The sequence below is a fragment of the Eulemur rufifrons genome, chromosome 28 (assembly GCF_041146395.1).
Source record: "Eulemur rufifrons isolate Redbay chromosome 28, OSU_ERuf_1, whole genome shotgun sequence".
Classification (NCBI taxonomy): domain Eukaryota; kingdom Metazoa; phylum Chordata; class Mammalia; order Primates; family Lemuridae; genus Eulemur; species Eulemur rufifrons.
In genome coordinates this window covers 7,384,062-7,528,240 of record NC_091010.1, presented here as the reverse complement: position 1 = coordinate 7,528,240, position 144,179 = coordinate 7,384,062, and the positions used below count along the sequence as shown (strand labels likewise).

The 144,179-nt window shown below is 41.6% G+C and overlaps 1 protein-coding gene across 1 annotated transcript; it reads left to right on the top strand.

The window, feature by feature from the left end:
- Positions 1-48,749: 48,749 nt before the first annotated feature.
- On the top strand, positions 48,750-129,089 carry ERCC6 (ERCC excision repair 6, chromatin remodeling factor). Its single transcript, XM_069459915.1, has 21 exons — positions 48,750-48,782; positions 53,448-53,883; positions 55,972-56,092; positions 58,280-58,391; positions 63,378-64,110; positions 79,346-79,474; positions 83,668-83,826; positions 91,289-91,424; positions 101,227-101,397; positions 101,893-102,069; positions 107,091-107,207; positions 110,778-110,873; positions 114,127-114,342; positions 114,778-114,888; positions 115,296-115,415; positions 115,889-115,983; positions 117,229-117,374; positions 117,460-118,164; positions 126,543-126,747; positions 127,352-127,430; positions 128,574-129,089. The coding sequence occupies exons 2-21, from the start codon at positions 53,462-53,464 to the stop codon at positions 128,991-128,993; spliced, it is 4,470 nt and encodes a 1,489-aa protein (XP_069316016.1). The 5' UTR covers positions 48,750-48,782; positions 53,448-53,461; the 3' UTR covers positions 128,994-129,089.
- The last annotated feature ends 15,090 nt before the right edge of the window (positions 129,090-144,179 follow it).

Below are 144,179 nucleotides of genomic sequence, written 5' to 3'. Positions count from 1 at the left end.
AAAGGCTGCACACTGTATGATTTCAACTCTATGACACTCTGGAAAATGCAAACCTATGGAGACAGTGGTTGCCAGGGTTCGGAGGAGGGATGACCAGGCAGAGCACAGAGGATGTTTAGGGCAGTGAAACTACTCTGAATGATACTGTAATGGTAAATACATATCATCACACATTTGTAAAAACCCACAGACTATACAGCACCAAGAGTGAACCCTAATGTAAACTGTGGACTCTGGGTGATGAAGGTGTGTCAACGTAGCTTCATCAATTGCAACGAATAGTGGGAGATGTTGAGAAAGGGGGAGGCTGTGCATGTGGGGAGATATATGGGAAATCTCTGTACCTTCCTTTCAATTTTGCTGTGAACTTAAAACTGCTCGAAAAAAAACTTTTTTTGAAAATCTAGTTTCAATTTAAGGTGGGTGTGTGATGTGTTGGTGCACAGGTCAGTGAGTGATGGAATGACAAAAGCAGAACGTGCTCCAGCTGAGCTGCCAGGGCCAGCACAGGGTGACAGAGCCTGGAACCGAGCACTAGGGAGAGGCTGGAGCACACCAGACGGGTTGCCAGAGTCCAGTAGAAGGACAGAGAAAAAGCCAACCAAGAGAGTCAGGAGAACTGGGATGGGCAGAAGCCGGCCAGGGCAGCTACTGAAGAAGCAAGACGGGGAACTGGGCCGTACAATGTGAGGTCCATGGAAGGCTCTGATGGTGGTTTGAAAACTTCAAAAAGAAGTTTCAGGGCCTGTTCCATAGGCACTTCTGTGCTACTCCCCGAGGTGCAGTTAGGTTAGCATGGGCTGGTACAGCAGCCAGCTACTAATTCTTATCTTTGGGCCTTGGCCCTTTTAAACAGATCGGATACTGGGGTCAGCTCAGGGGCCTATGAAAATCCAAAATAATCACATAATTTATGTGGGTTTTCTTTTCACTTACTGTTAGGAATATAATACCAGTATAAGGAATACAACATGGGACCTTGTTTAGCCAGGTGGAGATGCATCTGTATCGTCAAATTTTAAAAGACAATTGTGCTGCACTGGGACAGAGACAGAAAGGAGTGGGAAGGGGCAAGAAAGACAGAGACCTAGGGAGAAAGATCTAAAATGTAGCATTACGTAACAGAAAAATCTGATTCTGAAAAGGTTAATTTATCCCCAAATTTAATGATCTGACTCTGTCTCGTGGTGAAGCTTTTATGGCAGCTTGTTCCAGACATGGAGAAACAACAGAGATCTTTGCAAGTGGCGAGGCTGTTCCACATTTGGAAACAGTGATTTCATACTGCGTGCTCCTTATACCCACCCCGAATCACTCAGAACTTTCTGTTGACCTACCTGCTCCACAAGATAATCCATTTCATCAGTCAAGGTGCCGCCAGGACTAACTAGGTAATGTTTGGTTCTGGTGTCCCAGTGAGGTTTGGGTTGATCCTCTTCTACTTTTTCTTTGGCAAAACTTGTTTTCTGCATCCTTGGTGAAGATTGTGGTTCTCAGGCAGGACGTCTAGAAACTCTTCATTCCTCTCTCCACTTTCCTTTCCCATTTGCTCCTTCCAGGCCTTTTCTGTTAGAGGTTCCCTGGTACCCCGTGGGCACCACAGATTCTGTTGGACTTCCTGAGGGAAATGGCGCTGTACTTGCTCTTCCTTTTGCTGCAAGTCTCTGGCAGTTTGTAACAGAGTGGCCCCCAGTGGGCACAGGTAGCCTTATGAGAATGGTAGGCCCTGGGGGCAGGCGGTTCTAGACCTTTTACCGTAATAACCGAGGTGCCCATTTGGGCACATCCCCGTGGGAGCTTTCACATATGTAGTTTCATTCGGTCCTTGAAGTGGTCTTGTGGCGTTTGGCATAAACACATTGGGCCACTCTCTTTTCTTGGATTTCATGACTTTCTCTCCTTCCCAATTTTTCTCCTATCCCAGTGGCCTGTTCTTTCTCAGTCTCCTTCGCTGGTTTCTTGTGCTTGACCTCTAAGTGGCAGAGGTGCCAGAGCCTGGCCCACCTTCTCTGTTCACATCGCCTCGAGGTGCTCTCATCTGGTCTGGTGACTTCACATTCTGTCCACACACAGTCATGCGCCTCCTAGTGGCGTTTTGGTCCACCACGGCCCACACGTACGCGGTGGTCCCACAGGATTATAATGGAGGTGAAAAATTCCTGTGGCTTAGCGATGTCATAGTCATCGTACCAGCCTATCACAACCCATCACTCTCGTGTTCGTGGAGATGTGTAAACAAACCTACTGTGCTGCCGGTCGTGTAAAGCATGGCACATGCAGTTAGGTACAGTATGTAATAGTTGATAATAAATGACTATGTTACTGACTTATGTATTTATCGCACTATATTTTTTATCGTTATTTTAGAGCATACTCCTTCTACTTATTGAAAAAAATATCTAACTGTAAAACAGCCTCAGGCAGGTCCTCCAGGAGCTGTTGCAGAATAAGGCCCTGTTAAAATAGGAGACGACGGCTCCATGCGTGTTTTTGCCCCTGAAGACCTTCCAGTGGGGCAAGACGTGGAGGTGGAAGACGGTGACATTGATGATCCTGGCCTTGTGTAGGCCTAAGCTAATGTGTGTGTTTGTGTCTTAGTTTTTAACAAAAAAAATTTAAAAAATAAAAAATATTAAAAATTTAAAAATAGAAAAAAGGTTATAGAATAAAAATGTAAAGAAAGAAGCTATTTTTGTACAGCTGTACAATGTGTTTGTGTTTAAGCTAAGTGTGGTTACAAGAGTCATAAAGTTTTAAAAAATTAAAAAGTTTATAACTTTAAAAGGTTACAGTAAACCAAGATTAATTTATTACTGAAGAAATAAAAAAATTGAAAATAAGTTTAGCATAGCCTAAATGTATAGTGTTTTTTGAATTAATCTTATCATCCAGCCCAAAATGTTAGAGTGTTTATAAGTCTACAGCAGTGCACAGCAACGCCCTAGGCCTTCACACTCACTCACCACTCACTCACTGACTCACCCAGAGCAACTTCCAGTTCTGCAAGCTCTATTCCTGGTAAGTGCCCTATACAGTTGTACCATTTTCTTTCTTATACCATATTTTTATTGTACATTTTCTTTCTTTCTTTCCTTTTTTTTTTTTTAGAGCCAGGATCTCACTCTGTTGTCCAGGCTGGAGTGCAGTGGCATGACCATAGCTTACTCTGATCCTCCTGCCCCAGCCTCCCAAGTAGCTGGGACTACAGACAGGCACCACCATACCCAGCTATTCTTTTTACTTTTTGTAGGGACAAGGTCTCACTATATTACCCAAGCTGGTCTCCAACTCCTGACCCCAAGCCTCCCACCTTGGCTTCCCAGAGTGCTAGAATTATAGGCATGAGCCACCACTTTACTGTACCTTTCCTATGTTTAGCTACACAAATACTTACCATTGTGTTACCACTGCCTACAGTATTCAGTCCAGTAACTGAATACTATAGCCTGGGAGCAACAGGCTGTACCAACCAGGCTTGTATACGTGCACTCTAGGATGCGACACCATGACGCAATCGCCTAACAACTCGTTTCTCAGAATGTGTGCCTGTTGTTAAGTGATGCAGGACTGTACTGAGAACTCCCAAACTTGTATTTCTACCCTGGACCTCTCTTCCCAACGCTGGACTTACGTATCTGACTGCATACTTGGAATTTCCACTCAGATGTCTGAGAAGTCTCTAATGTGACCCAGCCCCAACATTCCTCTTTCCATCCTGTGGCCCACAGTGGCTTCTCACCAGGCTTCACCATCTCAGTAAGTCACCACTAGCCAACCAGTGGCTCCAGCAAAAGTCCTTCGGCCCATCCCTAACTCCTCCTTTCCCTAACGCTCTCGTCAAATCCACCGGCAAGATCTGCTGGGTTGATCTAAAGCGTATTCCAGATCTCTGCTGCTCTGTCTCAGGACTGCCAGCCTAATCTCTCTCCTGGACAACTGCAGAAGCCGCCTAAGCAGCCACCTGCCTCCAGCCTATCCACCCCCACCCCACTGTTGCCACCACCCACTTGCCACAGGGCAGGCAGAGTGAGGTTCTGAAAGCCGAAATCCGATCTCCTACTGAAAACCATCCAGGGGTTTTCTGACGAGGCTGGAAGAAAGTTCAAACAAGGAGGCCCCTGCAGCTCCCAGATCCTTCAAGATCCAGCCCCTACACACGACTCAGCCTCATGTCACTCTCACCCCCTCGCTTACTTCACTCACCCCTTTGTGCTCCTTGAGTACATCCGAGTCCCCGGACCTCTGCTCGCCTCTCCTCTCACCTCACTCTAAGTGTCTGCACCCTGGCCTCCTCCTGAGGGTCAGGCCTCGCCTCAAAGATCACCTCCCCAGAGTGGCCTTCCCCGACCACTCTAACCAAGTCCCCTGTCTGACCAGCCAGCGCCCCTCTGCCACGGCACTCTCTATTTTCCTCATGGCATTTATCACTGTCTGACTTTATTGCATTTATTTGTTTAATTGTGTAATGTGTTTCTTTCTCTGTAAACAGTAAGTGCCAAGAGAGCAGAGGTGGTACCTTTGTTCTTTGCAGCTGTGTTCTCAGTGTCTGGAACAGTGCAGGCCCGTGGCAAGCACAGTAAATGCTCACTGAATGAGTGAAGGTTGAGGAAACCAAGGCTCAGAGATATTCACTCGCTTAGACATTGACTCGGGATGCACATCAGGGCCTGAGCCGGGACACCAGCTCAGCATGTTGCCACACGTACATTCCGTGGCTATCATGAGATAGAGTCTCAGAAACCGCTCCTCTAGTTCCCTGCGTGGACCTGTGCAGATGGCTCAAGGGAGGGCCCGATCTGATCCCCTTGCTGAAGCCTGTTAGCACCCGCACTTGGGGCAGGGGGTGTGGGGTAAGCCAGGCGGCCAAGCGTCAGTGGCTAGAGTGTTCTGGGTGCAGGTCATGTGCCAGCCAGCACTGGCGCAGGGTGGTGCAGTCTCTGCAGGGAGGACGCTGCTCCCGTGGAATTGGCCGTGCACAGCGGAGGGCCCGGCTATTCTTTCTGGAGGCTCTAGTCATAGAGAAACTTAAATTTAGGGCTCTTGGGGCATGCTGTCGCCCACCTGGATGGGGTCAGTCAATAGAGAGAAGGTGGGTTTCAGCATTCCAAGTGTTTAAAGGAAGCTTTCAAAACTGGGAAAATACCAGGGGAGCGTGCCGTCGAACTGCTGCAGTCTGATCCAGGGCTGGAGATTTGCATTTTGGTGGGTGGCAGGTGAGGGAACACGAAGAGATTTTCAGGCTAAAGGGAAATAAAGGAGGTTTGTGAGCAGGTGCAGATGCTTTAAGCAGAGCTAATTCCAGGTGAGGGCTCACCCACAGCATCTGGTGACAAATGGGGCAAAGAACTGGGAGCATGGGTGGTCAGAAGTCCACTCCAGCCTTCTGCTGCTGGCCCAGAAACTTCTGAAGAACCCTCTCCCCCACCACCAACCTTGGAGGTCCTACTAAGAGCAGAAACCTGAGCCCGGACTCTCCCAGGTGAGCTATGACCTCGGCTTCACATGGTACTTGCGTGTGACTCGGAAGCCCATCTTGTTCATCTGAAAAGTGGAAATAATACGAACAGTCACGCACTGTCGGAGGGTAAGATGAAAATGTGGTGTGAAAAGTTGCAGAGCAGGGCCCCGCCCGGCAGGCTCTGAAAGTTCCTCCCAACCTCCGGGCAGTCCCGAGGGATCCTTGTTTGAATGGAAACTCAGCCCCCCAGGGTTCGAGAGGACAGCTCTGGAGGGGAGAAGGTGCGTGAGCCCCCAAACCTTCATTTTTTTCCACTCCAGCACCCAACCCGTCTCCTCACATTAGGTCCAGGAAACCCAGGGGGCAGCCATTTGCTGTCGTTTCCCCTCGAGCCCAGGCACTCCAGAGCCGCCCCTGGCGCACTTGGGCAGCTCCCGGTCACTTCTGCTGAGAGTGCACAGACCTGCCTGGCCACAACCTTGAAGTTTTCAAGTTTTATGATGTCAGAGATGACTCATTAGGTCGACACTAGCCTTACTGATTAATCTTACTTATGCACATGTCTTGTGTCTCCCCGAAGGTTTGCTGGGAGCATTTATTTCTGCTACACTAGGAACAAAATCACAGGCAGGTCTCTGGAGCATTGCATATTGCAGACTCCATCTCTTTGGCCCTCCACATTAATTTCCCTCAAATGACACCAAGGGGCCAATATGTTGCACACACACCTTTGCCTTGACAAAATTTTTGCTTTCATTTCTAATCATTTGTGCAAAAAGCTCTGGTTTGGGCTTGTTCAGACCTTTGGGCGGGGAATTGCTGTCCTCTGAACCACTTCCAAATTGCTTCCACTGTGGGAACCTGCTGAGTCTGGCGTTTTCTCTGCCAGACCAAAGGCCTCAAGTCCTTTATCAGTCAGAAAACAACACACACCACACTGGCTCCGATTCCCAGTCCTCATCCCCAACAAATATTTTCAACTTTTTAATTAAAGCTGCGATCCCAAGGTGTTAATTGTTTGGGAGGGTTTTGCATTCTTTTCTCAAATATAGTTTTCTTCCACTGGGATTTTTCCCAGGGCATTTGCTGACTTCTGCAGCTTGGCTCCTGCAGGCTACCTGTATGTACCCCTTCCGTCTTGACCCAGGGGCTAGAATAGCCGCTGCAAATAAAACACCGTATTTCTGGAGTAGAAAACATGAAACAGTGTAGCTTTTGGAAAAAATAGTGCCATTGGATTCCACAGTGGTTATTCTGGTGTCAATGGAAAATAATTCAAACTCTGTAAAATAATTTAAAGAGGTTTATTCTGAGCCGAATATGTGTGATCGTGGCCCGGAGAGCCACACCCAAGAAGCTTTGAGCAAGTGGCCTTGCCATGGTTGGGTTACAGTTTGGTTTTATACATTTCAGGGAGACAGGAGTTACACATAAAGTCATAAATCAATACATGGAAGGCATATGAGATCTGTTAAGTAAATTGATGACCAGCAGGTGTGGTTTAAGCTTTGTCTTGCGTAGCCTTAGTTACAAAGGACATCTCCAAGAAGGTGTGTCTGGCCTCCCTTCTCATGGCCAGTGACTCAGCTTTAGGGTATTTCTAAAGTCCCTATGACCAAGAGGGGGTCCCTTCTGTCAGCTAGCAGGCTTAAGAGTTTGTTTTAATTCACACTGGTAAGCAAGACAGGGCAAACTGCTAGCAGGGAAATAACCTGGAGGTGGAGGGAAATGTAAGGGGGAGAGACAACATCGGCCAAACTGGGGGGCTGCATGCAGGGTGAGCAATGAAGGACGAGAGGAGCTTCCCCAGACAGTGGCAGAGTCAGAAAATGTGTCTCCCTGTCTGATGCTGGAGGCCCCTCTCAACATGCACCTGGTCCCCAGTGAGCTGGGGGAGGCATTGTTACAGAGGGAATGGCCTGAAAAAATGACAAAGATAGTTCTATCTCTTTAAAACATCCCTTACTCTTTTTGGGAACTGAAACCTGCATCGCTGTCTCAGGCCAGTGGTTGGAAGAGACAGGGTAACGTCTTTTGTTCTTTGTGCTACGGGAGACGGCTCAGCAGGCTGGCGAGGTCCTGGAGGTCAGCCATGGAGGCCAGCATGAGCCTCCCAGGTGGGCGGAGGTCATGGGATTGTCTTCTCTGAGACTGGAGGCATCAAATTTGTCGACTGTCAGTTGAACAGCAGTTGCCTGAAGCTGAATGGCCTCCCTTTAAAAACTCTGTATTTCTGCTTATTATTAGACAATGACATTTCACACAGAAGTCTCCATTCTCCTCATTTGCTGGCAAATTAATAAATTTCTCTTCCCTTCTGTTCAAATGACTTGTTCTCGTTCTTCTCATGCAGACTTGGGGACACAAACCAAGCTTTCAGTAACAACAGGCCCATTCCCAACCCACCCCGGGGATTCTAGTGCCAGTGTTCTGGCAGGGGCCTGGGAAACTGTGTCTAACAACAGCAGCAATAATATCAGCTAACACTCAACAACAGCTGTGTGCAGCCATTGTCCTAAGGGCGTCACATGTATCGACTTATTTAGTCTTGTCTACAGCTCACCAATGCAGGTACTTGTGTCGGCTAAATACTAAGATGATCTCCCGTGACCCTTGCCCTTGCATGACCCCTGCTTTTCGGTGGGCAGGACTTGTGACTATGATCTCACACTCATGATTATGTTAAATTGTATGGCAAAAGGGTTTTATAGAGGAAATTAAGATCCAAAATAAGCTGACTTTAAGATAGGGAGATCATTTGGGGGTGGGCCAGGCCTAATCAGGTGGGTGCTTAAAGAGACTGGGCTCATCTTGATGGAAGATACGAATTGACATGAGAGAGATTCTCCATTGCTGGCCTTAAAGGTGGAGGGGTGGCATGTGGCAAGGGACCCAGGTGGCCTCTAGGGCTCGACAGCATCTCCCAGCAGACAGCCAGCAAGGAAAGAGGGGCCTCAGGCCCACAGCTGCCAGGAACTGAGTTCTGCCATGACCACGTGACCTCAGAAAGGGGCCCTGGGCTCAGACGTGAATGCAGCCCTGGCCAACACCTTGATTTGAACTTTGAGAGCCCAGCCACGCTGTGCCCAGACTTCTGACCTACAGAACTGGGAGCTGATACGGAGCTGTGGTAAGCAGTCAAATTTGTGGCACTTTGTTGTACAGCAATAGAAGCCCAAGACAGATTTGGTTCCACAGAGCAGCGGTCCCCAAGCTTTTTGGCACCAGGGACTGGTTTCATGGAAGACAATTTTTTCACGGATGGTAGAGGGGTTAGAGGGGCGTGGGGGCAGAGTTCAGGCAGTGATGCGAGTGACAGGGAGCAGCTGTAAATGCAGATGAACCTTCTCTCACTCACCGCAGCTCACCTCCTGCTGTGGGGCCGGATCCCTAAGTTTCACAGAAGACGATTTTTCCACGGAAGCGGGGTGGAGGGAGGCAGAGCTCAGGCGGTGATGCACGGCCGGGTTCCTAGCAGGCCACAGACCAGTACTGGGCCGCAGCCCAGGGGTTGGGGACAGCAGCTATAGAGTAAGGCGCTGCCATAAAAAGTATCTAGAATGTGGGCGTGATTCTGGAACCAGGAGCCGGCAGAGGCTGAAGAGATTTAAAGGAGAATTTTGAATATGACGATAGTTAAGTCACCTTGAACAGACCTAGCAGAAATCTGGACTTTAAGGATGCTGCCAGTGACAGTTCAGAGGGAAGTGAGAAACTTTGTACTGGAAATGGGAGGGAAAGGAATCCTCGTTACAGAGGGACAGAAAGTTTAGCAGAGTTGTCTGCGGCGGTTCTTTGGAGAGCAGAACTTGCCAGGGATGAACTTGGATATTTAGCTGAGGAGATTTCCACAGAAACTGTTAAAGTGTGGCCTGTTTCTCTTGGTGTTTATAGTCAAATTCCAGCAGAAAAAGAGAAATTTAGGGAAGAACTGCTAAACAAAAGGGGACCAGTTCTTGATGGTTTGAAAAATTCTCAGTCTATCCAGATGGCAAAAATGCTAAAAAGAAAAGATTTTCTTGTGACAGTATGGCACAGGGGAAAAAGCCAAGGGTACAGCTGTACGAACTCTTGCCAAAACCTCAGGCATACGAGAGGTCGGAGGATTCAGTCACACAATGTGGCTTTTCACGTTGAGGCTAAGCCTGAGCCTCTCAGGGCTTCTGGACCAAAGCAGAGGGTTTCAGGAAGCTTAAGGGTCTTGTCCTTAGCCAGCTCAGCAGGACACAGAAGAAGACAGGGATTGGTTTTGTCTAAGGGAGAGAAACCTAATGTAATTCAAACAAGATTCACAAGGTTCTTAAGAAAATTATTTTGGCAGAAACACTGCCAGCTTGAACTAAGAGAGTGCTAAAAGAGACAGAGAGACTACAAAATGAAAGAAGCCTGCTGGGCCCCTGAGAGTCCATGCCAGGAGACAGTGATAAAACTACAGCTGGCTCTTGAACAACAGGGGTTTGAACTGCACAGGTCCACTTATATGTGGATTCTTTTCAATAGAAGACACAAGTATGCCTGGCTCTCCTGCCTCCCCTTCCACCTCCTCCACCTCTCCTGCCTCTGCCACCCTGAGACAGCAAGACCAACCTCTCTTCTTCCTCCCCCTCCTCCTCCTCAGCCTACTCAGTGTGTAGAAGACAAGGATGAAGACCTTTATGATGCTCCACTTCCACTAAGTGATTAGTAAATGTATTTTCTCTTCCCTGTGATTTTCTTTGCTCTGACTTACTTTGTTGTAAGAATATAGTATATCAAACTTATAACATACAAAATACGTGTTAATTGAACATTGATCTTATTGGTCCCCCATCCAAGGCCTGACCCTGCTTAGCTTCTGAGAGCAGATGAGGTCGGGCGCACTCAGGGTGGTATCTCCGTAGACCATTGACATTATTGGAAAGGCTTCCAGTCAACAGTAGGCTATTCGTAGTTAAGTTTTGGGGGAGTCAAAAGTTGTATGTGGATTTTCAACCGTGTGGGGCCGGGAGGAGTTGGCACCCCAACCCCTGCAGTATTCAAGGGTCAAATGTACTCAGTTCTGTTACCTTTCATAATTAAAGAAAAATGATGAGGGCTGAACCAAGAGCCCAGAGGTGGCACCCAGAGAGAGCAGGTCTTGGCCAATGGGGACCTCCAATGGGAGATGGCGTGCGGGGAAGAAGCAAGGTCAGGGTCTTTCCACCGTGGCCTTCTGCAGGTTTGCCCCGTGCTGCCTGCTTCCCTTTCCAAGGCTACAGTTCCTGTCAGGAAGTCCTCTCCACAACACTCTTCTTCCCAGCTGTAGTCCCAGTGTGGATCCTTTGCAGTTCAGTGACCCCTCTCCACCAAGGGCTGGACCCCGGCCCGGAGGAACTCTCCGCTGGGCATCGACCTCAGCCCAGGGGTGGCGGCTGCTCTTTGTGTCTGCTGTCCTGCTGTTTTTTACAGCTCTCTCCACTTTTTCCAGAGGATCCCTTATTACTCTAATCGTCTATTATATTAACGTTAATAATTCTTACATCAAACTTTTCCTGATAAAGTTACAATGTGGTTTTCTCATTGGATCCCGACTGATGGGGAATTGATACCAGCATCCTCCCAGGAGGGAGACCACAAAGATGGAAGCTGGATTGGCTTGGTCAGGCTTTGGGCTTGAGTGCAGCTCTGAGCTCCTGCCCGCGGGCAGTGGGACGCGAGTGCCCCATGGCATGTGGCAGCACCACATTTAGTCAGTCTTTCACCCGTGTCTGACTGGTACAGCACCCACAGGCGCAAGTGTCTGGGGAACCCAAGAACCGTTACGGCAGTAAGCATGACTGCAAGGACTGGATGCGAGACGGATTTTCCTCTTAAGCACACTTGAGCACGTACAGAGAGAATGGGAAACGCAGGTCTGTTCATTCCCAGCCCGAGTCACAGTCTGGAAACTGGAGTGCCCTAAAAACTTCTCATTTTTGTTTTGGTAGCTGGACTGATAATTACTGTAAATCAAACATAAAAATTAACTTTTTGCTGAATTGCATTTGAACTTTAGAGCCTTGCTTGGTAAAGAATGGGATTCTGAAACTTGGACCTGGAGCACCTGGTTGGGCCCAGAGGAAAATTATAATCTTGGGCCTCCAAACCACTCTGCGACCCCTTACCCAGGAAAGCAGCTTGCTCTCTGTGGCTGAGAGTACTGGTCTTCCTTTGCTCGAAAATCTTGTGATGATCTCACCTGAGGCGGATGCCTTGACAGGAGATGCCCATTCTCCTCAGGACCCACCCAGACCACTCCATTGCCATGAGACCCATAACTAGTGTCATATCTCAGCACGCGCCAGGGGAACAGGTATACACAATGACCTCAAAAGAAATGGCTTCCACACAAAAAGTGTTACAAGGTTTTGTTACTGTATATTGTTGGAAGGCTAGGAAACATGAGAGTGAATTTTGAGGGTGTTAGACCAAGGAGGGTGGGATATAACACTAGATCAGGCCACAGATATGGGTGCACTTACTAGAGATTCTGGATTTAATGTGTTTGCTCATGCAGCTGGTGGTGATTCTAACCGCGTACTTGGTTGGTTGACTGAAACTGGGACACAATAGTGGCCTACATTAATGAGGTTGAGATGCTAGAGCTTCCTTGGAATGATACAAAGAATAGAATCCCCAGGCTATGCAGATAGGAATGTTGGATTGGAGTTATCATGTGCAAACATACATCTACCCCTCCCCCACCACCTGTCAAAAGTTGCAGGAAAAGACACTCCCTTCACTAAGGCATTGAGACACAGTAGTGAACAACGCGTCTGCATCCTTGATCATCTCAGTGGCTGCTTGCTTCTGTACGTCAGATACGACCGTAGGGGACACTGACATTGGGATGGGCTCTCTGGTTGCAATAGGGATGAGATCCTAGAGTAACAGAGGCCAAGAGGCAGCACTTAACTGCCAAAGACACATCTCCTGCATGGGGCAGGGATGGACAGGTAATTGGAATGCCTTGACCCACAGAGATCTTTGGCAATGGCCAATTGTCATGGTATTCCTAGGAATTAAACAGATGGACAGGCTGGGCTCATGACTGTAATCCTAGCACTCTGGGAGGCTGAGGCAGGAGAATTGCTTGAGTTCAGGAGTTCGAGACCAGCCTGAGCAAGAGTGAGACCCTGTCTCTACTAAAAATAGAAAAAAATAGCCGGGCATGGTGGTACACACCTGTAGTCCCAGCTACTTGAGAGGCTGAGGCAGGAGGATCGCTTGAGCCCAGGAGTTTGAGGTTGCAGTGAGCTAGGCTGATGCCACGGCACTGTAGCCTGGGGGACAGAGTGAGACTCTGTCTCAGAAATACACACACACAGACACACACACACACACTAGATGGACAGCCTACTACTGTATTGTTTGATCTGTAACAGAAAAACCTCTAGGTCTGGTAGCCAAAAGTCTGACTTGAATCATAGCCTCTCGCCCCATTTCTAGACCTGAGGGAATTCACACGCTCAGGGTCCCTAGCATGAGAAGCCCTTGAGGAAGGACCCCGTATCACTGCCACAAATATACACTGTAAATCTTACTCCAAGCTTTCTCCAAAGGGATTTGTGGCTGTTTACTAAAGCCGACTGCATTTGGTCGAACAAAATTTCCAGAACTTTCCAAGATTACTAGACATTGACTCTGAGTTGACACTAATTCCTGGGGCCCCAAAATACCACAGTGGCTCACCAGTCTGAATGAGGTCGGGGTATGGTGGTTAGGTGATGAAATTTTAGCCCAGGTCTGACTCACAGTGAGCCCTGTGGTCCATCGACCAACTCTGTAGTTATTTCCGAGTTCTTAAGACGTACTTAAGACCAGCTCCGTGGGAATTCCCGCATAATCCCTTGGATCTACAAGACAAGGACTACTGTGACAGGAATGGGGAAAGACTAATTTCCCCTCTCTCCAAGATGGTAAATAAGGAGCAATACTATATCCCTGGGAGAATTGCAGAGCTTAAATGACCATAAAAGACTTAAGAAGAGTTACACATCCCTGTGTAACTCACCAGGTTGGCCTGTGCAGAAGTCAGAAGGATCTGGAGAATGACTGGCTTTTTGTAAACTTAATCAAATGTTGACTCCAATTTCAGCTGTTGCTTTCACCTGTCAGGGTCAACAAAATACCTTCACACGCTTGTCTCAGAGCCATGTCAAAACTCTCCTGCTCTCTCCATACTACAGCCCACAGAGATCTGGGTCATTTTGATGTTTGGCAAAACATCACAGTAGCAAACTGCATTGGCAATATGTTGATCAGATCTGATGAGCAGGAAATAGCAAGTTCTTTAGATGCTTTAGTAACATATATGCAAATTAGAGGGTAAGAGATAAAACTCTTCCTGGTATCAATTCACTATCAATCAGGGATCAATATGAGGAGAGAAATCACAGATTAATTTGAATATAGAGAGTTTAATATAAAGAATTATTAACCAACAAGGGCATGGGGTAACAAGGGATCAGGTAGAGAAGAACTCTAAAGAATGCAGGAATAGCAGATATAGGAAGGAGAAGCCACTACATCTGGGGCTGACGTAGAACACTCAGGAAAGTGGTCTCCTCAAACTGGGAAATCATGTATTATTGCCGAGGTCCTTCTTTCTGAGGACCTGGCCTCTCTTTCAGTTGAAGGGTTTCAGGAAAAAAAAAAAAAGGGTTTCAGGTCCCAAAACTGGGCAAAAGATTGTGTTACGACTGAATGTTTGTATCTTCCACCCCCTAAGTCATATACTGAAGCCCTAAGCCCTAATGTGATGGTATTTGGAGAGGAACCCTTTGGGAGGTAATTAGCATTAGATGGGGTCATGAGGGTGGAGCTATCATGATGGGATTGGTGCCCTTATAAGAAGAAACACCAGAGAGCCTGCTCACTCTCTCTCCCCACTCATCCAGAAAGAAGAGGTCATGTGAACACATGGTGAGATCATGGTAGCTTACAATCCAGGAGAAGAGGCCTCAGAATGAAACCTACTTTGCTAGCACCGTGATCTTGGACTTCCCAGGCTCTAGAGCTGTGAAAAATAAATTTCTGTTGCTTAATCCATGCAGTCTACAGTATTCTGTCATGGCAATCCAAGCTAAGACAAATTTTGACTTTTTATTGGAGTGGCTGCCCTCAGCCTCCTGCTCATTCATCCTAGCTTTCTTTTAATTGTATAGATTGAGCAATACCTTCATTGGCTGCCCACTTCTTTCCTTCTTAGGAATTCCATGTTCTACTGCCTCATCTCCATACCTCTCTGCACGTCAGGCCCCTTGGCCACACTCACCCCGCTTCTGTTGGTATTGTTGGCTAGGTCTCAAAGTTCCTTTCCCCTCTTAGTGAACTCAGCATTTTTTCGGCCGGGCTATGCTGTGATTTGACCATAGTTACTGGTCTGGTTATCAGGAGAGAGGGTGGGAGTAGATCCTGAGGAGTTCTGTGTTGTCTTGCAAGGCAGAGACCTCCCCCTGTCTTTCAGCAAGGAGAGATCTAGCCTTCAATAAGGACTGGGCCACTTCTGAAGACCCAGAGTGTTCAGGGGTACATGGAGTTTCAAGTTCTTAAATGCATCAACCCAGACATCCCCATCCAAAGTCTCAAGTTCCCAAGCCTTCCTATCTCAGGCTTTGACCTTGGCATTACAGACTTGCAGAGGGTGAAGATTCAACCTTCCTTGGAGTTCTACTACCTTTAGAGTCAACTCCTGGGCCTGATTTCAGCTTTTTCTGCAGGAGACGAGAGTCTCTTTATATGTTGCCAGGAAGGCTCTCTTTCATACTACGCCTTTAATTGATGATTAATCACCCTCAGCCTTCTGTAGTCTTGCTTCACTATATCAGTGGCACTCAGTAAGGGCCAACCAGTTTCTCTTAATAATGATTATTTCTTGCTGCCTAATCATTGCATCTACAATATCCTTTCACTGCTGTCCCATTCCAGCTCATGGCCCGTGTAAGTGCTAAAAACTGCACTGGTTTGGCACGCTCAGCGCTGTCTACTCCACCTGTCCCAGTTATAGGGTTCTCATTGCCAACCAGTGGCTGATACAACCTGAAATCCCATTTCAGAGTCTGCTTCCTTGAATCCTCCTGGCTCCACCTGTCTTAGGTCACGTTCCCTGGGAAACAGACTCCCAGGTAGGGGAAGTTGGTTGGGAAGTGCTCTTGGTGACAGCAGTGTGGAAGTGAGGGAAGCCCGGCTGGGCCGAGGGAGGATGTTCGGCTGGAATGCACTTGCAAGAAGATAGAACCAGGAGTGGGAAATCTTAGCGGTCATCCTGGAATCCAGGCTGTAACACTACTGCAGTGTCTAGCCCAGGCTTGGGAGCCCCCTCATGGCCTCCCGCCCTCGATATAATAGCAAGGAAAGAGTAAGGAAGACTCCTGGGCCCCTGTAAGAGTGAGTACAAGGCATGTGGGGGCAGAGAGCTGGACAAAGAGCAGAGTGTGCTGCCGGCTGGGTGGAGGGTTAGACCTGGAACAATGTGCCCAGCCTAACAAGCTGCTCCAGGGGCCCAGAAATGGCTCCTGGACAACTCCTAGGACTTGAACCAGAGCTGAGGACTCAGTAGGGCCAGGGAACAGGAGGAACGGTGGAAGAGCACATTCTCCAAAAGTCTCTCTCAACAGTTTTCAGGGCCACATGTTGACATGAGCAATGGTTCTCAAACTCATCTGTCCAGTGCACTCATTTCTACAACAAATATTTCTTAACACCCCCTACACACAGAGAGAGTTTTTTAAAATCAGTACAATGCCCTAGCTGAGAAATATAAAAGGGAAGTAATCTATAATAAAAGAATATTCATTTCAACATGTAAATGCTTGGGCAGGCCTACATTGAAAGACAAAATGTATAGTAAGATGCTTGCACCTGTGTGTAGAATCACCATGAATGTGACAATCTGCAGTGCAAGCTGATACAGGTGTACTGTACCAGAAACGTGAACACTAGGAGAGGTGTTACCACTGGGGATGTAGCTTTAAAAGTGCTGCCAAAGTCCCAGCCTTCCTCACCCCGCATGGTAGTTTCATTTCTGGAAAATGCCTTACATAGTAAAACTACAAGAAGGACTTTATGTTTACAAAGAGTTCAGCTCTAAGTCCAAATAATGATAAACAGGTTTCTCATCTACACGGATGTTTGGGAAAGCCATGGGGGATGTAGGACAATTCTTTGTGCGTCCTACACATTGGGATTGTTCTTACAGAATCCCTCGCCCCTGCCCACTAAGTGTCTGTGGTGCTGCCCATCCTTGTTTCTACTGTCCCCCTTCACAAGGACCATGGCATTAAGGGGTGCCCAGAGAACAAGCATCCTGTGTGTTACACTCCCCCTTGCTTTTTGGAAGGGCGAGAAAGCTGGAACACTTTCCTGCAGACTTAGTTAACACGATACACAAAATGCGGCTTCCGCCAGCTTGCACACTGTGCCCGGGTGCAAGAGAGCTCTGCGGCCTCCTCTCTGCAGCCCTCACACTTCCGCTAAAACACATCGCTTGCTGTGTGACATTGATTATTTACTGCTCCGGGGCTCAGAGAGCAAAGCGGCTGGTGGGTCTCCACTTACTCATTCATTAGTTTTAATTAAACCCTCTAATTTTATTTATGCTGCCACAAACTGATTAACAATTTGCCAGCATACAGCAGGAGGTCTTAAAAAGCACCTTGAGGAATCTGGGTCTCCAAACACAGACTTCTCACAGAAATGAAGGGAATGTGGGTAGGGGCTCCTGCCAGGCTGGAGGAGGCAAAATTTTGAAGCCTCGATGCTTCTTACAACTCACGGCTTCCTACAACCTTGGAACTGCCAATGGGTCTGACATTGGGGGACCCAGGGGCTGATGCATTGAGAGACAGTATCTCTTCATCTGCAGCTCCTGACCTCCCTGGGGCTGTGGGATAGGGCATGGACCTGTGTCCTTGTGTCAATGTTGTGGGGACAGCAGAGATCTGTGGGAGAAAGAGACATTGACCCAGCCAGTGACAAAACAGTCTGGCGAGTGCCGAGGTAGAGATCTGAAACAGAGGGCCAGCCTGAAGCTGGGCGTTGGGAAAGCTTTATACACGGGCTGTGCCAAGGCCTGGGGGACTCATAGAATACTGGAGACTGGGACCTGAAGAGAAGGACATGGGCAGACCTTTATTCCTCCACTCTCCGTGGTCAGGCACACTGCCAGTTCCAAATATGAGGGGAGAGATGGGAATGAGAGACTGTAACAGGCTGAACTGGGGAGTTTTAATCGAGTAATAAGCAAGGTGATTCTCCCTGCCCCAATAACCACTACTATCAATTTTGCCTTTTCAGGTTTTTTTTCTGTTCCTGAAAGTGGGGAGTAAAGAAAACCTGGTCTTTTGCCAGATATTACCTAAGTCATGCCTGGTAAGTCTGGTCAGTTTTCCAATACGGAGTTAAAACCTTTGCCTCCTTTCAGGCAAACATTCAGCTTATTTGGGTGTTTCGATTCCCTGCCCAGGTTTTCAGCAGTGAGCTGCTGGCAGAGGAGACCATGTGGCCTGCCATCCCCCTGGCCTTCCTTTTTTCCCTCCCCTCCTCTGCTCCCTGCCCTAGCGGTGGCATTGTGCTGGGGAGGTGGGAGGAAGGGTCTGGCTCTTGGTGGAAGCAGGCGTGGCTCTCTTTTTGCTAGCTCTTCCCTGCATCTCCTTCGAACGCTGGCGATCTGTGCAGCCTTTGAGGTCCTGCAGATCTCCTCGCTGCACGCATGATGCGCCATGGCCCACTGGCTGCCCCCATGGCTTTGTGCAAGTGGCAGGTCCTCTCTGGTACTGTGAGCCCTCAGCAGGGAGCCAGTTTTTTGTCTTCCACATCTTTGACACTGAGTATGTGATAGCATTCTGGGTCACATTCCATGTCAGTTAGCTTTTGCTGCATAACAAGGCATTCCGAAATACAATGCTTAATATAACTAGTTTGTATTAGTTCTCACAATTCTATGGGTCAGCTAGGAATTTTTCTGGTTTGGCTCAGCTCTGCTAAAGACTCAGCTGGGGCTGGATGGTCTAGGATGTCCTCAATCACATGTCCCAAGTTGACCTGATACCCACTGGGGCGAGAGAAATGACTTGGGCTCTTCCACTTGGCTGTTGTCAAAAAGTCCCATAGAAAACTTTTAAATATTTATGAAGTGCAATTGATCTATTTTTTTCCGTTTGTTGTTCATACTTTTAATATCATATCTGAGAATTCATTGCCAAATCCCAGGTCATAAAGATCTCCTGCTAAGTTTTCTTCTAAGAGTTTTATAGTTTTTGTACTTACATTTAGGTCTTTGATTCATGTTAAATTAATTTGTGTATATGGTGTGAGGTAGGGGTCCAACGTCATTCTTTTCTTTGTGGATATCAACTCATACCAGCACCATTTGTTAAAGAGACTATTAATTCCCCATGGAATGGACTTGGCATTCTTGTTGAAAATAAATTAATATGAGTTTATTTTTTGACTCCTAATTCTATCCCATTGATCCATATGATTATCCTTAATGCCAGAATAATATTTTTTAAGTATAAATTCAGTCATGTCACTTCCTTACCTAAAACCCTCCAACAGATTTGAACTGTACCTAAGGTAAAATCTAAATTTCATGCCTAGCTTACAGAGCTCTAGATATCTGGCCTCTTTCTTTCTTTCTTTTTTGAGACAGAGTCTTGCTCTGTGGCCTGAGTAGAGTACAATGGCTTCATCGTAGCTCATAGCAACCTCAAACTTCTGGGCTCAAGCGATCCTCCTGCCTCAGCCTCCTAAGTAGCTGAGACTACAGGTGTGCGCTGATAAGGAGAACCCCCATTTATTACTTGGCACATCAGCCACCTGAGACCCCACCCCTCACAGAAGACCCACATCAGCATAATACTAACCTATTACCTGGCTCATCAACTAACCTATTACCTGGTGCATCAACATAATACTAACCTATTACCTGACACATCAACTAACCTATTACCTTAGCCACCTGAGACCCCACTCTTCAGACCACCCCAACTTAATAAAAGTGGGAAAAATCAGGTAGATGGGGCTCAGAATTTGGTGGTGAGACCCCTCTGAGCCCGTCGGCCGAATAAACCTTTTTTTTTTCTTTTTCTTTTTTTTTATTGTTGTTTTTGCCAGGTGTCTTCAGACAGACCGAATAAACCTTGATTTTCCAACCAGTCTCTGTGTACCGCTCGGTTTGTCCTTGGGACCACCTGCTGTAACACTTGCTGTAACAGCGCCACAATGCCTGGCTAATTTTTCTATTTTTAGTAGAGACAGGGATCTTGTTCTTGCCCAGGCTGGTTTCAAACTCCTGGACTCAAATAATCCTCCCACCTCAGCCTCCCGGAGTGTTAGGATTATAGGCGTGAGCCACGGTGCCCCTAATTTCTAGTCTTAAAATTTGCCAGGTTAGTGCTTGCCTTACCCTCTGCACTACTGTTTCCTGCTGAGGATTTTCTGCCTGATCCTTCCACAGCTATCTTCTTCCAGTCATTCCCACCACAGCTTGTTGTCAAAACCTCAAGAGGATTTTGGCCTAGGTCCAGTTGCTCAAAAATCCAATTATTTGAGAAGAGGAGGATTGCCAAGGAAGAAAAGATTTTTTTTAATATGAAAGATGTCTGGTCAGGAGAATGGGAGAAACTGCCTCAAATCTGTCTCTCAACCAATCATGGGCTTTTAAAGGAGGGGCCAGCTAGGTGTGGTGGCTTACGCCTGTAATACTAGCCCCTTGGGAGACCGGCCTGAGCTACAGCGAGAACTGTCTCTACAAAAAAATAGAAAAATTAGGAGTTGGAGGTTGCTGTAAGCTATGATGACACCACTACACTCTAGCCAAAGGGAGACCCTATCTCAAAATAAATAAATACATAAGTAAATTAAGGGATGGGCCACGTGCCTTAGGGCAGGTTGGGTTATAACTAACAGGGGGCTTTGTGCACTGGGGGCAGGTTGTGGGGGATGGGGAATCTTGGTGTCAGGAAGTCTGCCCTGGGGCCTTTGGAATCTCAGCTCCTTTGTCTTGCAGAAAACCCACCATTTCTGGGAAACAACTCAGAAAGTCAAGCATTTAGTTGAGGTTAAAGATTATAACAAAATATACAGGGGTCATTCAAATTTGTTCATATAGCCAGTTACAAGCTGAAAAGTCTTCTATTCAGGTACCACTTCATATCCAGTAAAGAAGCATCCCAATCACTCTCTGTTAGCCTATTTCACATTCCGTAATAGCATTTATTACTTTGTATTTTATTTGTTTAATGCATTTATTATTTCCTCCCTCTGCTAGAATGCAAGCTCTGTGAGAGGAGGGCCCTTGCCTGCCTTGTTCTCCTCTGTGGCCCCCACATTCAACAGAGCACCTGGCTTATAGCAACCACTCAATAAAATGACTCTGTTGAAATGAAAAATGCCCACACCTATTAGTTGGTGCTCTGGTTCCTCTAATAGCCATTTGTAGAATAACATTCCCTGACAGTAGGCTGATTTTAAAGGGAATGGTGCTGACCATTAAAAAACAAACAAGTAAAATTTCCCCACAGGGTACAGCATACTAAAATCAAGTGATGCATGACTAATTGTAGGTGTGGACTGGATTAAGGAATACCTAGAGAACTGGTAAAGCATTATTTCTGGGTGTGTCTGTGATGGGGTTTCCAGAGGAGAATGGCATGCAAGTTGGTGATCTGAGTGGGAAAGACCTACCCTCGGTGTGGGTGGGCACCATCAATGGGCTGGGGACCCAGGCAGGAAAGAAAGGTAGAGGAAAGGCGAATTCTGTCTTCTCTCCCCTGGAGGTGGGACACTCTTCTCTTGCCCTTGGACATCAGAACTCCAGCCTTTGGACTCCAGGACTTACACCAGGGCTCTCAGGCCTTTGCCTCAGGCTGAGAGTTATACCACTGGCTTCCCAGGTTCTGAGGTTTTAAGATTTATTTAGACTGAGTCACACAGCTAGCATCACAGGGTCTCCACCTTGCAGATGGCCTCTCAGGGACTTCTCAGCCTCCACGGTCACATGAGCCAATTCCCCTAATAAATCCTTTCTCATATATCCCTATTCCTATGTCTATCTCTGTATCTATCCTATTGGTTCTTTCTCTTTGGAGAATGCTGACTAATATAGATCACATGATTCTATTTTATTTTTCCAAAATATATCTGGAATTAGATATCCCAGAAACATGTCCATGCCTTCAGGGTATTCTTTACTATTGCTGAGTTCTTCTTAGGTGCACTATAGGTGCCAGCCGATAGTGTTAACCATAAATTGGAATACTATAGCCATGGGTCAAACTTGGCCTTTGGCTTCTGTATGGCTGGTGAGCTAGGAATGATTTTTATGTTTAAAGGGTTATAAAAAACATAAAACAAGTCAAAACAGAACAAAACAAAAACAAGAACATGTGACAGACTTTATGTGGCCTGCAAAGCTTAAAATATTTACACTGGCCCTTTGCAGAAAATGTTTGCCGATTCTTGGTGCAGAGCCATCTGAAAAGTAGGCTCATTTTTATGTATTTATTTATTTATTTATTTATTTTTGAGACAGAGTCTCACTCTGTTGCCCAGGCTAGAGTGAGTGCCGTGGCGTCAGCCTAGCTCACAGCAACCTCAAACTCCTGAGCTCAAGCGATCCTCCTGTCTCAGCCTCCCGAGTAGCTGGGACTACAGGCATGCACCACCATGCCCGGCTAATTTTTTTATATATATTTTTAGCTGTCCATATAATTTCTTTCTATTTTTAGTAGAGATGGGGTCTCGCTCTTGCTCAGGCTGGTGTATTTATTTTTTTATCCTGAGTAAACTGATCAAAGAATCTTTTCCTGGGAGCTTCAGTGTAGCCGGAGCAAGGGGAGGTAGTACAAGCCCAGCAGCCTAATTTTTGCCTCAGGTTCTACCAGTTCAAAGTCTCCAACACACTGTGTATCCTACTTGGTGAAGGAGGACTGCTTGTTACTGTTAACTTTATTTCTATTTGAGTCAACTCTCAGTTAGTGATGAGTAATTTGGATTGTATGACCACTTGGTCTACAAAAATCATGTGTTTGGTCTCTACTGATCAACGAACTCAACCAAAGACCCTATCAACAACTATAAACTATTTAACAAAGGGAGAATACAATAGTTAATTATGACAGATGGCATAACTTTGTTCCAAGATCTTCGCTGACCTGACCGTTGTTGTTATTAGGTTTGCTACAAACTCCATGCAGCATCCTGATCTGACCCAGGTACTTTGAGCCTCACTAGATTGACTGGGTCCTGAAGATTGAGAAGCAGAACCCCTTGACCTGTCGGCTGGACTAACCAGGCAGCTTTCTTTTGTTCTGATCTGCAAAGTGGTAGGGAGCCTATAAAGTGGCTTCTAACAACCTCTGACTCATTCTGTAATGTAATTCCCTCCCTCCTTTTGATTGTGGGCTCAACTGAAGTACTCACTTCTAGTCCAAAAAAAAAAAAAAAAAAAAAAAAAGCAGCTCAAGTGATGGGATGTCACTTTCAAGATTAGAGTACAAAAAAACTGTAATTCTCTCTCTCTCTCCCACCTCCTATGCAGAAGCACATATGGCAAATATGTGGTCAGTAGCTGGTGAGCCTGGAAGAGAATCTTCTGAGGCTTGCAAATAGCCTCATGAGTGAACTTTTAAGCACATTCTCCCCAAGTTGAACTTTGCAGCCCCAACAAACACCTTGAGTGCCCTCTTATGAGAGACTCTGAACCAAAGGACTTAAGGGTAGGTGCTCCCAGATTCCTAACCCACAGAAATAATAAGATAATATTTAATACATTTTTACTGTTTTAAGCTCCTAAATTTGAGGCTAATTTGTTATGTAGCAGTAGATAACGAGTAGACAAAATCAAAGATGGAAGTCTTTGAGGTTATTCGCCCAAAGGAACTGAAATTCCTTTAATGCTGTTTCTGAAATATACAAAGAGACCACCTAGTATTCTGTTTCTTTCTCAGTTGAAGGAAGTGCAAGGAGGAGCAACTTTTCCCTCATTATATAGGGATCTCTCAACATGCCCAGGCACTGGACACATTGGAATTTCACTAAGATGACAATCCCTTTTCATTTTTATAGAACTATTTCTTATGTTCTACCAATATTCATTTTACCAGAACATCTACCCTACAGGTCTTAGCTATATGCTGCCATTAATATGCTGGATAAATATGATATGATACACAATTGAGACATGGTTGAAATTTGAAATGCTTGAAACCTAAACAGTGGCGTCTAGCCAAGAAATTGACATAATCTTGTAGCAAAATGATGAAATCCCGCAGATTCTTCCAGGTGAGTACAAATGAATTCTGTTTTTAAGTGTTTATTAGTATAGAGGAAAGAAAATCATCAGCCAGACTAGCTGCTGCATTTTGGGTGCTAGGAGGCACATTGGTTTGTTCTATTAAATATGTTAAATTTAGAACAGTAGCTGTAATTGTTCTCTCAAGTGATTAAGATTATGATAAGCTATTGTCATTTTCCAAGATTCACCTGTTTGGTGTAAAATAAATTACACATATATGTACATATAGAATTATTATAACCACTGTACTTCGCTAGCCCATTGAAAGAGGATGCCTGGTCAATGCACACATATTTATAGGTTTGGCCTGATATGAATGAAATAGCAAGTTAACATGCTCAGTATTTTCACTTTTCAAATTAAATCTTTTGAAAAATAGTTACAAATACAGATACATTTTTCATATATAAAGATCTTCAATGTATTCTTATTCATAGGAGTGATATAATGGAAACAACCTGTAACTCTAACAACTGGGAAATAATTGAATTAATTATGCAAAGGCCATGTGATGGCATACCCTGTCACCATTGAAAATAATGTTTTACAAGAATATATCATTGTATGCACAAAGTGTTATAATATGTAGGTCAAAAATTATTATATATAACTCTGAAGTGTCATTTGTAAGTACATAAAACACTTTTGTGTATATTAAATATGAAATATAGTACCTGGTTAGTGAAAAATAATATTTAATATTGTTAAATTAAAAATTGGATATGGCCACAGAAGGCAGCATCTACTATGATTTCCTGATGGCCTCTGAGGAGCCTAACGTAGCTAGAACCAAGGGCTGTGTTTGGAATAATGGGACATGTGCATGAGCCGGTGGGGGCACATGGCTGTCAACAGCCAAGCGCACTGTGATTATCATGCATTCCAGTCTTTTACAGCACTGTTTTTTTTTTCATCCCTATTTTTATTCATGTCTACTTCAATTTTAGGCCCAACTTCTGTGGCACTTAAAAAGATAATGTAGCTAATTTAATTTATGTCCATATAAAACAGAAAGCATTTCTACATATTTAGCTGAAATAATATTCAAAGAGCGAAACCATTTGTGTCTCCTAAGAAACGTTCTGAGAAGGGCTTCTGTATGTGAATCTTGCTCCTTCATTGTCAGTAGAGAAGGATTCAACAAGTCTGGGTTTGTGTTTTAATTCTGCTTGTAGCTAGCTGCATAAAATGTCAAATTTATTAATATCCCACAATGGTAGCTTTTTTTTTAAGTTATGGAAAGATTTGTGAATATCAGTTAACATTTTGAACAGGTCAAATGGGATCATATATGGGAAGTGTTTCATGATTGCGTGTCCTATATATGTTTTGTTACATTATGAAATGGAAAATAACATTTAAGTTACAGATAATGAAATCCTTTTCTAAAATGCAGTTTATTGACATTTGGGTTTCTAGCAACCATAGGATGACTACCTGATACTGAAAGCCATTTTTAATTTTCTTTTTTCATCAATATGTTCATTCATCATCCAGTCATTAATCAGTTACTCATTCAGTGTTTCATTTATTCATTAAAATTACTTATGTAGTGCCTACAGAATATAATAGACAATAGTTCCATTTAAAGTACTATTGCAAAATGTATTTTTTTTTTTTTTTTTGTTGAGACACAGTCTCACTTTGTTGCCCAGGCTAGAGTGAGTGCCGTGGCGTCAGCTTAGCTCACAGCAACCTCAGACTCCTCGGCTTAAGCGATCCTACTGCCTCAGCCTCCCGAGTAGCTGGGACTACAGGCATGCGCCACTATGCCCGGCTAATTTTTTCTATATAGATTTTTAGTTGTCCATATAATGTCTTTCTATTTTTAGTAGAGACGGGGTCTCGCTCAGGCTGGTCTCGAACTCCTGACCTTGAGCGATCCACCCGCCTCGGCCTCCCAGAGTGCTAGGATTACAGGCGTGAGCCACCGCGCCCGGCCGCAAAATGTATTATGATGGGTTTCTGGAAGATCAAGAGGAAGACCTGGATACCAGACCAGTTCAGCTGCTAAGTTGCTTTGTAATCTCATAGTTTCTTATCTGTTTTCTAAAGCTGTTGACTTAGCTTAAAATGATGGACAGTGTTAACCTGAATGAGCTCCACGATGCCTCTCATCTCTGACATTCTCTCAGCCCGCAGAGCAGTAATTACCCAATTGCAGAAGTGCCTTTTCCAGAGATGCTGGATAGCAGCTGCCACTCTTTGCCCCGTCCATAACCAGGGTCTGGCTGTGCCACGGCAAGATGCTGGCAGGAGATAAGAGAGGGAGGCAGTGCTCAGCCCCGCCAAGATTCAGAGCATATTTCTGGTGGAAAACATGTTGATGAAAGGTCAAAGAACAGGAGGAGAGTGAGAGGGAAGCGAGGAATGGAAAAGCAGACAGCTGAGAGTCTTGCTTCCTTAACCTTGAAGGGGAACATAAGGTCCTCGTTAAAATAATCCTTCTTTAATCACCCACACCCTGTTGCATCCAGCACTCCGTACATGCCAGCACCCACCACGTAGCCAGCCTTCTGTGCTTCCCCACGCAGAATCGCTGGCTTCCCACTCACAGATGTTCCCCATCGTGCCTCTCATCCTCCAATACAGCCCGGTTTGCCCAAGGCAGGGTGCCTCAGATCAGTGATTCTCTGAACACAGCATCCAACAGTATCATCTGTCAAGCTTTTTAAACATCCTGATTCGTGAGCCCAGTCCCCAGATACTCTGATGTGGGGTGGAGCCCTGGAAACTGAATGTTTGACACACACAGGACCACTCGGATGTAGCTAGCCCTTAGGCTATACTTTGAGAAATGCAACCTCAAATCAGCTACGCAGGAGTTCTTGGACTGCATGAGAAAACCTCAGCTTTTCACAATGTGTTTGCAAAATCACTACTTGTGAGTCCTTTCCCTCAGTGGAAAGATGCTATTTATATCTTTAAAATCTCCCATTTTTATGGTGTAACTTGTTCTATTCCAAAGTTTCACAAGCTGCTACATAAATGCAGTATGATATGCATGTCTATACATAGTTATACACATATAGAAATAATATACACCCTCCCTGAATACATTTATAGGTTAGAAATGTAACATTATTTATACAAAAGTGTCTGCCTGTGTTCACATGTGCTATACATGAGAAATTTAAACTTAATAATATATTAATATTTTTGTTGAAAATGCTCTATATAGATACATAGAGCCTCTTATCTGTTTGTAGTGTGCACAGATTTATATTCGTATGAATTTGATAGTCACTGTTTATTTGTTGTGTAATATCCATCACTTTCTAATTGATTGATGATATTAATTTAATAATCCATTGTGCTTATTATGAATGCAGGAAGGAAGAAAGGAACTATGGAAAAAAGAAAGGAAATAAAGAGCATGAAGGTGGTGTGCCAGGAACTTTGAGAGACTGTATCTCATTGATCAAGTAAACCATTGGACTTACCCCAGAAACCTCCTCCGTCAGTAGGAGAAAGTAAGTATAATAACACAAAATTGCTTTTATAGAAGGATGCACACAGTGCTGCAGGAGGACAGATAAAGATGAAATTAATTTTGCCTGGGAGTTTGTTGGTAGCTTTATTAAAGTGGTGTGTTTTTGTCTGATCTTTAAGGCTGTACATGCCTGCACGCCAGGCACTATTCCAGGTGCAGGAGTTCAATGACGAACAGGACCAAATCTGTGCCCCTGCAAAATCCCATCCCAGTGGTGGAAAATAAGAGGTAGGAGACAGCCTAACAGCAACAATGAAATGCTCCCGTTTGTTGCAGGTAAAGGGAGAATATGGACAAGGGCCCAAGGGAGAGAAAAAGGATGATACTTTGGAAAGTCTAGAAGTTGTTCAATTTGCTAGAGAACTAGCCAGGAAATAGAGGATGATGAGTCTTAGAGGTGAAGATAAAGTTTTTTTTTTTTTTTAAATGCACCCTTAGAGTAATAGTAAGTCTTTGAAAGTGTCCATGTAGACAGGCATAAGATCAGAGCAGTGGCTCATGAGATGACGGTGGCTTGGACGGTAGTGATGGAAATGGAAAGAAACGAGTGGCTTCAAAACATATTTTAAAAAGCAGCTGATCAGACTAAAATAGGGGAGAAAAGATGTTTGGAGAGAAAATCAGGATTTGATGCAATCTTACATTTGTGGTGATGTAGCAAATATTTGTCAAACTTCTTTGCTACTCAGGATATTTTACCCACATTTTCCTCATGTGGTAACCAGGAGGTTTGCTCACAAAAATTTTAGTTCTCTTCTTCTGGGGCCAGGATAGGCTTGCACCTTCCTGCCCTTGGTAACTTTAGGCATGGTCATGTGATTTGCTTTTGGTAAATAAACTGCAAGAAGAGGTAATATGTGTTACTTCTAGGCGGAAGTTTTAAGCGCCCTTTTACAATTAGCCATGACCTTTTCTATTCTACCTTGGTGACTCCATGTTAAGATTGGAGCCTCTATTGGCCTAAATTCCAGAATATCTCAGGTTCACTGAGAGCCATCCACCTACTTCTTCCCTACTCGTTTTAAGCCATTGAGGGTTTTGTTGTTACTACAGCATAACAGAGACTACCTGATTGACATACCATGTTTAGGGAATTTCCATCTATGTAAGTTCTTTTTTTTCTTTTTCTTTCTTTTTTTTTTTTTGAGACAGAGTCTCACTCTGTTGCCCGGGCTAGAGTGAGTGCCGTGGCATCAGTCTAGCTCACAGCAACCTCAAACTCCTGGGCTTAAGCGATCCTCCTGCCTCAGCCTCCCGAGTAGCTGGGACTACAGGCATGCGCCACCATGCCCGGCTAATTTTTTGTATATATATATTTTAGTTGTCCATATAATTTCTTTCTATTTTTAGTAGAGACGGGGTCTCACTCTTGCTCAGGCTGGTCTCGAACTCCTGACCTCGAGTGATCCACCCGCCTTGGCCTCCCAGAGTGCTAGGATTACTGGCGTGAGCCACCGCGCCCGGCCCCATCTATGTAAGTTCTGACTTTTCATGCTATAAGTCACAGCCCTCTTTCCCAGCTTTGCTTACAGTAGAAGTATGTGGTGTGTCACCTAGGCATTTAGAATCAAATACACCTACTTAATGTTTAGACCCAGAAGAGACCCATGTGAAGGAGGGGATGCTGTTCAGTGTCCATTAATGATAAGAGGTAGCATCGGCCTTGGTCCCAGCTGTGGTGCCCATGGCTAATGGTGGACCCTGTCGTGGGGCTGCCCAGTGACAGTTAAGGCAGAGTAGTCCAAATCTTACTATGTTGCTTATTCCTGCCTTTGTAGCTTTCAGACCTGACCCTGGAAGAGCTCTAGAAAGAGATTCTGTGAGCTACATTATATGCTTAATACATTCATACCGAAGTAGCTACATTAGGTTTTGGTTGCAACCACAAGCTCTTGGTGACAGAGATGCCCATTGCAAATGTTGATGGAAATGCTGAGTGGACAATTATACATACAAGATCAGACTTTGGGGCATGACATATAAGTTTAGCATTCAGATTACAAACACAAATTTGGAAGAAAGTGTAGATAGAGGTAAAAAGAAGGTATAAAACCAAAACTTGAATATTCCAATAGGTCTGTCAGAGGTGAACGAAGATATCCAAGACAGATTTCTCAGTAAATCAGGAAAACAAACAATCAAGACAGTAGATCAAGAGGAAGCCAAGACAGGAAAACAGTTTACAGAATCAGTGAGAAGCAAAGTGTGTAGAATGCTGAGTAAGATGAGGAGAAGTGTTCTTTGGGTTTGGCAAAATACAAGTCTGGTGTAGGTTATATTGATGTATGTTTCAGTATAGTCATGGTTACCAGAGCCCTATTCATTGAGCAGAGAATTGGAGCACTTCAAGTGGAGACAGATTGCATGGACAGATTCCTAAGAAGAGATATCCATCACCTATATTTGACATTGTCTTTAGCTGTTCAACAAACAACTACAAACTCTCACCAACAAACGTAATAAGCATTTGTTTCTATTTATTTCTTGTGCATTTGTGAGTCAGCTGGGGCAGTTTAATTCAGGATACAGGTCAATAAGTTGACTGGAGTGACTCTGCACAATGTCCCTTGCTAGAGAAGACAGCGGAATGGAAATGGCCACCTGAGGCGTGCTCTTCTGTTGGGGAGGCTGGGAGTTCCTGGTGTAGAAACATGAGCCGTTGCTGAGGCTTAGGCTCAGAACAGGCTTGCTGTCACTTCTGCCCACAACGCAGTCACCAAAAGCAAGTCACATAGCAGAGCCCAACCTCTGGGAAAGTTGCCTGGGGATGGTGCAAATAACTGCTGAACAATAATTTAATCTACCACAGAGGTAGGCAAGTGAAGAATAATTTTTTTATTTGTTTTCATGTCATATAGCTACCAAAGGAAACTGACATAGCTACTTGATTTATTGTTATATGACTTGACCTTTGTCTTTATTTATTTAAATAAATGTTAATATATTTATTGTTATAAATATCAAAGACCAGTGTAATCTCTGAATACTTTGTTGAAGATTGTCCAATCAAACACATCTGGAAGAATTGGAGTAAATTGCATTTTATTTGTTTTCTCATAAAATCTCACCTCCGGACAACATTTCTAAAAATCTGTTCTTGGGAACATCAGTTCCACATGGGCGATAATAGGTGTTAGATGATAAAAATGTTTCCATGGTACAATAAAATTTATAGAAACATAGGGTTAAACAAAAATAAGTTTTTTTTAAAAATGCACTATTTCTAAAATCTCTTAGAATGTAAATGTATATTCTGATTTTCCAGAACATTGAGAGCTAGAATTTCTCAGAACAGAGTTTGGGAAATTGAAGTATAAATAATTTTTTCTTCAGGTTTTATGCTTTAAATGTATAGGTTCTGAGAAATGAAGACCTTTAGTAGTAAATGATTCGCTGACTGGTGAATTTTACCATGAGCCTTTGTTGGTATATAAAATGTGTTAGAAAAAGCCCCTATTAGACTGTATATTTTCCCTCAGGGATAGCTTCAGTCAACACCACCGAACAGCGTTGTTATCATCGGTGCTAGACCTTGTACCAGGAACAAGCCTGAATAAACTATGAGTTCTCCCATCAAAGACATTCTAAGTCTCTTAAGGGGGATTAGACAGGAATAAATATAGTGTGAAAGAGTGCTCATCTCCAAAAGCAAGTTAGGTAAAGCCTGTTGGGAGTTTTGAGTGAGGATCGCTCACAGCTGTGGCGGGTAGAGGGCGTCACCTTTAGTCTAGGTGGCAGGAGTTCAGAGCATCCGCTGCTCCCTGGGCCAGCCCCATCTAGCTTGTAAAGTGGGAGTCTGCTTTGAAGTGGTTTGGCTTGTCTGCCCTGGTGGAAATTCTCATTTCTCCATCAGCCTGTACAATAAACAAATATGCTTTATATGCTGCTTCTGTGCTTGTAGTATCTGTATGAAACATGGCCTTGGGCCTCTTGAAAGTGCAATTATAAAATTTTATAGAGGATAATGGTCTTCTTCACTCAAACAACTTTTATGCAGTGTACGCAGGTTTAGCAATAATTGACATCTCCTTGCAGAAATGGATCTAACCCCTGACTATTAATTATTTTAAACTACAGAGTGAACTGACTAGCTAAAAAATACATTCATGCTGGTAGCAGCTTTGTGAAGAAGAGTCACAATGAGAGGTTGAGGGGGAAATGCTGCCCAGGGAAGGGTGACCAGCCACCCAGCCAAGCTTCCACCAGGGGTCTGACACTATGACTTCCTGTCCAACATGATGGAATGCCTCCCCATTTAATACAGTCTTATTTTCATCCTCTAATGGAGTTTTAAAGTTTTCTCCAGAAAAGTCTTGAAAATTCTTTTTCAAACTAGATCTTAGATAATTTATAATTTCTGATATCATTGTAAATTATATTTTATTTTAATTTGTTTTCTGGTAATTATAGCAATGTGCTATTTATTTCTTTTTATTCTATTTATTTACCGATTTTAAAAAATGTGGTAAAACATACATAACATAAAACTTACCATTAACTACTTTTAGTAGTTTAGTGTAAAGTTCAGTGGCATTAGGTACTTTCACACTGTTGTACAACCACCACCACTTTCCATTTCCAGAGCTGTTGTTATCTTGCAAAACTCTAATTATGTGCCCATGAAATAAAGACTCTCCATTCCCCACTTCTGCCAAGCTTTGGCAGCCACTGTTCTACTTTCTTTCTCTATGAATTAGAGTACTCTACGTACCACGTGTGAGTGGAATCATACAGTATTTGTCTTTTTGTAACTGGCTTATTTCACTTAGCAAAATGTCTTCAAATTTCATGATGTTCTAGCATGTGTCAGAATTTCTTTCCTTTTTAAGGCTGATTAATATTCCATTGTATGTATACACATTGTTTATCCGTTCAACCATCAATGAACGTTTGAATTACTTCCATCTTTTGTCTGTTGTGAATAATAATGCTATATACATGGTGTACAAATATCTGTTTGTGTCCCTGCTTCTGATTCTTTTGGTTGTATATGCAAAAGTGGAAATGCTGGATCATATGGTAATTATATTTTTAATTTTTTGAGAAATCACTGTGCTGTTTTCCACAGCAGCTGTATCATTTTACATTCCCACCAGCAGTGCACAGTGGTTCCAAATTCTCCATGTCTTTAGCAACACTTGTCTTCCTTCCTTCCTTCATTTTCCTCCTTTCTTCCTTTTCTTCTCTTCTCTCCTTTTTCTTTTCTTTTCTTTCTTTCTTAATAACAGCTATACTAATTGGTGTGAAAAAGTATCACATTTTGATGCAGTTCCCTAATTATTAATGATGTTGAGCGTCTTTTTGTGTATTTATTAGTCATTTGTATATCTTCTTTGGAGAAACATCTATTCAAGTTCTTTGCGTAATTTTGAATCAGGTTTTTTTATTGTTGCAATTTTAGAGTATCTTTATTCTGGATATTAATCTCTTTTCAGGTATGTGATTTGTAAATCCTTTTCCCATTTTTTAGATTTCCTTTTTATTTTTTGATAGTGTTCTTTGATGTACAAAATTAATTTTGATTAAGTCCACTTTATCTATTTTTTTCTTTTGTTGCTTGTGCCTTTATTGTCATATCTAAGAAACTGCCTAATTCAATGTCATGAAGATTTTCCCCTGTTTTCTTCTAAGAGTATTATAGTTTTAGCTCTTATGTTTAAGTTCATGATCAATTTGAGTTAATTATTATCCATAGGGTTAGGTAAGAGTCCAAATTCATTCTTTTGCATGTGAATATACACTTTCCTAGCACCATTTTTTAAGACTATTATTTACCCATTGAATGGTCTTGGAATCAGAGTTGAAAATCATTTTAACCATCTATGAGAAGGATTGTGTCTGAGCTCCCTATTCTATTCCACTGATCTATTTGTTGTATTTATGTCTGTGTTATATTGTTTTAATTACTGTAGCTTTGTAGTAGGCTTTAAAATTAGGAAATGAGAGTCCTTACTTTGTTTTCTTTTCAAGATTGTGCTGGCTATTCAGGATTTGGGGGAGTTCATATGAATTTTAGAATTTTTTTTATTTCTTCAAAAGCCTAGTTGAGATTTTCGTAGGGATTACTTTAAATCTGTAGTTCACTTCAGGTAGTATTGACACATTATCAATACTAAGTCTGCTAATCCATGTATATGGAAGGTCTTTCCATTTATTTGTGTCCTTGTCATTTTCTTTTAAAAAGCAATGTTTTGTATTTTTTATTGTACAAGTCTTTCATCTCCTTGGTTAAGTTAATTGCTAAGTATTTTATTCTTTTTGATGCTATTGTAAATAGAATTGTTTTCTTAATTTTCTTTTAAAAGTGTTTGTTGCTAGTGTATAGAAATGCAACTGATTTTTATATGTTTATTTTGTATCCTACTACTTTGCCGAATTTGGTTATTAGTTCTAACAAGTTACTTTTGTGGAATCCTTAGGGTTTTCTATATATAAGATTACTTCATCTACAAACAGATAATTCAGGTAATTTTGCTTTTTCCATTCAAATTTGGAAGCCTTTTATTTTCTTTTCTTACCTAATTGTTCTGACTAGAGCTTTCAATATTATGTTAAATAGAATTGGCAAAAGTGCATGTCCTTGTCTTGTTCTTGATCTTGAAGGAAAAGCTTTCGGTCTTTCTCAATTGTAATGATAGATGTGGGTTTTTCCATGTGTGATTTTTATTATGTGAAGGTAGTTTCCTTCTATTCCTAGTTTGTTGATAGTTTTTATTGTAAAAGGGTGTTGAATTTTGGAAATGTTTTTTTCTACATCAGTTGAGGTGATCATGGTTTTTTTTTTTGCAATTATTCTGTTAGTGTGGTATTTTACATAGGTCAATTTTTGTATGTTAAACCATCCTTGCATTGCAGTACTAAATCCCACTTGGTCATGTTGTATGATAATTTTAATATACTGTTGAATTTGGTGTACTAGTATTTGAGGATTTTTGAATCAATGCTTAAAGGGTATATTGATCTGTAGCTTTCATTTCCTATAGTGTCGTTTTCTGGCTTTGGTATCAGGGCATTGCTGGCTTCATAGAGTTAGGGAGTATCGCCACCTCTTCAATTCTTTTTGGAAGAGTTTCAGAAGGATTAGTTTAATTCTTCTTTAAATATTTGGTAGAATTTACCAGTAAAACCATCAGGTCCAGGGCTTTTCTTTGCTGGGAGATTTTGATTATTGATTTAATCTTCTTCTAGTTATACATCTATTCAGATTTTCTATTTCTTTGTTATTTAGTTTTGGTAGGTTTTATATTTCTAAGAATTTTTCCATTTCACTTGGGTTAATCAATTTTTTGCTGTACTATCATTCATAGCACTCTCTTATAATCCTTAATATTTTTTATTTCTGTAAAATTGGTAGTACTGATCCTGCTTTTATTTCTCATTTTAGTACGTTGAGTCTTTTCTTTTTCTTTTCTTTTTTCATAGTCAGCCTAGCTAAAGGCTTGACAATTTTGCTAATCTTTTCAAAGAACCAACTTTTGATATTGTTCATTTTTGTATTTTCTATTTGATTCCTCTATACTCTAATCTTTGTTATTTCCTTCCTTCTGCTAGCTTTGGGATTTGTTTGGTCTGCTTGCTCTAGTTTTTTAAGGTGTAAAGTTTGATAGTTGCTCTAAGATCTTTGTTTTTTAAAAACTGTAAGCATTTTTAGGTATTAATTCGCTCCTTAGCACTTCCTTTGCTATATCCTAAAAGTTTTAGTATACTGTGTTTTCATTTTCATTCATCTCTAAATATTTTCTAATTTCTTTTATGATTTCTTCTTTGACCTTTTGGCTTTTTTAAGAGTGTGTTGCTTAATTTCTACAAATTTGTGAGTTTTCCTGTTTTCCTTCTTTTATTGATTTCTAGCTTTACCTTGTTGTCAGTGGAGAAGATACTTTGTATTGAGAACAATAATTTTTTTAGCTTCTACACATGAGTGAGAATATGTGGTATTTATCTTTCTGTGTCTGACTTATTTCACTAAACATAATATTCTCTAGGCTCATCCATGTTGCCGTGAATGACAGGATTTCATTCCTTTTCATGGTTGAATTGTATTCCATTGTGTATATATACATTTTCTTTATCCATTCACCTATTGATGGACATTTAAGTTGATTCCATATCTTTGCTATCGTGAATAGTGCTGCACTAAACATGGGGGTGCAGATCTCTCTCTGATATACTGATTTCCTTTCTTTTGGATAAATACCCAATAGTGGGATTACTGGATCATATCATAGTCCTATTTTTATCATTTTGAGAAACCTTCATACTCTTTTCCATAATGGCTATGCTAGTTTACATTCTCACCAATATTGTATAAGAGTTGAACATCTTTTCATATGCTTAATTGCCATATGTATATCTTCTTTGGTGAGGTGTCATTTTGTTCATTTTTTAATTGGGTAGTTTCCTATTGTTAAATTTTGAGAGTTTTCCATACATCTTACATAACAGTCAGATTTGTCTGTTGAAGATATTTTCTGCCGGTCTGTGGTTTGCCTTCTCATTCTCTTGACGTTGTCTTTTGTAGAGCAGATGTTTTAATTATAATTAAATCCAGCTTATCAATTATTTCTTCCAAGGATCATACTTTAGGTATTGTATCTAAGATGTCATCTTCACACCCAAGGTCATATAGATTTTTTCATATGTTATTTTCTAAGAGTTTTATATTTTTGCATTTTACATTTACCTTTATGATCCATTTTGAAGCAATTTTTTGTGATGAGTTAAGATCTTTGTCTGGATTCATTTTTTTGCATGTGGGTATCCAGTTGTTCCAGCACCATTTGTTTATTTCAGGCTATCTTTTCTCCATTGTATTACCTTTACACCTTTGTCAGAGATCAGTTGACTATATTAATGTGGGTATATTTCTGGGCTCTCTATTCTGTTCCATTGAACTATTTGTCTATATTTAGCCAATACCATACTGTCTTCATTATTGTAGCTTTAGTAAATCTTAAAGTTGGTATTGTCAGACTGTTCTTCTTCAATATCAAGTTGTCTATTCTGGTTTATTTTTATTTTTTATTTTATTTTTTTTGCCTTTCCATATAAATTTTATAATCAGTTTGTCAAAATCCACAAAATAACTTGGGGGGATTTTGATTGGGATTGCATTGAACCCATAGATCGAGATGGGAAAAAATTACATATTGGCAAATATTGAGTCTAGCTATCTATGAACATGGAATATTTCTCCATTTATTTAGTTATTCTTTCCTCAGCTTTTGTTTATCTGGGCATGTATTGATTTCTCTTTCATTTTGGAAAGACCAGGGTGCTTTCTGCCCACTCTTGCTCCTGCAAGCTGTGTGCATGCTGCTACAGGAACATGGGCACAACTACCAGCCCTAGGACTAGGGAACTGGGGGATGAGTAGGCACTACTATGCTAAGATCTAAAAATTGATCACTATTAACAATTGCAATTTATAGTCTAAACCTTTAATAGACTGAAGAGTTCCAAAACAGTTACATCAGACAGATTCTGCCAGTGTAATTGCTGTCTAAATGGGGATACACATTCCTAGCACTTTTTACTCCACCATTTTCCCTCTGGCTACACCACTGTTCATTTCTATAAGTTGATTTTAAGTCTACAACCCTGCTGATCTGTACTATTTATTGTAAAAGTTTTTGCTTTATGTTTCTATTGGTCAATGTAGAAGCTCATACTGTCTGCAAGAATGGGGATTTTATCTCTTTCCTTCCAACTTTCTCTTATTGTCTATTACTATGTTGTCTCTAATCTCCAGTTTTTTTAAATTTCACAATATTATTGGCGTACAAATGTTTATAACCTCCAGTTTTATGTTCCACAGTTGCTGTGCTAGTGGGCATCCTTGTCTTGTTCTAAGCTTCTAAGACAATGTATCAAGGTTTCTCTATTAGGTATAATGTTTTCTGTAGGATTTTTTTGTTTTTTTTACCAAATAGAGAAAGTTTTTTTTTTCACTTTTTGGTTTTTGAGTTATTTTATTACTATAAATTTTTGTTGTAATTTATGAAATTATTTTTATACCTGTAGTGAAAATTGTATGATTTTCTTCCTTTATTCTATTAATATGGTGAATTCTGTTCGTAGATTTTTCTGATGTGGAATTATATTGCAGTACTAACTAAACCCTTTTTGTTACGGATGTATTTCTTAAAGTGTATTAGTCATTATTTATTAGTTATTGGTTATCTAATATTTTAGTTAGATTTTCTGCAAATAGATATATCATTCTCTTTTCTTGCACTCTTTATCTTGTTTTGGAAATAAATTTCATTTATCTCAAAAATTATTTCTAAACTATTTTCTTTTTCTATGTTTTCAGAAACATATTATTTAAAGATTAATTTTATTTGAAAAATTGGTATAAGTATCTGTAAAAGTATCTGAACAAGGGGGTAGTTGGAAGAGACAGACTTTTGTCATCCTATCAGTTTGATGTAGTAGTTTTCTTAGGTTTCAATTTTTTCTTTCTATTTTTTTGAATCAATTTTATCCATTTGTACATGTCCAAATATTATAAGGGTTTTCAAATTCATTTCTATATAGTTATTTTGATACCCTTTCTGTTTTTAATATTTCTGATGGTCTCTCCAAAAACAACTCTTAGGGTTCTAATGGAGCATTGTTAATGAGTCATCAGGTTACATGTTCCTCTCTAATTTTTTTCTTTTCTCTCCTCTTCTCCTCTTTCTCTTTCTCCTGCTCCTCCTCCTCCCCTTCCTTCTCCTCCTCCTGTTTCGTTTTCTTTGCCTGTTGCTCTGGCTTTCCTGTGACAGTGTCTCATGCTGTACACACTCATAAACCCTGGGCACCGCTGTCTCTTTCCCTGCGTACAGCCATGTCCATTTCCCCGCTGCTCCAATCCACAGCGGCTTCTGATGGGGACTACCCAGCCTGCCACGTCCTGTTGCAGCTTCTATCACGTAACCCCAGCTCTCAGTCGATGCCAGCTTTTTACTGAGTGCTGCAGCTCCAGACGTCCTGCTGCCTCTGCTGTTCTTTTCTGCTGTCGTAGAACAGCATCACTATCTTCCTGCAGGTGCTGATGTCTCCTCGTGCCTTCCTGCAACTTTTCTGCACTCCCCTTCACTGAGGTATGCAAGATGACCGTGGCCTGCGGTGAATCCACTTTCTATGAGCTTCTTAGAAGGAGCCTTAAAGCAGTCCCACATATATCCCAATGTCTCAAAGGGATTTAGTAAACCAGATCTTGAAGTTTTTGTTATTAGCCACCAACCCTCTCTGTAGATTCACATGTGAGCCTTTATGCCTGGGCCAGGAGATAGATTTTTGTGACAAACAGTAATGCCCATCCTCTGACATTCAGAGTCCGGCTTGTACACCCGGCATTTCTCTGTATTGGAGCAAAGATTCCCTTGCTTCTTATGGGAATGGACTCAGTAGACTAACCTCCATCACTTAGCAAACATGCCTGGATGTTTTAGCACCTCGGATGTATATTGTTCCCTCCCCCCAGCCCCACATACAAATAAGAAGGCCAATGGAAAATAAAACTAGCAGATAGAAATAATGTTGGCAGAGGCCTGGCCAGTGTGTTTCTGCCTCCAAGCATGGTAAATTACAGAGTAAATAAAAATGATCAGATAAAAATGGGCACAGATTAAAGCACAAAGCAATTTACAATTCCTAATTTGTTTGCCAAGTGCTCCCACCGCTGACCGTATTTGGAGAGTCTTGCCGATCAACATGCATCAACTGACCACCCTGGGGTCATTGTGTCTGTATGGTGGGACGTCTCTTATCTCTTTACTGATCTAGTCAGTACTCATTATAGATCATAATCTCCAAGGGACCAACACGATACTTTTCCTTTTCAAGTTCTTGGGAATCTTGACTCCATTCTTCTACCTGTGCAGCATAGATACCAGACTTGATAAAACTTACTGTGTAATTAAAAAAATTTAAGTTAAAGTCCATGCTGGCTGAGAAAGCATGCCATTCTTAAGTTTTTTGGTTCCTTCTTCCTTACTAGAGAACCACTGATGAGGCTGATAAGAGGGGTATTGTAACGTTCTTTTCTGCTCGAAGGAATCTACTTGTAGGGGAACTTTGGAATAAGAGAAAGAAAACTTGAGATTGAGTCCCAGATCACCTGCCCTTCAGACCTATGACCTTGGACAAGTAATTTGCTAAGTATACTTCCAGGATTCTTTTTAAAAAAATAACATATAGAATTGTTATTTCTGGCTATGATTAAAACAAACTATTGGCCTGAAAATTGGTATAAAGGGGAAAAAAAATTGGTATAAAAATACTTTATTATCTCTAAATTGGGTGCTTGTATGATAAAATGTGCAGAATTTTCTTAACAACTGATTAGAGGCAGTCTTGTTAGGGTAGAATTAACTGTATTGGATCAATTACTTATTGAGTGTGGTAGGAGTAGAAGTTAGATATCTAGTTGAATAGGCTAAACACTTTAAACAACTGCTTTGAATTGAGAACATGTAGCAGAAATTTGGGAAAGGGCGAGGAGTGATGGGTTTTGTTAGCCTCCAGGATACTGCTCGGTGAGTAACGTGGTCCCTCCACTTGACCCTCTTCTAGCCCTCTCCTTGGTATTTGCAAACGTGTCAAGAAGTGTTTGAACATTTTGTAAAATCTAACGGAAGGGATTTTTTTTTTTCTGGACTCAGTGAGAAAGTCACTTCTGAAAGTGGCTAGAACTCAAGGGGTATGGCTGGGGTATTGCTCATGTGACGTCAATGTTTACATCAGAAATATCTGTATTTGATGAGCTGACTGAGAAGAGAAAACAATTGAGCTTACCTATGAATCAATCCAGGGTCTGGGAACCCCAAGTTAAGAGACCCTCCTCTACCATTAAGAAACACCTTGTTACCTTCTTTCTCTTTCTAAAGCCACATCCATATCACCCTTTTAAAATTTTGGGACCAAACCCTTGTTTCTCTCTATAACCCAACTATTTTAGCATTTAATTTATTAATTTGAGACAGAGTCTCCATAAGTTTCCATTGGTGTGAAGAACAGATTAACAATGACCTTCCTTCTCGTCCTAATTTCCTTCAGAAACTTTTTAATGCATAACTGCACGTGCCAGTCACAATGCTGGTTACTAATGATAAAATCACATTGCAGTAGTGGAGCCTGCTAAAATCAGGGCACACTGAGATTAACCCATAGCTCCTTCTGAAGTTTGGGCAGGGCTTTGCCAATCTGTGTTTTAAATCAGCTTTGAAGAGCAAGATGTTTGCTGGAGATTATTGAAATGACCCTAGGCCGGGCCCGGTGGCTCACGCCTGTAATCCTAGCACTCTGGGAGGCCGAGGCGGGTGGATCGCTCGAGGTCAGGAGTTCGAGACCAGCCTGAGCAAGAGCGAGACCCCGTCTCTACTAAAAATAGAAAGAAATTATATGGACAACTAAAATATATATATACAAAAAATTAGCCGGGCATGGTGGCGCATACCTGTAGTCCCAGCTACTCGGGAGGCTGAGGCAGTAGGATCGCTTAAGCCCAGGAGTTTGAGGTTGCTGTGAGCTAGACTGATGCCACGGCACTCACTCTAGCCCGGGCAACAGAGCGAGACTCTGTCTCAAAAAAAAAAAAAAAAAAGGAAATGACCCTAAAAGATTATGAAAAAAAGTAACACCCAAAATTAATCAAGGAGGAGTTTGAGAAAAGGAGAGGATAAGAGAAAGATAAAAGTTGGATAGAATATATGAGACAATAAGAGTGACAAAGGCGTGGACCATCATGGTAGAGGTGTGACCAAAAAGCTGAGACGGTTCCTCCCCACCACACGCATGCGCATGCAGACACACAAATATTTTTCAATGGATTCATGTTTTCTTTACTAATAAAAAAATTATATTTACTTAGAAGCATTCAGAATGTCAACAAAACAGCTGTAACTTTTTAAAAAAAATACAGAATATCTTTCAGTTAACAGAAAAACAATTATTAAATTTTGTATGAGCTGCATCAGAAACAAGTGAAGATCAAGAAACTACTATCTTCATACATAATGAATTTGTGCTGTGCACCAACAAGAACCTGCTTTATTTCTATGCCAATTTATAATGCCCATACCGTACCAGGCAAGGTTAGTGTCTATTGAAAATACCATCAGGACAGGGCTATCTAAAGACACATCTGTACAAAAAACGACACTGTACAGTTTAAAAACAAATCTTACACAGCCTTACATTTCAATTGTTTAAAATGAGAGAGCTGTGTACAGAGGGGTTAGAGGCTTTGTAAACAGGAAAAAACTGCATTAGAACCAACTTATTCATCATCGTCATCTTCCTCTTCATCTTCAAGTTCTTCATTTTCTTCCTCCTTCCCATCCTCTTCATCTTTCTTATCTTCCTTCTTTCTTTATCTTGCTTTTTTCAGGCTTGACAACTCCCTTTTGTGCTGCTCCAGGCCTTCCTTTAGCTTGGTATGCAGCAATATCCTTTTTGTGTTTTTCCTTCAGTTTAGCAGCCTTCTTTCCAAAAGGCTGCTTGTCATCTGCCCAGTGTTATTATTCCTGAGAAAAGAAAAATAGCTCGGAGCAATCCGAGCTAAGTGAAGTATGTAAAATTTATCAGGCCCAGTGAGGCGAGTATGGGATTTCAATCATGCCCCTACACCCATGTCCAGGGGCAATTGGTTAAAGACTTTTTGTTCCAGACTAGCTGCCCCACCCATTATCTTCAAGTTCTAGGAATTTGTCATACCAAGAACAAGGTATAGCCAATCTAGAGCTTGTGTTATTTTAATGTAAATTATTGGTAAACAATTTAGGAACTGCTTTATCTTTTCCTTTAAAAACCTACCTGTAACTGCTAATCCAAGTGTATATTCAGGGCAACTTGAATCTATGCTCCAGGGTTGCAATCCTCAATCTTGGCCCAAATAAATTCTCTACTATTAATATTAGTTTTCCCTCAGTTTCTTCCTTTTAGCTCGATATCCCACACCTCTCCCAGTTTCTTTGCAACACCACCAATGCATAGGCTCGATGTTCTCCTGTGACTCTTGGGTAATACTTAGAACAGAACATGAAAAAGGTAAAAAAAAAATCCTTTTGGGTGCATTGGGATCCTTAAACTTCTTTTTTGTTTCTCCTTTTGGAGGGATATAGGTTTTCACTTCTTTATCATAATAGACCTTGTCCACCTTTTCCATGTCTTCAAATTGTCCTTTCTCTTTAGCAGACATGGCCTTTCACCTCTCTGAGCACTTCTTAGAAAACTGAGAAGTTGACTGAAGCATCTGGGGGTGCTCCTTGTGGTCACCCGGACAAGTCTGCACAAAGAATATGTATGATGACATTTTGCCTCTCGGCTCCTGAGGATCTCCTTTGCCCATGTTTAGTTATTTTTCTTCAGCAAGAAATATTACAAAATCAAACTGGGGTCCACTCATCTAGTGCAGCAAAGCCAGACACCAATGCCAAGAGTTGCAGCAGGAGAAGGAGGCACTTTATTGCCTGGTGCCATGCAAGGAGCAAAGAAGGTAACTAACACTTACCACTCAAACTCCCAATGGCTTACAGTCTAGGGTTTTTAAAGGCAGGGGTACATTTCAGGAAAGCAGAAGTTGCAGTAAAAATTATAAATCAAAACATGAAGATTATATATTGGCTTGGCCCAAAAGGATGGGATATCTTTTTTATTTTTTGTTTGAGACAGAGTCTCACTCTGTTGCCTGAGCTAGAGTGCTATGGGGTCAGCTTAGCTCACAGCAACCTCAAATTCCTAGGCTCAAGCCATCCTTCTGCCTCAGCCTCCCAAGGAGCTAGCACTACAGGCATGTGCCACCATGCCCGGCTAATTTTTTCTATATATTTTTAGTTGTCCAGCTAATTTCTTTCTATTTTTAGTAGAGACGGGGTCTCACTCTTGCTCAGGCTGGTTTCAAACTCCTGAGCTCAACCGATCCACCTGCCTCAGCCTCCAGAGCTCTAGGATGACAGGTGTGAGCCAGGGTGGGATATCTTGAAGTGGGGAGACTTAACGGGTCATAGGTGGATTCAGAGATTCTTTGATTAGCAGGAAGGAAGGTTAAGGTGGTGCAACTCTCTCCAGGCCCCTTGGGGAGAAATTTAGAACAAAGGGTGATCATAGTTCAATCTTCAGTTCCCCCTTATCTGGCTTTTCCATCTTGCCCTGGGCTTCTGAAAAACAACTCAAGAACCTAGATTAAGATGTTATCTTTTAGTTCCATAGGGAACTAAAACACTGTGACTCTGTCTTGCTTGGAAGCCTACTGTTATTACTATAAGGTTGTTCATTTAGTTTTCAAAGCTAGCTGGCTGGTTTGAATTTCCCTCGAAAGGACCCAAGGCTTTTCCTTTATTTCCATGCTGGGGGGGGGGGGCAGTAGGCCCCTGAAAGGGGTCCCTGTTCCCTCTTAGAAACAGATTGTCCAGTGCCCATTGGTCTCTCATATGCCCTGATGCTGTTTCTATGGAGTTCAATGTACTGCAATGGCCACAATCATATGGTTTCATACATTCATTGCTTTTAAGATTGTTTGTTCATTTATTCAACATATATTTAGCACAAGTTTTTCTAGTGGTTGCCAACATCATATTCTAAATAATATGCTTTTGCTTCTTTTTTCAAAGAATTATTTTTCCACAGTATTTATTGTATTTCCAATGTGGCAGAGTTGGTGCTATGGACTGAATTGTGTGCCCCCCAAATTCACGTGTTGAAATCCTAACCCCTAATGCAACTGAATTTGGAGATAGAGCCTTTAGGCAGTAATTTGGGTTAAATGGGGGGGCCTAAGCTAAGACAGTTGGGAAGACATGTGCACAAGAGCCTTGCTAGGCAGTAGAAGCCAACTGCAGAACACCCCGAATGGGAGAATAGTAAGTAGTTTCCTAAATCCTGAGCATAGGCATCCAGGCAGCAACAGACAGACGTACAAAAAAAATTAGATGGGACAGGAGAGTAACGGGGCTTGGATGACACATTAAATAAGTAGCCTGGATTTTATCTTGCAGCAATAGGTGAGTCTGATGCAGAGGAGAGACATCACTAGAGCCAATGTCTTAAAGAAATCCCTCTGGCAACTGTTGTTAGGTTTATTCTAGGTGTGAACCTGAAAAGTATGTATAGGACAGAATGTGGTTAATGCAAAACTTAGGCTTGTAAAACAATAGCTGCAGGAGTCTGGGGAGTCCCCGGACTTAATAGATCCAACAGACAGCTACAGCCAGAGTTCCTCTCCCTCCCTCCCTGATGGAGAGGAAGGCTGTCCCTCCCCAGCTCTCCTGATAAGGATGATGCCAGATCAGAAGGATGGATGTGACTGGGGCAAAGGGGTGGTAGGAGTAGGAGTTGGCTGTTTGAAGAACTTACTACAAACAGCTGTTCTGCCCACCGTCCTCTGCCATACGAGAACTGCATGTAGCAGGAAGCAATTCTTCACCTGCCAGTTTGGCCCAGAAACAAAGAACTGAACAGGGCAGGTGGGAAGTGGTCGGCTATCCCCGTGTGTATAAAAACCCTCACTAAACCCCCTTCTGTGCTGACTCTCTTTTCAGACTCAGCCCACCTCCACCCAGGTAAATAAACCAGCTGTGTTGCTACCACATAGCATGTGTCCTTTGGGGCATTCACCCTTTCAGCAATTAAATGGGAAGGGAACAAAACTGGAGCTAGATACTGGTTGCACTAGTCAAGGCAACCAAACAGAGGGGATGGAGCAGATGGAATAGGTGTATAAGCTAAGGAGGAGGCAGAACCAGTGGAACTTGGGGACTTATTGGATACAAGGAAGAAAGGAGAGACATCTTGGTTGACATCAGGCTTCCAGGTTTATAAATGCATATTACGAATTTGTTACTAAAAATCTCACCACCCTTTTATCCTCTATATGTTACTTCAGAGCTGGCAGGGTTGGCCATAGAATTTCCACTTTTAGAGTTCCTATTGGTAGGCTTCAGCTTGACCTGTTTATGGCTCCATCCTAGGTACCCATCTCTTTCATGATGACCATAACCAGGAGAAAATTATTCCCCAATTTTGTGGTTTTCAAAAAGCCAAGTAGAAGACAGAATTTAGCATCTGGAAGCTGCTGGCAACTGAAACACTCTCTGAAAATTTCTTCTCTTAGAAAGTTTCCAGTGCCTTATTAAAGGGTTTGGGAGGAAGAGCAGGCTCCTTGAACACTTTTTCTTGGACATCTGGCTCATCCCATTCTGGTTCTTGGTGCACTGTTTCCTTCCCAGCCTTGACACTGATGGACGCAGGTGCTTTGGGCATTCCGGGAGTCACGAGCTCTTTGCAGTCCTTCTCAGGCATTCTCAAGGGGACTACAGTTCTCTCAGACCATCTAGACAGTTCTGTGCATGGCAACTAAGCACCTGTATGTGCATCCAGTCAGTATTCTGAAGACCAAATAAATAACGATTACCACAGGTAAGTGCTGCTAACTTCTAAAGCATACTTGAGGCTTAAATTGGAAGTCAGATATGTCTGATGAAATTCTGAGCCCAGCCTCCATGGATCCATTGGCATGTTGTTGAGGAAGTGCTAAAGAAGGAATGGATTGTGGGGTGTGTTTGTGTGTGTGTGTGTGTGTGTGTGTGTGTTCATGTACATGCATGGGGAGAAACCAGGTGGAAGAGTGCAATGGCATGGTGACCACACCATAGAGTAGTCTCCAGTGGGGCAGGCAGCACATGCTCGTGTATGATGCGGACACAGGGTACAAACAGGGCTGCAGTGGGGCTCTGATGGCAGAAAGAGTCACAGTGACAGAACTGGTCTATTCCCCATCACAGCCTGGAGCCAGGTTCAGTGAACACTTCAGAGAAAGTTACCTGGGAGGTGGCTTTGGCAGAGCCGTTGTGGCCCCCACATGATGGTGCCTCCACTAAGCAGTGGGTGTCAGGAGCACATACCTCTCTCAAGAGAATGTGAGAATGGCAGGTGGCAGTGAAGGAGGCCTGAGCAAATACACAGGCTGGAGTCACTCCAGAAAGAGCTGAGTGAGCTTGGCAGTGAGGGTGTGTATGCAGAGAGGGGTCCTTAGTGTTCACATGGGCACAGGAATCATCCCATCTGAGTTCTGTGACCTTATTACTTCTCTCAGACTAACTCGGTCAGGGGAAACTTGGCTTAGAGCAGGTATGTAAGAAAGTATGATCCTTTAATTTACTAAATACAAATTCATCTAAAAACTTTACTGAATTAGTAGTGACTCTTTATCATTCTGCCTTTTCTACAACTGTGCAGGGAATGATACACACTTTCTGTTGATGCTCCAGACTCACTCTCCACCTCTCTCCCCCCAGGGACACTGATCTGCCTGGAAGGCTCCCTGGCCTCTGGCTTCCAGTTGGTTTTGACAGTGGAGGCACTGGCAGATGGAGTAATGGGGTCAGTGTATTTATTCAAGTCCTCCTCTCCATTCTGCTGTCCCCTTCTGTGTCCTCCCATTACCCACTCAGGCCCATCTGCTAGGGCTGCAGTAACAAAGGATCCCGGACTGGGTGCTTAAACAACAGGAATCTATTTCCTCTGGTTCTGGAGGCTGAGAGTCAGAGGCTGTAGTGTCAGCAGGGTTGGCTTCTCATGAAGCCTCTTACTTTGGCTTGTACGAGCTCATCTTTCCCCTGTGTCTTCACATAGGGTCTTTCCTCAGTGCACGTGTCTAAATTTCCTCTTCTTAAAAAGACACCAGATTGGATTATAGTCCTCCCTGATGACCTCATTTACCTCAACTACCTCTTTAAAGACCCTGTCTTCAAACACAGTCACATTCTGAGGTACTGGGGGTTAGGACTTGAGCATATGAATTTAGCAGGGGCACAATTCAGCCCAGGATGTACCATCCCTAGTTGTTTTCCTAAACCCTGCCCACCTCTTTGTAAATATTATTAACTCTCTTCTACTTCCCCTTTTGAGTATACTATCTTTTTCTTGTCCAAATTGTGATTGATACATAAAGGGTTTCCAAAATACTACACTTTAAAAAGGGAACTTCATTCTCAAAAGGGTTAAGAACCACTATCTGCTTTCATGTTTTTTTTTTTTTTTTTTTGAGACAGAGTCTCACTCTGTTTCCCGAGTTAGAGTGCCGTGGTGTCAGCCTAACTCTCAGCAACTTCAAACTCTTGGGCTCAAGCAATCCTACTGCCTCAGCCTCCCGAGTAAGCTGGGACTACAGGCATGCACCACCATGCCTGGCTAGTTTTTTCTATATATTTTTAGTTGTCCCATTAATTTGTTTGCATTTTTTAGTAGAGACGGGGTCTCGCTCTTGCTCAGGCTGGTCTTGAACTCCTGACCTCGAGCGATCCTCCCGCCTTGGGCTCCCACAGTGCTAGGCTTACAGGCGTGAGCCACCTTGCCCGGCCTTGCTTTCATGTTGAAGCATTAAAATGAATATCCTACCAACTGCCTTTCTATTCTCAATACTTGAATATTCAAGTGATTCCTAGAATTTTTTCCTTTTTAAAAAACAAGTTACATTTTTATGTGGGATGCCCCAACACAGGTTGGGGCAGCTGCCAGGAGTGACAGGATGTTATTACTGAGCATTACCGGGTCCCCTTCCCAACCTTTTTCCTACTGTCCAGCTTCAGGCTTAAAAATGAGGAAGGCACTTCCCTACCCAGACTTGGTGACTACCAGAAGTCACTCCATTACCAGAGGACTTTCTACCTCAGGGCCTTGGAACAGCCACCCTCTCCCAGCGCTGGAATCCCTGGGTTGAGAAGTTCTGTCTGCTTTTGCCCCGTTTTGTACAGCCACCACTCACCTCCGGTGGCTGTTTTCCTCAGGCGAAGCTCAACTTCCTACCTTTATTCTGAACCTATGCATGAACATCTTATTTCTTCAAATGCTGCAAGCTAAAATTCTCGCCTACCTCCGAGATCTGCGGACAGATGTTAAACGATTGACTTAACGCAATCAAGACATTTATGCAGGCCCACTATGTACACCCCCCTCCCCCCCAGGTGCGTGACAGAGGGGGAGGGGAACAGATATAAATAAGAGAACTCTCTCTAGTTCTCAAGTGTTCCTAGACGCGCCAACCAATAAAAAAAGTGACAACGCCCACTGGGCCTGGCTGGCGACCAGAATGTGGGGCTCGCTCCCTTCCCCAAGCTGACTTTCTCTTTAGGATTGATGGTTAACTGCAAGCATTTACCTTCACACTTCTCTCTCTCTCTCTGGAAATATCTCTCTTAATTTTTATAACCGCCTCACTAGTTAGGTATCTCACTAGTGGTGAAGCGCCAGCCCCGAGCCACCCAGTTGGCCAGCGGCGGCGACCACATTTCCGCCGGCTCGCACGCAGGTACAAAGGCCCGGCGGCGCTCAGGGCCTCAAACCACGTGGCCGCGCCCGTGCTTAACAACAAACCCGGCAGCCCGGCGCATGCGCCGGCCTCACCGCGCAAGCCGGAGGGGTGGGCTGTTGGGGGAGGTGCCTACGGCCAGCCGAGGGCGCATGCGCCACGGCCAATGAGGCCGGCTTCCGCGGTGGCTGGCGGTAGCAGTGGCGTCTCTGCTTCCGTCTGGGCGGCCTGCGGCCCTGTGGTGAGTGTTTCGGTAGCCAGGCTGAATGTCGCGGGGTGGGTGTCTGGACCCGGCTTAGGCTCCCCGGGCGGCTGCGGCTCGCGTCCTGCCCCCCGGCTGCAGTGATGGAGCTTCTCCGCGCGGGCGGCGGGGAGCGGGTCGTGGGGCCGGGAGCGACTTCCGGTCGGCTCACCTGCGACCGCAAGTAATGCGGCGGCGAGCCGTCACCTGGGGCGGCTGGAGCCCCAGCTCCTGCTCTGGCCCCGGCCTAGGCTAGGGACAAAGTGTCTACTTCCCGAACTTGTATAAGGCTGCCGCACGCAGGGTCGGCCGGGCCCAGTTTGATATTGGTTAAAATACTGGAGTTGTCATTTGAGAGTTTCCGGGTAAATATATGCCCTGCACTTTGGGAGTTGATGTAGTCAGGTTCGATGGAGTATGTGGAGGCTTGAGCAGTCCGCTTGGCAGTGCTGTCCCATGATTGCCCACGTAGCGTAGCGTTGCGTCCTTCTTCACTGCTGTCATCCTGTTCCAAGCTGTCATCATTTTTCTCCTGAATGTTTTCCATCATCTCATTGCACTCCTTCCTCCAATCCGTTATCCATACAGTAGTCCAAGTAGTCTTTTACAAACAAATTGAATCATGGCATCATCACCCTACTTAAAACTCTTAAAAGTCATTCTACTGCACTTGGAGTAAAATCCATGCTCATGTTTTCCCAGGCCTTGTGTGATCTGGCCGTTGCCTCCGCTTTGCAGAACTGTGTGTGTGTAGAACCAACTCTCCAAAGCAGGATCCAACTGGCCCCTGGCCACTGAATCCCTCAGTGCTCAAGGGGGAGGACAAGGAAGATACTGTTTTGCCACATGATTAAGCCTTGTAGTGTGTTAGAAGATATCCTGTGAGATTTAGACAATGGAGTTGTTACCGGCTCTTTTTAACTCCAAAATAAAGTAAAAAATTCTCACTGTTCCAGCCTTTTTCCGTTTCCCCAAATGCATCAAGTCTTTCCAGCCTTAGAAATTACACGTTTCATTGCAGGATGTTTGTTCCACTTTTGGCCTGATTAACTCTTGGGTCAGATGTCACTATCAGAGAGGCCTCACTGACCTCCCACCCACCTCCTCAATTTTAGTTAGGATTCTCTCATTTTGTCAGAAAGTGTCTTGTACTTCCCTCATACAGCACTCACCACAAATTGTGTGTGTGTGTGTGTATATATATATTTTTAAATGTCTTCCCAAAGACTCTAAGCTCTGTGGGGATAGGAATTAGTTAACCTAGTATATTTGCCTAGTGTAATTGACTTTTACTGTTTGTTGAGTATGACTTATTTTACTTCTGAAACTCTTCTTTATCCTTCTGATGGGAGCCTTCTTGTTTCCAACTCTCACTTCTGGAAGGTTTGCTGTTCTGGGCACAGCCAGGCTCTTATGTGCCTTCCTGACCCTTTTCTCCATTTCCAGCCCCCTTTTGGTGCTTTTTTTTTTTTTTTTTTTTTTTTTTTTAAAACCTACCCAGTGTGGACCCCAAGGCCGGTTACTTCAATGGCTTTTCTCCTCAGCATCTTGACCCCATGACCTTTTGTTCTACCACTTCTCTGAAAACCCCCAATAATGACATTTCCCCCAGGAAATTACTGGAGGAGGAAATTGTATGGCCTTGGGATTGTTGTGAATCCATGGTTTTGGGGGGCCAGCCTTAGGTTGGTCCTCCACACCCACCATCATTGTTTGTTCCCCACTAACAACTCCTTTTTGTCTTCTACAGGAGATTTATTCCAGACTCCTCACTCTTCTCCAGCCTGTATCCTCACTTTGCCCCCTGACCAGGAGTTGCCCAAACTTCCTACCTTATGAGATGTTTTCTCTATAGTCCACTTCAGCTTCCCTCCTCTGCATCTACAGATTTAGGCCCATCAGGAGTCATCCTGCTAGAGTGAGAGAAACATGTGTTGTGCCTTCTGTTCATTTCTGCTCTGGAGCTTTCCCTGCTGCTATGTCATCTTGTGCAACTTTCTGTGTAGGTTATTTCCCTCCTCTCCCTGTAGCCATTACATTCTCTAGTTTTTCTTGCCCTAATTTTTCTCTCCCCACTCCCATCTCATTATTACTTTATCGCTCTGGCTGTCTCCTTCCACAGCCAAGCTCATTAAAGGATAGGCCACTCCCTTGTGGCCTCCATTTCCTCATTTGCTCATTTCGTAACCCACTAAGGTCTGGGTTTTGTCCCCGTTGCTCCACCTAAACAACAACTAAGATAACCAGTGACCTGTTGGTGTCCAAATTCACTGAATCCTTTCTGATTTCCTTACGTGAACTTGCTGGATCACCTTCTGTTAATCATTCTTTCTTCCTTCTTTATTGTTACCAGAAGTTTTCCCCAAACTTCATTCTTTTTAACCTTTTGTGTACTACAATACTGTTACTTAATATTTTTGGTTGAATTGACATCTTTTTTCCCTTGACTTAAACCCCTGTATGTATACAAATAAGAAAATGAAAACATTTCCAGCTAATGCAAAGGCTCTGAGCCAGAATCCTGCCTCCTCTGTTGGAAAGGGAGCTGAGCACCAAGCTGAGCCTTTCTCTTGAAAAAAGTCAGAGGGCCCAAAGAGGAGGAACTTTCTCACTGTGTTGTTCACTTTTAACCTTCCCAGTGTTAGCCTCTTCATACCCTCTAAAACTTTCTCTGGTACGTGATGGCCTTGGGAACTTGGGGGCTGATTGCTCTGCGGATGTAGCCATATGTGCCCATACTTGCCTTGAGCTCAGATTTGCATTTCTGACTGCATGCTGCCCAGGGCACTGGTGGTGTCATTGCCTCTCCAGCCCCTCTCCCTGCTTCCCGTTGCCTGCCTTTTTGAGAGCCTCATTTTTGTGACTGAATTCACTGGTGACTCAGCTGTCCAGACCAAACTTTTTATTATTTTAGACTTCTCTCTGAGCCTTACTTCCTTTTAGCAGATATTAAGCACCTCTGTGTATCAGACTGCGAGCCAGGTATTCAAATCTTTTTTTTTTTTTTTTTTTTTGAGACAGAGTCTCGCTTTGTTGCCTGGGCTAGAGTGAGTGCCGTGGCGTCAGCCTAGCTCACAGCAACCTCAAACTCCTGGGCTCAAGCGATCCTTCTGCCTCAGCCTCCCAAGTAGCTGAGACTACAGGCATGCGCCACCATGCCCGGCTAATTTTTTCTATATATGTATTTTAGTTGGCCAGGGCTTCAAATCTTAATTCCTGCGTGATGTTTCTTGGGCCCTAGACACAATGTATTGTTGCCTCCTCTGTGTTCATGTGGCCTCTTGTCCCTGTCGCCACTGGCTGACCTGCCCTGCTGTGTTGTTACTGACACACTTCTCCAGTAGAGAGGGAGTCTCTGGGGGCAGTTAATGCTCAATTCTTTGAATCCCAGTGCAACGCTGGTGGGATTGTTTTATTTGATGAGGAAGGAGTGAGGCTCGTTGGGGGGACTTGTGGCCATTTCTTAGAAATAAAGCTTCTGTGTTGAAAGAAACCTTGGTTTCTTCACAGTTAATTAAAAAGCAAGGCTGACTCCTGGTTATTGTGTTGCTTTTTAATGTATTTATCAGTGTTATACAGGTAATATCGTGAAAATTTTCTCCTTCAATCATCAATTCCTATATGGAGTAAAATGTGAAATTTCCCCTTCTCCTTCCCCCTCTCAACTGTTGCAGGTTTAGTATGTATCCTTCCAGATCTTTTTTTGTTCATTCCGTACACACAGATGAGGATACACTTTTCTTTCAACATAAATGTGTTCATACTATGTCCATGACTTTTTTCACTTAACATGGTTTTTTATATCAGTAGCACAGAAAATACTTAATGACTATATTAAACTATTAAAGACATACTGCAGTAAGCATCCTCGTATATATGTGTGAGTATTTCTCTGGAATAAAAACCTAGAACTAGAATTTCTGGGCAGAGGTCAGGTGCATTTAAAATTTTGATAGATACTGCTAAATTGTCCCCCCAAAAGGGCTTTACTAATTTATTTCTACCAACAATGTATGAGCGTGGCTCCTCCTCCTCGTCAGTATTGGATGTTACCAAACTTTACGTTTTTGCCAACCACATGGGTGAGAAATTATATTGTGAATTGAAAGGGAGTTATTTTTGAGAACATTTTAATTAATCTTTCTGAGATTCTGATTTGTTCTGAGCTCCTGTTTATTGGATTAATATTCAGCCTAGAAGTTTCTAATCTCTGATTTATACGGAAGCTACTTCCTCACATCCCTGATTCCGTGCATTACAGTTGGTCATGCTGCTGTGATATAAATCATTTGTGCCACAATGAAATGAAGATGCTAATTCGGAAAACAGCAGCCAAATGACTTCAGCTGTTTTGGAGAACATTCATGGGCATCACTCAGGATTTTGGTTGCTGGCTTTCTTAGCTGGCTGCCCAAATGTTCTTTGTTGATGATACTGCATTTCTTCCTTCTCTGGTTAATTTTTCTTAGTCATTATCAGAACTCATTAAAATATATAGTTTGTGCCCTTTTAAGAAGTTAGTATTTGGAAACTTGAATTCATTTAATTGGAAGGATATTGATCTTTTAAGAAATCAGTCTAATTATAAAATATTTAAGAAACTACATATGATCAATTCTGTATAACCAATCAATAATCAGGCATATCAATTTTTTTTCCTTTTAGATAGTCTGCAGAGGATGCCAAATCAGAGAATCCCCTACTCAAGTCAAACTCAGGAGCAAGATTGTTTACAAAGTCAATATGTCAATAATGATGAAGAAATGGCAATCAAGCAAGAAATTGGTGGTGATGCGAAAGCGGAGGAATGCCTCGGCTCTCGCTCCCCTGATGATGGGCCATCCACCTCTGCTGAGGGGTGTGCATCAGCAGCTCCAAGGCGGGGGCAGGCCCTGCTGCACATCGACAGACATCAGATCCAGGCAGTGGAGCCTAGTGCGCAGGCCCCTGAACTGCAGGGTTTGGGTGTGGATGTCTATGACCAGGATGTGCTAGAGCAGTGTGTGCTTCAGCAGGTGGACAATGCAATCCACGAGGCCAGCCGTGTGGCCCAGCTCGCTGACGCAGAGAAGGAGTATCGGTCAGTCATGGATGACCTCACGTGAGTGCGGCCCATCTTCAGAATTTGTATTTAAACGTGACAGGGAAATTCAGGTAATAAAGAGCTTTAGTATTCCTGAAATTTCAGAGAGTCATAGAACCTCTTATTTGGAGGACAGGGTCAGTAAGTGCAGTCCTCAACCTCATCTTGAAGCCCTGGCCCTTGCCCTCAGGAGAGCATTGTACATAGAAGTCATGGTCCTAGTCCAGCTCACAAAAGCCCGTTTCTTGCGTAATGTCCTAGAGAAAGGGCTACTCTAAGTGCTCTAGGACTCACCAGTATGTGCACAAACTGGTCTCAGGAGAAGTGCACCTATAGCTCAGGTGTTTCTTGCTCATTATACCAGGAACGCATCCCGCTTCTTCACGTTTTTCTTTGTTCTGTAGTTTCTTTCCCACTTGTCCCTAAACCAAGTGTTCAGTCCTTGGCAATTTTTCACATTTGCACTTCTGGAAATAATGAGAAAGAGCTCCCTGGTTTTCCTTTCTTCTGTCCTACTTTTGACTCTATAAGGAAATGTGAAGTCCTGTGGAGACTTCGTTTGTGTTTTAGAGGCAAGATTGACTTGAGCTATTTTGAGCATAGCACATTGGTGGGGAAGAGGGGAAATGCTGGACCTGGGCCAGGGTTGGGGGAGCAAATGGGAGGGTACGGGAAGGGAAGAGGGTTGAGCTCACTCGCCATTGCTTATTTGCCCCCCATTGGGCAGTATTCTAGGCTGTGTCAGGCAAGTGAGAAAGAGGAGGTAAGAAGTGGGCTGAGTGGAGGGTGGAGCAGTGTCACAGGGGGCCACTGGGGAGGCTGGAGGCTTTTGGCACTTAGAGAACATGTTTTCTGCTAATGTTCCCTGATGTGTTCTTTTGGCCTCTTGAGTAGCAGGTGCTTTTGCATCGTTGTAGTCTGACCTTTTTTTTTTTTTTTTTTTGAGACAGAGTCTCACTCTGTTGCCCAGGCTAGAGTGAGTGCCGTGGCATCAGCCTAGCTCTCAGCAACCTCAAACTCCTGAGCTCAAGCGATCCTCCTGTCTCAGCCTCCCGAGTAGCTGGGACTACAGGCATGTACCACCATGCCCGGCTAATTTTTTCTATATATATTTTTAGCTGTCCATATAATTTCTTTCTATTTTTAGTAGAGATGGGGTCTCGCTCTTGCTCAGGCTGGTCTCGAACTCTTGACCTCAAGCGATCCTCCCACCTCGGCCTCCCAGAGTGCTAGGATTACAGGCGTGAGCCACCGTGCCCGGCCTGTAGTCTGACCTTGAGTGTTGAGGACCTCAACTTAGTTGGAGATGTGGCCACTTCCTACAGAGTTGACAGAGGAGAGTGCCGTGGAGTCTCCAGGCATCCAGGAGGGTGCCGCTAGATGGCTGGTAGTATATGGTACCTGTAATGGCTAGTGACTTGCATTGTTTATCCTGAAAGCCACAAAGGATACAAACAGCAAATTACACAAGTTTCGAGAAGATTGAATTTGTTTTCTGAAAATTGAAAGCTATAATTCTATGGTGTCTGTTTTAGGAGTAATTTATTTTATTTTATTTATTTATTTTTTTTTTTTTGGAGTAATTTATTTTAAATTGATTTTTTTTCTCTTTGCAGCACAAAGTTTAATGCTACAGTAAATGAATCTTCCAGTTCTGTGAAAGAAAAATATTGTTACAGATATGATTTGTATAAGAAAACGCTTAAGCATTTTTAGGACTTTTGAAACTTTGGAAGGCTTCCATAATGGGCTTATAAAAACCCATGTATGCATTTCTTCATATAAAAGGACAACTTATTGCACATTGTTCTAGCACAGTGTCTTGAATGAAGCAGATACTTAAAAAAATGCTTGTAGAGTAAGTGAATCAGCTTACAAATGAGAATGAGCTGATTTAAATCAACCAGATTAAAAAAAACCCACTAGCAGCCATTTCAAACCTCTAATGATACTTCAAGTTCTATTTGTGGCTGGTAAGGATGTGCATTCTTGTTTAGTTTCTTTTAGTTAATAAGTAAAAGTGACATGTTTTTAACATTTCTGTCTATGTTATGCTATTAAAATGTTACCAGAGTTGAAAAATAGATAATTTGTCTTATTTTTCAGGTCATGTATGACATCGCTAAGGCAAATCAATAAAATTATTGAACAACTTAGCCCTCAAGCTGCCACCAACAGAGACATCAACAGGAAACTAGATTCTGTAAAACGACAGAAGTATAATAAGGTAAATGACACATAAATATTGCATTTTTTTTAAAGCCGTCATTTAGGCCCATTTAATAATTTAGGAAGTATTCTAAAAAGTGCATATAAGATATGAAGCAAATATTTATAATTACAATAGAGAAATTTTGGGTTGCTTTTATATGTTTAATCTTTCAGCTATTTTCCTTTAATCTCTTCTGTTATACAGCATTTTTAACAACACACGGATATGTAGACACACACATCCATCCATCCATTCATTGATACATGCATCCATTACAGATGCTTCTCAGCTTATGGTGGTACTACGTCTTGATAGATGCATCATAAGTTGAAAATGCTGTAAGTTGAAAATGCATTTAAATACCCTGATAAGCCCATCTTAAAGTCAAAAAATCATAAGTGAAACCATTGTTAAGTCCAGAAGCTCCTCAGTATATGACGGGGTTGTGTCCTGCTAAACCCATTATAAAGCTACAAAATCACAAGTCAAACCGTTGTAAGGTGGGGACTGTCTGTATATTTGAGAATAAGTTCTTTTTGGTGTTGCTTACCTCGTCACTTACGTGCACTGTATAGTCATCCTTGCTTCACCATTTGTTTCACCCAGCTCCTCTTGGGCACTCTGGCCTCTCACTCAGTCTCCTGGTCTTGTATGAACTCTTTTCTGCTCCGCCCCTGCTTTCTGTAATTGTCTGCATTCTGTTTCCTGCTGATGCAGCCATCACCCCTCACACACCCCTGCTCACTGTTCGGAGAGTCAGCACCCAGACGCACTGGGGCTGTGCTAAGGGTTGGAGAACTTAAGGGTTGGGAGCATCTGTTACTTAGGATGTTATTTTTATGAGGTTTGAAACCTTTTTTTTAGGATTTTTGTACAGCTTTGTGAGGTGGAAACATTTTTTAAGATTTATATAACCCTTTATAAAAAAATACATTGCAGTGGATAGGAATGACTAGTTTTGATCATTCCGTTCTGCCATCCAAAGTGAGTATCAGTGTCCTGGGGCTTATAGTTGATTTGCTACAGCGAGTGGAGTCCTTGATCTTTTCTTTAAGCTCTCTTGGGGGTGTGCATAGACTCAGTTCATGTGGCCTTCCTTTTACTTTCCACTCGCCAGTCTATTATTTTCTCATTCACCTTCGGAATAGCAGCCCAAAGGTCAGAGTTAGCAGTAGCTTGGGGCGACAGGGTCACCCCAAATCAAACCAGAGAGGGGACATTTGACCTTTTGTGGAAGCATGTGAAGTTGATGTGCAGAGGCCTTCTCTGCCCTTCTTGGGCATCTGGTGGGCTAGGATTTCAAGGGCAGAGAGGACCAAACTTTAGGCCACTTCAGGTTCTACTCTAAATTATATATTCTTGGCTTTCTTTGGCAGCTCCTTGATGTTTAGAGAAAGACTGTTCAGAGGGAAAGTGTTTTAAACAGGATTTTGTTGAGAGAAAGACTGAGAAAAAACCAAATTGCAAGTTGTTGCAGTTGGCATTTATGTCCAAGATTTCGCCTCACTCCATGCTCATATTTGGAGTTGAAATATTCTTGACCTTGGGAAGATGAACCAGGTACCATAGGCCCAGTTCATAGGGGAGGCCCCAGGAAGGCCATGTATCCCAGATCTGGTGATGTTGAAGGTAACAGGAGAAAGAGGAGTCTGGGGTGGACAGGGTAAAGAGGCATAGCAAAATATATTTTTCTTTTAAAGTTTTGTGATCAGTAGAATACTATAAAGGACAGTCATAAATATGGTAGTTGTCAGAGGGGACTCACTTTTTTGACTGATCATTTGTGTTTTTATTTCTTACCCATAGGACCTGTTGACCTCCATAGCCCATTGACTGCTAAGGTTGGAAACACAGAGAGGTTTAGTGATTTACCCAGTGTGTAATGGGGAACACCAAGTAGAACAGTTCTATCTCCCAAGTCAGAGTGCAGGTACTTAAGTGCTTGGGCACATGGAAAGCTGTTTGCTGCCCAGTCAGGAAAGCGTGTGGTGCAAGGCTGCCTGCTGGGAAGGCTGAGACCCACTTTTTGCTAGAAAAGTGGTAGTTGCTCAGATAAGGTTCTCTCTAGTAATAGCAGTGTATGGAATTTCTGGTTTATTTTTGTTTTACTTTTGCCTAAAGTTTTAAAATTTTATAATGCTGTCTTTTTTATTTAACAATCATGTCATTACTGTTTTCTGTATTCAATATTTACCATTTAAGGAACAACAGCTAAAAAAGATCACTGCAAAACAAAAACGTCTCCAGGCCATCCTTGGAGGAGCAGAGGTAAAAGTTGAACTAGACCATGCCAGTCTGGAGGAGGAGGATGCAGGTGAGGATGCTGTGAGCAGTTTCACTGTGTTCTTGAATTGTTGCCCAATGCCTGTGGTCAGTGGAGGGTCTCTTTAGTCTTTGCCCAGGTTTTGAGAAAAATACATTTTTTGCCTTAGTATAAAAACAGATTTAGGAAAATTTTATTCACTATACCTGTAGAACCAAATTCCTCTTTATAAAGAGAATGAAAATAAATTTTTAACTCAGTTCACTGTGGCTGCTGGTGCACGTTTATTACAACATTTAATAAATTTGAAATCTTAAACATTCTTAAATAGTTAATTTGATAAGGATAACATGATGATTAAATTACATGTTGGAAGCCCAGCATCAATACACATTCGTAGAATTGCTCTCACATATCTTTAAGGACTGTATTGGGCAGGCTTTCTAAGCATCAGTTCTGTTTAAGAAAAGACGTCTTTATTCAGATTATACCATGGCCATGATTTCATTTATATTACTGCCTTGGATCAGTTGTCTTTTGGAAAACCTTTTGGGAAATTGCGTAAGCTCTAGAACTAAATATCTTTGCAGTCATTTTGTGTGCGTGCGTGTGTGTGTGTGTGTGTGTGTGTGTGTGTGTGTACACGTGCGCATGCGCAGACGTGTATGTTTAGAAATTATTGGTAGCTGTTCAGTCATTTACTGTTTGAAGTACAGATTAAGCCTTCTTAATATTTAGGCTCTACAAGCAATTATTTTCTACTAGCTCCAGAAGTTTATACAGTAAAACAAGAGAATTATTATGAAGAATTAACTGAGGCAATAGAGAAGTATGTGCTTTTAAAGTTCAGTCTCTCAGAATTCATTAGGCCTACGGCAGTGCTTTCTGCTGCTGTGGTACCGTATGTCTCATTGGTAACAGATGTTTGTTCCTGTCTGGCTACTGAAAACCTGCTGCTGTCTTTCACCTTTTGCTGGTGCTTCAGTAAAACTTAGCCCAGGGTTAATAATTCACCTCCCCAAATCCAAAAGCCCCTTTTCACCTTTGCTCCATTTGGCCTGTCTACAGCAGCTGATGCTTCCCATGCCTCCTGAGATTCCTGTCTGTCTCCTGGTTTTCCTTTCTCTCTTTGATACTTCTGTTTAGTTATTTCTGGCCAGCTTTCTTGGCCTTATCTTAAATGCTAATGTTTCTCAGGATTTCTTGTTGAGCCCTCTTCTTGTTCTACTACACCGCTTAAACCCCCACCCCCAATAATCTAATCCCCTGGCTTTGGCAGCCACCTGGGTTCTAGTGTCTTACAATCTGTACACCTCTTGCCTTGCCCTTTTTATGAGCTCCGTCCGGTTCCTGCTGTATCTCTCCATCTGGGCACCAGCCAACACTTGAGACTCCTGGTCTCTTTTACTGCCCTCCCTCCTCTGTCCTGTCTGGGGAGACGGTAGAGCAGAGTGCCTAAGAGCCCAAGCTTTGTGGGTCTAGCTCTGCATTGCCTAGGTAAGGACCCTGGCTATGTTTCCTACCTTTCTGTTTGAACCCGGGCAGTAGGCATAAGTGCAGTAGCCTCCACTTCTTCTCTCATGCTTTCCTGAGGTTTCTTTTCCCGTGGTCTCCACTTGGTGATCCATTTCATAAGGTGGTGGTGAGGATTACCTAACAAAGAATCCTTTCTTGGAAGTAGGTGGGATGAGGACAAATTATAAACAAAACGAAACTTTGGCTTTGCCACTACGATCTGGGAGAAGGTGAGGGTACTCACCATCACCATTCCTATTCAGCATTGTACTGGACAGTGTAATAAAGGAAGAAAAGAAATCAAAAGCATAAGGATTGAAAAGAAGAAATAAAACCATCATTATTCACAGAATACATGATTATTTAGAAAATCCAAAAGGATCTGTGGACAATCTGTTGGAATTACTATGTGAATTTAGCAATATAATTGAATACAAGGTCAATATATAGAATTCAGTCATATTTCTATATGCCAGGAAAAAAAATTTAATAGAGATGCCAATTACAATCAAAATGAAATACCTGAAAATAAATCTTGGCAAAAAATGTAGTTTTCTACAATGTTTTCTATATTAATAACTATAAAATGTTATTGAAAAATTAAAGAAGATCTAAATAAATGTGAGATACATTGTGATCACGAATTGGAAGTTCCGGTATTGTCAATGTGTCAGTTCTCCTATCTAGCTACAGTTTCAGTGCAACCCTTAAATAAATTTCCGTTTGGGGTTTTTTTTTTTTTTTGAGAGAAAAGGCATAGGAGAGAAAGTGTAGGGTAAGGATGGGGGGGACATTAACAAGCTGACTCTAAAATTTGTATAAAGATGCATTATTGGGCCAAGAATAGCCAAGGCAATCTTGAAGAAGAATAAAATATCAAGACCTATTTTAAAGCTATAGTAATTAAGACAGTGTGATATTGGCACAAGGATAGACACATGGACCAATGGACAGAATAGAAGGTCCAGCAAATAGACCCACCCACCCATATATGTCACTTGATTCATTACAAAGGTGGTAGGCAGTGCTGTGGAGAAGAGTGATCTTTTCAATAAATGGTGCTGGGTTAGTCCACATGAAAATAAAATTAATCTTGACCCATTACACTATGTACAAAAATGAATTCGAGATTATAGATCTAAATATGAATAGTAAAACAAAGCTTTTAGAATATAACATAGGGAAAACATTTTCATGATCTTGGGATAGGCAAAGACTTAAAACAGGACACAAAATGCTCACTGTAAAGGAAAAGATTTGTTAAATGGGCTGTATTAAAACTGAGAACTTTTTTTTGAGTCTCGCTCTGTCACTCTGGGTAGAGTGCCGTGACATCAGCCTAGCTCACGGCAACCTCAAACTCCTGGGCTCAAGTGATCCTCCTCAGTCTCCCAAATAGCTGGAACTGCAGTCATGTGCACCATGCCTGGCTCATTTTTCTATTTTTTTGTAGAGATGGGGTGTTGCTCTTGCTCAGGCTGGTCTCGAACTCCTGAGCTCAAGCAGTCTTCCCACCTCAGCCTCCCAGAGTGCTAGGATTACAGGCGTTAAGAACTTCTGTTTGTCAAAAGGTATCATTTAGAGAGTGAAAAGGCAAACTTCAGAGTGGGAGAAGGTGTTTGGAATGCATGTATGAATCAAAGGACTCAAATCCAGAATGTATGAAAAACTGGAAATTTTTTTTTTTTTTTTAAAAAGGCAGACTAAGAGAAAAAGGGGCAAAGGACTTAACATTTTCTGCACAAAAGAGGCTGTAGGAAAAATTGATAAATCTGCAAAAGGCATGATATTTCATTAGTCATCAGGGAAATGCAAATTACAGCCACAATATGGTACCACTATACACCTACCATAATAGCTAAAATGGAATGGCAAGAATGTGGACCAGCTGGAACTCTCAAACACTGTTGGTGGAACTTTGGTGCCACTTTGGAAAATTGTTTGGCAGTGTCTGCTAAAGCTTAACATAACCAAAGAATTATATATATATATATATATATATATATTGTGTATATATATATATATATACATATATATACAATATATATATAGTATATATATATATATATAGTATATATATGTATATATATATATATATATACACAATATATATATATATATTACCAAAGGATGTGTACCAGAATATTCATAGCAACATTATTCTTAGTAGTCAAAACCTGAAAGTCACCCAAATGTCCATTAAAAGTGATATGGAAAAATTATAGTATGGTCATATAATAGTATACCAACAGTAGTGAGAATTTACAAACTGCAACTCCACTCAATAATAAGTATGTAGCTCACAAGCATGATGTTGAGCAAAAGAAGGTGGACACACAAACACTGACATTTCCATTTCCATCGAGTTCTGAGCCCGGTACAACTCATCTACAGTGCCAGGAGTCAGGTCCATCGTTATCTGGGGGGCGGGTAGAGGCTGGGAGGTAGCCCGAGGGGCACATCTGGAGGTGCTAGTAATTTCCGTTACTTGATCTGGGTGCTAGTTGATGAGTTTTTCTGTGCGTATTCATTGAGCTATACAGTTATGATTGGTGCACTTTCTGGTGTATATTTTATTTCAATTCAGGCTTAATGAAATACTGGCTGTAATATCATTGGCCTGTAAGAATTTTGTATTTTAGAATATGAATTCCTTCCTGTTAAGTATTAGATCTTTTGGTATTTCAGCTACATGATGAAGTAATTTTGCCAGAGGTTAATTTCAGCTGTTGAAAGGGGGATGATTTCTGGGTAGCTGTGCACTTACTGTGGCATAACTTCCAATATTTTAGTTCCCTCTCTTCGAGTCAGTTAACTTCATATATTTAACACAGTGCTGTCGAGTAGACCTTTTTGCAGTGATGGAAATGTTCTTCATCTGTGTTGTCCATTGTGGTAGCCATTAGTCACGTGTAGCTATTGAGCACTTGAAATATGGCCAAGTGTAAATGTGGAACTGAGTTTTTAACTTAATTTAATTTAAATTTAAGTAGCCATAGCTGCTGGTAACTAACCAGTTCGGCAGTATAGAGCTAATATTTATGTTTTTCCTGTTTAGGTACGTTTTGATCCCTTAGATGTCTGTTTTCAGTTTTATTATCTCTTGAATTTAAGTCCACCTGAATGTTGGTGTTAGCAATGATGTGGAAACTTGGGAGATTGCTTCCTCAGGGGCTACTCAGTTGATAAGGAAACATAGCTAAATTTATCTCTCTATAACTGTAATTTATATAGTAATAGGTCTGTCCTTAGATGCACAGAGTATATTTATAGTGTGATATTTTGGAGAAAAGTTACTGAGAAATCACCCTTTTGAATAGGAAAATATTAAATATGGCATGATTAATGCTATAATAAATTTAACTCTATCCTTTACACATAAAGGATATACTTTAGTACATCGATGATGTGTTTTTTACAAGTTATTTATGGGTGCCTACTGTTTATCCAATAAGTGAGTATTTCCGTTGTACTCTTGGAAAGTTTATGCTAGCACCAAATGCGTTGTTATTACTTTTTCAGAAGCGGGGCCGTCCTGTCTTGGCAGCATGCTCATGCCTGTCCAGGAGACTGCTTGGGAAGAGCTCATCCGCACTGGCCAGATGACACCTTTTGGTACCCAGATCCCTCAGAAACAAGAGAAAAAGCCTAGAAAAATAATGCTCAATGAAGAATCAGGCTTTGAAAAATATTTGGCAGATCAAGCAAAGCTGTCTTTTGAAAGGAAGAAGCAAGCTTGTAATAAAAGAGCAGCTAGAAAAGCTCCAACTTCAGTCACGCCTGAGTTGAACCCAACACAAAACGACAACAAACCAAACAAGAAAACTGAAGTTCTTTCTAAAACAGATAAGCGCTTGAAAAAGCACATCAAGAAACTCCAGAAGAGGGCTCTGCAATTCCAGGGGAAAGTGGGATTGCCAAGGGAAAAGAAACCGTGGGAGTCAGATGTGAGGTCAGTGGCAGAGGGGGACTCTGAGAGTGAAGAGTCCGAGTACTTCCCCACTGAGGAGGAGGATGATGATGAGGCAGATTGGGCAGGGGCGGACCTGTCCAGAGATGACACGGACTATGAGCTGGGGCCTGTGCTCAAGGGCCAGAAACGGCAGAAGAAAGTCTCAGTGCAGGAGATTGATGATGACTTTTTCCCAAGTTCCGGGGAAGAATCTGAAGCCACAGGAGGAGGAGGAGGAGCAGGTCGGAAAGTAGCGAGATGCCAAGATGATGGAGATGAAGATTATTATAAGCAGCGGTTAAGGTCAGTCTGCAGGGATCGTAAACAGATTGCACTGCTTACTTGATTTGAGGCAGCAGGCTTGTTAATACTTAAGCAGTCTAGATCCAGCTTAATATGTTAGACCCCCATTCAGGCAGAGGTTGGACTTCCTATAGCCTTAGCCTGCTAGAACCAGTGAGGACCCTGGGTCCTTAATAGACCTGGCCCCAAATGCTTGTACGTCTAGGTCTTTACATGGATTTGGAGGCAAATTTAAGATGAACAGCGTAAGGGGAGGCTGGGGCAAGATACATACAAAGGACTGAGCATGAGGTGTGTGGCCTTCACACCCAGAGTTAAGTGTCATCCTGGAGTGTCAGGAAAAAGAAGAGTGAGATACGTCCTGTGTACTGGGTAGGAGTTTTTGCTTTCTCTTTTGAAGTGGGAAAGTAATTTTAGAGAACTTTCCTTCAAAAAAAGAGCCGAAGCTTGAGTTCACTTTCTTAAACCTTCCTTCCTTGTCTTGAAAAAATAGTTATCCACATAATTATAAATCATTGTCGTGCCAGAAGTGTACTTGGCATACCTTTCTCTTCATTGCCATTTTTAATGCTAGAGACTGACTTTGGCTTTTATCTCCATGACTTTGTCAGTATGTGATGCAAGTGGGATAAAAGGGAAAGTGAATGTGTGAAATGTGAAGTCAAGATTGTGTATCGGCATCTGTGTCTGTGAGCCAGGAAAAACGATCTGTGCGCTGGGGCCTCCCACAGTGTCCCACTGAGCACCACGTCTGTGTTAGCACAGCAGGAGCTCTCAGGAGGTCACAGGGAAGGAGGAATCTCATTGCTTTGTAAATATTTAATCGTGGGATGGCTTTTTCTCAGTCCTCAACAGCTTTTTCTTATTTTTCAAGGTGGGGAGATCTATTCTGTGGTAGTTATTGTGGCTTTCCACTGGCCTACATGAATGAAGGTTGACCTGATATTTTTATTCTCTTGTTTGAGAACTGCTCATGGCCCATGTCCAGACTGCCAGGCAGCAGAGTTCTTTTAAAAAATAATTTGAGGCCCTGTGATGCAAATCCAGTTCGTTAGCGCTGTTAAACTCACATTCTAGTAGCACTAGTAGCTGCTGCAACTATGTAGTAGTACATAGTTGAGGGGTGGCTTATATTTGTCATTTCTCACTGAAACTTTAATCCCTGTGCATACTTAATATCTGTGAAGTTATTTGAGGAATATCACTCAATACTCCTGAAAAGTGAGCAGTGTCTCAGTCTTTTTCTTAACTACTGTAGAGAATTAATAAAAGTGTTAATTTCAACATATTGATTCTAAATGGGGCAATATATATTCTCACTAAATTGGGTCAATATTAAATATATTTTAAATGTATCATTTTGATCAAGAGCAATTTATTTTGATTGAATTTTAAATGTGGGTTTAGTTTAATTTCATGGCAGTAAGTTTTTCTTAATAATGTTAAGATTGTAAAACAATTTATTATTTCCAAACCCATATCATAAGCCAATATTTTGCTAAAGTTACAGTAAAATCTCAAATGAATTTTAGAAATATCAGTAACTCTTAATTGCCACCAAAATACGATAGCTCTTAAAATTTTATAGCTATAGTTATTAAAGCTGTTAAACGGCAAATATCCACATTGAAATGTTTGTATTACATCTCCTTTGGTGCTGTTTGGATTGGGGGATGTTAAAAGAAAATAAAATGCTCAGGTTTGAGAAGCATATTAAGAACATTTTAGAACTGCCAGTCACTATATTTTGTTACTTGTTGCTGATCTTTGTAGATGGACTGGAATTGTATTCCCTTGAGAAAAGAAAAAAGACGTTTAGGATTGCTTGTCTTAGTAATGGTTTGATGGTGGATGATCAGAATAAAGCTAGAAAAACATAGAAAATGAGTTAGAATTTAGAAATTGTACCCAGGCCGGACACCTTTTACTGAGGTTACAGCCTGTTATAACGCTCTTTTAAACTTGCGGGAGCGGGAGTGGGTGACTCCTAGACATCCCACCTCCTTTATTCTCTCACCTTGAGAGTCACAAGCCTTGCCTTCGCTCTCGGTTTGTCCTAACTCGTGTCTTTGATGCTCAGTGGGAATTTCCTACCAAGCCTTTTCTACCTTTTCTGGAGCTGGGCAGTAGCACTCAGGATCCTGCTTTCTTTGATTTGGCCTAAGACGTCAGCTCAATCTTTGATGTTTTAACCATTTTTTAAACTGTATTTTCACTTCCCGCATGTTTATCCTGCTTTCTTCTGTGTACACATTGGGTGTGGAGGCTGGCTCCTCAGTTGATGTTCCCTGGCTTTCATATCCTTTCATGTCACACAGGATAGATGAGCCACTGCTGAGAAGTAAATGCTCTGTCGGTTCTTATTCATGTCAGTGGTATGCAGGTCTCAGAAAACATACATTATTTTTTCATTTTAATTTTGTGCTACGAGGGTATGGCTCTTGATTGTGGGGTTTAGTGCTTTCTTAAAATATATTGCTGCTTTAGAAATTGCAGGGGGAGCTCCAGGAGCCAAATAAAGACTTAATAGAACTAAGACACCTTCAGTGTTTGAGTGATAAATGCTCCTGGTGAGCACCTGCATGCCACTTACCTGGTCCAGGCTGTGCAGCCAAGACAGCCAGAGTGCCCAGAAGGCCAAACATTTCATGTACACCTTTCCCCTTCAGGGTGATCAAGATCAGGGCACTTGTCCTCAGTCCTTGTCACCTTGGTGGTGTTGATTCACTTCCCAGTTGACATATGAGGTCAACTCTGGTCACTTCATCTTTGCTTCCACGGCAGGAGTGCATGGAACCAGGGCTGGCTTCAAGAATTTCCGGCAAAGAATTTGCAGTCTGTTAGTGGACATGGGCACAAATAGGACCTAGCCAAGTGTGATGGAAATAATGAATTCAGACTGAGGTGTTTGGGGGAGACTGTGGAGGAAGTTCACCCAGTACAGGGCCTTGTCTACTGGGCAGCTCAGATGGATAGGGTTGATATAGACCTTATGATATGAGTTAAAAGCTTTGCTCATTTGCCCCAAAACTTTGGGTGCGTCATTGAGAAGGAAGGAACTTGGTTTGCTTTGGAGGCACATTATTTCCTCAGGAGTCTCTGGCTTGCCTTGGAGACTGGTGTGGTGGCCATGGTGTGCAGAGAGGCCCAGTTTCTAACCTTTCCACATTAGGACAGGGAGGACATGTGGATTTCACCTCACCAGCCAGCTCTGATCTCTGGGGAGTCTGTTCAGGGGGAGATCGAGGCTCTGTTTGGGTTGGCTGGGAAAGTCTGCCACAGGCCCTTCAAGACGTCTGTCTTGGGCATGGGGCGGGAGGACCAGCAGCATTTGTGCTAGGCATTTGCCAACCCTGAGAAAGTAAAACCAGAAATGTCCCCGACTCTGGCCTCTTTCCCCAGCAGTGGCCAGCACTGCCTGGTCAGGCTGTGGGACATAGATCAGGTTGCATCCTGAGTGAGAGGTCACACTTGCAAAGTTTTGTCTCTCCTCAGTGGCAGTACTAAGGCTAGCATTTATCATTTGACTTAAACCCGTTCCTTAGGCTCTTGTTTCCATTTGCCAGCGGTTATCGTTTAAGTTGCGAACCTCGAACCTCACAGCCTGTACTTCCTTGGCAATGAGCACAGACTAAAGCCGAGCTTCCAGCCCACAGGCTGATGCTGTAGAACCACTGGACACCCCACCCTGGAGATGCTAGCGTAAGGCCGACGGGGCAGCACTTTTAAAAAGCTTTCTCAGGTGATTCTGATGTACTGGCGGAAACTATTGGATGTGTATGAGTCGATCTTAATTTTCCTTTCTGAGGCTGTAGTTTTTGGCTGATTTTGTTTATGTATCAGTTTCTCTAGACTCCTCTTCTATCTGCACAATTGTGTTTACATAGGAGGGGGCCTGGAGGGGAGCCTCAGCTAAGTGCTGTACGTCATGGATGGTCTGGTTTTTCTCGGGCGTCTGCATCAGAATTGCTCAGGGAGCATCTGCAGCATGCAGGGGCCTGGGTTCCGGCCTGGAGAGCTGGAGGCGCAGTCAGGGTTGGGAGAAGCCAGGCACGGCACTTGTGCTTTGCCTAAGCTCCCCTGATCCTGACCGGAGCTTGGTGGCATTCTTCACTGCCGTGAGCCCTTGTTTGCAAAGAACTATGTTCCCATTTAGGAGACCTTTGGGGTGGTTCAGAGAATTGTTGGTAAGGATGTTGGGGTTTGAGAACATAATGCTTTTTTCTCTACTTAGCCCAAAGTCAGCAAATAATTGCCTCCGGGATAAATCCCCAACCCACCACCGCCCCCAATCAGTAAAGACCAGCAGAGCATTGAGAAGCAGACTCTTCAGTAGGTGGCGCCTGAGTCTTTTCAGATGACGCTGGGATAAGCTGCCGAGATCACAGCCTGAAACAGGTTTGAGTTGGTACCACCGTATGCTTTGAAGGCTCCCCCCCACCCCCACCTTTCAGCACTTCTGATGATTCCCTGTTTTTTTGACTGTGAAAATATGATATAATAAGATTAAAAAGACTACCTCTATTTTTTGTGTTTCTCAGTGGCATTCCAGTCTTTGATCCTGTACATACATATCTTTACATTGTTGTAATCATGGCCCTTCCAAGTTAATCAACTTGTCCAGCCTCTCACTGTTCTTTTGTTTTGTTTCATTTTTGAGACAGAGTCTTGCTTTGTCATCCCGCTTAGAGTGCCGTGGCATCAGCCTAGCTTACAGCAACCTCAGACTCCTGGGCTCAAGTGATCCTCCTGCCTCAGTCTGCCAAGTAGCTGGGACTACAGGCATGCACCATGACGCCTGGCTAGTTTTTTCTATTTTTAGTAGAAACAGGGTCTCACTCTTGTTCAAGCGATCCTCTCGCCTCGGCCTCCCAGAGTGCTAGGATTACAGGCGTGAGCCTCTGCGCCTGGCTCCCCTCTCACTGTTAAGAGGTAGAGCTGAGCTTGATGTTGGGCAGGGCTGTGTGAATGTGTCTTTCCATTTGTGGGATGGGGCGGAAGGTGCAGTATCTAGGTATGACCACGGGGTGGTGCCAGGAATCAACACATAGCTGCCTCCACTTCCATGGACTGGAAGCCAAACCAAAAACCCAAGCCTGGGATCTGGGAGTTGGATGAGGATTTGGGGAGATGGCTCAGGAGTCAAGGAGACCTGACAAGTATGGTGTGGATGGGGCTAGAATTTACCTCATGGTCTGATGTAACCTGAGTCTGTAGTCTTGATGCCTATGGATGTGCTCTGCACAATTGTGTGTTTTTAATACATTTTTGATCCTAAAAGCGTTTTTTCTTGTGCCTTATTTTTTACTTTATTTTACATGAATAATTTTGAGTTAAAAAGGGCTGATAAAGACTCCTTTCGTTGTCTTACGAAATGTCTCCTAATAGTCTGTCAGGCTTAATCACCTGGGAAAATAACGTTCTTCCTTGTCTTCCCCCTTGAGCACTGGGCTTCTGTGCCAGGGGCCGGTTGGATCCTGGTTTGGAGGGTTTGGTTGTACACATGCACAGTTCTGAGAAGAGGCAGGCTGTTGGCATTTCCGATGCTGAGAGGGATCTAGCCAGGTAGGATAAATGTTGTGGATTTGGAAAGTCGGAGGCCTCCGTGATCAGGTGGGTCGGGGGAGTGTGTACACACAAGGACAGCTACCACGCTTACCGCTTCACCTTATATGGGTTAATTAGTTTAATCCTGACACCCGCTAGGAGATAGGCCCTTGAGCCCAGAGAGATGAAGTCATTTGCCCCAGGCAGCAGTCGTGGAAGAGTCTGGAGAACAGGTCTGAAGGTGGTTTGGGGCTGTGAGAATGATCTGGCAGGTTGTTTTGCTGCAGTGGACGCACACGAGCATTGCCTTGGTGACTGGTTTCTCCCCTCGTTGACTGAGACCAACTCCATGCCACCTGGGTTGCCTGTTCCTAGCCTGTAATGCTGCTAAGGGCCTTGCCTCCAGAACCACTGCTGTCCGAGTCTCTCTGTCTCCATGTTATTGTCTTCCTGGAGCCTGTTTCTCTTCCTTTTGCCTAAAGCCTGTTTGCACTGGGATGGTTCTGTCCGTCCTTCTGTTGCATTCAGCAATTTTACGCCATGCTTAAGCAAAGACCAACTTAAATTGTGGAGCTTGATTTGTTTGTACTTTTTTTTAAACCCCCACCCCCCCAAAAAACTCTGAAAATCCAAATTTAGTAAAAGTTTAATCTAGATTGGTCCAGAAACCTAAATGTAATAATTTGAAGAGTGTTCTTATTCTCTCTTTCTGGGAGTTCATTTCTTTTTCTAGAAATAAGCCCACGTCGTTGTTGTTCTTCTTGTTCCTTTTTTCTTTTTTTTGTTCCTTTTTTCTTTTAGGAATCTATATTTGAAATTGAAAAAAAAAATTTACTTCTTTAAGGATGTTTTCTTGGGGAGCACATTGGCTTCTTCTAAATGGCAAAGCTAAGACACGAATGAAGACTAATTCTGCTTCCTGCTCTGCACACACCTTTCATTCTCAGCTCCATGCATAAGTGCATAATCAGTCTTAATTTACTCTGTGAGATCTGCACTCCTAACTGAGGGCATTTCATCTACTCATGCGTGCCAATTAAGTCCAGCCAGATAGACCATAAAGAGGCAGATAAGAAAAGTAAAACACCGAGTACCTCAATTTAGCAAATTAGACTAATCTGTAAGGGATTCTTAGCTGTCTGAAATAGAAAACCTATGGCACTACAGAAATGCAAACTATATTAAATACCCAGCTTGGTGCCTGAATATATTTTTAAAAATCAAATTTTACTCATTGTGCTTCTGTTGTAGAATTTCTTTCATGGATATTGCAATAAGTGGTGAATGATCCTGGGTTGAAATTTCACTCTCTGTTAAGAATGACTTAACTGTATGATGTATGGCTTTTCCCTTGCAGACAATGCAGATTTAAACGGTTCTAAGCTCAGTGACACTTGCAACAAAAATAAAGACAGAGCAGTAAGGTCAGTTTTGAATTTTAAGCACCTCTACAGGTGACTTCCATGAAGTTTTGGAGAGGGCATCTTCGTTTTATTAATATATGATTTCAGGCTACTAATATTCGATAATTCCCATTAATAGGTTTATTTTGTCCCTTTTGAGGGTTCGTATAGGCAGTTATGTACATCAGTTTGTCTGATATTAAATATTTCTTACGTGATTATTCAGCCCAGATTATCTGTAGTTAAAAGAACTGCTAAATTTATTTTACCGTTACGTGGAAAAGTTTGCAGGTGTCTAGTGGAGAGTGAGTTTTGTCTTACCTGCACAGTATTGATGTGAGAAAGGCGTTGTTATTGTACAAAAATGAAGGCAGTCTTTCCCCGCTTTTAAAAACCTTGGCCCTGACATTTTTTAAGACAGAATTTGAAGTTTTAGAATTTGGTTTGCTCTTGTACAATTGTTTTCATTATGTGGCAATTAAAGAGGTGATTTTTGACCCTTTGGCTGGCACTGTGAGGGAAGGGAGGTGGGTTTCTAGGGAGTTTGGAAAATACTTTTTGAGAGACAGTATTTTGGAACAGATGGGAGTATAGACGAGAGCCTGATTATCTGAGTTTGAATCTTTACCTTAACTCATTGGCAATCTCGAGCAGCCTCCTTTATCTCTCCCTGTCTGCCTTTTTTTAGCTGTAAAACAAACAAACAGAAGCGAATAACAATAGTTACTCTCATTGGGTTGTTAGGGTTGAATGAATTATTAACAATAAATATGAAATACTTAAAATAATGCCCAACGCACAGTGAGCATCAGTAACTGTCAGCTGTTAATGACTATTTGTTTTCTAACTCAACTTAAAAATACATATGTACGTATGTATGTATAGTTTCAAAACAAAACGTGTTCAGAGCTAGCCAGTTTTACTTAAGGAGGCAATAAATAGCGTAGGGGTTAGACATTACAGGCCATGGGATCAAAATGCCAAAGCCTCATCTAATAGTTAAGAGATCTCATGTCTCTCATCTGTAAAATGGGATCATAGTAGTACCTTCTTCAAGGGTGCTAGGATTACAATAGATAATACACGTAAGATATTTGACATACATCAGTCACTCAATAAATGTTAGCTGTTCTTGTTATTTACATGCTCACTAACTAAAACAGTTATGAAAAGGATTTTGTCAAGCCAGTAAGATGCTTGAAAAGAGAGTCTTTGAGGACCATGAAGAAGAGCTTGTAAATATTGGTAGATAAGAAAAATGACCTCTTTTCTCAAATAAAAGGCAGTGGAACAATTGATATTGCAGGTTGACCATCCCTAATTTGAAAATCCAAAATCTGAAATGATCCAAAATTTGAAAATTTTTGAACACCAACATGATATCACAAGTGGAAAATTCCACACCTGACCCATGTGACAGATCTCAGTCAAAATGCAGTCAAAACTATTTCATGCACAAAATTATTAAATATATTGTAAAAAATTACTGTAAAGCTATGTGTGTAAGGTGTATATGAAACATAAATGAATTCGTTTTTAGACTTGGTCTTATCCCCCAGATATCTCATTATGAATATGCAAATATTCCAAAATCTGAAATCTGAAGCACTTTTAGTCCTAAGCATTTCAGATAAGGGATACTCAGCCTATAGTACGCATAGCCTGATCATCAGCTATTGTAAATTTGTTTTGCTGATGTTATACTTTTTGTTCCTTTCATACATTTTTTGTTAAGATTAAGGCCCACTTAGTGATAAAATGTCTATACGAATGTAAGTACATTATCAAGTTTGGAGATAAATAAAAAATTATTTCTCCTTTGAACACACTAGGGGGCACTAGACATCTTTCCAGGGACAGACTTCACAACCTACTCCTTGGTTCTAAGTAGGTAGGTCAAGATTACACTGTGGTTCCTCACGGGTCTATTCTCAGGCACATGTGTCAGATCTTTGTCTTGCATCTCTTCAGTGTGTTCTCTTATGGCCTGATTTCCAGACCCCGTGCTGTTCTGCATGGTAGGATGTCATGACCAGGATGTCCTGTCGATCTTGACTGACCAGTGTGGCGTGGGGTGACATGCCGGTCTGCTGTGCTTGGGGGCGGAACTGGACTGCCTGCCTGCTCAAGATTGGAAGAGGTGTTTCATTATCTGTTTGTTTTTATTCACATTTAATCTGTAATTATCTAAAATTTCTCAGTTTTACTTTTTTGTGTAATCTCCTGCCAACAATTGTAAGATAGTATCTAATATTTATGTAGTTTCCAAAGCATGTTTGACATATATTATCTCATTTAGTCCTCATAAGAACCCATTATTTGGCCCATTTTGTGGGCAAGGAGGCATATTCAGCAATGTTAATGACATTTTTCTAAAGTTTGGGCCTCCCCTTACCAGTTAAAGGGCTGCAATGCACCTCTTCTGCCTACCTCCAGTTTTCACTTCTCTATGGGTGTCTTAAATGTGTATTTATTGCTGGGTTCTCTTCTTGTGGCCTCCTCCTGGTGTAGAGCCTGACAGGGGCTTTGGGAATTAGAATATGGCCCAATGAGTAACACACTTCATTTTATTTGGTTGCAGCTATGCCTGTTACATGTGTGGATTAAAGAAAAAAAAAGGAGGGAACATCAAAAAAATTACTTTCTTCCTAATAATGTAAATATAGTTTAGGGCTATTTAAAATTCCTTTTTCGTATCATAAGAAGAATTCTTTCATAAGAACTTGGATCTTTTGCCTACCCTGTCCTACCTGGTCCTGGGGAAACTGCGGCCAAACCAGGGTTCCTGATTCTTCCCTTCGGCTGGTGTGCGAGAACCGGTCTCGCTATAAAGTGGACTCACTGGTGAACCCAAAACATGGAGCTCAGACTTGAAAAAAACTTACACAATTTACATTTTGTTTATTTTTAAGTATTCAAAATAATGAGCTTCCCCTCTCCTCTTTTTTCTAAGATTCTAAATTAAGAATTTCTCTGACGTTGCATTTGCACACTGTTGTGGATCATTCTTTGCAGTGGACCTTAACCATGTTTATCCAGTGGATAGAACTAGGAGTAGTGCCTTAAAGTCATACAGGTAGAAGTATTAGGACATGCAGCAGGAGGTAGGTCTAAATGAGATAGATCAGAAAGTTTCTAGAACCCATTTCTGGATAACCCACTTTGACCATTTTCAAGTCACACTTCTCTGTCTCTGTGCCCTCCTTATCCCTGGCCCTATTCTGAACTTCCACCGTTCATATGCTCAGTACTTACTGAGTGTCTGCCATGAGAAGGGCGTTCGCTTGATGGGCGGGCACTATCCTAGAGATCCCAGGTGTGCCCAAGATGTCACGGCGTTGGGAGGGCCCTTGAAAGGCAGGATGCCTGAGGCTGGCTGGCCAGGGAAGGTTCCCCTGAGTGGGGGTGTTCCTTGAGTGAAGCTCTGAAGGGTCTGCTGAGTGTGTGGATGTGTGTGTTGAGGAGGGAGCTTGCGGGCAGTGCAGGACATGCACGTGCACAGAGATGAGGCCATGTGCCTGGTATGGCACAGTGGTAGATAGCTGTGTTTTTCCACTTAGGTATTTTGAACATCCTGGGAATACTGGAAATTCTTCTGAGATAAATTAACTTTAAATGGTGGCAGCTGGTTCTCAGGTGTATCTTAGGGTTCCTCTATTGACAAGGCACGCCAGCAGGTTCCAGCTGGAGGATGCCTTGTTCCTGGTGTAGTTCAACTGGTTATGCTGGGTCCGAAGTGCTTCTGATAGATAGATGATCATTGCAATGTCTGCCCCAGGCCACACAGCCTGGGCCAGGTTCTCATTCCGGCATGAATGTAGGGAAGCTGGGAGTGTTTTCTCTGCCTGCATCTGACTGGAATTGTAGGTTTATGTTTGTTCCTGGCTTCTCTTGTAAGTGGCTGCCAGTAGAGTCGATGGCAGGCTGAATCTGGCAGTCGTGCGAGGGGTTGGAAACTTGGCCAGTGAACACCATACCCACTTCGTTTTATGTGGCTGCAGCTGTGACTATTACATGTGTGGATTTTTTAAAATGAGAAGATAGAGAACATGAGAAAGTTATTTCTTTTCTAAAAAGGTAAATGTTGGACTAGTTAATGCCCCCTTCTGCTTTTTCTTAGTTAACTGCCCTATTTATGGAGATAACTGAATTTAAATTTGGGGGCCATTTCTAATTCTTAAGATTTCAGCTCACTTGGGCCTAGATCTTAACTTTGACCCACTCCTAACCAATTTTAAGTAATCTGTAGCTATTTTTGTTACTATAATATAAAAGACTGTCATACTCATGACAGTTTACTGTTTACAGATTCATGACAGAACTTTTAAATTGGGATATTCCAGCAGGTGCCTTCTGAAGGCCAGATGTCTTTACCCATATGGTGATCATACCATTCATAATAATTTACTGAGCATCCATTTGGTAAACTATCACAGTTTTTGTTCAAAAATAAATGTTCATGTATTTCTGTTAAACATTCGTGGTGCATTACATTATCACATGGTGATCATATTGGGCCATATATGTCTGTGTGTGTGTGTGTGTGTGTGTGTGTATGTATGTGTCTGTCTATCTATTTTCCTCCTCCTTAAGTGAACATAGTAGTAGTATCTGCTGTAGGGTGGTTGTCAGGATTTCAGTAAGTGTCTATGATTATAGTACTATATTCATTAAACATTTCCTACATTCTAGTCTCTTTGCTAAGTGCTTTACACGGGACACCTCATTTAATCCTTCCCCAAACCCAGTGAAGGTAGGTGCTGTTGTTCCCGCAGTCTCACAGTGGAGGAAACTTAAATGCTGATGAAGTTAAGCTACTTGTTGAGCGTTAAAGAGCTAATAAATGGCACTAGGATTTGACTCTAGCAGTCTGAGCCCAGACTTTTGTGAGAGGTCTGCATCTCTCTACATGTCAAACCCAGTGTGTTCATAGCACAGAATCCCCCTTTGCATCTGCTGGCCAGACACACTACACAGCCTGCCAGGCTACGGGACAGGCTGGTTCAACACGCTAAAGCGAGCACCTTTGAGTCTCTTGGCAGTATCCAGGATGGGGAAGGCATGTTTCTATCTGTGTGCAGATGAACTCACCTCTCCATCCCCCCAGTGTGCTGTGCCGTCCTGTACTTGTTGTAGACCAGCACCTTCATGCTGTGCTGCTTCCGTGGCCCTCGTCAGATGGTCAGGTCTTTTGGCTGCAAGCCACATGAGGAAGTATTGCTTATGTAACAGAAGAATCTCTTAGCCAGAGCCACATATGCATGTGGTTTTATAACCCTGGTGTTTTCTGTCTTTATTATGTGTATATGATTCTACTGGGGCAATTTATCTTCACAATGATACAAATACTTGTAGCAATAATGATTTTCCCCCACCACCTTTAGTCATCCTTTAGCCAGACTGACTAAATGTTTGGCCCTTTTCATCTTTCTTTATGAAGCGGAAGGCACTGGAATGCGATCATTTCTGTAGTGGCTTATGTGGTTTCCTAGGTGCTGAGTTCTGTGGTGACATGATGCCTGTATATTTTAGGAGGGGGGGGGAGGAGGAGGAAGCTGAAACCCTGTCTCTGCAGTTTGATGTGGTGGGAAATTTAACAGCCACAAAGATTTGCTGGCTAAGCCTAAGGAAATAGCCATTGTCTGTCAATGAAGTTTAATATCTGTTACTACTGTATGTAAAATATTTAATGATCTTGTTGTGCCAAACTTTTAAAGCGCATATTTTCTGGTGTTTTTATTTTTCTTCTTGTAAATTTACCTTTGAGAAATTGCAAAAATGAAGTGTTTTCAAGTGGCTGTGACAGTTTTCATGATTTTTCCAAGTTTCACATTGTCAACAAATTTGCTAAATTCAAATATCCTTTCTTATGCAGATGTTTGGTTCTGGGTTCAGAGGGTAGGATTTGGATACTAAGGAATATCTTACCTGAAACTGCTTGATTGCTAAGTTTCAGAGTGAGTAGCAAGAGTTCAGATATGTGCATCAAATCCTAGCACTCTGGGAGGCTGAGGCAGGAGGATCGCTCGAGGTCAGGAGTTCGAGACCAGCCTAAACAAGAGCGAGACCCCATCTCTACTAAAAATAGAAAGAAATGATCTGGACAGCTAAAAATATATATAGAAAAAAATTAGCCGGGCATGGTGGCTCATGCCTATAGTCTCAGCTACTCGGAGGCTGAGGCAGGAGGATCACTTGAGCCCAGAAGTTTGAAGTTGCTGTGAACTTGTCGCCACGGCACTCTAGCCCAGGCAACAGAGCGAGACTCTGTCTCAAAAAAAAAAAAAAAAAAAAAAAAAACCCAGAAAAACAGATATGTGCATCAGGAGGATGTGTATGCATCTTTTCAGTTTCTAAGTTCTGATAGTAAGGAATACCTGCATGCCAGGGTTTCTCAGCTTCAGCACTATTGACATTCGAGACTAGATAGCTTAATTTTACTTGGGAGGAAGGGGCCAACCTGTGTGTTGTAGGATATTTGGCAGCATCCTTGGACTCCACCTGCAAGATGCTAGTAGTAGTTTGTCCCCAGACTCAGTCGCAGTTGTAACAACCAAGGATGTCTCCAGGCATTGTCAAGTTACCTTGGGGGGCGGGCTGTGGGGGCAAAATTGCCATTGCTGTACAGCACTGCACTTAACAGAACTTGTAAATAACATGAAACTCAGAAGACTGTGATGGCCACCTAGAGATACTTCATTTGGTCAGTTGTGTGGAGATAATTTTTAAGGAAGAAAAATACTAACAGAAGAAGAGATTGCCTTTAGAAGTTAAGCACAAAAAAGGATATTAAATTTTTATATAAAAAGAGTATCGCATATTAAACCTTATGGTTAGATATCCATTTCCTTAGACTTGGCCATATATTGCCTCTTCCATTTGCTGTTCTTCTCTGGAAATTACCAACAGTGCTTCATTGATCTTATTTATACATTCTCTTACTATCCTGCAGTGCAGTTTCAAATCACCAACTAGTGCTTTCTTATTGATCACAAATAAATTTCAGCTACCCCTTCCTTTTGTTACTTTGAAGAGCTGAAATTTTCAGCAAGGTAAGAATTTATCAGAGGATGTGCTTTATGATCCACCAGCAGCTACCTGGAGGAGGTTGCCTGTCACTCTTGCGCTGGCCTCTGCTGGTTTTTCAGTGGACACTAGAAAACATACCATGCCTCTAACCAGGCAGGGTGTGCAGTATTATCTTCATTTTCTCTCTTGCCTTCCCTCAGACATTCTCTGTTATTCTTGCATAGTCAGTGACAGATAAATGCCTTTTTCTGTATGTTGCTGCTCTCATTCCCTTGCTATGAGCTTTTTAGTTTGAAGGCATTTATCTGTTTTATTGTCTCATTCCATTTCCGCCATTTTGTGAAATTCAGAGTGTCACTTGTATGCATGCTGAAAAAAGTCATCCTTTTATTTTCCAAGTGAACAGAATTTGAGGCTGTTGACTTTCATATTTTTTTTAAACTTATGACACTAGGGTCCATTATAGTTGTATGGTTGTATGAATGCATTATGGTTAAGGGCTGCATCTTCCCCACAACCTTGATGTGTTGCTAAGACTTTCAGATGTTTATATGACCAACATTTCTGCTGTTAAATGTACATGGTGACACCCTTCTGAAATATAAATGCTCATTTTATATCTGAAAAGCATCATATTACTAAATTCATAACTTAGACTTTATTCAGCAAACACATTTTTTTCTCAGTGGTGTAACTATCGGTACTTTTATATTGTTGATTGTCTCCCCTAGTAGGATAATCAGTAATGTGAATCTGATACAGTGGTTTTGACCAAAAAGTTGCGTTATGTCCAAGGTACTATGCTGTTTTATGCTATGATTATCTTGAGCACAGAAATAGTAATAATAAATAAAATCTATTTTTATTACACTGTATTGTTTTGGAGATACGTTAGTTATGTTGAAATTTTTCCTGAATCTTTTATAGAACTAAGTTCACATATCTTAGGAACTAGTAGAGAAATTTCTCCCTTAGGGTATGCCAGAAGAGGAACAAGTAGTTTTGATAATGAAATGAGTCCTTACAGAAATATTTCTAGAGCAGCTATAATAATTCAAACAAGAAATGAATTGGGAAGGCAGGAAGAGAGAACTGTTTTTCTTTTTTGAATATTAGTGTTTTGGATAATGATGGCAGCAGAAACCTGAAAGACCATTTTGATTTGCCTGTTCTTTCCTGTGCATGATCTGGAACTATATATTTTAATCTGTCTCGTAACCAAAATAACAGAAATATGATTTTTATTTTCATTGTAGGAGATGGAATAAATTGAGACTGCAGGACAAAGAGAAGCGTCTGAAACTAGAAGACGATTCTGAGGAAAGCGATGCCGAGTTCGATGAAGGTTTTAAAGTGCCGGGCTTTCTGTTCAAAAAGCTTTTTAAGTATGTGCCATGTGATCAGTTCTTTATATTTGTCATCAAGCCATTATGTGCAAATTAATATTTTAGGAATTACACAGTAGTTACCTGTAGGCCCTTAACATACTGGCAGCAATTTATTGCAAAAACAGACACTGTCAAATGAAATTTTAGCCACATGCTGTTCATTAAAATTAGATGATAATAAATTGACTAAAGTGCGCATTGGGTATGCTTGTGAACTGATGAATCTGTATGGACCTATCTCAGCAGACTAAAAGCAACACATTTAAAAGCCGTCTATGTTGAATTATTTTTTGTTCTTAGTAATTTTAAGGTGCCAAACTTGTATCAGATTAATTTAATATATTAAAATCAATATTGGGGAGGTTTGTGTTTTTTTTTACTTCTATAGGGAAGCAAAAAACTTGAGATTATTTTCTGAGTGTCTTATATTGTACCTGAGGGTATAATACTTTCGAGCCTACCAAATGTACATCTAAATATTTTATGTAGATGTCGTTCTGATGTCAAAAGAGAAGATACAGGCAACACCTTGAGGATTAAGTTGCTATTTGAAGCTGCCTACGTTTCCTATGTAAAGTGGCCAAGTGTTACAGATGACCGGATGCTGCCTGGTAGACAGATGCAGGCTCACGGTCTGGAAGGGCTGGCCAGTCTCCTGTGATGAATGGAAATACTGAGGAGCATTTTCAGTCTCATCACTCCAAGGATTTACTTAACAAGATGCTTTAGGAAGGCTTCTTAGATGCATGTAGGAAGTTAAACCATTAAATAGCTTCTGTATGACTCTTTTGTATCATCAGTTTGTAGTTGGGAGCAGGATGCAGACTTCTTTCTTTGAGATGATTAAGTTTAATCTCCTTCATAGATTCAGCTGTCAGCCATGTCCTAAACTTGTGGAGGAAGTCTACTTAAAAACAGCGTGCTCTTTGTATTTCCTCTCAAAGAGCTTATATTAAATATTATAATTTTAATTTTTCTCTCTCTGGGGAGGGTAGGGGGTGAAGAGTAGTTATTTTAACCTCTTAAACATACAGGAAGCCATATCCTAAAGGTGTGAAGTGACATGGCTAGGTTGCTACAGCTGGGCAGAGGAAGAACTATGCAGAAGGTAAAAGCTGAATTTCTAGTGATTTTTGCAGATAAAATAGCCCAGAGAGGTGGCTACTTTGTTTATTGCTTCTCCCAAATGAAAATTAACTAGGGAAAGGTAAATAAAGACAACATTTATTGGCAACTCTTTTCATTTTGTCTAAAGTGATTGCTTATTAAGGAATAGGCCAAATAGTATCAGTGTTGAACTAGCAAAAGGATTACCCAATTATAGATTAAATTGATTTCACGAAGGCACGGTACTTCTGCATGTACAGGAAGTGACAGCGAACATCCTCAAGGGTCAAGTGTGCATTTATGTATAAATGTCAGACTTTCTAGCAAAGAAATCTCACAGTTAATAGAACCAAACTTTGCTTACTAAGAGTGTATAGGATTCAGTGTATTGATAATTAACTCTATACTAGTTAATATAAATACATGTTTTTTTAATTAATTGCGTATTCCTGGAAAGTATTTTGTTTTTATCTCTACAATAACCAAGATTTTAAATATTTTATAGATGTCATAAAACTTCTGTTCCTTTTCTTCGGATGTATGAAAAAAATTAATAGAATTGATAGAGTCTCCATTTTTCTTTTATGACCAAGTTTTAGCCAGCCAATTTAATTTTAAACTATAGAGATATTTTTCTTTTTTTACTGTATTTACTGCACTCTGTGGAATTGAATTAACAGGGTATGTAGTTGTACACAAGGGAGTTAGAAGGTACAATTAGCCATTTAAGTGCTATTTTCTGCAAGATAATGTTTAACTTTTAAATTGGTTTTGAAAGTTTGCCCAGCAAATGCATTGGTCTGTATAATTTAGCAGTCAAATGACAAACGTCATTCTTTTGACCTTACTTTCAGCCACACTAGTAAGTGCAGTCTTGGGTTAGTGTGACAATGCCAAGGTACACCAATTATCCGTGGTCATGTTGTGATGCTTCAGTCTCCTGGGGATAACAGGATATAATAATTTCCTTATTGTTGTATAATAGTTTAGACAAATCTTTAACTTTTCCTAAGGAGTAATTTTTATATGCTTTTCAAAGGTTTTGAAAACTAGATTCTATAACATGTTTTCACTTAAACCATGTAATTGTTTACAGTGTTTATTACTGGGAAGGTCAGAGTCGGTCAGTGGCACTGCTGGAACCAGAGCTCAGGCCTAACTCTTGGTCCATCAAAACACACCTGTCAGCAGTGTGGCTGGTGCTTTTGAGTGTGCAAGTGAATTTCCTTTGACTGCCATCTGAGGGCCTTCATGTGTTATGGGTGGAAAGAAAGAGCCCCTCTTTGCCATCTTTGTACACTGTCCCTAGTTTTGAGGATTTCCATGTAGAGATGTGACTTACAGGGCTGCTTAGTAAATATTTTCTTAAGTCATATTTTTAGTGGTAATCATTTTCTTGTGAACACAAAATCATGTGCTGTTGGAAGCCAGTGGAGATGAGATTTGTAGACGAGGAACACCCAGAATACTGTTCCTGCCTCTCCTGGGTCACATAGAATCCAGATGTCCCAGTTCCCTCCCCAACTCCTGGGATACCATACTGGTTACCATTCCTTTCATAATTTCTCAATTGCTCCTTTCCAGATTCTCCTCACTTTAATTAAGTGGATGGGCCCCAAACAAAGAAAGTTGGACCCATGTTGGAAGTGGGCAGTGTGATGTAGTGGTAAAACTCCAGCACGGTCACTGGGAGGTTTTTGGTCCCTGCCTAGAAGGAACTGGTCCCATAGTCGTTCTGTACCTCAGTAAAAGGAGGTTAATTGACCAGAATTTAGTGATTCTAGAAACTGATTACACATTAGTTTTTTTGCAGAGCTTTTGGGAGTATGTCTTTTTCAAAAGCTGAGATTATATTATAAGTAGTAGTGGCTATGGCTAGAGTCTAACTTTTAGAATTGCTTTGCAAAAGACTGGGGGAAAGTTAATTAGGACGTATTTATGGAGAGGAAATTAAAACCAGTTCAGCAAGAACCGTAGTCCAAATGAGATTTTAGATAGACATACCAAATACCAAATAGCAAATATTTGGGCAGCAAAACAACAACAAAACCACCTTTTTAAAGGTGAGTTAAAGGTGAAGTAACAAGGTAACTCAGCCTTGGTATTCTCTTTGGGGAAAAAAAAAAAATCCTTTGACTTTCATTGGTAGTTTTTGCTTTAGATTTTTTAACTTGGCGTATAATCTTGACACCATTCCTCTTAGAAATGTTTTTTGCATTATTCCGTTTTAAACTTCATTTTTAGGTTACAGACTAAACATGACATTGATGGATAAAGGAAAATACCAATTCCTACTTTTGGTTGGAAGAGGGAGGGGATATATTCTTTCTCTTTGACCTGTATTCTTTATTTAAAATCTTCATAGCTAAGATCTTTTTGTACCGATGGTAAAATTCCCGAATCAATTTCTGCTTTCAAATATTGAAAAGACCTTTTGTACTGTTGAGTCTTTAAACTGTTCTTTTTTGCTTCTGCTAGTAGTATGACAGAATCATCTGTTATGTACTAATTTTGAGAGCAGGCCTATTATTTACACTTGTTTATGGCTTTAAAACGTAATTTAGTTTTTCCTATAAAAAGATAATATGATTACCAAGTGACTTTTCAACAGTATAAGTTGTAATTTGTGGTGGTCTGCTTCCTGCTTTTTTGATGCAGTTGAGATTGAAAAAATAAATGTTAATGCTTCCTTTTTGTGAAAAAATTAATGGAGCTTTATATACAAAAAAATTTGGGATTTTTTTCCCAGAAAGAGAGTGAATAAAAGATAATAAGTTTATGCTTGTTTACCAAGCTATTTCTAATGTTGAAAAAGAAATGAGATAGTCCCCAATTACCCTATCTATCAGTTTAATTAGAAATGTGTTAACGTTCTGTAAAGAAAAATTTGTGATTTTATGCCTAGGTGATCAAAAATGTATGACCTTATAAATATAATACTCATGTAAAACACACATCCGGCGTGTTTCTCTGACTGGTACTAGAACCTAGCCAAATGATTAATTCATGAGTACTTTCTGTTACGATCTGTATTATCCACGATTTGCCATTTTCTCTTTTCTTGTTGGTGTTTGTTGTTGTAGGTACCAGCAGACAGGTGTTAGGTGGCTGTGGGAATTGCACTGCCAGCAGGCAGGAGGAATTCTGGGAGACGAAATGGGATTGGGCAAGACCATCCAGATAATTGCCTTCTTGGCAGGTCTGAGCTACAGCAAGATCAGGACTCGCGGTTCAAATTACAGGCAAGTGCTCCTCTGCAGACTGTCAGTCTGTGGAGCTCAATTAATATTTCATCAGATGTATTGCTGTGGAGGAGGGTCTTGTGAATTATTGATGACATTTCAATTACAATATTCCTTTAATTCTTTTAGTGGGGGACATCAAAGGAAAAATTTTACGAGACAATGGAGCTGTAGGGCAGGAGAAATTAAACATGTAACACTTTTAATGAATTCCAGGCATTGATGCTTCATTTTGCAGATGAGCCCCACTAGATATTTTGGGTCAATACAATGTCTAAGGTTAGCTTCTACAAATGGATTGTTTACAAACTCAATTATGTTAATATCAATAGTTTACACAATATAGAATTTTAAATTAGACATAATACCTTTAGTTCCATTTATTAAATTTTATATTAAAATATTTGTTCTGGCAGGAGACCAGGTAAGCATTACAGTAAATACAAAGTCTATTCATGGGGAAAGTTGGAGCTTTGAAGAAGACATTCTCCCTAATTTCCTTTATAATCATTGTGCATGATAGCATTTATAGACAGCTTGCTCTCTTTTTTTTTTTTAAATGAAGTTACTTGTCTGCTTGCTGTGCTTTCTGCCCACCTCCAGTCTACAAATTTTATATAAATTCTAAGGCCAAAACCTAAATGACTGTCTAAAATGATAGAAAACTGTCATTTAGATTTTAATCTTTGTTCTCTATAGAAATTTAAACTATTAAGGTTTTAATATTCTCAAAAAAAGGATTAATCTGTTTGGTATGGGAGGACAGAAATACTTTATCTTGAAATAAAATACTGAGCATTTCCATATTTAAGTTGCAAATTGACTACAGAAATCAGTATTGGTAAAAATATTGCTAAGTAAATTATGCAGGATATTTAATCTCGAACCCAGATAATCCAAGAACGCCTCGTGTTTCAGTAGGTTTATCTAATGAATAAGAGCAAGATATTTACTAGATGGTTTTGTCCTGGAAACTTCAGACACTCATTACATATGATTTGGAGATGCCTTTAAAATAGTGTCAACGTAAAAAAAAAAAATAAAAAATAAATAAAATAAAATAGTGTCGATGTGCCTGAAGTCAGCAACTGCAGAAAGTTACTGTCTGTACTCCATTTCACTGGCAGAGAAATGTTCAGTAGAGAGCCAAATATGAACTGTAAACTATTGAGTCAAGAACTTTTTTTTATTCTTGAGAGTTTTGTGCTTTGTTTTCATTTCTTTCTCTTTCATTAATTTAGCAGATCAACACTTCTTGTGAGGAGTGTTTGAAGTTTTAGAATATTTTAGAATACCAGTTGTATTTATGTAGATGTAGGAAGGGGAAAAATTTTGGAGACTTTTTAAATGCTGAATGTTCTTGGTGTTTCAAGAAAGTTATATTGTCAGTAAGCAGAGGATTTTCTTCAGATATTAGAATTCTATTACATTTTGCCTGAAAGCATGTGAAAACATTCCAGCCCCAGGCAAAACCCAAAGTTGAAAATGGGCATTTAGTGTTTCCTTATCTATGAATTCACTAGTTTAGCATTTTAAAACATGCTTTCTCTATGCTAAATAAGCTCTTTGGTTGGCTTGGTGTCTGCAACTGTATTGGGTTTTTTGATAACTAGAATGCCCCAACTGTCCCAAATGGTTTCTAGGACTGTGTTTGTTTCCTTAAATAATTTCTGGGATTTTCCTATTTTTCATCTCTTTTCTTCCCTTCCCTTCCTCTAATCGTGAAACCTGTATGAAGTCTAATACTCTGGTCCTAGGAAATCTAAAGTTATCCCTGCAGTGCAGTTTCGATCTAAAAATTAAAACATACTCTCTTGAGTGGTGGCAGTCCTACTAGGAGAGAGCTCAGGGCTAATAATGAACAGCAACTGTAATCAATTAACTATCAATGCTCATATCCTCTTTCCTATCATGAAATAGTGTGGCATATTGGACTATAGCCCAGATCGTCTTTATTAAAATAGTATTGGTAAAAGTGGCTTTCGAGAACGTGGTACTATATCAGCTGAACAACTGGGCTCTTCGTGAAAAGAGGTGCATTGAGGAGGTCGGTCCCCTCTGCCTTACGTGTCCCAGAGCAAATTGGACAGCATTTTTCTAACTATTTTGTAATGTGTCCTGCCCTGAAACTAGATGAACATGGGAGTTGTCCTCTATGTTTATGTCCTAAAGAAAAATAGTCAGCACTTGAGGTCAAGTTAAATTCTGTGTGAGCTGGTATTGCTTCACTGGCTATGTACATTTCCTCTGAACTCTTGCAAACTGTAGATTTTTGGGCCCTAATTTGAAATGGTTTCATGTTGTAATTTTAAGGTCCATGAACTTTGAAAATGAAGTAGTTTAAGTCTCTGTGACACCAAGAAACTTCATGGTAAAAGAAGTTTGGTTTGTTGTTGTTTTAAATGTGTGTTGTATTTTTGTTTATTTTTAAAAGAGGGAGACGCATATTACATGTGGTTAATAAAAATCTGTACTGATTGTTGTGTTCCCAGTTCATATGGGACACCCGACCCTCTTTTTACTTTGCCATTCATATTGCAGTGATAGGCCCGTGACTTCTATGATGGAGAGGAAACATGAAGTCTGTCCAGCCATAAAGGTCTCCATTTTTCATGTGAGCTGGATACTTTCCAGACATACCTTGTAAATTAATCTTTCAAACTTCAGTTAAAACTTTAAAGTCTTTCATTTAGGTAATTTCTAATTATGAATAAATACCCTGAAAAAGTTAATAAACTTTCAAGGGTCAATATTTTACTTTATAAAAATTCCTGGTAAATTCTAGGTATGACTGGGAGGTTTCCATCCTGTTGGTTGAAATATTTGACCATGGAAGTATTGGCTTGCCCGAAATTCATTAGGTAATCAGTAATAACCAAAGATGAAAGGAATTATAGTCTGTTTGGTAATTGATGCTAATCACTCTAGTACATTTAGCCATTTCTTACGCTCATCTCACTGGTACCGAGGGTTGGAAAAGGGTGGTTCAGTTGACGTGCCTGTTAATGGATTTGATTGCCCCTAGATTCCAACTCAGCATGAAAACCTCCATGTTCTTCTAACAGAGGGCGAATGGCAGAAATTCAAGGGCATAATAATGCCAGATAGATGGCAGCCAGGAGCACATATTAGCCTTAAATGACAAAGTGTGATTCATCAGTGTAGTAGTTTGCAGGAGGCATATTATAAAAGAGAAGAGAAAATGCTGTGTAACCTGTAAAAGCTTATGTATGTATTTATGCTTATTTGAGTATGAGTTTGTTTTTAAATATTGTAGACAGCTTTTGATTGGTTGTTTCCTAATCCCTGCTAAGTGCATATTGATGATAACTCTCTTTTATTCCCCGTGGAGGATTGAAAGAAGCTGATGTATTTAATCCTTTTAGAAAGGAATACTGTCATGGAAGGGGCCAGAGCAGAGTCCTTTTCTCCCCAGGGAACTTGAGGGCACCTGTCCAGGCCATGCCCTTGTTGAGGAGCGCAGCTTGGAAATTCTGTAGGAAGTGTCAGAGTCTGTTGTAGCCTCTGGCTTTTGTTGTCTGACCCTTTCCAACCCGTTGAGGGGCAGGGCAGTGACTGCCTGTAGCTGGAGGCAGGGAGGGTTTCAAAGTGGACCGACAGAAGCGTTTTGTCATGTTAGAATGTAAGAGTAGGCCTCATTTAAGTTAGGCCTTGGCCAGAATCTCATTGCTTTTCTGTTAGAATTACAAGTTATCTTTCAGTTAGGTAGAAAATGATTTTTAATATTTCAAGCACTGTATGATTTACTCTTATTTATAACAATTGTTTTAAGTGTAGGGGAATCATTTATTGAGCTATAGCAAGAAAATAAAAATCACTTATGATCTCCTAACTCAGAAATAATTTCTTTTAGCATTTGACATATTTTCTACCAGTTTTAAAAAAAGTTTCCATGTAATAAAGCCAATATTCATTAATAACCTGCAGTAAGCTAGGCATTGAGATCATCTGAAGAAGAGATTATCCCTGCTCTCGCAGAGCTTAGGAAGGATCTAACAGTTACAATAAGGGTGATACATGTTACGACAGGGTTGGTAGGGGGTGTACTGAGGAAGGATTCTCAGCTTGAGAGAAAGGGACAGGGAGGGCTCTGTCAGGAAGCTGAGGTCTGAAGGACAAGTAGAAGGTGGCTGGGAGGGATAAGAAGATAAGTGGAAAAGGTGAAGGTCATGAGGTCAGAGGAGTATGCACCATGTGGGAACCGAAGGCAGTTCAGGCTGGTGGGGTGCTGACCACAGGAGCAGGTGTTGGGATGGTGGCGTGAGAAGGCGAGGCTAGAGAGGTCAGTCCTTGTGGCCTTGGAGGCCAGGTCCAGGTGTTTAGACTCTGTCCCAAGAAGCAGGGGGCAGCCACTGAAGGCTTTGAAGTGACGGGATGAGACATTCAGATTTTGCATTTTGAAATGATCCTGCTGCAAGGTGCAGTAACTCAGATGAGAGACGAGAGTGGCTGGAACTGGAGTTCCAGAGGGAGAGATGTGGCGGCTTTGAGAGGAATCAGGAAGTAGCGGTGGAGAGCAAGTGGGCCTACTTGAACTCAAGGCTAAGATTTCCAGTTTGGGCGCCTGGACAGTGGGTGACGATTCTGCCCACTGGATTGGAACATGGGGAGGGTGGTGTACGGTGCTGTGGGACATTCGAGTCAGCATTGAGATATTCAGCATATGGTGGCTTGGAGTTCAGGAGAGAGATCTGGCTGGAGGCCTGATCTGGCATTATCAGCACCTAGAGAGAACTGAAGTTGTGGGAAGTAGTGAGATAGCATGGGGTAGTGTGTACAGTGGAGTAATAATGCATGTGTATTTCGCTTCAAGCATTGCACATCTTTGTTGGGCAGGAAAAGGGAGGGGAGGAGAGGGGAAGAATGACAGTGTACAAAGTGCGGGGACTCTGCTCCAGGTGAGTGAGAGGCCCGTGTGTGGGCCTGCGGTCCCCTGGGTCAGTCTTGTTTCTCAGGTGCTTCTTGTAACATGAGCTGAGCATGAGTCTATTGTTGAAGAGGTTGTCACAGTTAGTTTTGACTTACGCTTAATTTTCATCTTATGCCCTGACTATCCCCCAGCCCCCAGCAAGACTAAAGATGACATGGCTGCAGTAGTCTTGACATTGTGGGGAGCCTTGACATTGTGGGGAGCCTTGACATTGTGGGGGTGTGGGCTCCAGAGATTAGGTAAAGGGATTGGTCTCAGACAAGAAAAGGGACACTTGTTCCCTTGTCCTAGGAGGGCATGGTGGGTGCAGATGTAGACAGGGACCTACGGTGTAGAATGTATCAGGGTATTGGACTACAAGTAAATGAAGCCTGGCCTCAAATTGGGTTAAACGTTCACAAAATGTATGGTACACTTAGAAACCTACAGAGGGGAGGCTGTGGACGCAGCATGATCAGCAGCTCAGTGATGTCATCAGGGACACAGAGACTTGAGTTTTCTCCTAAGGCGAAGTCTCCTTGTGATCATTAGATCTCCTCACTACGGCAGCCCAGTTGCCCGGTGGCTGTTGGGCTGTACATGCAGCAGGAGAGACCAAGAGAAAAGACTCTTCCCCCAACGTAGATAGAGCCTAAGGCCTTCCTTACTGAGTTGGTCAGTCTGGCCAGGCCGCTACCTGTGAGAGCTGCAGGGGGTTACTGGGCGCCGGCGGGCCCTGGGTGAACCAGGCTTCCCATTCACAGATGGACAGGGGTCAGAGTCCATAAAGTGTCTGTGGGAAGGAAGAGGGAGGGGCCCCTGCCCAAAACTGTGACTCTGTGAGGAAGGAAGGAGAGGAGAAACGGATGTTGAAACGGTGGCCACGATCGGTCTTCCAGCCTGCCTAGGTCTAAGGGAATTGGGGTGATTCCGTAAGTAATTTTGGTGTTTAAAAAACTTATTTTAAGGATTTTTTCAGGTTATTAAATATTCTTCAAAAACTGTTTTAATGATTCTATGATATTCCATCTTATTTAACAGACTCTTACAGTATTTTCTGTTTGGCACTGTTCTAAGCCCTTTAAAGATGTTAACTGATTTAATCTTCATAATAACCCTATAATCTATTATTATTCCCGCTGGAAGATGAGAGACTGAGGTTCAGAGAGGTAAAATAATGTGCCTGAGATCACACAGTTAGTGTGTGTAGAGTCGGGATTCAGACTCAGGCAGGGCCCCTAACCATTGGCATGTGTCGTTAAAGAAATGGGACAGTTATTCGACACTCATCTATGGATGTAGGTGGCATCCACTTTTTCCACAGCGCAGATAATGCTCCAGTGGGTCTCCTGGTCCATCAGTGTTTGTGTTGGGATCACTGGATCACCGTGCGGCTGCTGCTGAGGCCCTTGCTGTGTGCTGCTCAGCCGCTTTCCACAAAGCAGTGCCAGCTCACATCCCCTTGGTGCGGCCTTCTCAGAGAAAACATGGCGTAGAGGAGTGGGCAGCGTGGTGTAGCGAGGGCAGGCTGTGGCCACGCAAAGGCTGACTTCTGGGCATTCCTCCGTCCCCTGGGAACCATGTCACCTGGGTCACTCCAGCCTTCTGAGCCCCCTAACAGTGGGGCATTTCTGTCCTGCTTGCTTCCCGGGGCTATGAAGATTGATTGAAATTCTGTGGGTTGAAAACTCTCAGTAGACTAGTAAGCTTCAAACAAACTTAAATGCTGTTAGGTTCACTTAGGTTAAGATCCACTGTGTAATGACTTCAACTTCACTAATCTGGAATAGAAGGGGAAAGGAAATTATTTTTGTTAAATAATATTTGATTTTCTTTTACGTTACCATGGATGTTTTATATATCTATATATAGATACTGTTTGTATATAGATAGTATCTATATATAGATACTATAGATATTTAGTATCTATTTAATATCTATAGTCTAGATACTATAGATATTTAGATACTATAGATATTTTAGTGTGTTTAGTGTGTTCCCTTAATACTTGCATCCACTAATTCAGTGATACCCCACCTTTTTGGTACCAGGGACTAGTTTCATGGAAGGTGTTTTTTCCACTGGATGGGGGGAGTTGGATGGGGAGGCGGAGCTCAGGCAGTGATGCGAACCTTGGGGAGCTGTAAATACAGATGAAGCTTCACTTGCTCACTTGCTGCTCGCCTCCTGCTGTGTGGCCGGGTTCCTAAGTTTCATGGAAGACAGTTTTTCCAGGGACTTGGAGGGTGGGGTACTCGGAGCCTGTACTGTCCAGTTCCTAACCGGTCTGAAGCCTGGGGGCTGGGAATGACAGCACTAATTGATGAATGGGATCATGGAAATTTCACTTACTGGGTTTTAACCTTAATAAGTTTTCCTTTAAAGAAATATCACTCAATTTCCATAACTGGCATTCTCTTGTTTGAAAACCATTAAGATTTTTTTTGTTTTGGGGGGGGTTTTTTTTGAGGCAGTTGATCACTGTATATGCTCTTTCATGGTTGTGTTTTCTTCTTGGATGTTTGAGTGCAGGTTTGAGGGGTTGGGTCCGACTGTAATTGTCTGTCCAACAACGGTGATGCATCAGTGGGTGAAAGAATTTCACACGTGGTGGCCTCCATTCAGAGTGGCAATTCTACATGAAACCGGTTCCTGTACCCACAAAAAGGTAACATTATAGTATTTTCAGTACCTTTTTGTTTGTTTTGTTTTAAAGCCCTCCATTTTACATACTTTGTTTTTCTTTGATCTGTGTATTTCTTAAATGTATATTCCTGTGTTTCTTTCATGCATTTAAAATTATTTTATTATTATTGGCTTACTTTAGAGTGCTCTGTATTTTCAAAATAATTATGAATATAGGCTTTATCATTCTGATAATCTGTGGTGGTGTCGTGACATGTTTGTTGTCCAGTGAAACACAACTGGGCACAGACAGCACCCCAACCTGGAAGTGTGAGCGGGGTCATAAATCAGGTCGCTTATGGAACAGTAACCCAGGGACTTGGGCATTGGCAGCTTTCAACAGTTTAGGAAGGTGGATACAAAAAGTGATATAGTAGCTCTTAATTGGTAAGTGAATTTGTTAATATGCTTTTTAATGAATGTTTTTGATGAATGATAGAAGCAATCTGCCATTTTTTGAATTTTATAAGTGTTGTTGCTTTTTAGTTGAGTTTTGTTCCCTGAATACTTGATTATCATGTTTTGAAAGTTTTATTTCTTCACTTACTTTTAGTTTTGTTAACAGTCACATTATCAAAATGGAGCTTTATCTGTGCTCCTGTGGGTAACATAGATACGCTATTTTCTGCTTGGTTTCTTATCTGTCTCACCATCTAGACGGTATGGACTGTGTCTGTTTTTGTATCCCAAGTGCCCCGTAAGCATTTGCTGAACAAATAACAATCACACAGTTTGACTGTAGGTTTGCAGGCTACATTATTGAGAAGTAGCAGCTTGTTAGGAGTTGGTTCTTTCTTTCCTGAGTGTTTTGAGCTCTCAGGTGGGCTCTCCTGTATCAGGAAAGCATTGCCAGGTGCCAGGGCCATGGAGTGTCCACACAGGAACCACAGAACTCCAGGGGCTCTGTGAGTTTTCCAATACCTCTTTTCCCCCAAATTCTTGTTATGTCCATGATCATGGGTAAGTAGAACTTTCGATGGAAGTGAATCAGGAATATCTGATTTGGTAGCTCAAGTAAGGTGAGATGGAACCTTGCTTATAGTAGCTGTTACTGTTACCAACTGCCTTTGCCCAGAATTTTAAATGATAAATGGAAAACAAACTGAGTTAAGATAATTAATAAAGTCGGGTAAATGCTGTGATTTTTTTAAAAGTGATTTTTAGCAGTATGAAAATAGTAACAGTATAGATTGTTTTCTAGTCAAACTCTAAATTGTAACTATCCTGTCACCACCCTTTATAAAACATTGTGATTTCTGTTTTCATTTCCATTATCCGTTGACATCTCTTAATGTTTTGTGTTGCAAAATCCTGTAGCAGGATTCATTAGTTGCCATTTGTCTTATAAAGGTGAATTTTTTCATGTTATTTTTTATCCTTTTATTTTCTTTTGAGGTAGTGAAGTGCATGTATTTCATACCTTCACCTGGATCAGGGCTTACCTGCAGTCCCTTTGTTTTTATAACCTGAAGAGCTACCGTCATGTAAACCAAACACATTGACTCATTAATGGAAATAGAATTGACAGTGACATTGTTGTGAAACTTGCTTCCTTAACTTCTTTGAAGGGCAAAACCCGAAAGAGGAGGTATTTCACTTTTGGTTACAATGGTTCTACCTTCTGAGGTGGTTTTACATGCATGAACACATGCATCATCACATGGTTGATTATAATTTTTTCGGTGCTTTACAGTTTACCGGTGACTTTAACTTGAAGTGTCTTATTTAACTTTTGAGGAAAAGCAGTATTAAAGTGTCCTTGTGTTTTTACTGAGACTCTTAACTCTCTACTGTTCCTTTTCCATTACAAAGCATCTCAGATCTCTCAAGATGCAAACTGTTATGCAAAAGATAGAAAATATGTACTTTTTTATCTATCAAATCATATTCTTGACTTAGAAACACAGTTTATTATTTTTTATTAATGTTAATATCAATTTATTATTTGTGTTGATGACATATTTAGAATATATTAGTAGTTCCTTCGTACAGGCCTTATTAGTGACGTTTTAAAGATCTTAACTTTGGCGTCTGGATTCAAGCACCCAAGTGGCATGCAGTTGGTTCCTCCGCTCCTTCCTTTCCTCTCTGTGTATATAGATCTTTGTCACCACTCCATGCACGCCTGCTGGCTTACAAAGGTGTGTTAGATTGTAATAGAGTCTGTGTTTACTCGTATTTCAAATATTCTGTAATAATGATGGTCTGTCTTCTAACTCAGCATCTAATGCCTGACTTCCTTTCCTTCCTTATCAGCTAAGATTTCTTTTCTCCGTGGGTGAGCTTTCTGTGCCCACTAACTGTCCTGTCTCAATTTAACAGTGGCACTCTGACATAGGGATATCAGCACTGGATGAAATAGGGAAGAGAAGAGAACTTCTCTTTAGAAATATTTAAAAGAGTAATGCCAGAATTGTTTTGCTTGTCATTCACATGGATTATCTTTATTTTCTAAATGCTTTGTTGTAGCTGCTATGGCATGAAATTTTGAAAATTTTTCATTTGGAAAGCAGATATCAAATGATCAAATGCATCTATCAATGATAGAGTACATCTATCATTCTTCCCCAAATTGCCTTTTAGCTTTGATGCTATATTATCTTTGTTAATAATCTCTTTGATTGGCAGCATAGTTTAGAATTGTCAAGTGCACACCCAGCAACTGTGCAAAAATATATATATATTAATACATCTGATAGTTTCAACCAAGTGGTCAAATCTTATAAATAAATTTTCAGGCTTCTGAATCTCCTTTAAATGGTCAGTTGAAATCTCATTTAATAGGAACCTAAGATTTTCTTTTTCTCATTATGTTTTGTGATCCCTTTTTTCTAACATAGAAAAACTTTTATGTGAGTTGATTAATGTTTATTTGTTGAATAGCTGTAAATACTATATTCCAGGTGTTTAATGTTGTTAGGGTTCCAAAAAAATGAACATTATGTTTTAAACTAACCTTGAAAAGCCAACCATTTTCTTGGGGAAGGAAAATAAAATATATGCAGAGATGATGAAAGAAAGACAGTCTTGTAATACTTATCTCATAACTCACAGTGAGTGGTGGCATCTTTAGCACTGTGTTGTAAAGTTTATTTAACAGTTAAGGATCCTTTTTTCAATTTGTTGGAAGATGTATAATGAGAAATTGCTTATTTTATGAAACAACTGTCACTTTCTCACACCATTTTATGCTATGTAGGATCTAGTAATTCTGTAATATTTTAGATAATTAAAGAGTTTTGTCTCTTTTTGATTAATTCATGCCATTTAGAAGCATAAGAGTGGGAAAAGCAACAATAGCATATAATTTAAGTACATAGGTTTTGTGCTTACCAGACCAGGGTTTGAATCTTGGATCTGCCATTTTATAACTTTGTGACGTTGTCACTTAGCTTCTCTGAGCCTGGTTTGATCACCTGTAAAATGGGTGTTTTTTGGTAATTTTGTGAGGATTTACTGGGTTAATGTGTGCATGAAGAGTTTAGTGTGGTCCCTGATAATAACATTTACTCAGGCAATTCTTCTTATTGTTAGAAACAAAGAATGTTGTAGGTCTCTTCCTCTATGTATTTGAAGAAAGAAAAGATGCTGAAGGAAGTGTTGCCAGTTGTTTCAACATGTATTCTAGGTAGAGAGTACACACCTGCTTCATCAGAATGTTCATGTCAGTCAGTGTCTGGGCCTTTTTCTCTCATGTCCAGGTACCGTTGGCCCCAAATGGAAACTGAAATAGAATGTTAACATTGACTTCGGGAAGTGCAGTATGTGGTTAAAAAGCAAAAATGACACGGAAACTTGGCCATCTGTGAAACTACCATCACATGTTCTTTGAAAAGTCCTGTATTCTGAAACACTAGAGCAAAAAGACTTGGCTTTTTAAACAGCTAGACAGGAGTCGAAAACATGTCAAATAAAAATAAAAAGAGGCTACATTGTCCCTCAGGCATCTTAAATATTTCGGACCTGTTCCAAGTACACAAATTATAATGCAAAGTGATATAATTCCTATTAACTTTGGAGTCAATGTATACACCTGATACTAGAAACAAATGATAGATGCTGGGCCTGTTCTGTGAGGTATATTTTAAAATTATGTTGCTGGAGCCCTTTTTTTTCCCTCATTGTCAGCACAAATCCTTGTTTATTAAAGATTTAGCTTGAAGGAAATTTTAATTAATTACAGGTGCAGTAAATCCTGCCTGGGAAGCTGCCGTGCTGTGTTTACCGTGAATGGCCTTCATGTGCCTGTGCTTCTCTCGGCTCTCCCGGCTGCCTGACAGTGTGATTTATGGCTGTTGTTTTCCACCAGTCCACTGTTTGCCCTCTAGGAGGGATTGGTCTCCTGAGCCTCCATAATAACAGCAGCGCTTTCACAGACGTCTTTTAATGACAACAGCACTATATTCAGTAAGTCAGGCTAATTGCAGATGTACCCTATTAATTGCAAAAACTAGGAGAGGTTACATATTTTACAAGCTTTTAATTTGAAACCGCCCGAGATGATTTGTCTTAAGTGTTTGGATAGAGATGTCCGTAATATTCAACAATTCACCATTATTGAAACTTCAGTCTAGGCAGTTATAGAATTCTGAGATTGAATCAGGTGAAAACAAATGGTGTTAGATGTATTTTTACCCAGTGGCTGTTAAGTGGAGATTACATTTTCAGTGGAGACATTTTGAACAGTGTCTTGTTCTTTTTATAAAAGCATCATCTTCATTCTTGTTAATCGTTATAAGTCTTCCTGAACACAATAGAAATTCTGTATTTCTGTAGCTAACATTACAGAATTTTCCATCTGAACTTCAATCTTTAAAAAAGCAAAAACAGCTACACATAGTTCCAGTGGTATACATTCAAGAGGCTGGCGTCTCATTGGTTTAACATGGTAAAGCTCCAGCTACACCGAATGATGTTGGAATTCACTTCATGGTTGTGTTCCTAGGAGGTTAATGGAACGACCATGGCGAGTCTGTGCATCTTGCAGTTAGGAGTTCTGGGGTCCATGAGCAAATGGACCACATTTGCAGGGTTTGGCTGTAATACAGTGGACATTTTATAAATGTGAGTGATCACTGAACTTCTCTATTTCCAGCCCCAAATGTTGTGGTTGTACTCCTCTCACTTTTTCTCTGTGCGCACACCACACCTTGTGCCCAGAGTGGACTCAAGTGTGGAACATCCTGTGTCTCAGTTTGCTGTCATCTCATGCCCCACCTGCTGCTATGGCTTCTGGCAGCCCCTGCTCTCCTGGAGGGGAACATAGAAACAGAGCCTTGGTAGGAAATTTAGGTGTGGAGGAACTAAGGAAATCGAACTCTGGCTTCTCAAAGTCGTGGGACCGGCCAGATAAGGTGTCAGAGGTGGAGAGTGCTTCTTGGGGCAGACTGCTTTTCTTCACTGGACACAAGCAGCCGAGGTGGAGCTGGTGGTGAGGGAGTGGCAGTATAGTCGGGGGAAGTGGGGTGGAGGCGGGTCCTGCGAGAACCTGTATGTGTGTTTGTAAGGCTGTGCACCCTGGGGTGTTCACTGCGCTGTTCCCCTAAGGTCAGAAATCAGGAGCTGGTTGCATCAGATGTGGCCTGCAGTGTGGTATTGTGCTGGCCTTGAAATTTGTCAATGGGAAGATGGAAGAAGAGTAGCCATAATAATACGGCACCCACCTGTCGAATCGTTAATAGGTGCCAAGCATTGTGGTTATTCTTTATAGCAGTTTATTAAATCCTTGAATGTCAAATGTATTATGACATACGAGGAGGCGATTTCTCCCTTTTTACTTTGCTCCTTTGAAATTTTCTTAGCCCTTTTGTACCCTGTTGAATTAAAAATATTTTAATCCAGCTGGGTGCAGTGGCTCACGCCTGTAATCCTAGCACTCTGGGAGGCCGAGGCGGGAGGATCACTTGAGCTCAGGAGTTTCAGACCAGCCTGAGCAAGAGCAAGACCCCGTCTCAACTAAAAATAGAAAAATTAGCTGGGCATTGTGGCCCACGCCTGTAGTCCCAGCTACTCAGGAGGCTGAGGCAGGAGATCGCTTGAGTCAGGAGTTTGAGGTTGCTGTGAGCTAGGCTGATGCCACAGCACTCTACTCGGGGTAACAGAGCGAGACTCTGTCTCAAAAAACAAATATTTTAATCCTAGTTCTTTAAGATGATATTGATGAAATTGTTTTTGAAGATGGTGAATTTTATAAAATTTATATAAGATGATTATGGTTGCATGAATTAATATATTGCTAGATTTTATCTGTAAAGTAATGGATTTCTAGTTTGCGGTGGTGTGTGCACACCTATAAGTGTGCCGTGTCCGTCACTTTTGAAAACAGGGTTTTGCTAGCCTTGTAACAGTTATTTGGGATGCAGTCTATCTTTTTCTGTATTTTGGAGCTGTTTAAATAACAATCTATTCCTACTTTACTCGTGAAACCTTTTGGGTCAGGTAGATTTCTGGTTGGAAGAACATAAGATCTTTTTCAAGTTCTTCAGTATTGGTCTATTTAGTTGGTCTAATTTTTCTTGGGACCATTTTTGGTAATTTTTTTTTTGACTGTCATCTTCTGTCAAAATGGTCAGATTTTTGGGCATGCAGTATTGGTTAGCAGTTTTGTATTGTCTACATCTGTGAATATGTTCCTTTGACATTTCTAATGTTGTACATCTGAGTCTGTTCTTTGGGCTGACTTTTTAGAGGTTTGTTTGGTTTTTTGCCAAAGAGGCTTTTTATTTATTTATTTATTTTATCAATTCCACCAGGTTTTTCTTAAAGATTTACTAGCTTTTGTTTTTATCTTACCCTCTCATTTTCCTTTTTTTTAGCAGGTTTAGTTGACTGCTCCTTTTGATTCCAGCCTCTCTTAATAGAATATTTGTAAAGAATGAGTATTCTTTGTGTGGTCTAAAGCCGTGCTGATGGGGGATCGCCCTACCTCTTAAAGAGTGGTCTGATGCTGATACTTAACTCCTTTGTATCTCAATTTTTAAACTTGTTGTTTCTTTAATCTCTTTCTCTGAGAGAGGCTGTTGTCAGGTCTCCAGGTAGGCTGTGGGTGTGTCACTGTCCAGGCAGCTCCAAGGGCTTTGCTTTTGGGTTTGTTGCAGTGCTTTTTGGAAGGCTTTTCCTAGTGTGCTGTTCCCCTTTAAATATGAAGTATCCCTCTTCTTTCTATTCATTTCTTTTTGTCTGATATTTATATTGCTAATCCTGCCCACTTTTGTTTTTTATTTCATTGGTATATCTTTGGTAATTTCCATATTTGAACTTTCAGTGCCAACCTGGTTTGGCTCTCTTTTAAACATGAGGCTGGAGTTTTGCCTTACCCAGTGGAAAGTCTCACTGTTAGTGACGCACTGTCATACGGTGACCCTGCTTGATGTGTTTGTTTAGTCTGATATCTGCTATCTTACTTTCTGTTTATTATATTTTCTGTTTTCTATTTTCGTGATTTTTTGCTATTTTCTATTACTTTTCCCCCTATAGTCGTTTGAAGTTCTACAATCTACTTCTTTTCTAGTATTTATGTGAATGTAGCAACTATTAATCAGGAATAGCCTTAAATTTTTGACAAGTGTATTTTAATGCATTTTTCTCTTGAGGTTAAGAATTAAACAGTATCTACTACCTGTGCCCCACCCCATTCCACCCTTGGACAGGGTGGGATGTTTAGTCCACTTTTATTTTTCCCCTAATTTCACTTCAAGTTTTATTAAGCTAAACAGAAATTACAGTAACTTAAAAATGTATACCTTTTAATATTCTAGATCCTTTCTTAACAGTTTCATTTATATTTTAAAGTGTTTAATATTTAGACTTAATTATTGTTTTAATAACTTATTTTAACAAATGATATGTATACTACATATAATTTTCTCTTTTAATTTTTTTGAGACAGAGTCTTGCTCTGTCACCCCAGCTGGAATACAGTGGTGTCATCACAGCTCACTGCAACCTCAAACTCCTGGGCTCAGGCGATCCTCCTGCCTCAGCCTCCTGAGGGGCTGGGACTATAGGTGTGCACCACGATGCCTGGCTAATTTTTCTGTTTTTTGTAGAGACGTATCTTGCACTTGCTCAGGCTAGTCTCGAACTTCTGACCTCAAGTGATTTTCCTGCCTTGGCCTCCCAAAGTGCTGGGATTACAGGTGTGAGCCACTGTGCCCAGACAATTTTCCCTTTTTAAATTTTTCTTTTAAAGTTTAGTAAGAGGCAATGTAGCCTAATACTCGATAGTCCTAGCTTTGGAGTTGGCTACCTTTCTACATTTGAATCCTGACTCCTCCACCACTTTCCAGCTGCGTGACCTGGTACATTAGTTACCATCCTGAAGCCCCAGATTCTTCGTTCCCTCTGTCCTTTCTCAGGGAGCTGTTCTGAGCACTCTGTGGCCAGTGTGCAGGGTGGGAGCTCCGCTGTTGGCTCTTCTGCAGAGCACTGGATTTGTGCATGCCTCCCGCTTCCACCGTGACTGCGCCACTCCATTGTCTGCGTCCAGCACACGGTAGCTGGCCAGTCTTCTGGTGACTGATTTTCTGAGTCCTTGCCTGTCTGAAGCTGGAGTAATTTCTTTTTTTTTTTTTTTTTTTTCTGTCAAGCATGACTGCTAGTTTCAATTGATGCAGAATTCAAGGACTGCCATTTTTCTCCCTTAGAATTATGTAAAGATTTTTCTCTTTGCCTTCTGACGTTTTTAGTGTTGCTGAAAAGATGTCTGATACAGGCAGAGTCTTTTTTCTCCAAAGGGAATCTTCTTTTTCTGTTTTGTTCTGATTAGAAGCTATGGAATTTTCTCTTCATTTTTCTTTATTTTTGGAATTTAGACATCTAGTAGGGTATGCCTAGGGACATGTCTTTTTTCAGTGATTCTGCCTGACACTCTGTGGGACATTTTGTATTTAGACTGAAGGCTTACCTCAGTTTATGTGTTTCCTCCCCATTTTTACAATCATTGCTTTATATCCTTTCTACTCTGTTCTCCTAGAATTCATGTTATACATTGTTGTTAGAGCTCCTGGATTTGTCTTCCATCCCTGTTCCTTGGATTTTCTCCCATTTTCTTTTTTTTTTTTTTTTTTGGTTTGTTTTTTTTTTTTTGAGACAGAGTCTCGCTCTGTTGCCCGGGCTAGAGTGAGTGCCGTGGCGTCAGCCTAGCTCACAGCAACCTCAAACTCCTGGACTTAAGCGATCCTCCTGCCTCAGCCTCCCGAGTAGCTGGGACTACAGGCATGCGCCACCACGCCCAGCTAATTTTTTCTATATATATTTTTAGTTGGCCAGATAATTTCTTTCTATTTTTAGTAGAGATGAGGTCTCACTCTTGCTCAGGCTGGTCTCGAACTCCTGACCTCGAGCGATCCACCCGCCTCGGCCTCCCGGAGTGCTAGGATTACAGGCGTGAGCCACCGCGCCCGGCCCCATTTTCTTTTGTTTTAAAGTAATATATCATTTTTCCTCCACCTTGTTTTAAGTTTAACAAGGATAGACACAAAAAATGTTTTGGAAAAATAAAAGGTAAGTATTTACATGTTATAACTTTATCTCATCTTTTCTGAGACACCCTCCCCGCCAGTAGTGGTTGTATTAGTGTTTACTTTCATCCAGGTTAAGAACATGTAAAGTGCACTTCCAGTCCTGATAATGTATAATTAGGATTATATGTATTATGTTTGTATTTGTACATTTTATAATGTACTTTAGATTGTGTCATGATTCACAAGGTGTCATTTTAAGTCATGCTCATTTAATTTCACTTCTTATTTAAATTTGGCTTTACCATTTTATTATGGTTTTAGGAGAAACTAATTCGAGATATTGCTGACTGTCACGGGATTTTGATCACATCTTACTCCTACATTCGACTGATGCAGGATGACATTAGCAGGTATGACTGGCACTATGTGATCTTGGATGAAGGACACAAAATTCGAAATCCAAATGCTGCTGTCACCCTTGCTTGCAAACAGGTATGACCTCTCATAACAAGGGGGATTTCCAGGTGGAGAATAGTATTCAATTCAGAAGAAACTACCTGCATTTAGTAACACATTTATTGAATCTTTCCTTGTACATTTCATAAAGAATTTATAGGCATTTTGCCTAATGCAGAAAATTCTTTATTTTTACCCATAATCATGTTTTTAAATTCTGATTGTTCACATTACTTAACATCTCTTTTAGGGGTCAGTTGTTAGAATGTAACCAAATCTAACTCTAATCCATAGTATTCAGCTTGAACAATAAGAAAAAATTTTTCCCTCTTTTTTTCATCTAAATGTAATTGAAGAGTTATAATTGCATAAGATGTCTGTGTTTTGGAGAGGACCAAAATGATGCAGGAACTGAAATGATGAATAAATGTGTTAAATAACAGTATTGCACGAGAGTGTTTTGGGGTAGGGATGGTGATCATCTGTTAGAAAGTGAATTTAACAAAAAAGATACTTTGTTTCCTCCAATAGTTCCGCACCCCTCATCGGATCATCTTGTCTGGCTCACCAATGCAAAATAACCTCCGAGAGTTGTGGTCTCTCTTTGACTTTGTCTTCCCTGGAAAGTTAGGCACATTGCCTGTGTTTATGGAGCAGTTCTCTGTCCCCATCACCATGGGGGGATATTCAAATGCTTCACCAGTCCAGGTAATGTATTAGGCGGATAACACTTTTGGCATTTTAATGCTTTAAATGTTAAGTCTTGTTAAATATACTTTTTGGCCAAGTCATTCAGAATGTAAGAAAAATGGCCAGGCTTATAAATTAGTATCTGGCAAAAATCACAAAATTATGTTTGCTTGATCGTATTTTTGCACTTAAAAAATCATGAGAAATATTTATTTAGAGGAAAGCTCTAGAATAATAACTTCTCCTTGCATAATAGAAATTAAACAGTTTCAGTGTTGGTTGTTCCTGGAATCTTTCAGTCAGATAAGAAATAAAACTAAAATGTCACGTGTGGTTGGAAGAGCAGTCAGAATATGAAACAAGTGAATCAGTTCTGGACAGCATACAGTTCAGTTCTGCAAATTGGGGTAGTGTATTTTTTTTTTAAAGTTCTGTGTGTTTCTGTAAGATTAAAGTTTATTTCTCTTGATGAGCATTTGGGGTGGGTGTGGTAAGACTCAAACCCACCCCCTCTTTTTTTTTTTTTCTTACAAGGTCTTGCTCTGTCACTCAGGCTGGAGTGCAGTGGTATCATCATAGCTCACTGCAACTTCAAACTCCTGGGCTCATGCAATCCTTCTGCCTCAGCCTTGCAAGTAGCTGGGACTACAGATGCTTGACACCACATCCAGCTGATTTTCAAAAATTTTTTGTAGAGATGGGGTCTCGCTCTTGCTCAGGCTGGTCTCAAATTCTTGGCCTCAAGCGATCCTCCTGCCTCAGCCTCCAAAGTGCTAAGATTACAGGCGTGAGCCACCGTGCCCGGCCAGGTAGTGCATCTTATAAAGTAGTGGAGACACTTAGAAAAGCAGACACCAGGGAGGATTGGATTGTTCAGGGAAGACTTAATAAGACATGTATCCTTTACCTCGATTCTGGGAAAATGGGCCACGAAGCGCGAGAGCATTCTAGATTAGGGCAGCGGTATGAATGTGGCCACCTTATGTGGCTGAGGGCAGTGAAGTGACCCACTTGACTGGCTTGGGGATGCTGTGGGGTGGGGACATAGCCGGAGAGCTGTGGGTGCTGGGACTGGCCGGCCTTGAAAGGGAGCACTCAGGGAAGGCTGGGCCACTGTGGGTGTCTGAGCAGGATGCTGCGAGATGGAAACAGTGGCTGTTGGCGATTGTTCAGGCTGCAGAGTAGTCACTGGAGGGAGGCTGGCACTGAGGGACCTGTGGGAGCCGTTGGGACCCTCTCACCGAGGGTCGTGAGAACCTGGACCTGGACATGGTGGTCTGAGAAAGATGGTGGGGAGCGGGAGACCCACATGGCATTTTCAGGCAGAACAAACAAGGTGTGGAGGCTGACGAGGTCCAAGAAAATGGGGAGGAGTGGTGAGCTTGCTGCAGCTGAGCCCTGCGGTTGTTAGGCCTGGGTGGTGGGTGCAATGGGTTGTCACAGGCAGGAAGACCAGGAGGTGAAGCCAGCCCGAGGGCGGTGTGTGGCCTGTGGGGCAGGTTGCCGCCTTGTAGGAGGCAGGGTATGTGCGCAGCCCTCAGGCTGGCCTGCGCCTGCCTCCCATGACTGAGCCGGGGATCAGGTCTGCCACCAAAAGCCACACTCCCATGTTTTGGAATATTTAATTAGAAAAAGAATTTTAGCCCTTTAAAATAAGAGGATTGTCAAAAACAATTTTAGTATCTTTTACATTTTGAGATTGAATGATTTTTGATTAACTTTTGTGAGGACTCTCTTCTTTCTCTGAATCCCCTCAGTTATACCATTCTTTTTTTAAACAATTTTTTGAGATAATTTAAAACTGAATGAAAAGTTGCAAAAATTGTGAAAAAAAAACCTCCCATGTACACTTTACCCAGATTCACCGATTATTAGCATTTTGCTAACCTTTTGCCACATTTGCGTTGTCATTCCTCCCCTCCCTCTCCCTCATTTCCCTGTATATATGTACAAAATCAAAGCTTTTTTTTTTTTTCTGAATCTTCTGAGAGTAACTGGCAGACATGACTGGGTTGGAGGATTGGATTTCCTCCAAATTCTTCAGTGTCTATTCCTCAGAACAGGGACATCTCTGACATAACCGCAGTGTAGACCATCAGAATCAGAAAATTTAACACTGATATATTTCCGTTATCTAATCTGTAGTCACTCACATTTTTCCAGTCATCCTGGTAGTTTCTGTGTCTCTTTAGTCTTGTTTAATTTGAAGCAGCAGTTGCTCTAATCTGTCTTTTGCCTTTCATGACCTTGACATTTTTGAAGACTACAGGCCTGTTAGTTTGTAGAACGTACCTCAGCTTGGGTTCGTCGTGCACTTCTTCGTGATGGGATTTGGGCTGTGCATCTTCAGCAGGTACCGCAGAAGCGGCACGTCTTCCTAGTGCACGGTACCCGGAGGCACATTCCGTCGGTCTGTCCCCTTGTTAGTGCTGTTAGTTCTCATTACCTAGGTAGGGTAGTGTTGGCCAGATTTCGAAGCTCTGTGAGGTTACCACTTCTCCTTTGGAATTAATAAGTCATTTGTGGAGAATTGCTTTGAGAACATGTCATTATGGTCTGTTTCTTCCTTGAAGTTCTTATTTCAGCAGTTCGTGTACTTATCTTTTTCCCCATCTAGATGGTAAGGTCTTTGGGAGCAGAGGTGTTGGTTTTATTTGCTCCCTTTTGTTTAAGTGATGGTTGCGGTGTGTTATTGAATCTTTAGAAGATAGTCTGTGCGTATTTTTTTGTGTCGAGCTGGGGCTAAATGGGAAGGGGCTGGAAACCAGAACCTTCCCTTGACTAGTATTCCTAGTTGAGTGGGGGGTGCGCTGGGGGAAAGTGGCAGATAAACATGGGCCTAGTACTGGGTCCTGAGGGCTGTCACAAGGGGAGATACTCAGTCGCAGAGCTTGTGGGGCTCAAGCGAGGATTCCTGGAGAAGGAACCACTAACCCCGGGCCTGAAAGGTGGAGGAAGGGGACGGGGAAGCATTGGCAACGCAGGTGTAGACTGCTGCTGGGACTGGTGTGCTCTGCTGGGGTAGGCAGGGTTAGAACTGAAAAGAAACTGCGGGATGTCTAGTTGAACCTTCTCATTTCATGCTCACGGTTGCTGAGACTCGGCATTTTGGCAACTTGCCTAAGGTCACTATGCTCTGGAAGAGGCAGAGCTCTGTGTTTGGAGGAACAGGAAGAAGCATGGGCATGCTCAGCGAGGTGTCTGCTTTCCGCAGCCTTGGGGAGATTGGGAGCGATAGAGAAATCCAAATGGATCTCCTCCTTGTGTTTTTACTAACAGAGAAACAGACTTGAAGCCAGTTGGGAATTAAATATAAGATCATCAAGCAGGAGGGAGCAGGAGCCCAGCGGCTGGGTCACTCGCCAGCTCAGCCCTGGTTTAGTTGACCAGCTCCCCAGCCAGTGTGCTCATCTTCTGGGGGAGAGCATGGGCAGAGGGAGGGCATGGGGCCGGTTTCCTTAGCATACTGCATATACTTACTCCCTCGGTGGCACGATAACGTTAAATATTAAATTCTGAAATTTCATTCTCTTTGCATCAGAAATCATAATATGTATCTCATCATCATCTTAAGGGTAATTTTTATCCATGAATGATATATTTAAGGGGTTATATGCAACTCAAAGTTGTTGATTACTTGAGCTTCTGTGGTCTTGTTACTCCAAGTAAACCCTGTGTTTTATATTTATGTACCACATTCGCACAGCACACACACATGCATATATTAATACATACAGGTATATAGACTTGGGTGAGGTGTTCTTAGGGTCTTTTAAAATGTTTTCTTTTTTAACATGTTGATTTTTTTAACCTGAGTTTTTCTGTATCTACTATGTATGGTCAAGCTCTTGCTATGACCATTTTACAGCTGACTTTCTTAAATTTAAACTTGGTTGAACGTTTTTTCTATGAAATAGTAATTTACTAAGTTGTTAAGCCTATTTAGATTTTTTTCTGAGTATCAATAATTTATTGAATTCTTTGTTTGCCTTTAAGTGAATTGCAGATGGAGTGGTTTCCTGGGCAGGTCTTTGTTTGTCTGCATATAGTTAGTGCCCATCGCATGTGGCCGTGCTCCATTATGGAACCATATGCTTCATTTTAGGGCAGAGTGACCTTTTGTTTCTGGGATCAGAGGGCTCTTCTCGGACTTACTCTTGTAAGTCTCCAGTGGGCAGTAATCTCTGCTTATTGGCTGGTTGCTCCCATTGCTGCAGCTTTTCTGCAGAGTTAGCTTTTGATCTTCAGTCTTGCAGAGTAACAGTTCCCTTGTAGCTTTTGGAGAATACAAGATCATAAGCAGAGATTCGTGTGAAAGCGGTTTTTCCCCTAGAGGGTGGTCAGGAACCAAATAAATCTCTACTTTATGTTTTAACTATATAATAATAATTTAACAAAGCATGGGAGAGGAATAAGGCACAAAATTTTCAGGGTTTTTTTGGTGGTTGTCCGTTTCTGTTAAATATTTGATTTTCGTTTGTTTTTTTTACTGATGATATTATGAAAGCTGCCACCTTCTGGAGTATATGGAACTTATGCTAGCTTTTCCAAACCATTTTCCGATTGTTTCCAACCAATTTTTATAGTCATTAGTCCTTCCTTTATTTATTTTTTTATTTTTCTTGCGACAGAGTCTCACTGTGTTGCCTGGGCTAGAGTGCCGTGGCTTCAGCCTAGCTCACAGCAACCTCAGGCGCCTGGGCTCAAGCAATCCTCCTGCCTTAGCCTCCCCGAGTAGCTGGGACTACAGGCATGTGCCACCATGCCTGGCTAATTTTTTCTATATATATTTTTAGTTGTCCATATAATTTCTTTCTGTTTTTAGTAGAGATGGGATCTCACTCTGGCTCAGGCTGGTCTCAAACTCCTGAGCTCAAACGATCCACCCGCCTCGGCCTCCCAGAGTGCTAGGATTACAGGCATGAGCCACCGTGCCTGGCCCATTCCTTTATTTTTTAAGCAATGCAATCAGTTGGGAGGTAAGAACAAATGCATTCCTTAAACATACAGTAACATTCCCCCTTTTTCTCTTATTAAAGGTTAAAACTGCTTATAAGTGTGCGTGTGTCTTACGAGATACCATAAATCCATACCTACTGCGGAGAATGAAGTCAGATGTCAAGATGAACCTGTCTTTGCCAGATAAAAACGAACAGGTTTGTAAATTCAGGAGTGAAGAAAGCATTTTTGAAGCACAGGTGTGCCTGCCCCTTCACTCTGATTCTTTTGTGTCTTCGAGAGAATCAGACAGGGCTGACAGGCGTGGTCCTGGAGCTGCGGCTGGGGTGGTCCGTGGCTGGGTACACCTGTATGGGGCTGGTGGACCTGCTGTGGTGTCTGCCCTCAGTGGACTCTTTTCTAGTCCACAGGCTTTGATCTCCCTCTTCCTAATATAGGGGGTTCCTGCAGCTACTCCTTTGTAATGTCTCCATTTTGCTTAAACCCCCAATTCGTTCACGCTCCAGATTGTATTAGGTGCCAGCCATGTGCCTGGCATGATTCCAGGCTCTGGGATATAGCAGTGAACAAAGCAAGTTTTGTTCTCTTGGGACTCACATTTATTCTTGATGAGGAGAGAGAGTCACAAATAAATACAGATGATGTCATGTGGCAGTAAGTGTGGAGAAAAATGAAGCAGGGTTGAAGGATGATCTGGTATTGCTGAGGCAAGAATTTGAGGAATCGGGCCTTTTATAAGTGTGGTCAGAGAAGAGCTCTGATAAACTGACATTGGAGCAGAGGCCTAAAGGGAAGGAACAAGTCATACAGGTTTTGGAGGCAGAGCATTCCAGGGGGTGGACTGCGGTGGCAGCGTGCCAGGACATCCGCAGAGCAGGGAGCAGGGAGCAGGGCGGCAGGCGAGGAAGTCGGGTTGCCTGCTGGAGGCTGTGTGCCACGGGCCTGCTGGGCATGCGGAGACTGTGAGGAGGAATTTCATGGGAAAATACTGAGCAAGGGAGTAGTTGTTAAAGGATCATCCTTTTCAGTTCCATCCTAGTGTTCTGTAATCTTAACAGACTACTGCACCCTCTCCTCAGTGCCCCAAAGTAAACACATTGTAGATTCTGAATGTTGAAACTAAACGGTCGTGAACATCTGTCATCAAGGCTGCTTTCATCCCGGCCTCTTCCAGAACTCGTCTCCGAATTTAGTGCTTTATCCTTGCATTCCCCTTAGAGCTCCCCTCTTCCTGCCTGTTCTCAGGCCGCAGCTCTGAGCCTCTCTAATTCCAAATCAGCCGGTTGCTCTGGGGTTTCACTTGTCCTCTTTCATTCCCAGTCTCGCTCTGTTTCACATGCTATGGCTTTCCTCATAAACCAGTGCAGCCTCCCAGCCATCGGGGCTCCCCACTCTGTTGGGTTCTGCACGTGGTTGCTGGATTGCTTTTCCAAGGTCATCTTCTTATCAGCATACCTTTGCTGTCTGTCACCCGCTGCCTACTAAAGAACACCACTGAGCTTATTTTCACCACGTTAGTTCCCTGTGGCATCCCCACATGTCTCTCCTTGTACTCCAGGCTGTAGCCAAGGCACATCACTTCCTGTGTTCCAGACATGTGTTTCTTTCCATTGGCACGTGATGTCCCCTCCTGGAGGTGTTACCGCACCCGCAGCAAACACATGCACTTCCCCTGTAAGATCCTGCTGGGCTCTCTGCTAGACTAGGAACCCCTGGGGGCCAGGGCTTTGTCATACCCATCTAAGAAATCCCTTTAACACCTGTCATGATGATTCCAGGGACTAGGCAGCTGGCGAATAATTTGTTCAGTTAACTTTGTGCTTGAGAGGAAAGGCTTTTTCTCTGTTGTCATTATAGGTAAAGGACTGAAGTACAAACTTAAGAAATTAAGAATTATAAACCCCTTCAGGTTCATGTTTTAGAAGGGTTTCTCAGGTAGCATATGAAAGCGTCAGAAGGGAAGGAAAATGGGGCAAAAGGACGAGTTAGCTGGTCCTTGGAGAGAAGAGGTGGGGGCGGCAGGAGAGCCTGAGGGGCCTGGCGCCTTGCTTAGATGCTGGGAGGGATCCGCTACAGCAGACGTTTCAAAAGGACGTTCAGCTTGGAGGCAATGGCTGATGGCTTTAACTTAGGGTGTATTTGAAGTGCCCATGGGACTTCCACTTGCCGAGAGTCAGTTGTAAATGGGTCTAGAGCTCTGAGGAGAGTTCTAGGCTGGCGGCGAGCAGGGATGGTGTTACAGTTCCAAGCAGGCGTAGGTTTGCCTGAGGAGGACGTGTCAAGTGAGCAGAGAGGGCAGCCTGGAGAGCAACAGCGTGCGAGGGGAGAGAAAAGGCAGAGGAGTGGGCTGGGAGCCGGAGCGGCTGAGGCTGTGGGCAGGAGGGGGTGAGGAGAAGAGGACTCCTGGAGGCCTGTGCGTCGGAGTACAGGGTCAGTGGGGTCAGCTGGGAGGAGCCTGGTGTGTGCGGCAGCTGGGAAGTTGTCCGTGCCGGCGGCTTCCAGAAGAGCTTCAGTGGCATCAGCAGGGGCACTGGTCAGGCGTGCACGGGATGCAGGCTTCAGGACTGACTGGTGGTAGGAAGTGGAGATGGGGGCTGTGCTCTGTTCTCTCAGGGTCGCCCCCACCACTGACTTTTGGAGAGTCTGGTGGCTGGGCACTGTCCTGAGGAAGGTGATCTGGTTTTCAGATGCAGTGCAAAGGCTGAAGGGTTGCACCTGATCCTGTGTGGGAACCTCTTCCTCTGGGAGTAAAGGAAGTGAGGCAAAGTGGATGGAAAAGTAGAGATGTTTCAGGGTTTGAAAACTAGGGAGTCATGCCTGATTCTGGTAGCTTCGGGTTTGATCTTCGTTGTTTTGTTTTTATTTGTTTGTTTTTAAGTAGAGATCGAGACAAAGGTGAGTGGGTGGCTGGGTAGTGGGCAGTGTCTGTGCAGCCATCCTGGGCTTGTGGAAGGTGCTAGGCAGGGCATGCATGGAGGACCCCTTGGAGCAAGAGCAGGCAGTGGCGGGATGCCACCAAGGGGGCTGTTCTCTAACAGTGCTCAGCACTGACCAGGGAGCAGAGAAGGCACATGTCTGAGCTGATCCACATTGAAGTTTACAGGGCAGGCGCAGGGAGTTTGAAAGGGTCCACATGGGTGGCAGAGGGGTGGCTGAAGGAAGATCCAGTGGGAATATGACTGGCCAAGGAAGAAAGTCAAGCCATGAGGGGCGGTGGTGGACTTGGAGAAAGAGAGGGGTTGAGAATCAGAGAGCACAGTGGTGCAGAGTGGTTGGTGCAGTGGGGCTGGAGGGTCAGAGTGCCATCAAGGCAAGTCTGGTAAACTTGGGGGCCTGCACTTAGAACTCCAGGCAAGGGAGAGGACCAGGTGAGGTTAAGGTCCTTGGTCAGGTCTGCAGTGTAGAGAGCATGGGTGAGCATCACAGGAGGTGGGATGGTCCCAGCACATTGAGGCTGGCATGGAGGGTGGTCTGTGCACCTGGGCCTGAACTTACTGGTGAGCAGGAAGCCAATCTTCAAGTACTGGTGGGCCAGGAGGAGCATGGGTGAACGGAGATGGAGGGGCTGGTGAGCAGGTTGGACTGTGCTCTCTGTTCAGCCATGAGAGATATTGTCATCTTTGTTGTTTTAATAAGAGGTGCATTGTTAAAATTGCATGCTGTGTGCTCTTCTGATTAGGAAATTTTGTTGATATTTTAATTATTTTATTCTGTTAATTTTTTTTTTTTTTTTGAAATGACAGTTTCTTTGTTTTTTCCCCCTATAGGTCTTATTTTGCCGTCTTACAGATGAGCAGCATAAAGTCTACCAAAATTTCATTGACTCCAAAGAAGTGTACAGGATTCTCAATGGAGAGATGCAGGTCAGCTAAAGAGTACAAGCTGGAGAAATGAACTGTGCACCCAGGGAAGTGTGGGAGGAAAGGAAACCGGGATCTAGAATGTGCCAGGCCTTTCCCGTAATGGCAGCTCACTCATGGTAGATACGGGGTCAGCTCACAGTTTGGAGGCACAAGGCGCAGAGGGGTTAGTTGACTGGGGGAAGGTTGCAGAGCCATGAGCTGTGAAACTGGAACCCAGACGCAGGTGTGACCACCAGGCTGTGTAGTTGCTGTTACTCCCGAGGGTCTTATGTGGCAGGTGGGTGGGTGTCAGGGTGTTTCCCAGAAATTATGACCAAATGACATACTGTGTGAAGAGGATCATGAGGATTCTTAAGTTGCATCAGCTTAAAGGAGGCCATACCCTGATAAACGTTTATGAACTACTATGATGTTAAAAACCAGATAGAATTCTAGTTCAGATGTTTCTGGCTTTAATTCTCATTGTCCCCAGTGTGTGAAAGGAATTTATTTATGGTCATTCTGTTCCTTCTACTGAGAAAGCTCTCTTTCTGCTGTTGCCCAGAATTCAGAAGTTACTAGATAGTGTCTTCTTTGAAAAGCCCCATTGTGTGTATATGTAATATCAGTGCGGTAGAATGTGGCTTTTGGAACGCTTGTGCCACTGCACTGAGGTGAGGATGAGTTGCTGGGACTGCACAATTGGTGGCAACATCATGGGCCGGCTGAGGCACGCGTGCTGGAAGCTGGGCATCATTTACTAGATGGCGTATGCTGCCACTGGGCCAGGGATTCTCCGTGACCCTCTTGAAAACATTTCAGTGAGAACCCTCACTGAATTTGAAGCCCTTCTGGAAGTAAGAGAACACATAATTAAATTTTAGCACACTGCCTTTTCGTTAGTACTGCAGTATTGTTTTTTTTCTTTGGTTTTTTTTGAGACAGAGTCTCACTGTGTTGCCTGTGCTAGAGTGCCGTGGTGTCAGCCTAGCTCACAGCAACCTCAAACTCCTGGGCCCAAGCGATCCTCCTTCCTGAACCTCCCAAGTAGCTGGGAGTACAGGCATGTGCCACGATGCCTGGCTTATTTTTCTATATATTTTTATTTGTCCAGCTAATTTCTTTCTATTTTTAGTAGAGGTGGTGTCTCGCTCTTGCTCAGGCTGGTCTCGAACTCCTGACCTCGAGCTGTCCTCCCGCCTTGGCCTCCCAGGGTACTGCAGTAGTGTTACCCTTGAAGCCCACACTCTGTGGTCCAGTGGAAGAACAGCACTGAATGACAGGATCTGCAGTGATGAGTCCTGTAGGGACTGGTGATCTCATACACAATGTAGGGGGACAGCCACACTGCTGGGGTGTGTGAGTACACTGAGGAAGAATCATTTTTATGGATTTTTCTGTAGGTAATGACATTTTAGCTGTTAGCAATACTCGGTACCAAATGTGGGTGTATGTCCGTTTGGTAAGCATGTGCAGTAAGTTTATAATCAGCATTTAGTCTACAGCTTCAGGTAAACTGTTCCCTTCTTTGTATGTCAGTGTCTTAAGCTGTGAGTTGTGTTTTACTGATTTGACACGTAAGATTCCTAGGGCCAAGGAGATTCCACAGTGATCTAGCACACACCCTCCTGCTGTCATTCTGGGCAGAGCTGTGTTCGTGGGGTGCTTTCAAAATAGATCTTAGGCAGCCAGTCCATTTGGTGTCAGGCCATCCTGCAGCGAGCGCATGCTTGCGTGCCCTCAGTTCATGTTGCCCTTTGTGCCCATGGTCCTTGCTCCGTGCTCACTGGCACGCAGCTGAGTAACACTGCGTGCTCTGAAGTACACACTGGCCTGCTCATATGCTCAGAGGTAGATGAAGAGAAGAATGGGGTGACATGGCTGCCTGTGTGCATGACATCCAGGTGCTTTTTCTTCCAGGCTAAGTCCTTTCAGTTTTTTTAACCATCTCTCACAATTTCTTACTTCGTCTGTCATGGGTATCTATAGGCAGTTTTTCAGTCATTCACATTTATTCATCTCCCGCAATCTCCCCTTCTTCATGTCCCTCCAAGTTTGGTGGTCTGGATCACACTATCCAACAGAGAGAGAATGCAAGCCACCCTTGTAAATTTTCTAGTAGTCACATTAAAAAAGGGAAAAAGAAAAGCAAATGAAATTAATTTTGATCATGTATTTTATTTAACCTAATGTATCCCAAAGTATCATTTTAATATGTAATCAAAATTCTAAAATGATTGAGATATTTTACTTTTCTTTGTACTAAGTCTTTGAAATGGAGTGTGTGTTTTCCATTTGTAACATATCTCCGTCTGGACTAGCCACCCTTCGGGTACTCAGTAGCGATATGTGGCCAGCAGCTACGGGATTGGACAGTGCAGATCAAAGGGAAGAAAAATCAGTTACAGATGGCTCTTTGGGGAGTTTTGACAATGTTTCTGATTTGTTCAGATCTTTTTTCTAGATCTTTGATTATGTGCATAACTGTTGTTTATGGTTACAGCTATCATACCCTTTGATTATTGGCGTAATTTGTGATTTCTCTTTTTCTACTTGAGTTTTTATAGCAATGAGTTTAATTTGAGTCACACTTTGAAAGCTGTGAAAGAGCTCCATTATTCAAGTTTTGTTAAGGCCGTCTTGCGTGCATGGACCTGGGTGTGGGGACACCCACCCCAGTCTCTTGTGCCCTCCTGCTGCATGAACCATCCTTTGCATCTTTCCCATTTTTTAATTTTTCATGCAAATTTGTTTTCTGATATAATAATGTAAAGGTAAATGGAACTTTAACCTCTGACTCACATTAAAACTACAGAACTTTTAGTGAGATACTTAGGAGTGTGATATTTAAATGCATTTTATAAGTCACATGACGTGATTCCTCCAAATTTAGGTTCATATGACATTTCTGATCTATATTTAAAAGGTAAGTCAGTTTTTTTATACCAAGTTTATAATGCTGTGAATTGCATACGTATGTTTCTAGTGAGGGAAAATGAATTATCAGCCATTAAATTTGACCCCTGTTAACCTGTTCAGTCCAATAGAATTTTTTTGTTTCCAGAGAACTTGTCCTGTCAGAGAAAGAAGATGAGTGAAAGTTAATTTCCTCCAGCTCCTGATAACGCTGTGATTAGGGAAGAAACTGAGAAGCTGGTGAAGCATTACTTTTAATCTGTAGTACATGTTGGATAGCCCCCTTTCCTTCCTTCCCGAGTGAATATCGTTTTACCTGGGGTAATCTGAGTACACGTGTGGTTCTTTCATACCATAGATTCTCTCTGGACTTATTGCCCTAAGGAAAATTTGCAACCACCCTGATCTCTTTTCTGGAGGTACCAAGAATCTCAAAGGTCTTCCAGAAGATGAACTAGAAGAAGATCAGTTTGGATACTGGAAACGTTCTGGGAAAATGATTGTCGTTGAGTCTTTGTTGAAAATATGGCACAAGCAGGGTCAACGCGTGTTGCTATTTTCTCAGTCAAGACAGGTGAGTGTACAGACTTCATGCAAGAGACAAGTGGGTTCTTTATGACTTACACTCATTACTTCAGAAAACAGGATATATTCTAAAATAATGATTCTAAAGAAAGTCTACCACAGATGCTCAGGTGGCAGCCTGTAAACTTCCTTGGGAATTTGGCCTTTCTCTAGTGGTGTCCAGAAGTTGCCTTTTTGAAAAAATGTCACCATGTGACTCTGGTGTGCCAGTGAATTTGGGCCTGAGCTCAGGCTGTTTATAAAAGTTGTAAGAATTAACCATAAGGAAATACCAAAAATACTCTTGTAAGAGTATATTTATCTGCCTTATAATAAGAAACCCCTTTTAACATAGGCCTATAGGGGAAGGTGTGACACAAACGTAGAAGCATTCACTGGGAGTGTGTTTTTGATGTGAAAACTCTTATCCCCCAACTCCCAACAGATGCTGCACATACTTGAAGTATTCCTTAGAGCCCAAAAGTATTCCTACCTCAAGATGGATGGTACCACCACAATAGCTTCAAGACAACCACTGATTACAAGATACAATGAGGTAACACATGAGCATAGCAGAGGAGTCACACGATGCTACTGTACGTGGAGGGACAGGCGTGAGCACACCCACACCCACCTGAGCAGTGCTTACTTCTGGGCTTGGGTAGGGCGTGAAGGGGGACTTTTTACTTTTAACTCAGTGCACCTTTGGATTATGGAGCGGTGCATGCATGCACATGTATGTTTAAACAAAGCATGTATTTTCCTTCTTGAAAACCCAATTTTAGAATATTGCTAATATAATATTAAAAGTAAGAACCATGAGGTGAGCTCTCGATTCACCAAAGGTCTCTAGGCGTAACCATTCCTTGGGTTGGGAACAGCCCAGTGGCTCCACGTGGAGTGTGTGAAGAGCTGTCACTGGTCGCAAATGTGCATGCTGAGTGTCGTGTGTCTTGCCTCTAGGACACATCCATATTTGTGTTTCTTCTGACCACTCGGGTGGGCGGCCTCGGCGTTAACCTGACGGGGGCAAACAGAGTCATCATCTATGACCCTGACTGGAACCCAAGCACAGACACGCAGGTCTGTTTTTTGTTTTTTAAAAAAGAGTGTGTATCTGTATATACAGACACACATATATGTGCACATATATGTATAGGTATACTTACACATATGCACATACGTATGTAGTAGAAATGTGGTTTCATGGTTAGCACTTGGGATTGTCCTTTGATGTTCTAGCTGACTTCAGGGTGCAGTCACATTTTGGTTGTTTCCTGTTCTTCAACATGAAAGAAGGACGCCCTTCAGAGTCCCACAGGCAGGAACAGTCAGCAGTTTGTGCCTAGAATCCATTCCTGGATTTGGGCTAAAGAGAACATGGGCAAGGTTATAAGCATTTTTTCCCGTAGAGATGTCTCAGTTCTGTCTCTGTCAGTCGGCTGCTTATCTCCCTCATAGCCCTTGGTGTAGGAGCAACCGGCCATCTTTGTTCCTTTTAGTCAGAGGTGCTTGTTGCTGGGAAGGGCTTTTGTCGAGGTGTCTCTCTGCCGCAGGCCCGGGAGCGAGCGTGGAGAATAGGCCAGAAGAGGCAGGTGACTGTGTACAGGCTGCTGACCGCGGGCACCATTGAAGAAAAGATCTACCACCGGTCAGTACTGGCTGCCACTCTCCACTCTGCGACCAGAGTTTGGAGCAGGAATTTTTTTAAGGTGTTATTTTAAAAGTCTTTCCACCTTAGAGTAATAGATACTGTAACTTAAGGGACATATTAACAGTTTTTTGGTTTTGGTTTGTATTCTTTTCTTTCCCATTAAAATAAACTTAGATGGCTTATTGTGAGTTTTTAAGAAATGTCTTTGAGCCTGATAATTTTTGTATTTTATTCTGCTTCAAGGACCACTTATATGTGAGCTTCATATTAATTATTCTTTGAGAGAAAATGTTCCTACCTACTATAGTGTGCCACTTTCAGAAAAATTTTAAAAAGTGACAAAATTGAATGCTACCATATTGGCATTTAATTACACACACCATGCAGGTGTGATCATGTGGGTGTCTTGGTGGTTTTTGACTCTGATGCCCTTTGGAGGTTGACAGGACGCCCATTTCTTCCTCTTTCCCTACAATGACTAGGGGATTTTAGGCCATAGGGACTGCAACAGCAGAGCCAAGGCATTGCCAGCTTCTCCTCCTCCCTACCAGACTGTTCTTGAGCTGTAGTCCAGCTCCCACAGGAAGCTCCCTGCTCTCTACTGTGTGCTAGGCCACTCCTGGAATGTTACATGTTCTTGAAGGGCCTGTAGTGAGAGGGCGGGAGATGAGTTGAATCCTGTGAGAGGAGAGCTTCCTGTTAGAGATGCAGGCTCCAGCCTGGAGAATAAATGACAGGAGGGGGCAGTGCTGCTGTGTGGACATGTGAAGAGTGACGATGGTGTGGGGCTTCAGCAGAGTGGACTGGCAGGTGGGGGCTGGAGGAGACAGGTCAGAGTGAAGCAAGAGAGGTAAGAGTTTCCTGGGCCCCAGCACAAGCAGGGCAGGGCAGGGCAGGGCTTGGCACCTTGGTCTGAGAGTCAGGGAGGCCGACTCCTTGCAGCTCACATGAATGTGTGAAAGGGTACTTCTTGAAATGTGATGGATCTTGGAGGTTGAAAAAGCTTTCTGGGTGTAAATAATAAGGTATTATTTCCAATTTAAGTTCTGTAAGACATGCAAGACCAACTGAAGTGTTATATACTTTCTGAATTGTAATTTTCCAGGACTGAAAGTTTGGGGGATTATTAATATTTAGCCTTTTGTGCAGCTGCTATTATATTTCTCTTATATTGTTTTATAACTTGAATTTTGAGGTAGAGCTAAACATTGTTTTCTACCAGTTTGATTTTTATCTTTTTAGACAAATCTTCAAGCAGTTTTTGACAAATAGAGTGCTAAAAGATCCAAAACAAAGGCGATTTTTCAAATCCAATGACCTTTATGAGCTGTTTACTCTGACTAGTCCCGATGCATCCCAGAGCACTGAAACAAGTGCAATTTTTGCAGGTATTAACATAAAATTACTTAATTTGAACTAGTCAATTATGTAAGAATTATGCAGTATAATATTAACTGTTTTTCCTCTTAACAGGAACTGGTTCAGATGTTCAAACACCCAAACGCCATTTAAAAAGAAAAATCCAAGCAGCCTTTGGAAGAAACCATGATGCTCCAAAATGCAAAAAGTTCAGTGATTCTACTACATCTGCAAATGATGCCACATCATCTGAAAAGAAATCTGAGGCTGTAGGAGCCGAAGTAATTGCAGTGACTTCTAATCAAGGTGATCTTTTGAAAGGTGACCTTCACATGAGTAGTACTGTAACTAGCAGCAATAGGCTTGGAGAAGAGACAGACGCACTGTCTACACCAGAGCAGTCATCAGTGATTAGTGGAAATGGGGAATGTTCACATTCTTCAGGAATCGACAATATATCCAGGCGATCTGGTGAAGAAAGTGTCGATGAAAAGCAGGGTCTTTCTGATGAGAGAGAAAGCTGCCAGGGTCAGACGGAACCTCTTTGGGAGAGTGAACAAATGGAAAATAATTTTTACAAGCATAAGTCAAAAACAAAACATCAGAGTGTGGCAGAAGCAGAGACCCTGGAGAAACATGTGAGACCAAAGCAAAAGCCTAGGAACTCGAAGCATTGCAGAGACGCCAGGTTTGAAGGAACTCGGATTCCACACCTGGTGAAGAAAAGGCAGTACCAGAAGCAAGACGAAGAGAACAGGAGTGAGGCCAAGGAACAGAGCAATGATGATTATGTTTTGGAAAAGCTTTTCAAAAAATCAGGTAATCATTTTGCTGCATGTGCCACAGGGGTGCTAGGAACAGAAATAAGTGGGCTGCTCCTAGCAGTAGCCGCCTGTACCTGGTGGTGCAAAGTGGGCTCTCAGCCAGCCGTACTTCTTTTCAAAAACTCAGATTTGAAATGTATTGACATTTTGGAAATTGTATTTAGCCCTCTTTCTGAAGACCTTCACTTTCTTGATGGTATCCTTTGAGCAAAAAAGTTCTTAATGTGACAAAGGTAAATTCATCTATTTTTTGGTCTCATGTCACTTGTATTTTTATTGCCATTTCCAAGAAGGCTTTGCATAATGAAGGTCATGGATATTTACTCTTATGTTTTCTTCTAAGTTTTAGCAGTTTCTGCTCTTACACGTAGGTCTTGATCCATTTTGAGTTAATGTTTGTGGTTGGTGTGAGGAAAACAATAGTACTTGACTTATGGCCACTTATAGGATGGGTGCAGTGCTTTAAATAGATGTGTACTACCTGAATATTAATAGGCAATTTCTTTACATGCTGTATTTACCTGATTTTTCCAACCACAGGACATTAAAGTGACAGATCCCAGCGGGGAGAAAGAGGGGTGTGGCTAGAGGCAGGCATCCTGGAAGTAGGAAAGTGGATAGCTAATACCAAGGGAGAAAAATTAGGAGCTCAAGACCATGAAGGACACATAGCCCTGCACATCTTAGCCATCCCTGGAAGTGTCATCTTGTCCAGCCCTTAGCAGTCCTCATTCACAGTGTGACGGCCTTGTGTTACCCGAAGATTGCTGCTCATGATACTCTAAGTTTAACAAGGCAGGTTTATGTATGGCATTTCAGAAAGACTTCTATTGAGCATTGTTAATTTTTTTGTTAATTTCTTATTTTGAAATAATGTCAAACTTAAATAAGTTTGAATAGTACAAAGAACTCTCCTGTACCCTTTACCCCAGTTGTTAACATGTTTCAGCATTTGCTTTATCATTCGCACGCATGTGCACTCATGCGGGCATTTTAGCAGGAGTACCACGGGAGTGGTGCTGTGCCTTACTCAGTATGGCTGTCCCGAGACACATGTTGTTGGTTTGTCCTATTGTGGTTAAGTGTATAGGTTTTAAGATCACTGTTAAGGTGGGTTCTGCCAAATTTCTCAACACTAAAGAGTTAATATTGTTCCCTTTTTAATTAATTTGTACTTTGAAGGAAAGTACTTTAAGACTGTGTAAATAACCTATTTCACAGCAAACTTTTACCCATTAGTTTTAACATTGATTGATAATTCTTTCCTTAGCCAGTTATTATTACAGTGGTTGCCAATGGTGATTAACATTCTATTGTGAGGAAGGTTTTGCTTCTCCCTTATTTCTTTTTTTTTTTTTTTTTTTTTTTTTTTGTTGAGACAGAGTCTCACTTTGTTGCCCAGGCTAGAGTGAGTGCCGTGGCATCAGCTTTAGCTCACAGCAACCTCAGACTCCTGGGCTTAAGCGATCCTACTGCCTCAGCCTCCCGAGTAGCTGGGACTACAGGCATGCGCCACTATGCCCGGCTAATTTTTTCTATATATATTTTTAGTTGTCCATATAATTTCTTTCTATTTTTAGTAGAGGTGGGGTCTCGCTCTTGCTCAGGCTGGTCTCGAACTCCTGACCTCGAGCGATCCACCCGCCTCGGCCTCCCAGAGTGCTAGGATTACAGGCATGAGCCACCGCGCCCGGCCTCCCTTATTTCTTTATTCATTTATTTTTACATCAATATGGACTCATGGATTCTTTCTTTTCATGACTATAATCCACCAGTAGTAGTATTGTGATACTCATATTGCCTCAGATTTGCCTGGTGGGACCTCTGTCGGGCTGGCTCCTTTGTATCTCTGACATGTCCCCACTATTCTCTGAGCACTTCCTTAACTTCCTGGCACACCAAGATGTTCCAAGCTCAACTCATATTTATTCTGCCCTAGCCCTAGAATCAGCCATTTCTCCAAGGAGCCCTAGAGAATGATACTTAGGAAGTAGGATCTGGGTTCCCAGAGTGTTCCTTGCTACTGGTGTGTCACTGCTATCCTAGCCAACAGAACTAGGACATAGATGTGTGTATATATATGTGTGTGTGTGTGTGTGTGTATATATATATATATACACACATGCATATATGTATACAAATAAGTTGTACACATCTATCTCTATAAAAATTGTGATTTTGACTTCCAGCAAAGATCGAATAGCATTTACTCTTCCACATAAAACAGCTGAAACATTGACAAAATATATGAAGCAGTGGTTTTCAGGCACCAAAGAGCAATGATCTCCGAGAGATGGGAAACATATGAACTGAGCCCTCCAGTTTCCCGACCCTGCTGCCTTGAGAGAGTTTTCAGGCTGTGACATAAAGAGGGAGAACTCAGATGGAGCCCCAGGCAGCCGCTGTGTTGAGAAGACAGAGCTGAGCATCCAGGGAGACCAAAGTGGGTGGAGTTAATGTGGAAGAGGACGGCGGAGGAGAGCCGTGCAGAGAGAAGGCCACACGTCTCCGGAGGGTCTCCTTTGGTACTCAGCTCAATGCTGACCATCACATTTGTGCAAGGAAACTACTTAGGACTGGAGAAGGGAACCCCCAAAAGGATTAGAGGACACATGCCTGGTGCTTACCCACAGCAGGGGATAGTGCCTATTCCCACCAGCCAGGCTGGAAAACATTTCATGGGGCATTGGGTGTTGCATAGTGTAGGGGTCTTGCCTCAGTAGTAGTGGATGATTATCCTTAGAGTGAGCGCTGCTTCAGCCCCACCTGAATGTTTATAGAAATACATAAATACCCAGCACCCAGTAAGATAAAATTTTCTAGTGTCTGACACCCAATTAAAAATTACTGGGCATACAAAGAAGCAGGAAAACGTGATCAAAAATGAGGAGAAACTACCCTCTATCAAGATAACCAAAGTTAAAAAATACTAAGTGTTGGTAAAGATGTGCAGGAATTGGATCTCTCATACACTGCTGGTGGGAATGTAAATGGTGCAATCACTTTGGAAAACAATCCGGCAGTTTTGAAAAAAATGGGCATGCACCACCTTATGCTACAGCCTTTACAGTCCTGGGCATATATTTACCCAAGAGAAATGAAAAGATACGTGTCCACACAAAGACTTGCACATGAATATTCATAGCAGCTTTACCAGTAATAGCCCCAAATTGGAAATAACAGAAATGTTCATCAACAGGTGAATAGTTAAACTAACCATGGTATATCCATACGGTGTACTTCTAATCAGTAATAAAAGGAAATAAAGTGTTGATACATGCCACAATATGGATGAATTCAGACTAAAAAGAATAGTACATACTCTGCAATTTCATTTGCATAAAATTCTAGAAAACAGTGTGGCTACAGCAGCTTGATTGCCTGGGGATTACAATGAAGGGGCACGGGGAAAGTCGTGCAGGTGATGGTTATGTTCATTGTCGTGACTGTAGTGACAGTTTCATGGTATGTATATGTCATAACTTAGCGAATTGTACATTTGAAGTATGTGCAGTTTATGGTATCTGATTTATATACCAATAAGCTCCGAAAAGCAAACAAAATGAGCTGATACTGTTATCTCCAGTTTCAGTTCAGCACTACAGGGCCCTTTCCGTATTTGTAGCTGCTTCTTCAGGACCATTTTCTCAACATACTGACTTACTGCTCCATCCTAGAAAGCACAGTAGTTTTAGAATTCCTAACCTGTACCACAGCAAAAAAAAAAAAAAAAAAAAAAAAAAAAAAAAAAAAAATTATACTAACTGGAGTTCAACATTTGTTTATATTTATTTTTGTCTTTAGCCTGAAAGTTTTTAGTCAAAACCCTGTGTTCATACATTACTTAGGTTAATTCTTTTTTTCTTTCCCTCCACTGTGTTATCACTTTAAAATACAGTTAATTTATCTTTGGAGCATGTAACACATTAACGTAGTTACACAAGTCAAAACTATACTCAGAGAAGTGTCATCCCCACCATGCCCTCCCCAGTCCTGTGGGTTTCTGGCATTTCCTTCCTGTGTTTCTTTTTGTGAAAATACGCAGACACGTCTCATTTCATACTCCCTTACTGTCTTACAAACAGGTTGCACACTGTACTCTTTTAAAAAAAGTGATATATCCTGATAGTTACTCCACATTAGTTTACAGAGAGCTGCCTCCTTCGCTGTTATTGCTGGCATGCTCTACGTGGACATTTGAGCATGCTTGATCAGAAATTCCAAAATCTGAAATGCTCCCAAATCTGAAACATTTTGAGCGCTGACAAGTAAAAAATTCCACATCTCACCTCATGTGACTGAGTCTCAGTCAAAACGCAGTCAAAACTTGGTTTCATGCAGAAAATTATTAAAAAATCATGTATAGGCCGGGCGCGGTGGCTCACGCCTATAATCCTAGCACTCTGGGAGGCCGAGGTGGGCGGATGGTTTGAGCTCAGGAGTTCGAGACCAGCCTGAGCAAGAGCGAGACCCCACCTCTACCAAAAATAGAAAGAAATTATATGGACAGCTAAAAATATATATAAAAAAGATTAGCCGGGCATGGTGGCGCATGCCTGTAGTCCCAGCTACTCGGGAGGCTGAGACAGGAGGATCGCTTGAGCTCAGGAGTTTGAGGTTGCTGTGAGCTGGGCTGACACCACGGCACTCACTCTAGCCTGGGCAACAGAGTGAGACTCTGTCTCAAAAAAAAAAAAAAAAAAAAATCATGTATACACATATCTTCAGGCTATGTGTATAAGGTATATATTAAATAAATGTTGTGTTTAGACTTGGGTCCCAACTCCAAGATATCTAATTATATATATGCAAATATTCCAAAATCCAAAATCTGAAACATTGGTGGTGCCAAGCATTTCAGATAAGGGATACTCAACCTGTGCCATAGTTTATCCACATACGAGCATTTAGGTAGTGTGTAACTTTTTTCAATCATAGCACTGCAGTAAATGATCCTGTATTTATATGTTTTAGTATTTTTAGAGGTTTTATCTTTAGAGAAAAATTCCTAGAAGTGGGATTGCTTAGAACCAAAGGTAAATGCACATGTAGGGTTTTATTGTTTTTGTGAGTTAATGCCCAACTCCCCTCTGTAAGGTTTCTGTCAAATTGCATTGTCACCATCAGTGTACTATCTGTTCCCCAGAGCTTTGCCAAGCATGTGTTGTTAAACTTTTAATTTTTTCCAGTCTGATAGGTGAGAAATGATATCTCATTTTAGTTTTAATTTGCATTTATTTTACTATGAGTGAAATTGAACAACGTTTTATAGGGTCATTTATATCTTTTTTCTTTTTTGTGTGTGAATTGTCTGTTCATGTCTTTTGCCCATTTTCTAAATCAAGTTTTTGGTCTTCTTTTTCCCCTTGGTTTTAAAGAGTTTTTTTAATAGATTAGGCATGTTAGCTTTTTATTTTTCACATATACAACAGATATTTTCTCATAGTTTGTCTTTTTTTTACTTATGGTGATTTTTTGCCTAAGAAACAGGTTTTAGAATATATATATAATCAAATTTATCAGTCTTACCGCTTACTAATTTGGAGTCATTGTGCTAACCCTTTTCTACTTGTAGATAATACAGGAATTCACTGTGTTTTCTTGTACCACTTGTACGGTTTTTTACATTAAGATTTCTGACCTATTTGGAGTATGAGGTATGGATTTTATCTTGTTTCTGATAACTCCCCAACTTTTCTGGCATCATTTATTTAAAATTTATTTTTCCCCAGTGATTTGAGATGCCACCTTTATCATATAATACACTTCCATAGGTAGTTGGCTCTATTTTTGGAGTTCCTGTCCATCCCCTGCTTTGTCTATTCCTGTCGCAGCACCAAACTGTTAACGATTTCAGTCTCTTTTAATCTTCAGTAGGGTGTCGCTTTGCCTTTTCAGTGTTTTCCTAACTATTCATGCACATTTATTTTTCCATATGAACTGTAGTATCAGTTTGTCTAGCTTCATAAAAAAAGTTGTTAGTATTTGTATTGGGAATGCATTAAATGTATAATTAACTCAGGGAGAATGGTTATTGAATCATTCTAGCTAAGAACAAGGGATGTCTTTGTATTTGTTCAAGCCTAATATGTCTTTCCAGGAGTATTTATAAATTTTCTCCATGTAGGCTTTACATATTTCTTGGGTTTATTCCTAAGTATTTTATCTTTTTTGTTATTATAAATGAAGTTTTTCCCACCATTGTATCTTTTAACTGGTTATTGTTTGTGACTAGGAAGATAGGTTATAAGTTTCTGTATGATAAATTTTATATCCTTTTATTTTTTCTGAATTTTATTAAGTTTTATCATTGATTCTGTAGGGTTTCATAGGTTTCATAGGTGGCGTCAGCCTAGCTCACAGCAACCTCAAACTCCTGGGCTCAAGCAATCCTATGCCTCAGCCTCCCGAGTAGCTGGGCCTACAGGTGCGGTGCCTGCCACCACGCCCAGCTAGGTTTTCTATTTTTAGTTAGAGACGGGGTCTTGCTGTAGGTCAGGCTGATCTTGAACTACTGACCTCAAGCCATCCTCCCACCTTGGCCTCCCAGAGTGCTAGGATTACAGGCGTGAGCCACTTTGCCCAGCCTAAGCATCTGGTGTTAAGACTAAGGTATATGTTTTATTACATTTTTTAATTTCAACTTTTTAAAATTTTTTTTTAAATTTTTATTTCCTCCTTTCCCCCTACCTGAGGAAGTATCAATCAAGTCCAAATTTCTTGAGTGTTTTTATCAGGCGTGGATGTTGAATTTTTCAAAGGCATTTTCAAGATCTATAGAAATAACATCTATGGAGATAAACCATTTTAGGCTTATTATATAATTGATTTTCTAATATTGAACAAATCTTGAATTCCCAACATTAATTCATAACTTCAACTTGATCAGAGTATATTATGCTTTCTTTGCTGCTGGATTTTGTCTGCTGCCATATTTTGTATTTTCTCATTTATATTCATAAGTTATATTGGTCTGTAGTTTTCTTTGTACTATTTTTTTCAGGGTTAGTTGTCAATATTATACTTGTTTCATAAAAAGAATTTGGAAGTTTCCTTCATTTTCAGTTGTCTGAATTTATGTAGCATTTGGACTATCTGATCTTAGAAGGTTTGTTAGAATTATTCTGTGAAACTCTCTGGGCCTGATAATTTTTTGTATGGTAGTTCCTTGGTAAATTTCCCTTATTTCTTCTATGGTTACTGGTCTGTTTTCCTAGGAAATTATGTATTTTGTCTAGTTTTCAAGTTTGCATACAAGTATATAAAGTGCTCTTATAATGATTTTTTTAAAATTTGCTTTTATTTCAAGATAATTTCCCCCTTGTCATTTATAATTTTATAAATTTGTTTTTCTTTTTAAATTTTTTTTTTTTTTTTTTTTTGAGACAGAGTCTCACTCTGTTGCCCAGGCTAGAGTGAGTGCTGTGGCGTCAGCCTAGCTCACAGCAACCTCAAACTCCTGAGCTCAAGCGATCCTCCTGTCTCAGCCTCCCGAGTAGCTGGGACTACAGGCATGCACCACCATGCCCAGCTAATTTTTTCTATATATATTTTTTAGCTGTCCATATAATTTCTTTCTATTTTTAGTAGAGGTGGGGTCTTGCTCTTGCTCAGGCTGGTCTCGAACTCCTGAGCTCAAACGATCCGCCCACCTCGGCCACCCAGAGTGCTAGGATTACAGGCGTGAGCCACCGCGCCCGGCCTCTTTTTAAATTTTTAAGCTAGTGGGTTGTCTGTTTTGTGATTTTTTTTCCCAATAAACCAGAAATTTGATTTATTTATTAGATCCATGATTATCTTCTACCTCATTAATTTTTGCTTTTATCTTTATTACTTTCTTGCTGTGCTTTTGTTTTTGTTGTGTTTAGGTGGGGTTTTTTGGCTTTATTTTTTTTCTTTTTGTAACTTTTTTACTTGGAATTTTAATTCATTTATTCTTTTGTTTTTGATACAAGTATTCAAGGCTTTGAATTTTCCACTAACGCTGCATTAAATGTATCTCAGTGATTCTGGTATGTAGTGTTTTCATGGTCATTGTTTTTTAGAAATTCTGTAATTCTGGTTTATATTTTTCCTTTCATGAAAAAGTTCATTGATAGAAGGTTTTTGCTTCCCTTCCAGGCAGCGAGAAAGAGGTTAAGTGTTAAAGTTGTGATTAAAATATTATGCTTCAGTTATTATAAAACCTTAGGGTAGTGGCAAGTATGAATAGCAGTGGCATTTGTGAAGTTCCTGGGTCGTAATAGCCACTTGATAAGTAGCAGCTGAGAATGTTCAGTATTTTTTGACTACCGCAACACGAGACTATTACAGAGGAGACGGGTATCTTGTGGATAAACTGAAATCTCACTTTGCTGTTTTCCGTCTTGTTAGTTGGTGTGCACAGCGTCATGAAACACGATGCCATTATGGATGGAGCCAGCCCGGATTACGTGCTGGTGGAGGCAGAAGCCAATCGAGTGGCCCAGGACGCCTTGAAAGCACTGCGGCTCTCTCGTCAGCGGTGTCTGGGAGCAGTGTCTGGGGTTCCCACCTGGACTGGCCACAGGGGAAGTTCTGGTGCACCAGCAGGACTAAAGTAAGCGAGTGCTGCCTGCAGTGCTTGTGAGGCGGCTAGCTGAAAACAAAGTCAGGGCGGGTGTGGATGCGTAGACTCTCGTGTGTGTGCAGTGATAGAAAGTCCCGTGGGGAGGGATTGTGTCAGCCAGGTTTGGGTGACTTGGGGAAATACCGTTGTAATTTTACCTTCTTGCTTTTATCTCCGTTTTTCCAAAGTGACTCTTCATGGGAAGGAGCAGTGATCAGTTTTGTTTGAAAGATGGTGTCATTAGAAATAGTAAGAGACATAGAATGACGATTAAACTTTAATAAGATAATTAGCAAGTTTACAATAATTAGTAATCATTCTGCTATTCAGTATGCTCTTTTAGAATAATTTCCTAAAAGGGTGATTTCCATCGTATGTCGAACGAAGCTATTGAGTGCCTCTCACTCTGAGAGGCGGAGGCTGCTTCCCAGGAGAGCGCAGTGGAGGAACTGGGGCCAGGGCAGACACGGCTCGGCGTGAAAGAACAGCCGTGCACGTGAAAGCGTTTCCAGGAGGTTCGTGGTTGAAACAGTGTTTTGATCTCTAAGTCACAAAAGCAAACATTTAATCTGCTGTGATTCCTTTCTTTATTTAGGAGTAGATTTGGTCAGAAAAGAAATTCTAAATATTCTGTGCAGCATCTTTCTTCAGCGTCTCCAGCAGAGAAGTACCAGGTAATATGATAGGTTTTCTGCTTTTCAGGGTGAGACTTGCTCGATGGAAGCACCATGACAATTTCCCCTGATTCTGATGTGAAGAAATTGGTTACCGCATGATGGTACTTGGTACTGTGTTGTATGCTCTGATTCATGGTGTACCTTCATTGGAATCTAAAAGAGCCACCCAACTTCCTAAAAAACAAAAGTCTTTAACCCGAGATCTGTGGCAGCGTGTGTTTTGCCCTCAGAGGATAATATATGCGGATAGGTGTACCAGTGCTAGCACAGCCTGCCCGTCGGGAGGGGAAGTGCCAGCTCCAGAGACCACTGCCCTCTGGCATGAAGGTCCAGGAAGCCACCTTGAGTGTTGTCTATAGTTCACTAGTTGCTAGAGCAGAGTGCCCATCTCTCTCCCTGTTCTAGAATGCCCTGCAGTGCTGCAGTGCCCTTGAGTACTTCAGTGGGGAAAACTCGGCCAGACTGCACCGTTCAGTACTTTCTTTGGTCTTTCTGGTAGAGGATTACGTTAAAACTCCCGGGTTCAGACTCCAAGTTTAAATTAATATAAACGTACTTAGGAATAGAGAACTTTTTGACTTCCCATGTTACATGCTTTTAGCAGTAGGCATTTGAGGCCCTTGCAAAGTTAGATTTGTGTTGTTTTAAGGAAACTCACATTAGGTGTAAGGTAGGAAAAGAGTAAGAAGACTTAAAAGTGAGGGAAAGTAAGTGTAGCTGTGATAGTGGATAGTTCCTCATCCACAGTGTGTGCATCAGGGTCCATTTGGAAGGGAGAACAGGAAAAGCCCACAAGCACTGCAAGTTGTCCCAGGCCTCCTAAGAGACAGATTTCCCGGGAACCTTGCCTGGGAGCCGCCCGCTCCACTCTGTCTTCCCCGTTGCTGTGCAGAGGGCACAAGTGGTGACCAAAGGGCATGGCTCAGTTGTCCTTCCTTTTAATTTATTTATTGTTTTTAGGAAGTGCTCTCTAACGGTGGGAGGATCGAGTGCTGCATTAGATGGGCTCTCCATCTCGCCCCCTCAGCCTCACCACCCTGGCACACGTGTTATCTCGTGGCCTGTCACAGCCTTGGGGGAAGCAAGTGGGAGCAGAAACTAGAAATGAAATATGTCAATGCGGTGACCTTCTTTCTCCAGGACAGCGCAATGAAAAAGGAAGGAAAAGGTAATGTCCTTGAGCATTTTAGCGGAAGAGCAGAAGATGCGGAGTCTTCGTCTGGGGCCCTCACCTCCTCTTCACTCTTGGCTAAAATGAGAGCTAGAAACCACCTGATTGTTCCAGAGCGGTTAGAGAGTGAAAGTGGGCACCTTCAAGAGGCTTCTGCCCCGATGCTCACCACAGAACATGATGACCTTCTGGTGGAAATTAGAAACTTCATTGCTTTTCAGGCCCACGTTGATGGCCAGGCCAGCACTAGGGAGATACTGCAGGAGTTTGAATCCAAGCTGTCTGCGTCACAGTCTTGTGTCTTCCGAGAACTGTTGAGAAATCTGTGCACTTTTCATAGAACTTCTGGTGGTGAAGGAATTTGGAAACTCAAGCCAGAATACTGTTGAACAGCATTACTTCCTAAACTTGCGGTTCTCTTTTTCTAATGGAAATTTCTGATTGTTAATTGAATTAATATTCATGTTTGTTGACTGAAGTTGGCTCCACTTAATGTTTACTTTGCATGATATCTACCTCAAAATTAAAACTGTAAGGAAGAAGAAATTCTTCTCTGAAACTTAAAAGTTTTAATAATGCTAACTAAAGCAGAAATACTTGGATTGATTTTTTTTTTTTTTTTTTTGGCACTCTGAATTATGTTATGAAATCAGGGACCGAGCATTTACTCCTTGGAACACATTTGTTCCTTTACCCAAAAGATGTTGTCAGGGAGCACATTTAGAAGTTTGCAGAAAAGAAATCTCAAGAATTCTTTTTATTGGTGCTGAAAACAGGTTTTACATTCAGTGAGACTTGTTAAATAAATTAGTTCATCAATATCTGATAACAGCATTATTTTGATACATAACTTTTAAACATTTAAATTTATTGTTTGCCACCCCAAAAAAGATCAGATTTATCTGTTATTTGTTAATCATATTAATTGCCTTTAAACAGTCCTCTTTTTAAGGCACTGTTAAATTGGCAGGTATTTTTATTCATAAAGCATGAAATAGTGTGGTAATAAATGGTAAGACACATATTTGTGGAAAGTTGTAGTGTATTCGATTTACTATGGCTTTAAGCAAAGGGCATCTTTTTTTGACTGTTGGTTTTAGGAAATGAAATGTGTTGTTGTTAAAAAATCCAAGGAGAACCAAAAGTCAGTCCATAAAACCACACAAAGGCATGCACACTAACGTCACGGTGTCATTCCCATAGAGTGACCCCACTCCGGGCCCCTCTGTGTGCAGGCTGGCGGGGGTCTTTGACCCTTTCTGCTTTCTGTGTGGAGCCAGCATTGCCAAGGGTGCTGACTGTGTCTCTCCTCCTGGGTTGTCTTCTCCAGTTGCCATCATCTTGTGCCTACTTTTGTGACATGACTCTCACTGTGTCGTTCACTGTGATACTTGTTCCTGTCTCCATGATGTGGTTTTCAGCTGAGGCTGTTCTGTTTCTGACTGTGGCTAATGTGTTTATGGGTGTGTGATGGTTGCCTTGGTCCTCGGTTTATTTTCTTATTCTTGTTTTTCTTGTTTCCTTTTTATGGTAATTTTACTCTCTCATCTCTGAAGTCTTGTTTTGTTGAATTCGCTGTATTCTTTAGATTTCTTCTGTAGCCGGCACAGTGTAGTTTGTTTCTTGGATTTGTCTTCTCCGGCTGCTGTTTCTCCTCTCTCATTTTTCTGTGTTGTGCTTGTCTTCTGCTTATGCCATTTCTTTACATCTTGCTCAGGCTTAAAGTGGACAGCTGTGTCCAGATCTTCCCTTTGCTCTTCCCTGTGACCCAGAGGGAGGCGTCTGGTCTGGGGAGCCGCGCTGGGCTGTGTGAGGCTTTGTGGGAGGACACAGGTTTTGCTTTCACTGCCCTGATGTTTTCTTAGGCCAAGAATCATTTCCTTAGACAGAGTTGTCCTAGTTAGAGACATGGTTCTTGCCAGAATTTTCTACTTTTTTGGGATTCTAGCTTGTTCAGCTTTTTTCTATTTTTAGTTTGGTTCATGTATATTTAAGGAGGAAGATTATATTATTTTGGTAACTTTGCCATCATTATCTTAGAAGCCATAGAAGGAATTTTTAAACAGATCAATAAATCTTAAATTTGAGTACTTGGCTGAGAAAGGAGTCAAAACTCATGACTCGTTTGTTTCTGGGGACCTGTCTGTTTATTTTTGTTTTTATAATCATTAGGATGTAAGGAAATTGTGTCCCCTTTGTTCTCAGGGTGAAGTACTGACCCAGTTCATGAGTGTGACACGTTTGGGCATCATATCTATAGTGTCTGAAATCTAAGTTATACTGAGCTAGAGAAGATGTAACCTCTTCAAGTGAAACATACTGTCCAAAGTTACAATGCAGTACGAGCAAGGTGGTCCTTGTTCCAGGTCTGGTCTCAGTTCTGCCACTGACATGCAACCTTGTGTTGGTGGTGTCTCAGTGTGGAAATCTGTACACATTGTCACTGTGTGACATAGATGGAGAGCAATGCTGTAAGTAGATTGGTTTTTAACAATATAGAGTAACTTATTTAGAGAAAATGTTAAGTTTTAGAACTTTAAAAGCTTTGTACAATGTAGATAGATTTAATGTACTTAACAGGATATATTGGTACAAATAAAGAATTTTAAAATTTTGTCAAATTTTTAAAAATTCCCTAGCTAGTTACATGAATATACCATCACTGTTAAAAAATTTCAAGCAATACTCCGCCTCCCCACCCCTACGCCAGTCTTGCTCCTGTTCCAGAGCTAAGTACAGTACCACATTTGGTGTGCGTTCTTCCAGCCTAGTTTCCATGCATTTAGGAAAACAGGTGGCACAGATGCTGCTATAATGTCTGTCTTGCCCTTCTTCCATGCTGGATAAAATTCCTGAGTTTTACCCGGACACATGGCTGCTCAGCCAGAGACTGTACTTCTCAGCCTTTCTTACAGTTCACTGTGGCCACATGACTGTTTTAGGCAATGGGATGTGAGTAAAACTTCCAGATTGGGCCCTTAAATAAGGAATTGGAGTATACACTCTCCTTGACACTCCCCTCTTGCTGGCTGGGAGGCCGGGTGGGAGCTTCTGCGTTGCTGGTATCTCGAGAGAGGGAAGTCGTGTGCTGAGGATGGAGCACTCGGCCTGCCAGTCTTGAACTGCTTTCCTTTGCCCTGTTACTGAGTAGTCAAATACATAGCTGACTTCTTTAAACTACTCTTTTATAGTCTGTTACATCAGCTAGTTTGTATATATAATTGACATTAATGGGATTATACCATCTTTATTTTGCAACCAACTTTCCCTTTTCATATGCAAGACATTTTTATTCTCAAAAGTATAGCTCTGGCTTCATGGAATTGCTAGATTAAAAATGATATAGATTTTAAATGTTAATGGGTACAGTGAAACTGCTTCCTTCAATCCGCACTCCATGAAAGGAGCCGTTTCTTCGCAGTTGGTAGTATCAATCTTGGTGGGTCGGTTTTATTTATTTATTTTTTCAGAGAAAACTGTAAAACTTTATTGAGAGAATTTAACAAGTCACATTTCAATGTAACAGCATGTGTGGCTTCAGATTGTCTTCTTTTTAACTTAGGGCTGTCCATGGCGGGCTTCTGGAGTTTAGCACTCTCTGGGTTAGCTGGGGTCTTCCCGTTCACATCCGGACCATCCCCACACTCACCTCCCCACCCCCAGTCTGTTCCGGCCCATTTCCTGGGATCACCTTCAACCACAGGCACCCTCTCCCCCTTCTCCAGGTTCAGCTTCGTTCCTGTTGATGCTGGGATTCTGGGCAGCCATGTTTCAGCCCAGATGCAGGATTCTTGACCATCTCCTCTTCCTCTGGATCTCGATCTCACACATGCTCTCATTTTCCAGGCTGTGATTAGAAAAGCGTGACCCGAAGACTGTTCCTACTTACACTTGCCATGAGGCAGTAGAGAGCCTGGTAGAGAATCAAGCTGTTTTTTTTAAACCAAGCTTGTGATTGAAATTACTTTGTTTTAACTTGAATTTCTCTGTTGTTTGTTTGTTTGTTTGTTTGTTTTTTGAGACAGGAGTCTCACTCTGTTGCCTGGGCTAGCGTGCCATGGCATCAGCCTAGCTCACAGCAACCTCAAACTCCTGGGCTCAAGTGATCCTCCTGCCTCAGCCTCCCAAGTAGCTAGGACTATAGGTGCGCACCACCATCCCTGGCTAATTTTTTTATTTTTAGTAGATAAAGGAACTCACTTTTGCTCAGGCTGGTCTTGAACTCCTGAGCTCAAGCAGTCCTCCCACTTCAGCGTCCCAGAGTGCTGGAATTACAGGCGTGACCCATCACACCTGGCCTCTGATTTCTTATAAAACCAAATATTTCCATGTTCGTTGGCTATTTGTAAATCTCTGTGTTGCCTGTTTGTGTCATATTTGCTTAGTTTTCCTATGGGTTATTTATCTTTTAGGGTTACTCCCTCAAACAGAAATGAAAAGGCAGTTGTTCCAACTATCAGTGAATAGTCCATTCTTTTCACCACTAATTTGAGATGACAACTTTCCACGCATCACATGCTATTTATTACTAAGTGTCTATTTCTAGCCAGTGGATCCAGATGTTGGTTCTGTCAACTGCACTCTTTTCACACTGTCATTTGGCTTTGCACTGTGTTTTGCCATCTGTGGGCAACTTCTGCCTCCTTTCCCTCCCCCCCCCTTCAGTGTCTTATTCTTGTGCATTTTCTGTTCTAGGTGAATCAAAGAATCAGTTTACTAAGTTCTGATAACAGTTTTTTATTGGGATTGCATTAGTTTATATGTTAATTTGAAGATAATAGACTTCTTTATAACTAATATAATTTTTCCCATTAGTATCCTGATAGGCCTCATTTTATCAGAGTTTTATATTCTTGAATAAAATTTTGATAACTTTCCTCATAAAGGTCTTCCACGTTTCATATTAGACTTATTCCTAGGCATTTTATAGATTTTTTGTTGGAGATCTTTTTTCTTTTATATAAAAAATGTGGAGAATTAGAACATCTATATATTTGCTTTGTTTATGATGTTATCATATAGAAGTTTTTAAATGTAGTAAATGCAGTCTTTCCATGTTTTGTTCTGTTTCTTTAAGAACCCCTTCCCTAACCAAAGGTCATGAATACATTCTCATAGATCCTCTTCTCAGTTCTATATGGATAGCTAGTTTTCTGAGCACCTTTAAAAAAATTGTTCATCCTTTCCCTCTTGATTTGGGTATCATTATATTCAATTCCATACAACTATGGGAATATTTCTGGGCTCTGTCTTCTATTAAATTCGTTCGTTTATTTAACTTTACCAGTAACCCACTGTTTTAATCATTGTGGCCTTAGAATTCATTATCACAAATGGTAGAATGATTCCCCTCATCTTCCAAAAATGCCTAGCTTGTTCTCAGACCTTTGTTTTATATAAATTTTGGGATCAGCTTGTCGTGTTTGCATTTTGTTGTTTGTGCATTCGTAATGAATGTACAGGTTAGTTGGGGAGGATTGTTTATGAACTGAGTTTCTCATCTATGAACAGGCCATACCACTCCATTTATTTATTACACATATTTATTTATAAAGACATAATTCTGTTGGGGCTTACATTTTGTAGTAAGGTTGTGCATGTCTTAGTTTTATTCCTAACCTAGTTTTTGTTGCTATAGTAAATGACATTTTTAACAATCACATTTTCTAGTTCATAAGCTGGTTTTTACATACTGATCTAGTATCTAGCAACCTTGCTGAACTTTTTTATCCTAATTGTCTGTAAATTGCTTTGTATGCAATGATCATGTTAACTGGAAATAATGACAATTGTATTTCTTCCATTCCAATGCTCATTCTTTATATATTTCCAATATAATAATGAATATAAATGGTGACTGTTGGCATCTTTGTTTTGTTCCTGACATTCAAGATAAACTTCTAAAGTTTGACTAATAAATATGCAGTTGCTGTTGTTTTCTGGTAGCTGGTCTTTATCAGGTTAAGGAAATGCTCTTTCCAGTCCTGAATCTAGTGCTGAATTTTATTAAAGGCTTTTCCTGCATCTCTTGATATAATTGTGTAGTTTTTATCTTTTAATCTCTCTCTTAGTGTAGTAAAGTATACAAATTTTCTAACAGAAAACATTCTTTAGACTTCCACTTCCAGAATGAAAGGATGAAGGGCCCTGTAGACCCACTATCCAAGAATCAACCATAGCTGGTTGATTGTAAGAAACAACCTTCCATCTCCCCACCCACAAAAACATTTAACGTCTCTGGAAATTGTCCTAAAAGCATATAGCAAATTAACATTTGTTCAAGAAAATCTAAATCTTGATAAGAACAGTGAGTCTGTGACATTTGAGCCACACCCACTGTCTCCCTTCTTCCCTGCTATTTCAGTGTGATGACAGATGCCTCAATACAGGTGGGTGTAGCCAAGAAAATAGGGTTCCATCTCAGCCCCAGTCTAGGGATATGGGGAGGAGCAGGCTGCCAGCATTTTTCATTCCCTCCAGGCCCGAGTGGCAGGGGCTAAATTCATGAAGTTAAAAATTATAATTCAAAAATGCACTAGAGGTGCCCAACAGTAGATTTGACAGAAGAAATAGCCAACTTGCAGATAGATTGAGAGAGAGAATGCTATTCAAAGAAAAGAGAGGCAAAAGAATGAAGAAACATGAGCAAAACCTCAGAGAAATGTGAGACGTCATTGAATGTATATGTTGTGGGAGTGCAAGAAGGATAGGAGAGAGAGAAGAAAAAATATTCAAAGAAATAATGGTTGAAATACTCTCCAAATTTATTGAAAAACACCCAGAAAGCTCAGTGAACTCCAAGCATGATAATTACACAGGGACCCACAGACACGTCATAGTAAAAGTGCTGAAATCAAAGACAAGGAGAAAATCTTGAAAGCAGCAAGTGAAAAAAGATGCATCACTTAGAAGAGAATAAGATTTACACCTGACATCTCAGAAGAAACAATGGCGGCGGGAATGCAGCGATAGTGTTCAGAGTACTCAAAAACACACAAAACTGTCAACCAAGAATGCTATCTCCAGCAAAAGTACATCAGCTAGGCTGATGCCACGGCACTGTAGCCCAGGCAACAGAGTGAGACTATCTAAAAAAAAAAAAAGAAATATTAAAGAAAAATCAAACTGAACTGGAAATGAAGAATTTATTCAAAGAACTACAAAACACAGTGGAAAGCCTCAAGAACGGGGCAGATCAAACAGAAGAAAGAATCTCAGGGATTGAAGATAACACCTTCCAATTAAATAAGTCAGCCATAGAGAGAGAGCAGAGAAACATGAGAAAAGAGCAAAGCCTGCAAAAAATCTGGAATTATGTGAAGAAGCCTAAAGTGAGAGTTATAGGCATCCCTGAGAGTAAAGAAGAACATACACAAGGATTGGATAAGCTATTTGAAGATATAATAGAGGAAAATTTCCCAGGCCTTGCTAAAAATCTAGGTATCCAGATACAAGGAGCTCAAAGGACTCCTGGGAGATTCATTGGAAACAGGAAGACACCACGACATGCAATCATCAGACTGACCAAAATATCCAGTAAAGAGGCCCTTCTACGAACTGTAAGACGACAGAAACAAGTAACATACAAAGGAAAGCCCATCCCAATAATACCAGACTTCTCAACTTAAACCTTACAAGCAAGAAGAGACTGGGGCCCCATTCTCACTCTTTTGAAGCAGAATAATGCCCAGCCTAGAATCTTGTACCCTGCAAAACTAAGTTTTGTATGTGAAGGAGAAATAAAGACATTCTCAGATAAACAAAGACCGAGGGCATTCACCAAGACAAGACTAGCCCTTCAAATCAGTGTTACACATGGATCAGCACAATAAACACTCACGAATGTATAATCACTCAAAAGCTAAAGATCAAAGGCCAGATACCACCACAATGGTTCAAGAGAGAAAACAAAGCAACAGAGTTCAACCCAACAGGATGAACAGAAATTTACTGCACCTATCAGTTCTCTCAATAAATGTGAATGGCTTGAATTGTCCACTAAAGAGACATAGACTGGCCAAATGGATAAATATATACAAGCCAAGTATCTGCTGTCTTCAGGAAACACATCTAACCTGCAAGGATGCATTCAGACTCAAGATGGAAGCCAAAAGAAGGCTGGCATGGCAGTTTTGATGTCAGATAACTTAGTCTTTAAATCAACAAAAGTAATGAAAGACAAAGAGGGTCACTACATAATGGTAAAGGGTACAGTTCAACAAGAAGACATAACAATCCTAAATATGTATGCACCTAACTTAGGTACACCCAGATTCATAAAGCAAACTCTACTTGATCTAAACAAAATGATAAACAGCAACACCATAATAGCTGGAGACTTGAACACCCCTCTGACAGCACAGGACAGATCCTCCAAACAGAAAATTAACAAAAGATATAATAGACTTAAACAGAACTCTAGAACAAATGGGCCTAACTGACATTTACAGAACATTCTACCCCAAAACCACTGAATATACGATCTTCTCATCAGCTCATGGGACATTCTCTAAGATTGACCATATCCTACATCACAACGCATGTCTCAAAAAATTTAAAAAAATAGAAATTATACCATGCATCTTCCCAGATCACAGTGGAATGAAATTAGAAATCAACCCCCACAGAAACTCTCATCTCTACACAAAGTTGTGGAAACTGAACAACTTTCTGCTAAACAATTATTTCATAAATGAGGAAATCAAGAGGGAAATCAAAAGATTCTTTGAGCTAAATGACAAAGGAGATACAAGTTATCAAAATCTGTGGGACATAGCTAAAGCAGTCCTGAGAGGAAAATTTATTTCCAAAAATGCCTATAACCAAAAGACAGAAAGATCACAAAAAGACAACCTAATGGATCATCTCAAAGAGCTAGAAAAAGATGAACAGACCAACCCTAAACCCAGCAGAGGAAGTGAAATTAATAAGATCAAATCAGAACTTAATGAAATTGACAATAAAAACACTATATGGAAGATTAATAAAACAAAAAGTTGGTTCTTTGAAAAAATAAACAAAATTGACATGCCTTTGGATAGATTACCAAAAAGCAGAAAGGATAGAACTCTAATAAGCTCCATCAGGAACACAAAAGGAGAAATTACAACTGATGCCATGAAGATACAAGATATCATCTATGAATACTACAAAAACCTTTATGCACACAAACTGGAAAATGTGGAGGAAATGGACAAATTTTTAGAAACACACAGCCTCTCTAGGCTCAACCAGGAAGAAACAGAATTCCTGAACAGACCAATATCAAGCACTGAAATTGAAACAGCAATAAAAAACCTTCCTAAAAAGAAAAGTCCCAGACCAGATGGTTTCACACCCGATTTTTACCACACCTACAAGGAAGAACTGGTGCCTGTCCTGCAGAAATTATTCCACAACATTGAGAAGGATGGAATCCTCCCCAATACGTTTTATGAAGCCAACATAATCCTGATACCAAAACCAGGAAAGGTTGCAACAAAAAAAGAAAACTACAGACCAATACCCCTTATGAACATAGATGCAAAAATTCTCAACAAAATCCTAGCAAACCAAATGCAGGTGCTTATCAAAAAACTAATTCTTCATGACCAAATGGGTTTCATCCCAGAGATGCAGGGATGGTTCAACATATGCAAATCTATAAATGTAATTCACCACATAAATAGAAGCAAAAACAAAGACCATATGATCCTCTCAATAGACACAGAAAAAGCATTTGACAAAATTCAACTCCCTTTTATGATAATTACACTTAACAAAATAGGCATAGATGGGGCTTACCTAAAAATGATACAAGCCATTTGTGACAAACCCACAGCCAACATCATACTGAATGGGGAAAAATTGAAAGCATTCCCACTTAGAACTGGAACCAGACAAGGTTGCCCACTATCTCCACTTCTGTTCAAAATAGTGCTGGAAGTCCTTGTGAGAGCAATTAGACAAGAGAGGGGAATTAAGGGCATTCAAGTGGGGGCAGAAGAGATCAAACTCTCACTCTTCCTTGATGATATGATATTATATCTAGAAAACCCCAAGGATTCAACGAAGAGACTCCTGGAATTGATAAATGAATTCAGTAAAGTTTCAGGATACAAAATCAGTACACACAAATCAGAGGCATTCATATATGCCAATAACAGTCAAACTGAGAACCAAATCAAAGACTCAATGCCCTTCACAATAGCAATAAAGTACCTAGGAATATATTTATCTAAGGAGGTAAAAGACCTCTACAGGGAGAACTATGAAACACTGAGGAAGGAAATAGTGGAGGATGTAAACAGGTGGCAAACCATACCATGCTCGTGGGTCGGCAGAATCAACATTGTTAAAATGTCTATACTACCCAAAGTGATCTACAGAGTCAATGCAATCCCTGTTAAAATACCAACATCATTTTTCACAGATACAGAAAAAATAATTTTACACTTTGTATGGAACCAGAGAAGACCCCATATAGCAAAAGCAATCCTAGGCAAAAAGAATAAAATAGAAGGCATCAATTTACCAGACTTCAAACTATACTACAAGGCTATAGTAATTAAAACAGCATGGTACTGGCACAAGAACAGGGACATAGACTTATGGAACAGAACTGAGAACCCAGATATAAAACCAGCCTCATATAGCCATCTAATCTTTGATAAAGTAAACAAAAACATCCACTGGGGGAAAGAATCCTTATTCAATAAATGGTGCTGGGAGAACTGGATAGCCACATGTAGAAGACTGAAGCAGGATTCACACCTTTCACCTCTCAAAACAATCAATTCATGGTGGATAACAGACTTAAACCTAAGGTGTGAAACTATAAGAATTCTAGAGGAAAACGTTGAAAATATTCTTCTAGACATTGGCCTAGGAAAAGCATTTATGAAGAAGACCTCAAAGGCAATCACAGCAACAACAAAAATAAATAAATGGGACCTGATCAAATTAAAAAGCTTCTGCACAGCCAAAGAAACTATAACGAGAGCAAGCAGACAACCAACAGAATGGGAGAAAATATTTGCATGCTACACATCCAATAAAGGGCTGATAACTATAATCTATTTAGAGCTCAGGAAAATCAGCAAGAAAAAAAATCAAACAACCCTATCAAAAAGTGGGCAAAGGACATGAACAGAAACTTTTCAAAAGAAGACAGAATAATGGCCAAAAAACATATGAAAAAATGCTCAATATCTCTAATCATCAGGGAAATGCAAATCAAAACCACAATGAGATATCACTTATCCGCAGTGAGAATGGCTTTTATCAAAAAGTCCCCAAACAATAAATGTTGGCGTGGATGTGGAGAGATAGGAACACTCATACACTTCTGGTGGGACTGCAAACTAGTGCAAACTCTGTGGAAAGCAATATGGAGATGCCTTAAAGAGATACAAGTAGATCCACCATTTGATCCAGCAATCCCATTTCTGGGTATCTACCCAAAAGAACAAAAGACATTCTGTAAAAAAGACATCTGCACTCGAATGTTTATGGCAGTACAATTCACAATTACAAAGATGTGGAAACAACCCAGGTGCCCATCAATACATGAGTGGGTTAATAAAATGTGGCATATGTATACCACGGAGTACTATTCAGCTATAAGAAACAATGGTAATACAGCACCTCTTGTATTTTCCTGGATAGAGCTGGAACCCATTCTACTAAGTGAAGTATCCCAAGAATGGAAAAACAAGCGCCACATGTACTCACCATCAAATTGGTTTCACTGATCATCACCTAAGTGCACATATAGGAATAACATTTATTGGGTATAGGGCAGATGGGAGAGGGGAGGAGGGGATGGGGGGTGTGAACATACATAATGAGTGCGATGTGCACTGCCCAGGGGATGGACACACTTGAAGCTCTGACTCGGGGGGTGAGGCCAAGGGCAATATACGTAACCTAAACATTTGTACCCCCATAATAAGCTGAAATAAAAAAAAAAAGAAAACTGGTACTCAAAAAGCCACTTGTACATGAATATTCAGACCAGCAGCACTATTCGCAATAGCCTAAATGTGGGACCAAGGGAAAGGTCCATCAACAGGTGAGTGGATAAACGAAAGTGGTATATCTATACAGTGGACTAGCACTCAGCCATAAAAAAGACTAAAGTATTACAGGCTACAACATGGATGAACCTTGAAAATATGCTAATTTACAGAAGCCAGACATAAAAAATAACGTGTTGTATGATTCCATTCATATGAAATATCCAGAAAAGGGAATTCCATAGACAGAAAGCAGACTCATGGTTGCCAGGGGCTGAGGGTGGAGAGAGTGGATAGGGAGTGATTTCTTAATGGATATGGTTCTTTTTGAAGTGGTGAAAATGCTTTGGAACTAGATAGAAGTGGTGTTTGCACAACATTGTGAATGTACTAAGGGCCACTGTGTTGTACACGTTAAAAAATATTTTCAGGTGTTCAGTGTTGCGATCAATTTTATGTTACATTTTTCTAGAAAATTGTCCATTTTGTCTCAGTTTTTTTAAGTTGTTTCTTTATGGGTATCATCTCTTTGTCCTTGGTGTTCTGCATTTTCACCCTGATTTGTGTGGGTTTATTTTTATCCTGTATGGAACTTGTGCTTTTCTGAATTTAAGGATTCATGTCCTTCAACAATTCTGGGAAACTCTAGGCATATCTCTCTGAATACTGCCTCTCCCCATTTGCTGTCTCTGGTTAAGCTAATCATTGAACTTTTAATTTTATAACTGCTCCCCTCTAAGCTTCTTGATTTTGTCTCAGTGCTTTTCTCTTTTCTTGTTGAATTTTTCTTTTTATGGCTACAATAATTTTAAACATCATTGTTTTATAATCTCCATCAGATTACTGTATTGGCTGAAGTTCTTGTCATTCACCCTGTTCTCTGTTGGCTTTTCTCCATAATAAATTGTTTTTTGTGTGTTTGTGATGTTGGATGCGAGCCATTTTCAGGAGGCTTTCTCTGTGGTGTGAGCCTCGTATTTGCTTGTGTCCCATGTGTACTGTCAGCCTGGGATCAATTTTTCCATTAATTCTTGACTTGCAGCTTTTTGAATCACATGGTGATGTAAGTTTGAACTCCAAACGCATATGAACTTAAGACTTATGCATTCTCAGAGGGTGGGTGCGGGGGTGACATGGGGGTGGGGGCAAACACAAAAGCTTCCCTGAACCAGGAGGTGCATTCTATTCTAGCCCATGATTTTTCCAAGGACCATGGCTGTATGTGGCAGCCCGAGTTCTGACTCTTTTTCTGAAGCGTGACCATATTTTTGTCTCTCCATGCCTTGCTGTTAAATCCGAATTCTTAGATTTCAGGAACAGCACCTTACAGTGAGCATGTACCACTCTGCTTATAGTTTCTTTGTGGCCTCTGGCACTTGACTTTGCTCAGATCTCAGCTATGCTGTTAAAAGGATTTTTGGTCCGTTATATTTAACATGATGAACAACATTTCTTGTTATTTAGAAGGTCTTCGGGTAATCTTATCTGTTACATTGCTGAGACCACTACATTTTCTAATTGGTCATGTTGGTCTAAAGCAGCGGTCCCCAACCTTTTTGGTACCAGAGACTGGTTTCGTGGAAGACAATTTTTCCATGGATGGGGGACAAGGGAGAATGGTTTGGTGATGATTCAAGTGCATTACATTTATCGTGTCATCAAACCTCTCTGCTAATGATAATCTGTATTTGCAGCTGCTTCTCAGCATTAGCATCACTGCCTCAGCTCCACCTCACATCATCAGGCATTAGATTCTTATAAGGACGGCACAACCTAGATCCCTCCCACGTGCAGCTTACAGTAGGGTTCACGCTTCTATGAGACTCTAATGCCGCCGCTGATCTGACAGGAGGCGGAGCTCAGGCGGTGATGCCGGAGCGGCTGTGAACACAGATGAAGCTTCACTCACTCATCTGCTGCTCACCTCCTGCTGTGTGGCCCAGTTCCTACAGGCCATGGACCAGTGCTGTCCACAGTCCAGGGGTTGGGGACCGCAGGTCCAAAGGGCTTCAAATAGTGCTTGGCACAGAGCTGTGTGTTGCTGTTATCATTTTTATTGTTGTTACTATTATGGTTAGTATTACTGCTGGATTATCTTTATAGCTCTAAGACTTTGACAACTGATTATCATATTTTCTAGATACACCAAATATCATCTTCAAGTAATGGCAGGATTGTCTCTCTCTCTTCAATATTTATTTGTCTTATTCAACTTTTTTTGCTGAACTCCCACGTTCCTGAAGCCCAGTGTTAGCCAGGATGGTGTTAGAGTGGCCCCGTGTCCTGTTCCTAGCTGGAATGAGGAGTGCTTTGCACGCATCTAGCATATTTGCTCTAAGTTTCTGGCTGACACTTTTTCCTATTCCTAGTTTCCGAGTAGTTTTTCTTAGAAACCATTGTTGGCTGGGCATGGTGGCTCACGCCTTTAATTTTAGCACTCTGGGAGGCCAAGGCAGAAGGACCACTTGAGCTCAGGAATTGACCAGCCTGAGCAAGAGCGAGACTCCATCTTTACTAAAAATAGAAGAATTCCCTGGGTGTGGTTGTGTGCCTGTAGTCCCAGCTACTCTGGAGGCTGAGGCAGGAGGATTCCTTGAGCCCAGGAATTTGAGGTTGCTGTGAGCTGTAATGATGCCTCTGCACTCTAGCCAGGGCAACAGAGCAAGACTCTCTGAAGAACAAAAACAAAAGACAAACAAGAAACTAATGTTGAATTTTTCAGTTGCATTTCTGCATTTACTGACATGATAATTCTCTTTTTCTTTAATCTACTAAATGGCCAGGCGCAGTGGCTCACGCCTGTAAGCCTAGCACTCTGGGAGGCCGAGGCAGATCGGTCATTTGAGGTCAGGAGTTCGAGACCAGCTTGAGCAAGAGTGAGACCCCATCTCTACTAAAAATAGAAAGAAATTATATGTACAATTAAAAATATATACAGAAAAAAATTAGCCAGACATGGTGGTGCATGCCTATAGTCCCAGCTACTCGGGAGGCTGAGGCAGGAGGATTGCTTGAGCCCAGGAGTCTGAGGTTGCTGTGAGCTAGGCTGACACCATGGCACTCTAGACCAGGCAACAGAGTGAGAATCTGTCTCAAAAAAAAAAAAAAAAAAAAAAAAAAAAATCTGCTAAATTTCTGAATTGGGTTAGTTAGTAGATTTAGTTTTTGCTGAACCAAACTCATTTGAGCATTCCTGGGATATTACCAGTCCTGGGATAGGGGTGGGGGATCCCTGTTCTGTCATGACACATTTTACTTTCAATGTACTACTGGTTTCAGTTGTCTAATAAGTTTAATTAGATTTTTAACCTCTTGGATCATAAAGGAAATTGCTGTATAGTTATTTTTCCTCATTTTTTGATGTGCTCTGTGCAGGTGTGTGCATGTGTGGTTATTCTTGTCTTGGAAAATGAGTTTACACCTTTTTATGTTTTGAGAAGAGTGCATACAACATAGGAACCGGATGCACATTTCATAGACTAAAACCACGTGGGCTTGGTGCCTGTTGGAAGAAAGTTTCAGCTTGGTCCTTTCTGTTCATACCCTGCTGTTGTTCTTTTTAATTTCACAATTTATTGT

Bases quoted from the DNA above. Each gene is read 5' to 3' on its own strand.
- ERCC6 (XM_069459915.1), top strand. From the start codon at position 53,462: ATGCCAAATCAGAGAATCCCCTACTCAAGTCAAACTCAGGAGCAAGAT. The intron at 102,070-107,090 runs GTAATGTATTAG...CTCTTATTAAAG, and splicing joins CAAATGCTTCACCAGTCCAG to GTTAAAACTGCTTATAAGTG. The intron at 114,343-114,777 runs GTGAGTGTACAG...AACTCCCAACAG, and splicing joins TATTTTCTCAGTCAAGACAG to ATGCTGCACATACTTGAAGT.